This window comes from Diceros bicornis, chromosome 15 (assembly GCF_020826845.1).
Source record: "Diceros bicornis minor isolate mBicDic1 chromosome 15, mDicBic1.mat.cur, whole genome shotgun sequence".
Lineage (NCBI taxonomy): Eukaryota > Metazoa > Chordata > Mammalia > Perissodactyla > Rhinocerotidae > Diceros > Diceros bicornis.
The window spans coordinates 36646-158541 of record NC_080754.1 but is presented as its reverse complement, the minus strand read 5'-3'; the positions used below and the strand labels follow the sequence as shown (position 1 = coordinate 158541).

At 38.6% G+C, this 121896-nt stretch overlaps 3 protein-coding genes across 5 annotated transcripts in view; 2 read left to right on the top strand and 1 right to left on the bottom strand.

The window, feature by feature from the left end:
- Window positions 1-775: 775 nt before the first annotated feature.
- On the bottom strand, window positions 776-82708 carry ARL13B (ADP ribosylation factor like GTPase 13B). 3 transcript variants are annotated; one of them, XM_058555628.1, is made up of 10 exons: window positions 82453-82707; window positions 64399-64469; window positions 50480-50729; window positions 22147-22252; window positions 21031-21233; window positions 18343-18457; window positions 14701-14920; window positions 12183-12299; window positions 11152-11220; window positions 776-2897 (listed from the first exon to the last, which is right to left on the bottom strand). In XM_058555628.1, exons 1-10 carry the CDS (start codon window positions 82509-82511, stop codon window positions 2821-2823), a joined length of 1287 nt encoding a protein of 428 aa, XP_058411611.1. In that variant the 5' UTR covers window positions 82512-82707; the 3' UTR covers window positions 776-2820. The 3 variants fall into 3 exon arrangements, with proteins under 3 accessions (XP_058411611.1, XP_058411613.1, XP_058411612.1); XM_058555630.1 differs by having other exon boundaries at window positions 64399-64465; window positions 82453-82493; XM_058555629.1 differs by lacking the exon at window positions 11152-11220 and having other exon boundaries at window positions 82453-82708.
- STX19 (syntaxin 19) lies at window positions 26240-36874 on the top strand. Its single transcript, XM_058555631.1, has 2 exons — window positions 26240-26429; window positions 35977-36874. The coding sequence occupies exon 2, from the start codon at window positions 35990-35992 to the stop codon at window positions 36872-36874; it is 885 nt and encodes a 294-aa protein (XP_058411614.1). The 5' UTR covers window positions 26240-26429; window positions 35977-35989.
- Window positions 82709-88650: 5942 nt separating the features above from the next.
- PROS1 (protein S) overlaps window positions 88651-121896 on the top strand; it is a 57983-nt gene continuing 24737 nt past the window's right edge. Inside the window, exons 1-6 of the mRNA XM_058555627.1 lie at window positions 88651-89056; window positions 105989-106146; window positions 109097-109121; window positions 118460-118546; window positions 120088-120210; window positions 120310-120441. Of these exons, the coding sequence (XP_058411610.1) occupies window positions 88774-89056; window positions 105989-106146; window positions 109097-109121; window positions 118460-118546; window positions 120088-120210; window positions 120310-120441 (808 nt within the window). The 5' untranslated portion in view covers window positions 88651-88773. The remainder of the gene's footprint in view (window positions 89057-105988; window positions 106147-109096; window positions 109122-118459; window positions 118547-120087; window positions 120211-120309; window positions 120442-121896) is intronic.

Below are 121896 nucleotides of genomic sequence, written 5' to 3'. Positions count from 1 at the left end.
CTAAAAATGTTTACTGAAAAGGGTGATTATGAAAATTTGGAATAGCATAGCATATAGAACTGAGTATCAAATAAAATATTGTCATAGTAAAAGAGCAGTTAGCAAAGATCAGCTGCAAACATCATCACATATTCTATAGGTGAATGTCTCTGGGCTCTTCACAGGAAGTTTTACATATTAAGTGAATTCTAGTCCTTTATTTGGCACTTATAAGAGCATTTAATTTTAAACTTACAGAAAACATGGCACTTAATTTTTAAAAAATTATTAATTTGCTTCCCCAATTATAAAAGTAAGCCAAATTACAAAAGACTAGTTTGAAAAATTGAGGAAAACGCACAATCAGTAACTAAAAAATTCACTATTAGCATTTTGCAACGTTTCTTTCTAGTGTTGCTTCCACTCATAGTTTTATACTTGAAATCACTTACATACAATATTGTATATATGTTTCATATGCTTTCACACAGAAAGGCATATAGAATTATTTTTAAATGAGTAAAAATATGTCTTTGGGTCAGTAGCTTTAGTCTAACAAAAGACAGACATTGAATCATCTAGAATCTTAAGGTGATATGATGTTATTTTTAACTTTCCCACATATATAAAAACTTGAGCCTAGAAAAAAGTTTTTCATGTAAAATAAAAAATTCATTATTTCAATCTATTGACTTAAAATGTCTTTCAATAATCATATTTAAAAAATCCTTTCCTCTTTTATTACCCAAAAGAAATCACTTAAGTTTATCAAATGAAAAGTAAAACAGCATACTGATATAAATTATTTTTATTGTGTGAAAAATGTCATAATTCATGATGATTAAGAATAAAAATGCAGCATATAACAAAATAGGCATTTACTTGTTAAAAGCCACCTAGATTTACAAAATGTCTTTTAGAATATTTTTAGAATGCTTTAAGATAACAAATTAATTTTTTGAGAGATATATATATAAAACATTCCACTTTGTCATATATTTCAAACATTTTTATTAAATGGACTCAGTAATTATTGTACACTGCAGTGCAGTCATCACTGGTAGGAAAATAAATTTTAAAAACATATTTATTCTCAAACTAGATGAATATTAAGATGACAAAAGTATGTTTAATTTTTAAAAAATGAATAAATGTAAATGTTACAAAAAGAACCAACAAGATGTGCAAACACGTTTTTTGTCTAAACTCTAGTTCAAAATTTACATTCTGTCTCCTTGTGTTGTTTTTCCTTACATTTCAGCCACCTGTCAAATTCAGGTTGTTATGAATTTTATATCTGAAGGAGGATGCTTGTTACTCAGCGTGCTAGGTAGGTCCATGTACAAAACTCCAAGAAACCGCGTATGATGCTGACTAGGGTAGTTAAGTGACCTGATTAATTAAAGTTGAATGAGTTAAAAAATGTGAATAAGATGTGACGCTCTGAAGTAAAATTCTAAAAGTAAATGATCACATTAAACTGCCTTAGATGTACCTATCCTGTTACTGTCAGATTCCAGGGTGCGTCTGTGGTCGGTACAAGGTAGCAAACGGCCGATTTCAACACAGTGATACAGGAACCACACTGCGTATCGTATTTTCTCCTTGATATAAATGTATGCTTTCAACTAAATGCAACATTATGAATCTATTTCTCAAAATATTAACTCTCAAAGTTTGTCTAAATGCCAAATGAATACAGAATCCTGGAGGATGCCCTTCTTCAGTGCAAGAGAAGTAATATTTTATGCTGAAATTATTTCTTTATAAACATAATTGTAAACCAACATTTTTATTCTTACTGTAGTACCCAAGCATCTCTCGGTTGTAAAACACGTCTCTGGACCTACAGAAACTTTCCAGTCTTTTTGCCTTTAATTGCAAGGCACAAAAGGATCAGAATGACCTGAAGTCACCGCAGCTTCTGAGACAACAGGGAGTCACAGGAGCTCTTGGACCCAAAAGGTCCAACCTTGAAAGAGGTGTCTATTGGGACTTTTAATAATATTTCACATAACATTTTTATTAATTTAAAAAGCATTTAGGTCAAAAGGTATTTCAAGTCTCTTTCATTCATTGGGATCATCACCAAAGAAAACAACAAAAAATTGAACTCTGTCCTTGGGTAGTGCTGTCAAATAACATAATTTGGTAGAATAAAGATCTGAGAATCTATTTTAAAAAGGTATTATTTTAAAATTAAGTGCAATTAGGACGTACACTTAGAGAAAAATACTATTATAAAACATACCTCAAACCATATAAATATATCATGTTTGTAAAGTTCATGTTTGTCAAGTAAATCAACTCCATTTTCCAGACAGTTTAAACAAAGCATCTATAGAAAAGTGCACAGTCAACATCATAGTAATTAAAATTCTTAAACAAAAGTTTCAGAAAAATATAAAAAGTTAAAAATTTAGGTTATAAATTCCCAAGAGTTCCCCTTCCATGCACATGTATCTTACAAAAATGTTTAAGATACAGAAACAGAGACTATTAGACAAACAGTAAAGAAAGTGTGCAGAGTCCATTGGCTCTTCTGAAGAGGTTTTTCCCTCAGGAACATGCCGGTGAGTGGGATGCATAGACCAGGGTCGACGCTAACTTTCGCTGACTTAATGCTCATCCCATCTGCTGGTCCTTTTCCTTCCATTTTTTTTTCAGCCATGAAGAACACGGATAAGTAATGATCAGGTCAGTCGTCTTGGGCTATTAATCTCCTCACGGGAGTTGCTATGGTCATCCTGCCCAGTCATCAGTGTCCAGGGTTTTTCTTCTTTGAGGAAGAAGGTCCTGCAGTTCTTGCTGGTACTGAGAGTGCTCATCCACGTGACTTGGTTATGAGATCACATCGTGAGCATCACTGTTGGGTCTCTGTTGCACGGCCACGGGAGGCAGTGGCTTCCCATAGAAATCTACATAAAGAAGGGATACCAAAAACACAAAACAGTTATGGTAAATCAAGGTTTTTGACACAATTCATTATTTTCCAACCAATGCCTTTAAAAGAGTAAGACACAGGGGCCGGCCCGGTGGCGCAAGCGGTTAAGTGCGCGCGCTCCGCTGCGGCGGCCCGAGGTTCGCTGGTTCGGATCCCGGGCGCACACCGACGCACTGCTTGGTAAGCCATGCTGTGGCGGCGTCCCATATAAAGTGGAGGGAGATAGGCACCGATGTTAGCCCAGGGCCGTCTTCCTCAGCAAAAAAGGAGGAGGATTGGCGGATGTTAGCTCAGGGCTGATCTCCTCACAAAAAAAAAAAAAAAAAAAAAAAAAAAAAGAGTAAGACACAGACTTGACAAGTGAGGCGATGGGTGGGGAGAATAGAAAAAAAAATCAAAATCCAAGAAAACTTCAATGAATTTCAAAACACAACCACTACCGTAAATTCCTAGCTCTACATTATTAATTAATCTCTACTTGATTTAATAAAAAGCTGCACCTAATGTATATATTATTATTTTTATTTTTTTATTTTTTGCCAATCTTCCACTATTTGTATGTGGGTTGCCGTCTCAGAATGGCCGCTGACAAGTGGTGTAGGTCTGCGTCCAGGAACCGAACCCAGGCCTCCAAAGCAGAGGGTGCTGAACTTAACCACTACACCACGTGGCCAGCCCCTATATTGTTATTTTTCATTCCAAATACATGTTCACATTAGAACTGAACAAATAACAAATATTCAGAATCTAGGGATCCTGATGCCAAAGCCCTCATAAGCCCTAACAATCCATGTTCTTATCCAATGGCTATTACTTCTAGGTATTTTGGGAGAATTAATTAATAATCTTAGTGTTCTGGTAAGTAGGAATCTTTTACAACGATGCTTCAATATAGTTCAGTGATTTAGGATATATCTGATACAAAAAAGTCTACTTTGTACTTCATAATAAGTTCCCATTCCTTAATTATCATAAATTGGCGTATAAATTTAATAGCATATGTAAACCTTCAATATGTAATTATTTTATGCCCTGCTACCTTAAAATTATTCTAGAAGCACAGGTGTTCAGGATCACTTGAAATAACTATATTGAAAACATATTAGGGGTCCGTTTCCAGTTCCGCAGGTGTCGAGAGCTTAGCTAAGCTATTCCGTGGTATTGCTGCCCTGGGATCCATTTTGTTTGGCCTGTGGCCTGTGGGGCCTTATGCAGATGCTAGCGCCTCATGCAGGCACATGCCTAGATAACAGCCTGCAGTCACAGGTACACATAAGTTCCTGACATGACTTTCCCAGGGGTCCCTGTGACCAACAGTCTCCCTTGCCTTCCAGGGCCTTCCCTTAGATAAGACCCCCATGGGTTTAACAAAACTCCACTTTTTTTCATTTGAATTGACCAATGTGGGCTTAGTCTGGGAACCCCAAAGCACTCCACCCACAGACTCTAATAAAGGCATGTGGCTCAGGTCCTGAAGCTCTCTGCCTGCACCACCTTGACCTCCCCCTGTAGAACCCTCAAGGCACGCCACGTACTTCCTCCAGGGCCTGTGAGTAGTAAACTTCTTTATTTCAGTTTCTGCTGTGGTCTTTCCGAACTGAAGCCTGCCATCCAACACCCAGGGGCTCTAATAACAAACGTCAATTTAAGTCATAACAGCCTGCAAGGAGCTTGCAAGTCCCCACTCCACCCTGACAAGAAGTAAAAAGCTGAACAGACTGAAGAATCAACTCTTCTCAGATCCATATGAGAGAGGACGAAACGGGGCAAACCACTGCCCCCAGGATTGGAGAGACAGGCAAAACAGGGCGTCTCAGTTTACTGGAGCCAACATTCACGAATGGAGCTGCCGAGGGAATCAGGGCCGGGCAGGAACCCTGAACCGAGACTGACGAAGTGCTGGAGGCTCAGCGTGCACCAGTCTGAGAGTTAAAAACTCCAGGGAGATGAAGTCCTTGGAGGACCCCCACGGTACTGTGAGGTTTATCTCCAGGAGCTTGAACAAATTCCCATGCTAAATATTGGAGAAAAATTCCCTCCTGCCTCTGGCAGGGAAGGGTGAAGGCACCACTCTGAAACACCCTAGCACACGCTGTTCTTTGAATGAGGCCTGCCCTCAGGGGAAACTAGTTACCAGAGTCTCGCCTGCTGGGGTATCATGAGAGCCTAACTGACTTGAGGAAGTGAAAGACCAACTCCAGCTGGCTCTGGACATCCTGTCGCACCTAATGCAGGAGAAAAAACCTGAAACTCTTGTGAAGTTCACAGTCCAGAGGCTCACTAAAGATGGAGACTTAATCACAGGATTCTAGAAGGCTTCCCCTTCCCCCACAGGTTACCACCACGTCACTAAAGGCCTATTACAGCAATTCCTTTTACCTGGTACATCATGTCAGGCTATCGAGAAAAAGTTACAAGGCACATCATACCAAAAGGCAAAAAACACAATTTGAGTAGAGAGAGCAAGCATCAGAACCAGACATGGCAGGGGGCTTGGAATTATCAGCTCAGGAATTTAAAACAACTAGCACTACTATGCAAAGGGCTCTAACAGATAAAGTAGACAGCATACAGTGTAAGCAGAGAGATGGAAATCCTAAGAAAGAACCAAAAAGAAACACTAGAGATAAAACACACTGTCACAGAAATGAAGAATGCCTTTCATGGGCTCATTAGACTGGACACGGCTAAGGAAAGAACTTCTGAGCTAGAGGGCATATCAAAAGAGACCTCGAAAACTGAAAAGCAAAGAGGACAAAGACCAAAGAAAACAGAACAGAACATCCAAAGACTGTGCGACAACTACAAAAGGTGTAACGTACACATGGTGGGAACACCAGAAGGAGAAGAGAAACAGAAAGGACAGAGGCCATATTTGATGCAATAATGACTGAGAATTTCCCCAAATTAATGTCAGACACCAAACTACAGACCCAGGAAACTCAGAGAACACTGAGCAGGATAAATGCCCAAAAAAACACATCTAGGCACATCATTTTCAACTTAGAAAAAATCAAAGAAAAGAAAAAATCCTGAAAACAGCCAGAGGAAAAAAACACCTTTCCAATAAAGGAACAAAGATAAGAATTACAGCCAACTTCTCCTCAGAAATCACAGAAGCAAGAAGAAAGTGGAGTAAAATTTAAAGTTTTTAGAGAAAAAACCCCACCAACCTAGAATTCTGTACCCTGCAAAAAAATTATCCTTCAAAAGTAAAAGAGAAATAAAAACTTGCTCAGACAAACAAAAATTGAGGGAATTGGTTGCCAGTAGACCTGCCTTGCCAGAAATGTTAAAAGAAGTTCTTTAGAGAGAAAGAAAATGATATAGGCAAGAAACTCAGATCTACAGAAAGAAAGAAAAAGTATCAAAGAAGAAATAAGTAAAAGTAAATGAAAACTTATTTTTATTATTCTTAATTATCTAACAGATAACTGTTCAAAATACTAATAGCAATAATGTATTAGATTACGCATGCTTATGTATATACCTTACGTATGCATGTATATATACATATATATGTCTACAGATGCTTACAGCTACGTGAAATGAATGACAACAAGGAAGGGGCAAAAGGAAGGAATTAGGATAATTTGGTTATTAGAGGTACTTGCTCTGCCCGTTAAGTCGTAGAGTGTTATTTGAAAGTGGACTTGGATTAGTTGTAAATGTATATTGCAAACTCTAGGGCAGCCACTAAAAAAAGTAAAAAAAAAATTAGTATAACTGATATGCAATAAAGAAGAGAAAATAGAATCATATAAAATGCTCAATTAAAACCACAAAAGGCAAAAAAAGAGGATAAGACAAAAATAGAAACAAAGAACAAGGGCAACAAATAGAAAACAGTAATGGATAAGGTAGATATGATCCAGCCACACCAACAATCACTCTGAATGCCCACGGTCCAAATGCAACAATTAACAGACAGATTGTCAGAGTGGATCAAAAAACATGACCCAACCGTATGTTGTCTACAAGAAAACCACTTTAAATATAAAAATCTATTAGGAGAAAATGATTTTTCAAGCAGCTATAAATTCGAAGCAACTACTAAGGATGCAAGCATGCCTAATACATCTTAACATAATGGTGTAACACAATGAGTTAAAGGCATGGATTTCAAAGCTGGACAGACCTAAGGTTCAAATCCCGATTCTGCCACTTATTACCTGTGTGACCCTTAGGTATAGGTTTCTCATGCACAAAATGGGAATATCACTGCCCCTGTTACAAGGTTATTGGGAGAATTAAAATGAAATAACATACCTAAAGTGCTTAGCAATACGCCAGGCACATGGTACACACAGTTATTATCATTGCTATAATTAAAATTATAACACAGACAATTATTTTGATAAATTTAAAGTATGTCTTTTCTCTTTTCTAATTTCTTAATTTCAAAATTAATGAGAATTTTAACACACAACAGAACTCACAATTAAACCAGAGTGAATATAGTGTCTAATATGTTTTACTTCTGGAATTTAAAAGTACCCTCCTAAAACGATAAATCAAATACACATGGCAAGAAGTTTCTTTTTCCCTTCCAAGAAATTATTTTATTTTTGCAGTTGATTTTGTATTATTTCTTTGCCAGAAAATTTCTTTGTTGCATTTGGACCGTGGGCATTCAGAGTGATTGTTGGTGTGGCTGGATCATATCTACCTTATCCATTACTGTTTTCTATTTGTTGCCCTTGTTCTTTGTTTCTATTTTTGTCTTCTCCTCTTTTTTTGCCATTCTATACAAATTTCTTATTGCCTTACCTGTAGGGGATATAAGTTGATTTTAGTGACAACCGATAGGACCAACTTAATTGCTAACACACATTTTTATAAAGTGCTTCAAACTTTTTAACGTGAAACATTGAAGAGTAGTAAAATGACATACAAAATTTTATCTTCATTCCTATTTTAAGATTTAAAAATATTCTTTAGTTTGTGCACATGGTATTTTTGGCTAACAGAATCTCTGATTTATTTCTCATAATGCATAATAACATAACACGTTGATGAAGTACAATTCAGAATGTTTTCTGAGTGCATCCGTCTTACCTGCTACACCAAGCAAGCTGTACAGACAATAAAAGCAATTAGAAAAGTTGACTCAAATTGCTATCAAGTAAATGTCTGTAATCAAAGAACAAGTAAGAATCTGCCTTAAAAATCCTAACCTGACTATAACAAATTGTTTTTTATCTCAGTAAATTTTCAGTGCCAAACCAATTGCAGTTAACTTTTAACTCCCTTCCCTAGAGCATCATGTATTGTCTACTTGCCATCAACCAAATACAAAGAAATTTGCACAAAGTCAGGGAAGAGAAGAGAATGCAGTTATAAAATTGGCATCTCCCAGCATCTCAGATGAAGATCTCACCATAAACCCTGAAAACTAATTTAAGCTTTTTTATTAAAATTTTTAATTTATTATACCCACTTTCTTCCCCATTAGTGAAAGCAGAGTTGATCATACATTTTTTTTTAACCCAGGTTAGATACACTTTGACTTGAAAATATCTTTATTACTTTTTCCCATAAATTTAAAACTTGTGAAGTTAGTGTGTTCTGCTCTGGGAAGCTAAATTTATTGATACACATTGAAAATTGAAGTATTAGAATATGGTGGTCTTAAACTTAACTAATTTATTATAATTCTTTCCCAGGAGTTCTAATTTAAAAACAAACACAGGGAAGTGAGGAAAAACAAAACAAAACCACCACCTTCTCAGTCCATTTTCAACATTTTTTTCCACTTGCCCTTGACTATAATGTCCCCCTGGGAAGCCACCATCAGTTCTTGCTCCTCATTCTACATACTCTCCCTCAGAAACAGGAAACTAACATTCCCTCAACTGCACTCATTCAGTAAACAATTACAGAGCATCTCTTGTGGGCAAAGCATTCCTATTGTGTGACGACAGCTGAAAAATAATCTACCTCCGTACACTGCCACCCACCCGGTCCTTCTTTCCTCCTGAGCTCCAGGTGTTCCCTGGGCTGGAAGACAGTCGTTTCCAAATAGATAAGCCACAGACACCTCCCAAGCAGGTCCCCTTCCCCTCCTGGGTTTTCAGTCTTAGAGACAGCACCAACCTTCCAGTCCCTTGAGCCAAATAACCCTCTATTCCTCTCTCCCTCAGGCCACAAATCCGTTCTTCAAATATCATGTATCATAACTGTGACAACGTTCCCCGCATACATTTGTCACTCTCCATTCCAGTTCCCATTCCTCACTTCTCACTCTGACTACTGAAACAGCGTCCTGGCCAGGGTCCTTACCCCAGGTGTGGCCACCATCAAGTCTGTACTTTATATTGTGACAAAAATCATTTTCCTAAACAACAAATCTAGTAACACTATTTCCCTACAAAAATGTACAGTCTCTCCGGTAAAATCAGATTGAGTGCAGGCATCTTGACGCACACGTGAAGCCCTTCACCACCTGGCCCTAAGCCACAGTTCCAGGTTTAGCACTCTCCAACCTTAAATTCCCTCCTCCTTACCCACTCTACTCACGTGAACCTAAGCTCCGCTCACCAGGAACTTGCTGCTCTTTTCCAAATAAGCATGCCCTTTCCCACCTCTCCACCTGTGAAGAGTCTGTTTCTTCTGCTTACTGACCCTTCTCATTCCTCAAAGGTCCAGTTCTAATAACACTTTCACTGACTGTCCATTTGGTCTGTGCACAGCACTCCAATTCTACACCACAGAACTTATTACCATATGCTGTGAACTGTCATATATGCTAAAGGAGGCTGAAGTACTGTCTTCTCTACTAGACTAGGATCCCCAGAAAGCCAGAATTTATGTCTTGTTTATCTTGGTGTCACCGATGTTTTAGGTAGTGTCAAATACAAAATACTTGCTTGTTGGATGCCTAATTCAGTAAGAGAAAAAATATTTGTCATATGAGAAATTAGTATCTTTCCATATATGCTTGTATATACATAAATACACACATATAGTAACATTACCTAATTTTTTCTAACACCACAGTGAATATTTAAACTGGTAATATATTCTAACATACATAATTTCAGAGAATAATAAAACAGGAACTAACATATAGTCAATAAAAACATCATGATGTAAAGTCAGTCAAACCAAACAGAGATATGATTTCACTATAATTCTGGCAGTCTAAGGACAGACTTTTCTGTCTTTGGAACTGAAAAAAAACCTTTAATTTTCATTAATGATTATGAAGAAATATTTGTCACTGACCTACAGTATTCTGAAAAAGGAAACAGCACATTTATATTTATATACTTTTTGAATAAAAATATTTTATACAGTTTGACATTTTTATACATTTGCAAATTTTATACATTTGCAATTTGACATAATTGCAAATTATATGGTAATGCTTTTCTAAAGATTAAACTTCTTTTTCTAGTAAATGGGTCTCCTTAGGAAACCAAGTTCTAGATTATGTAAACAGAGCCATTACAAAGGGAACTGGATGTCCTTGATGGAGAAGTTGATTAAACTACAATATATACACAATCATCCTCTGCATTCTAGAAATATTTTATCGAGAGAATTTGGGCTGAGGGTCTGAAGTCAGCCCTTCTGGCTGCTGGATAAGGCAGGTCTCTCCCCTCTGTCCATTCTCCAGTTTTCCAGTTGTGGGTGTCCACTGCCATATACTGGCTGGACTATACCTTATGTTAACCTTATCCAAAGAGAATTGTTTTCTGGAGTCAATAAAGCCTTTAGTAACTTTCTTTCTATTTGGCTGAACTTTATGCTTTACTGGTTTGGTCTCTGATTCTACAAATTGTGTTGATCTTTACTTCATTTTAATATTCAGCAGCTGGGTGTCTTATTAGAAGTGGAGAAAGAACAACATGTGGCATTATCATTGAGAATATTGAGCATATATAGGACAACGTAGTTTTTAATACAATAACTGTAATGTCTCATATTTAATTTAAATAGCTTTAAAACCTTTCCCTTTTCCCAACTATTAACATAAATATATAATGGATAAACACAAGCTATGATTATTTTCACCCTTGTATTCTAAGGTAAACATCAAATTATATAGAGGCAAAGGGCACTTAAGAATAAAAAACTAAATAAAATGGAAAAAAGTTAAGTATAATGAAAAGGATGGCTGTGGATTTGAAAGGCCTCCAAAAATAAAAGTTTGCTGAAGTAATGAGGTAAAGAAAAGTGGATGCAATGTGCATAGATATTGGAAACTGATCCTTTTGCATTACCATTATGACGTGTTTCACCAAGAAGCTCGAGTTTTGGAAGTCTAGTGACTTTGGGGGTTCCCCAGCCAACTAAAGAAAAAGAAAAACATTTTAAAACACTGTTAAACAATGTCTCTGTAGGTCTGTTGAGAGGGTCTCCCCCACAACAGGAATGTATACAACATTCGATGTCAAGTCACATATCTACTAAACGACACAGTACTGAATAGCCGTCAACCTATTTTAAATGGCTTCTATTTAAAAATTTAATTATAGGCTGGTAACATCTGCTTTAAGTTTTTATTTACCTTTAGTTAAAAATATAAGCATCTTCACCATCATAAATAACCTTAGGCTACTAATCCCTAGCAGAAGCTAAAAGAAATACTCACTTATTAAATAGAACACTAGAAATGAATCTTAAAATAATTCCAAAGAAAAGGTTATCATCTAATGCCTCCTGGCAGGGCTGAAAGGACACTATAAACAGACACAGATGTTTACTGAGCATCCAGAGTACGTGAGGTACTATGCCCAGTGCTGAAAAATTACTCACACTGACTGTGGAGTTAGAATGTCCCAGTACTTTTCATGCAATATTCCATTTAATCCTCATAACAACTTAAAAGGTTGGTACACATTTTGGAAATATAATGGGAAAACTGACACATCTTGGTTTCAAATGTTAACTTTTAGGATGAAAGATCCACTTTTTTTAAAAGCTCATATTAGCCATCCATTCATTAAACTTAAATTCCTTGTAGCAATCTGGGTACTGACATGTCAAACAGGACTTGAATTCATTCTTGGGTAAGATTTTCTTAAGTTTTCCTTATTTTTTTACTTTTATAAAACAATTTTTCTGATTAAAAAAAGCAATGGATACTTATGTAGATAAATTTTGAACAAAGTAGACAGAGCAAAGAATTCTCTTTTCTACAAATTCATAGGATAATGAATATACTGAATAAAAATTACACAATTTCTCTTTTTCTTATCTTCATTGTTTAAAGCAGTATTTCTAACATCAATATCAATATCAGTTTACTCACCAGGAGGAGGAGGTGGGGGTGGTGTTGGACTCTTAGGAGCAGAGTCATCAGTATTAACAGGTTCCACACGGTGACTCCTTTTTATTCTTAACTTCTTAGTTTTCTTTTTACTGTTATCTACAAGAATATAAACACAGAACTTTACACCTTTGGGAAAAGGTAAACTTCTACAATAAAAAATAAAGAACAGAACTAGAATATTGACGTTATCATTACCACAGAAATATATCTTCAATTCAACTTTGGAAATTGTTGCCAATAACAAAATTGCTTGAATTGAATTGCTTTTACTAAGAATAAATTTTTTAAATGATTACTTATTGAATAAATGATTAATGAATATGATATGAACAGCAAAAAGCCTATATTTTATGTTCTATGAGAGGTTATTCAGAATACAAAAAAAAGTGCACATTTCTAAAAGTAACAGATTTTTTCCAAATGTCATATTAAGTAAAGATAATTGTTTAATTGCAGGGATTTCCATGAAACTCAGAATGACCTGGGGAAAGAGAAGAGGTGTTGATTTGTCTCAGTAGGATATATGTAGAATGATTCTAGGTATAACCAGTTCAAAAATAATCCTTTGAAATGTGAAAAAACACCCCAATCAGATCTAAATACATTACTCATTAAAATAACCCCAGAACAAGGTGTGCTTAATATAAATATATGTAACCAAAATCATATTAACTAGAACCTTGCAGAATTGAATTTGTGTTTCTTCTAAAAATAACTACAGATTCTCGCTTAAGCACATAAAAACATCTCAAGGACATCTATGTGGTAAACGTGTAAACTTGAACAATGTGAACCAGGATGGCAAGTAGTTACCAAACATCAAAGTTACGGAGACATTTTAATTGACAATCCTAAACTGCTAAATTTATATATACGTAATACGTTTTCTAAAATGGGAATTATCTGTTACATAAGAAGCAGCCAACATCTAGGAAACCTACAAAACAATGAGAAGTATAAACATATTTAGAAACATTATTTTCCTAAATAAATTAGTGTCCTGAGAGACATTTTACTCCAGAGAGAAACAAGACATCTTTTTACAATTAAAGCTGTATGCCTTACAGCTGGGAGAAAGGAAAGAGCCTCCAGAACCATGTGGTACTTTGGGAAGGACAGGTTCAAGGTCACGGAAGAGCATGGGATTCAGGGCAGATGATCTGAAGTGGAGTCTCAGCCTAGCCACAGACGAGACACACGATCTTAAGTGACGTGACCTCTCTAAGTCCCTGGTTTCCTCTTCTACGTAATGGGGATAACAGACTCTAGGATTGCTATATGAAATAGCATAATGCATCTGAAACCATGTTCTAAGGTATACAATATAAAGTTAATTATTATTATTATTATTATTATAGTTATATGATTCCTCATCTTAGATCCTCCTATACTATAGTTTTAAATCATCTGCCAAATCATTTTGCTCTTTAAGGATGCATTAGTGTTAGAATGAGTTCTTTCAATATATTGAGAGGCCACTTTAAGTCTACTTTCTGTTTAACTGTTGACAGAGCTATATGCGTACAAATATGGCTGCTCTAAATTCCCAACTTATAAAAAGTATAACTTTCAAATCTAACTATTTTTATACAGCAAAATATCCACGTCAGCTAGTCTACACGTCAGGGATTAAGGTCTCAATAAACTTCATAAACTCTCCAAAACTGTACAAAAATCCTTATATACAATGGAACCATATTGCTAACTAGCAACAGCAAGGAAGTAATGATTATTGGGTATCTCCCAAATGTCAGGCCCTGTGCTAGAAGCACTGTCGGGTTATTTTTATTATAAGAACCCTAGAAGCCCTGTGAAAAAGGTGACGCTTATCTCCCTTTTAGAGATGAGGAAACTAAGACTGAACGAATATGCATTAGAGGGGACAATCAGGATTCTATCCTACGTCTGATTCCAAACACAGGCTGTCTCTCTATGACACCAAAAGACATGAACTTCCTGTTAAATCACATAATCACTTAGAAAAAGAAAAGCAATCATGAATTGAAAATTTTGTATGATATTAAAGAGGAAATATCTACTTGATAAGCCTTTAAAAATGTTCAACTGATTATGTCTGCATCCTATAGAAATAGCAAGTCAATAAAGGAAATGACGCTGATTGTCATATTATGAGGCTTAAAGAAAAACAAAAACAAAAACAAAAAAGCCTTAAAGGTATCAAATACATCCCAAGGATTCCTGGGGCTATGCTATATTCCAAATTTATAAAAATGAAATTGAAAACGGAATTTTCTGCTAAAATTCTAAGTTACAAACGACTACATTTTAAGGCATCATGAATAAAAACATAAGTTATCAAATTGACTGATGAGTAAATAAAAACCATGATAAATACTGCATGCGGAGACAAAAAATATTATAGTACATTTTTTGTGAAAATAATCATGACAAATTAAAGTATAATTAAGTTTTATATATGACTTATATGTGTGTATATATATATATATATATTTTCTTAAATAACTAGATTTATCACCTGATTCTGATGATCGCTGGTCTGTCTCATCTTCATTCTCCAACTGCTGGGTTAATGCCTCCTGATAATTTTCTGCTATTCCAAGCTCGTCATTGTTCTGGCTGCTGTCTCTGACCTGGCTGTGTGTGTCTATTTGCTCACGCTCCACTCTGTGTTTCAGGGGGCAGCCATCACTGTCTTTCTCCATATTTTGCCTCTTTTTTTCAAGCTTTTTTTCATTCTAACAAAAATGAAATATATCATCTTTAATATAACGGTTGTATCCAAGATAGTTTTAAGGCAGAAATCAAATAAACCAAGAGCATTCTGTATTTTCAGGGCTCTGTGATATTTCTATTAGAAGAATTATTTCTTGAATATATCATTAAAACATGCTAGTTGCCAAACATTCAGAAAACACAGATATCTAACGAAAGAAAACAAATATTCCCAGTAATTCCATAAGCTAGAGATGGGCACTGTTGGGTGTACAACTATTAAGAGGCACCCCACAAACATACACAATGTGACTGTCTCTCTAGATATACATATTTATGTATTTGTTTTTTAAGCGGAAAAAGAACTTAAGTTTTTATGTCAGAATATATTTTTCTTTCCTTGTCAATGAATATATGAAGTGCCTAGAACAGTGCCCCATGCATAGTAAAGGGTTAGCTACATAAGTGTTGTGTAACACCATATGCGTTTGCTACGATTACTTCCAATTACATGATCATTTTGAATGGTTACATCATAACTTATTTGACCAATTCCCAATCAATGGACAAAGAAGTTATTTTCAATTTTTCACTATTATCAGAAATACAATTATTGAATTAGTTCTTTACAATAAATTCCCAACAGAACTGTTGGAGTAGTGGATAAGCACATTTTAAAATGTGACATAGCACAAACTTCCCTTCAGGAAAACTGAAGTCAACTTACACCCCAGGCAGAGGGTTGGGAGAGTGACATTTCCCTGCCTTTTTATTTTTATTTTTTTTGTGAGGAAGATCAGCCCTGAGCTAACATCCATGCTAATCCTCCTCTTTTTGCTGAGGAAGACCGGCTCTGAGCTAACATCTATTGCCAATCCTCCTCCTTTTTTTTCCCCCAAAGCCCCAGTAGATAGTTGTATGTCATAGTTGCACATCCTTCCAGTTGCTGTATGTGGGACGCAGCCTCAGCATGGCTGGAGAAGCAGTGCGTCGGTGCGCACCCAGGATCCAAACCTGGGCCGCCAGTAGTGGAGCGCGCGCACTTAACCACTAAGCCACGGGGCGGCCCCTCCTTGCCTTTTTCAATGCTGTGTATCACTATCAATCTTTTACATCTCTGCCAAACTAATAAATAAATATTTTTAAATCAAATTAAACCAACACTGAGGTAATTTATTTTTTTATTACTAGTGAAGATGAACTATTAAATACCCATATTGCCATTTTAATTTTTCTTTAGTGAATGACCCATGGTAACCTAACACCAATTTTTCTATTAGATTCTCATCATTTTCATAGTAATTTTTAAGGGTTCTTTTTTTGTCCTATGTGTCTCAAATATTTTTCATTAGGGTTTGTTTGGCTTTTTTGCCTTTAACTTTTTGAATAGCTCTTTAAAAATTAAATATAATAAAGATCTCTCTATTTTTCACTTTATGATTTGTAGCTTGATTGTCCTATTTTGAAAGATTTTCCTCCTCCAAGTATATACAAATGCTTAACTATATTACATGCTAGTATTTTTAAAGTTTCTTTTTTTTAACACATTTAAGTCTTTTGTAATTTAATTTTGTATACAGTGTTCAATAATTTTACTTTTTTTCCCAAATGATTGTTCAGTTGTTCCAACATCCTTTTCTCCCAGACTTGAAATGTCACCTTTATTTCATACAAAATTAGGTTTGTTACTATTTGTTCCATTGATCTGTCTATTGTGGAACAAATACCTCACCATTTTTATTACTTGAGGTAAAATCAAAGAAATGTAAGATGCTTTTCTAAATGGAAAACATTTCAAAGGAGAAATTTTGTGGAAAAAAGAAAATTTGCTTGGTAAAAAGGAGACTATATAGGCCAGCGGGTGGTGTAGTGGTTAAGTTCGCGTACTCTGCTTCGGCGGCCCAGGGTTTGTGGGTTCAGATCCCAGGCGTGGAACTACACACCACAGATCAGGCCATGCTGTGGCAGCATCCCACATACAAAACGGAGGAAGACTGGCACAGATGTTAGCTCTGGGCCAATATTCCTCACCACAAAAAGAAAAGGAGACTATAGGTAATTTGTTTCATTTCTTTAATGACCATCTTGTTAAAATTATAGCAGTTTAAAAGCATAATAATTGTACTTTCCCCATGCCACTAATTAATTCAGAGACTTTCAATATAAGGTATACTATATATACACCAGTATTGTTCACATTTTTATCTTGTGAAAAATACAATGTTGGTAGAAGTGTCAAGGCCTTCTAAGTAGTTTATAATCATGATACTATAAAATAATTGGTCATTATTTACAAGTCGAGCTTTATTACACATGTAGAGTAAATTTGTTTCAAAGTGAAAAGCCAAACTCCATTTCCTTCTTCTCTACCAATATTTTTAGAAGAACATAAAACAAAACTTGACAAACAATATTTAATAGGATGGAGACAAAACAATAGTTGAAGTTATTAAGACAGCTTTACTGTACTTAAAAAAGCACATACTTAAGGTAAATGCAATGGGCTTAATAAAAAGATCAACTACAATTAACCTTTTGGAATCTAAGCAACTTAAGACCAAATACCTCGTATTGCCAAAATAAAGCAATATTAAAGCTATCCAATCATCCTCTTTCCTGTGGAGCTGCCTCCCTCCTCAGCAGCAGCCCACAGGAAGAAAATCATACACCTTTCCAGAGGTGCACCTGTGTGGGAGGAGGCAGTGGCAGCGGAGAGGGATGGAGACCAGCAAGCCAGCTGCCAGTTAGGCTCCGAGTGAAGGGGAGGAGGTTTAGGAAGCTCTGCTCTGAGGAGGTGCGGCTGCTGAGGGAGATTATAACAGGGCCAGTGCACACTCAGGACACCAGTCGAAAGGGAAACAAAGACACATGCGCACACACACAACTTCTTAACTTCCTCATGAATAAAATCTACAAATGAATTTTGATAAACCTCTGACAATTAAAATAAATGATACTCAGATATAGAAGAATTTATTATAGTTTCAAACATTCTTAAGTATCCTGGGAAAATAATTAGAGCATCATTTACGTACTCTAATGCATCATAAGCATCTAATATTACTGTAAAGGGATAGCACCAGCAATATGGGGACAAAGACAATGTAAAGAAGTAAATATATCACCATCATCTGAAATAGATGACAAAAAAGACTTCTCAGGACAGTAACTATGACAGCTGCTACCTTCGACCTTCGTTTTCATTCTCAGTTAATTCTGAAGTCATCTTTCCTTTTGATACTAGATCAGAGGGTAAATTTGAGCAGGGAGAAAAAGCAGCAAACCTTTAACCCATCTCTCCCATTTAATTTCTTTTGGAAATAATCAATCTCTGGTGAAACACTTCTTTCTATCTCCCTTCCTCCTTTCCCAACTCCCCACTTCCTGTCTCAACTTCCAACTTCATAACTTAACATAGAAAAATTATGTCTGCCACCATCCATACCTCAACGATTACAGATGCTATCGGCCGGAAAGGATTAACAATAACCGGTTCTGGGTCCAACTCAGCCAGACCACTGGTTCCATCGAGTTCAGCCTGTTCACGCTCTCTTTGTTCTCTATTATTTGAGGAAAAAAATTTGGAATTCCTTATAAGAAAATGTTGAACCATGTTTAAGAACACTTGCAATAGGTTAAGGCTATTAAATTTAGTAATTTAAACATCTGGACATGGCCTTGAATTACTGAGAGATTTTCAGAAATCCTTTTGCAGGTAACAGGCCTCTACCCCCATGTAAAAATGCATCATTTACAAATGCCGACAAAAGGACACTCCCTTGACTGATTTCTGAATGTCGATAGTGCACATTAATTATTTTTCTATGTGCCCAGGGTTTATATATATCTATGTATTAATTACCCTCCCAACTAATGCTGCCCTCTCCATCGATGTCAACAGATGAATAACGCTCCTGTTAACCCTCTTCCCAAGGGCTATGTCAAGCTGTGTATCACATATGAACTAGATAACAACTGTTGCATTGCATGATAGTAGAAAGGGCTGTAGAAATAAGTTGGCCTTATATCACTCAGATTACATAAGTACTTCCATGTTAGTTACTACTGAAATGTTTACTACCTCTGTGACCTATAGTTAATGCTGCCCTACACGTGAAGAGTAGTAGGTTTCTAAAACAAGCAGCTGAGGACAGAAAATGAGTAGTGCAGATCTAGAACCAGACTGCGTGCAGCATAGCAACGCAAATGTGCATTACCACCACATGCACTAACCACGATGGAAAGATACATTCTTTCATTCTGAACCCAGGAAGCCAAGACTTAGAGATTTGCAAGTTACTATTCCTGCACCTGTATCCAGATCTTTAAGCCTCAGCCTTCCCATCAATGTGGATAAAAATACCTACTTCCTAGAGTTGTTTCAGATAAAGTAATATATGTGAAAGCGCTCTGTAAACGAACATACTTGTAGGACATTAATTGTTACCAATGTTATTCATTTATTAGTAAGCAATTTCAGGCATCCAGTATCGATATACTATTTTCAGATACAAACAATAGCATGTTTTACTGTTTTTCAAAAATATCTGAACTTATTAGATTGAATGTAACGAAGTAAAAAGGATTTTTAAGATCACTCCTCTCTAAATGCCATTTTACTTTTAACTGTGGAGTCTCTGCTCAACAGGAGAGGCCTCGACCACAGGCGGCACCACTGAGAGAAAGCAGAAAAGGGGGATGGGGGTCAGCATAGACTGCATAGCGTGATCCAGACACCCTTACGGAAAAGGTAAAAACCTGAAAAAAATGACTAACATTAGATTTCTTTTATCCAACTCAATATTTTTGTTCTTTTTGTTTGTTTTCTTAGTGGAGGAAAAACAAAGGAGTCTTCAGAAAGCACAGCCATATACTTCGTTTTTATAAATATATAAAAGGGACACTTACATGAATGATGGGTTGCACCCATCATGAGAATACACACCAGGACAGAAAACCCAAGACCTCACAAGAACTGAAATCTCATACATATATCAAGAGAGACTGAGATGAATGCCCTGCTCCTATTCCTGAGCACTTGGGGATGGGGAGCTATCACTACAAAGATTTCTTTCCTTTAAGTCCTATTTCTGAAGTAAGTCAAAGATCCCAGTAAGCAACAGCGTGAGGGAGCCCCCAACAAGGCATCCCCAAGGGTTCGGGTTCGGGTTCCGGCTGGTGGGCTCTGGCTCTGTGGTTGTGGGCAGCTCTACGAGAGCATACAGCAAGGACCACTCAGGAAGGAGGAAGACAAGTTGGGATCTTATAGGAGCTCACTTAAAAAACTTGTTCGTTTCTCCCCTCCCCTACCTGCAACAATCCAGTGGAGAAAGCAAGAGAAATCCTGGATTAAGTACTAAATTCAACTTCTAATCAATCTGAGTACTTTCTTGCAGCATTAAGAGTATTCTAAATGATTCTGTGGTAGAATTTATGTAATCATTTTTTTTTAATTCAGTGTTTGTTAAATTTAGTTTGCAAGTTTCCTTTCAGGCAACATATTTTTAAAATAATTTTAAAAACATTTTAAAAATCTAATAGAGCAATTTTGTCTACTTTCTCACAAAACTAGTGTTGAAGATAAGATTTTGCTTCAGTTGATTGATCCACCAACCAGCTTACCTTCTAAAATCTTTGCTGAGACTAAAGAAGGGTTTCTCAATCTATTGACGCACTGGGCCCAATAATTCTTTGCTGTGGCACTTGCCCTGTGCATCGTAGGATGTTGAGCAGCACCACTCGCCTCTAGGGGCCTCCAGGAGCACCCCCGCCCCCCAGCTGTAACAAGTAAAGACATCTCCAGACATTGCCAAATGTCCTCTGAGAAACAAAATCACCCTGTGGATTGAGAACTGCTGCACTAAAGGAGCCATGAGAAATAAGAGAGAAACATCTTGAAACTTTGGTAAATAATAAATACCTAAGGAATAAAGTTAACCACTGTAACTTCATCAGGGAAATTAGAACCCTATCACCCAACTTGTGTACAAGAAAGATCCGCAAACACCGAACATTCACCTAGTGTCTTTCTTCATACAGAAAGAGGAGACTGAATAGACAAAACTAAAAACTCATTCATAAAATTGCGGTATTTGACTTTTCCAGTGCAGTGCTACAAAACGAATCCACCCACCTCTCTTCCCGCAGTGTCCGCACGCGTTCAGCCCTCTCTCGTTTCTCTTGCTCCTCAAGAGCACGCTGTTCCGTCGTGTCCTTTTGGATGCGTTCATTTAAGGCATCAAAGTCTCTTGCAATGATATGTAGCAGCCAATAAAGGCCTTTTTTAATGGACTTGTCAATTTTCTTTCCATATCCCAAGACTGCTGAACAAGGTTCCTGAATAACAGCAATTTATTTGACTTAAAGATTAAAACTAAAAGTTCTCCACAAAAATCTATTCTTAAACCATTAAGGTTTAATTATATATAAATATATATATAATTATATATATATATAAGGTATAGTTAATTAACGATAATTACTGGCAAATCAAAATTAACCCATTAAATTAATGATATGAAGCACCTGCTTATTTAACTTACACCTCTGCAATGACCACTAACAGTACATAGGAGTTAAAATACTTTATGGACAATACCTATAAGCTATGAGAGATACTATGACACAAGAAGTTGACAGTGCCAGTTATAACTTCAAACAAACTGAATGGAAGACAAAATTGAACTGCTGGAAGAAAAATATCCCTACTTATTAAAAATAGGGGAAAGTTTTAATTCCTTATACCAGGAAATTAATAGCAATAAACATCTTTTAAAATTGACAGCCTAATAATTTTCTGAAACCAGAAAAAATGATTAAATCTTCTGTCCATCTTCCTTAAGACTGTATGATAAGTCTCCTGATATGATTTTTCAAAATTCATTATAAATCTCTCCTATGTTTAAATTTTGTTTTTATACTTTTTCTTTACCATTTTACAAAAGTTCTAGCAGCATGTATGTGTGTACCTTACAGGTCCTGTCATCAATATCTTAAACAAGAAGCAAATCTCAAGTCTGAAATCATGAGAGATAGTCGATGGAAGTCAGTAACAACTGAGTAGAAAACACGTGATACAGTGTTAGGTAACACCGACAGAACAGTGACAATGTGGTTCCCTGGGTAAAAAAATAAGAATTCTTTTAAAACTAATAAATTATTTTCTTAGCTGCCTACCAGCTAACTGCCGACCCCCGTATGAAAACTAACTTACACTGAATATGTCTCACGGGGCACAGCCCAGACTTACAATCTGACAGAGACACTTGTGCTCATTCACCAGCTTCTCCAGAGACAGACACTCAATCACGTCAGCTTCTCCTAACGCCCCCTCCTTGTCTTGTTTATTTGCCAACCTAGAGACATAAATGAAGTCGTCTTACAGCAAATAGATAACCAGACAGCCACTTTAAAATATTTTGACCATGTTCTTCTTATTTGAAAGTTTTAAGCCTACTGATTACAGAACATACTGATTTTAGGCAGTATTGTATCTATCTCATCATTTTTCCTTTATTACTGCTAAAATAAGTTTGTAAGAACTGGCCTGTAAAAGAGAAATCAGGTAAAAAGGAGTGTTAAGAAAACAGCAATAGATCAACAGGCCAACAAAAAAAGCTACATTTGTAGAAAGAAAAAAGCTACATTTGCAGAAAAAGAAGTGAACTAATTTCCACAGCCCCAGCCACCAATTCCAACTTTCACATTAGGCCCTTGTGTTCTTAAAACACACCGCGTCATGATGTAAACGCCCTTATCTCACATCCTTATCTTCTCAAAATACAAACTATATCATGTTCTAAACACCCAAACATTCACTCTCGCTTGTAATATCTGAGCTCATCTGCATTTTCAGTCTGTGAATGTGCCCGCATAAATGTGCAGCTTTCTGGAGAACTGGGACCACTGCTATCCAATTTACTTGGCATAGCACCGGGCATAAAAAACATTATACTCAACTAGGAACAAATTGAGGAACAACAAAATGAAACACAAAATAAGTTCTAAAAAGAAAAAAAAGGAATTACCACAAAATACCACAAAAAGTTTAATAAAACACTGTCTTGGTCAGGGTTTTGACAGACATTTCAGGCAAATATGTATTATTTAATAAATACATGGAATAATAAATCTAATGAAGCTTTATCACTTATCTTTAAAAATTATCAACATTGTGCCATTCTTGTTCATCCACATATCTTCCACTTTTCCCCCTCAGTCATGTCACTTCACCCAAAAATTTAAAAATTAAAAAACATTACCACAATACCACTGTCACATCTAACAAAATTAGTATTCCTCGATATCTTTTTACAAGTGTTATGTCCAAATTCAGATCCAAACCAGGTCCACATTATATTCTTTTAAGTCTTTTTGAAACAGTATTGCCCCCAGCCTCACCCCCCACCCCTGCACCACCACCACCATCACTTTTCCTCCCATGACATTTATTTGTAAAAACAAGTCATTTTTCTAGTGAATTTCCCATGCTTAGGATTTGGCTGATATCTTCCTGATGAGGTCTTTTAACACACATACTCTGTATTTCCTGTATCTGGTAATTAGATGTTCACACTGGATGAAATTCAAGTTGAAATCTTTTGGCAAGCATTATTTCATAGATGGTGCTGGTACTTAGGAGGCATGTAATATCTCATTTTTAGTGAGGTGAAAATGAATCAGTGGGTTCAGCTGGCATCTGCCTGATTTACCCCAAATAAAGCTCCCCATTCAACTTTCACATGATGAAAGCTCTTGCTGAATTCCATTATTATTATTTTTTTTTTCTGAGGAAGGTTCGCCCTGAGCTAACATCCTCTGCCAATCTTCCTCTTTTTGTGTGTGAGCCACCACCACAGCATGGCCACTGACAGACAAGTGGTGTAGGTCTGTGCCTGGGAACCAAACCTGACCTGCCGAAGCAGAGCACGCAGAACTTAACCACAAGGGCACCAGGGCTGGCCCCGAATTCCATTATTTTATAAGAGCTTATAAAATCATGACTTTTCTAGTTCTATATTCCTTCTGCATTTACTAGCTGGATTTTTGCTAAAAAGTAAGCTTTCATCAACTACTTGGTAAATCTTATTTAAATACAATTCAGAGAAAACTCAAGATAAAAGTTTGATCCTTTGCCTTCATTTCCTAATTTTCATAATAATGAATGGGTGCCTTATCAACCTCCAAAGGTGATGAGGTTGCTTTCTTTGGTTTATGGGGGACATCATTAAGAACTCACAGATTTTTTAAATGTATATGATGTGTTTCAAATTATTGTAGTTACTCTTCTTTTTGAGGCTTCAAGTTACTCATTTTTGGTGAGTGGGAGTCCCCCTGTGTTGGCTCCTGTGTTCTTTTGGTACAACTCCAATAGCCATTGATAGCTTCTCTGCTTTCTCACAGGAAACAAGGTCCCAGACCTGGAATCATCCATTTCCCTAAGGAGCCCCAGTTCTTTCAGTGGGAATGGGCATCTGAAAGACCACAATCTGGGTGCTGAGGACATTTACTGCTATTGACTTGCCATCACTTCTAGACCCTTTCAGTGGACAAAGCTAGGGAAACTAGTTTTTTTAAGAAAGAAAAAAATTAAATCATGAGTGCACATTGATTTTTCCATTTTAAATCAAATATTACCAAGTTTTTACTTAGCTTCTTAATTTCTCTTTTTCCTTATGCTGAAAACTACAGTTTCTAATAAAACTGATATTAACTATGTGCTTTATCCTACAACATACATAACTAAGAATTTCAACATACCAACACCAAAATTATTACTAAAAATAAGACTACTAAAGGCAGGTTAAGATCTCTGTGTGCTTATTCTTGTCTCTAAAATACATCCCACAAGAGATGCACAGTCAAAATACTGGGTTTTAAAATTACTTGAAATAATCCTTCTCTGTGCCTCCATCTAGATATATATAGCTAGGTTCCTTTGTTTCAGGCTGCTTTTGGTTTTTAGATAGTTTAATTTTTTATTTTAAGATTTAATTTTTAAAACATTTATATGGTTCCAAATTCAAAACTATAAACACAAGGTACAATCAGAAAGAACTGTTTTCCATCTCTGTCCCTTTTCCTCTCTCCTTTCCTTCCATTCTCCTATAGGTAACCATTTTCATTATTTTTTGGTTCATCCTCACATTGTTTCTTTTTGAAAACATAAACATGCGTATGGAGGAAATGGTATTTTAAAGACCATGGTTTGGGCACTATGGAAATTCAGTGCTACTGACCAACTGGGGCGTTGCCCATGTCTCCACCCTCCCTTTCCGTCTCAGAAGCTAGCATATATACACGCTCTTGTGCACCACCATGCTTTTTTTTTCCAACAGTAAATCCTAAAATTACCCTGAAGCAGTATAAAGAAATCCTCTTTATTACTATTCTTTATTAATGAGCAAAATGCCCATTACATGGATGTTACATCGTTTATTCAGCTAGGCCTACACTGAAGGACTTGGGGCTGTTTCCAGTGCTTTGTTTTTACAAGAGTGCTGTGAAGAGTAAGTGGGTGAAGGAGTTACTTCTTATTCTGGGAACAGATTCCAGGAAGTGGACTACTAAATCAAAGAATAAATGCAGATGTTGTTTTGATGGCTGTTACAGCAATGTTCCTCCTCTCACCTTCAAATCATAATGACTCAGGCAGAAAAAGAAGGAGAATAAGAAATTTAGTAGTGAGAGAAATTTTATTTCTAACTGTTCCTACAAATATTTCACTCTGGTAAAAATTTTAAATTTTTATATTGATATAATAAACAGCATAACATATATTGCTGCACAACTTCAGTTTTTCTGCATTGAAAACTATGGAAGAAACTTATTTTAAAATAAAAATAGCAGGTATAGTGAGAAGAAAGGTAGGGTGGAAGGTTTAAAGACATGAGCTTTTTTCTGACTGCTGTAGTTCTGAAATGCTGTGATTTTACGAGTCACACCATGGGATTTCCTAAAAGAGGGCAGAACTGAATCATTTTAAAGTAAATGGAACAAAAAGCCTTTAGACCAAGCTTCTTTCCTTTCCTGTTTATTCCAAATTCCATATATTTAGCAAGTTTTGATACCTAAAGAAAACAAAGTAGCCTTTGTTTAAATACAAACTCCCTTTCTGTGAGGAAGGTATTTCATATATCACACAGGGCTGGAGCCACAGAGCCAGAGCCAACACTCTCTGAGGCGGTTTACCAAGGACTTCCTGTTAGCAACCAGCTCCAAGGAAAAGGACCTCCCTTTAATCTAACCGGCAGCGGACAGGCAGAACCGGATTCTCCAGGTGTGAAGTAAGCAGTCTCTCCTCCTCATTTGATATTAACAGCAAAAGGCGAACTTTATCTCCAAATTATTTGACTTCATTATTTGGCTTTCAATTAAGTTAACCATATGAAAATTGTACAGAAATTAGCCTGTGAACTATAACGCAGTGACTTAAATAATTTGATCAAAACGTCACAGATGATACTCAGTTTTTCTCTCAAAGGCAGGACGGCAACACCACAGGTGAAAAGCAACCTAAAGAACAAGACACAGGTAAGTAAACCACTCTTCTGTGTACCTTTTAACCTGCGACTGCCACAGGCTGAAATCTGTGACATTGAAAAAGAGCTCCACAGAAATTAAAGTTTTGCTCAGATTTGGAACAGGCTACAAGCTGCTGATCTGTTCATACATACCGCTGATATTCTAAATGGGATTTGGGTTTAGAGCTCTTAGAAATAGACCACTATAATAAAAATCAACTTTTTCTTTTAAGTCCTTTAAAAAATAACTTCTCATTTTGAAAACACTAGAAAGTAAGATCCCATAAAAACAAATTTAAAATTCTTTCTTTTATAGACAGACTATAAAGTAGTCATACTGTGCTTGCTTTAGGGAACACTTTTACATTTAATTCTGAAAAAAAGCTTATGCCCAAATTTGACATATATGTATAACCTTTAAAGAGTTAAGATAATTTTCTATAAGGTCTTATATAATTTCTTTGTTGTTTCTCAGAATCTTTTAAAAATAATTTGAGGTTATTAGAAAATAATCTTGTTGTAAAAGGACTACTGTAAAATATCAAAGTACTCACTTTTTTAATGTTCCGGCTAGTACATTGAAAGTATTCAAATTATAAAATTTAATATAAATATTATATTTAATTTGATAGTTCTAAAAATTTAAGTCAGCATCATTTAAATTTAACACAATAGGTAGGGCTGATACTTTCAAAATTAAGCAATATATAGAGGCTTAACCAAAACATTTTATTTTTTGATATTTCTTCAAAGTTACTTTATAATTGTTACCATGTTAGGATTTAATAAATAACCCATTTCAAATCAAAATAATAACGACTTTTAATAAATGTTTTAAGGGTGGACTTGAAAGTTGGCTACGTAATACCTAGAACACATGATCTTCATGGCTATGCAGTTTTAAATTTAATATAAAAATCATTTTATGTACGTACAGCTTACTTTAATCAGATAAGTGAGAGGTCAAAATTACACGAGTTAATATTTAAACAAAAATGGTCTTAATGTTACATTAAACAAGTTAATTTAACAATTAACTTACACTAAATAAAAAGTAGAATTAAAAAAGCACTGAAAGGCTGCATTACAAAAAAGATAATTTAAACTTAGAGAGAATATATGCAATTTGCAATATATTGTTAGTTTGTTTTCCTCATTTAAGTAGCCAAAAAGGTGACTATTCTAATAACATCAGCTTTCACCTTCAACTAGGGAAATGTTGCAAGCTGTCTTCATACACAAAAGCAAAAGAATACTCTACTTTATGTTGGATAAAAACTGGTTACATTTCTTGAAATATTTTATTTAATCAATAGAGTAACTATAGAAAGAAATGTCTTACTTAAAAAAATTTATAAATCTATAAAGTATATAGATATAAAGTATAAAGATATAAATCTATTCCAGGGCATACTTCTTAAAGTAGTTGGTAATTTTTATTCATACTTCTGTTCCTGGGAATGTTCCTTGTCTGAAACAGGGTGGAGAAACTTTTGAGTCATACAAGTTTACTTTTCTATTTTCCAGAACAAATTGTCAAAGTTGATTACCATATAAATTAGTGTTCTAATTTTCTTTTTGCAAATATTATATTTAAGCTCAAAGATATAGTCAGTTATTGACAGTAGAATTCAAAACTGCATAGCAATGAAGTAAGCTAGCATGCTGAAAGATGGTTCACATTTGGATAGAACTCTTCCAATATTAACAAAATAAATGTAAGGCACAGAAAAGATTGCATGAAATGGTGGTATGATCAATTGCACCTCGCCTAAGCAAGTAAATGATCTCACAACTATGAGCTTAATATTTTATGCCTTCATGAACTGTCTTTTCCAACTTTTAAATTCTAATATGTTTAGATGTCTCACTTTACCTAATATTCTAATTTATGAAGATATAAGATTAAGCAATTACATTGGAAATTGTTATACATGTAGTCATGAGTATGCAACTACTAGAAAATGCAATTTATATACAGCATGTGAGTGCACCTGAGTACCCACATTAAGTCAATTTCTGCACAAACAACGATTAGGGGAACATTCTGAATTATGTTAACTCTATGAAGATAATTACCTATGACTTTCAGTCAAGACCTCAGATACAGAAATTCTTCCCTCTTGCTACAAACATACAGAAGTGTTTGATATAATCTTAAGAAAAGAAGATAAAACTACATCATTACATTTGAAGAAAGGGAAATTTCCAGGTACCAGAAATGAAGAGGGAACACATTCATAGCCAAAGTGGAGAGCAGGAATTGAAATTAAGTCCCTGGGCACCAGAAGCAAATACTTCACCTCAGAGGCTGAAGTTAGGGTTTGTGCATAAGAGGGAACTAAACCGAGGTTCCTAGATGAAGTAGTGAACTACTCTATACAGAGAAGGGAAAAGTCTCTGTTGGCTTGTCCAGGATTACAGCAGGAAGGAAGGCATTTGGCCAGGCTATAAACATTTCACTACAGAAAAATCAGGCCCATACTTATACTACCTGGGCTACAATGGGCAAACTCCATGGGGCCCTAGTAGTGACAACCACAAAAATGGGTCAAGATGTATCCATAATCCAGGACACTCAGGGCATTCTTGTATAACATAGTTCCCCAATGAAGGTAAACTACTGACAAAGTTCACTAAACACACTTGCCCACCACACCAAGAGAAATGGTCAGTGGCCACAATAAACAAAGGAATTTATTCCTAAGAAACCAGAAATAACCTAATAATGTAAAGAATCTTCAAGATAAATAAACTTTAAATGTTCAAAAGAAATAAATGAAGACATAGGATCCATAAACCAAGATGAACACAGTATGAACTTTAGAGTTGATTTTATATAAACATCATTTACTGTAATATGCCTGCCATGGTGTACAGCATCGACAGGAAATCTGACTCTATGTTTTTCCTCTAATATCAGTAACACACAGAGATTTATAGAAAAAAGGAGATTCAGAACACAGCAGTCATCCTTTATCCACAGTTTTGCTTTCCACAGTTTCCATTACCCGCATCAACCCTGGTCCGAAAATATTACATGGAAAATTCCTGTGTATCCATGCTGCATAGGCTACTCACCTGTTAGTCACTTAGTAGCCGTCGGTTATCAGATCGACTGTCAAGAATCACAGTGCTTGTGTTCAAGTCACCCTTATTTTACTTAACAATGGCCTCAAACCACAAGAGCAGCATTGCTGTTGCTGTCATTTTGGGTACACCAAAGAGAAGCCATAAAGTGCTCCCTTTAAGTGAAAAGAACATAGTACATACAGGATTCAGTACTATCCATGGCTTCAGGTATCCACTGGGGGTTTTGGAAAGTACTCCCCGCAGATAAAGGGGGACTACTGTATTTACTTATTTTTTGCTAGTAAATTTATTAAGACTAATGAATATAAAATACATATGAATATATTTGGAAGAGTTCCTAAAAGTACCTTTTATTCAAATATGAAAATGTGGTATTCCTTCAGGAAACTGTTCTTCCAAGGACAGAAACCCAGGAAAAGACAAGCTTTGCAAGGGTCAGAGTCAAGTATCTTGGATTCCACAATCGGTGCCAGTAGAATTCAGCTTCCCAAAAGCACTTTGCAAAGATATACTGTGCCACAATATCAATGTGAAATATTCTATTTCTCAAAAAATAATTTTTTTAAACTATGATGCTTCATAAAAAGGCTTTTGATGGCGTTGATCATTTATTTCTAACTGAAAAAAAAAGAAAGATCTATCCAGTCATAAAAATGTTAGAGAGAGTTGTTTCAGGATTTGTTCCAAGCCATGCAGGCAAAGAGAAAGTTGGAGACATTGCAGTTCTTGAGAACCGTGAAACACAAGATTGTTAAAAGCTACTTAGCTATTATTATATAAGCATTAGATAGGACTTAACTCTCATGAATAAACAATCAAAATCTGTTTTGTTTTGATCCCCCCATTTATCATCTGTGCCTCCAATAGTGTTACTCTTTTCTTTTTCCCATATCACCAGGAAGACAAGTCAGTTAAAAACATAGAGCGACCAACAGCATATCTGCTACATACATGGTAGCTGTAAGAATTTGTAGTAACAGGTTAGTAGAAGAGGAAACAAATCTGCGTACATAAGCAGGAACGAAGTACACCTCACTTCCTATCTATCTTATTTCAGCCTGAGACTATGAGCTAAAGCAGAAGATACTTGAATCCCAATCTCAACATGCCAAGGACAGGATTCAAACCTTCTTAGAGACTTTCTGTGACAGGTCTATGAAATCGGGACTAATTCTTTTTCTTCTTCTAAATTGTGAAGTGCTTAATTTGGTCTGATTATATTAAAGAGCCTAATAAAGCTGCAATCAATATCATTATTTTAGATCAGATATGCTATATTACCTCCTGCAAAAACTTTTTTCTTTTAAACACAGTTTTTATACAAATAACATGCTCACCTACTATTACATATATCTCCTCTATTTTGCTTATTTCCTACTTGTAAGGCCAAGAAATACATTCCTAGAAGACATGCACAACATATGGATCAATAACTACTAAGTTTTATATTCATCTACTTCCCTAACACCAAGTTCGCAGTCCTATCTATACTGCTCCTTGACGCATCTTCTTTCACAGATTTTCCAGGTTTAATATTATAGCTTGTTATTTTTTCCCACAGATCTTAGTAAACCACTAGCTTTGGTTAGTTCTGTTTCTAAGGTAGAGAAATTACTCCTTGCAAGTAAGGTGGAATACAGATAATGGAAAGCGGGGGGACAGAGTGGGTGAATCCCTCCAAACTTAGAAGTCTCTTATTTACATAAACTGCACAGACTGTAACTTTTTTTTTACTTTTAATATAGCAAATCAGTGGTAAAATAAAAGTCTATAAGCTATTTGAATTAAGTATTTAAAATATTTAAAATAAACAGAAGAAAACTATAAGTACATTATAGGCAACAAAAATTTGTTCTTAAACGTTTCCACCCAGTACTTAAGATGCTCAGGTACACAGCAAATGTTTCTGAGTAAACTGTTAATATCTATAAAAGACTTTTTCCATCAAAAGCAGATTTCGAGGTCTTATCTCTTGTGATGTGGCTTCTTTCCCAAGCACTTTGTTTACCTAGCTGCCTCTTCTCAGAACTCATCAGAGCTGATCTCTACAGAGCATTGGAAAAAGGCCTTTACACACAGCAGAGGGTGAGTCCTTCAAACTAGACCACCTGAATTTGAATTCCAGCTGTACCACCAGCTGGCATCTTGGTTAAGTCAGGGCTTAATGTCATATTCTGTAAAATAGAGATTGTGGTAATACTTAAGAGTTCTTAAAAGAACATAAACACATTCAGAACAGTGCCTGGCACATGTCAAGGTCTTGAGAACATATGAGATCTCCAGAGCTCAAAACCAGAACCTGAATGAACACGAGACCCGTCAAGGTGCTGGGAACACCTTGAATCAAGATCCTCGCCCTCATGGGGAGACAGCAGACAATAAATGAAGATAAATAAGTGAAATATACATAGCATGTTAAATAGTAAAAAGCGCTGGGAGAAAAACAAAGCTGGGAAGGGTGGCTGCAGCTTTAGAGGGTGACCAAGGACAGCCTTCCTGAGAGGGAGGCAATTCAGTGAGACCTAAAGGAGTTGGGGGATAAGTCAGCACCACATGGGAGAGCATTCCAAAGAGAGGAAACACCAACAGTCTGGTCTGTGTGAAGAATAGCAAGGAGCACAGTGTGGCCAACGCAGAGTGGGTGAGTGCAGGAGGCAAAGAGAGGTCAGAGAGGACCTGGTGGGCGCTGGGTTTTCCTCTGGGAGAGAGCGCTGAAGGAGGGCTTCCAGCACAGGAATGACATGGTCTGACTTACATTTTAACTCCGGTTTCTGTGTTAAGCAAAGACCCAAGGGGAAGGGGATGTGAAGGAGAAAACAAGGAAACCACGTAGGAGACGGTTGCAATAATCCAGGTGAGAAATGATGACTTGGACCAGAGCAGTGGTGAGAGGAGCCTGGATCCAGACAGACCTTGAAAAAGGGGTTGACAAGATTTGCTATTAGTTTGGATATGAAGTGTGGGGGGAAAAAAACAAAACATAGTAGTCAGGAATGACTCCAAAAAGAACAGAGTTGCCATTTAGTAAGATGGAGCTGCAGTTTGGGGGATGGGAGGAAGATCAAGAGCTTATTTTAGGCACAGACATTCAAACGGAGCTATCGATAGCTAGGTGTTATGAGAGCAGTCTAGACTGGAGATGTAACTTTGAGTCATCAGCTAACGGAGAGCATTTAATGCCATGAGACTGGAAAATGATGGTGAATAGAAAGAGGACTGAGCCAGAAACCTTCCAATATTCAGCGGTCGGGGAGGTGAGAGGAAACCAGAAAAAAAAAATGATGAAGGAAGAGGTGAGAGGAATGCCAGGAGAAACACCTGGAAACATTTCAAGAAGTGATGGTCATAAGTGCTGCTGATGGGTTAAAATCATCAGTGAGTTCTATTGCTTCCATCTCCAAATATATCCTGAATGATTCCCAGTTACTCCGTCTAGTTTTATCACCTAAGTGTCTCCTGTGAACTATTCTCCCCACCCTGGGATACGATTCTCTATACAGCGATCTTTTTTTTAAAGATTTTATTTATTTATTTTTCCCCTCAAAGCCCCAGTAGATAGTTGTATGTCATAGCTGCACATCCTTCTAGTTGCTGTACATGGGACGCGGCCTCAGCGTGGCCGGAGAAGCGGTGCGTCGGTGCGCGCCCGGGATCCGAACCCGGGCCGCCAGTAGCAGAGTGCGCGCACTTAACCGCTAAGCCACGGGGCCAGCCCCTATACAGCGATCTTTTAAAAACATAAATCATATGTTAATACCCTATTTGTCCTTTAATTTTCTTCCACTGCATCTAGAATAAAATCTAAACTCTCTACTTGAGCCCACAAGGCCCTTTATGATCTGATCCCTGCCTATCTTCCTGACTTCATTCCTCTAATGTTACTCCTCACAATAATTTCTATCTACACGGGTATTTATTTTGTTCCTAAAACATATCAGTTCCATTCATTGCCCTGGCACCTCATCTCCTATACCCAGGAGAGACTCCCTTGGCTCTTCATCTTCTCAACACTTAGGTCTCACAGCGCAAATACCTCCTTAGAGAGGCCTTGCCTAACTGATCTATCAACATCTAAAATTACCTCATTTATCTGTTTAATTGTATATTGTCCATCTCTCCTCAGACAGTAAATTATTCACGGACAGGTACTATTGAATATATAATACAGTATTTAAAACTTTGAATATAGTAAGCATCAATAATTATTTGACAAGACGTCAGTCCTTTAAAACCAAGGGAATACTATCAGGACACTGGTTTAACTTTTTACACAATGTAGATAACATTTCTATAACATCCTCCACTGGGTCATCCTTCAAGAACATCTTGAACATCTCCAGGGATGGCAAGTTCATTATCTCATGAAGCAGTTTATTCCATCTTGGGACAGCTCTACTTGTTTGAAAAGTCTGCTTTATACTAATCAAATCTCTCTCCATGTAATTTCCACCCACTGCCCTTTGGAATAGTGCCAAGTAAGTCTAATCCCTTTTATATACACAGACCTACACATTTTAGAAAACAGTTGTAGATATTCCCTACAGCTTCCCTTTTGCAGGACAAATATTTCCATTTATTTCAATGATTCTCCATATATTACGGTCTTCCAGTCTCATCCTTTCCATGATGGTTTGGAAATTCCTAATGTATGAATTGTCATCTCAAAACATCATACTCAGAAATTAACACAGTCCCTCCCATCTGCTTTGACCAGCATAGTCAGTGGAACAAATATCTTTCTTAGTCAATCTAGACATCATACTATTATTCATGAAAGTATAATGACTATTCTGATAGTTCTGATAGAAAGCTCACAATTAATTAAAATCTCCAGTAATTTTCATAAGCACTGCTATGAATACAAGAGTCTTCCATTTTGTAGGTGTGAACGTGTTTTCTAAACACTAGGTGCTATATTTTACATCTACCCCAGTTAAACATATTTTTGTTACTTTTAGTATAGTGTTCCATGCTATTTTAATAATCTTTGAATCCCAACCCCGTACTTCAACATACTAAAGATCTCTCCTTATTTTGTGCCATCAACGTATTAGTATGTCTTCTATGACAACATTCAAATCACTGATAAAAATATTTGCATGAATATATCAAACACTAAGTCCCATAGCATAATAGCATAACATTAAAGAACTTTTTCTCTGGTTGATACTGATATCATGTGTGGGTCAATGAGCTATTTGCAACTCCCTAACAGCTTCTTCTTCTTCTCAAAAATATGAAAGGTATTATTAAATGCCTTTCTTTTTTTTTTTTTTAAAGATTTTATTTATTTATTTTTCCCCCAAAGCCCCAGTAGATAGTCATAGCTGCACATCCTTCTAGTTGCTGTATGTGGGACGCAGCCTCAGCACGGCCGGAGGAGCGGTGCGTCGGGGCGCACCCGGGATCCGAACCCGGGCCGCTGGCAGCGGAGCGCGTGCACTTAACCACTAAGCCACAGGGCCGGCCCTTAAATGCCTTTCTAAAGTCAAGATGCTCTGTGAAAAAAAATTATTTTATTAACAAAGATTGCTTCTTATTCACTCCATTTTACATTTATGCATATCATTATATGTATAGATATATCACTATGCATAAATTATGTACATCAGTTTGTTCTATGGTAACTACCAGCACAGGATGTGATAAAAGTCAATATTATCAGCCCTCTCAAAGTAAGATTTTATATAAACATGTTTGTAAAAATATCAATATGAATCGATATAAATGTTGTTCTAAGTCAGTCTGGATATCTTTGCAAAGGAATGCTAAGAATGAGAAATCAGCATAAGCAAACCAAGTATATGTTTTCACATGCATGCAATGGAGAAGAAAACAAAGCTACATCAAATAATGTGTTAATCAATCTGGAAGCCTCAGAAATGTTAAGATAAATTCAACATCATCCGTATTGCTTAATGCTGTCATATGGAATCTGCCGTCACTAGTGGTTTTAATTGAATTATGCATATTTAGCAAAATGAGTATATTTTTAACATTATATAGACCAAATTAACTGGGAACAGTATCTTTAGTAATGAGGGTACTTTCAGAGGCCCTTTTAGTCTTAAAAGTTGAAGATATGTCAAATCTTTCATGCTAAGATATATCTTCCTATATCAAGAAAAATCTATTATGTGGCAGTATGACACTGAAGAACTTATTTGGGGGCAAACAGAGATAAAGAAATATCTATCTCTGTTTTCTCAGCAACTTCACTCCACTGAATGTGACTCATAGCAGCCCCATGTCATGCGAAGTAATTTACAAATTATTTTACTTTAGTTTTCCTATTTCTGTGATCTTTATGAGGAAATGCTTATTGATTTTTCTAATTTTTTAACCTCTTCTCAGAAAACTACGGGGATTTTTCCTGGGAGATACACATAGCTAGGCAAAGCCAACTGCTCCTTGGGAAAATATCCAACTTTTCTTTGTTCATCATAGTCATTTTTGTTTCTTAGGAGGAAAGGGAAGATGAAAGACCGACTTCAAGAACTAAAGCAACGAACAAAGGAGGTAGAACTCTCTAGAGACAGGCATGTGTCGACTACAGAAGCAAAGGAGCAAGGGGTGTTTCTGCAGCAAGCTGTTATTTATGAAAGAGAGCCTGTAGCTGAGAGACACCTACGTGAGATCCAAAAACTACAGGAGAGTATTAACAGTTTTACAAACGATGTTCAAAAATTTGGGCAGCAACAGAAAAGTCTTGTGGCTTCAATGAGAAGGTTTAGTCTGCTTAAGAGAGAGTCTAGCATTACAAAGGAGATAAAAATCCAAGCTGAACACATTAACAGAGGTTTGGATGAGTTAGTAAAAGAAGTTAAAAAGTCAGAGACTGAAAACGGTCCATCAGCAGTGGTCACAAGGATACTGAAATCTCAGCACGCTGCGATGTTCCGCCATTTTCAGCAAACCATGTTTGTATACAACGACACTGTAGCAGCAAAGCAAGAGAAGTGCAAGACGTTTATTTTTCGTCAGCTCGAAGTGGCTGGAAAAGAAGTGCCTGAAGAAGAAGTAAACGCTATGCTTTATCAAGGAAAATGGGAAGTGTTTAATGAAAGCTTACTTACAGAAATTAACATCACTAAAGCACAACTGTCAGAGATAGAACAGAGACACAAGGAGCTTGTCAGTTTGGAGAACCAAATAAAGGATCTAAGGGACCTTTTCATTCAGATATCTCTTTTAGTAGAGGAACAAGGAGAAAGCATCAACAATATTGAAATGACAGTGAACAGTACAAAAGAATATGTTAACACTACTAAAGAGAAATTTGGACGAGCGGTAAGATACAAAAAAAGAAATCCTTGCAGGGTATTGTGTTGTTGGTGTTGTCCATGCTGTGGCTCAAAATAAAGAAGCTACTTTAAAAAACTTTCCAGCTTTAGAATGAAGAATGGCCCATATTTCAGTGTCCTGTATTGTTTTTCTTCATTTCACAGACCCATTCACATACCTCCTATCACTATTAACTCATAATTTTCCCCATTAGTCCTTACCCACTAGAATTACAGAAACTTCTGAGGCTAGTGACATGAAACAAGTCTTCATTTATTAAACCAAAAACAGTATAGTTAGCCTTAAACTCACAGGTTAACTATTGAAAATGAAGTGAATGATCTTAAGTTTCTGGTCAGGTATCAAGCTCTATTCTATATTTTTGTAACTTCCAATGCCTTAACAAGATGAATGTCATTAAGTGATAACTACTTAAACAACCCTTTTGGCTCATTTAAGAGGATTTTGGTAGTTAATAATTGGATAAAATAAGACCTCCAGGGGTGCTATATTAAAGCAAAATCTACCTAGAAGCTGTATCAAATCTTTTATGCTCAATTAGCTCAATTAATTCAGAGGTCAACAAACCCTGGGAAGACCCAAGTATGTACTTGATGAAGAGTCTGGTTGGCAACTGGGAGCTGAATCTAGTTTGATGCCTAAGAAGGTAAGTTAAGGCACTGTTTTCCTGAACTTGGGTCCACTCGGGACACTGTACTACAGATCAGGAGGGGTGGCAAATAAAATAAAAAATAAAGGCAATCGCATCCTCGAAAGTTTCTCCATCACTTTACTGTGACGCCAGGCACTATACCACGGGCTAGGGATATAGTTTGAACTCACACAGCAATAGAGTTTTGGATCACATTCTAGTGGAGAAAGCAGACAACAACCAAACACAAATTTTAGAAAATAAGTTCTTGACAGAGACTTAAAATAAGGGTGGTGAGAAAGAGACTGCCAGGGTGGCTTCTTTTGGTTGGTTAGTCAATGAAGGCCTCTCTGGAAGGGAATACAAGTGAAGATTTGAATGGTGAGGACAAGGGAGGGTATATTCCAGGAACAGAAAACAAACAGTACAAAGACCCTGAGGAGGTTATAACTTACTCCATTCAAAGAAAAATGAGCAGCACAGCTTATCAGGGTGGGAAATGGGCTGTGAGGTAAGAGGGGAGGTTAAGACCAGTCAGCAGGGCTAGATTTAAGGCTTTGTGAGCCACGTAAGTCTGAGGTAGACATATGTTTTCTGTCCTCTCTGAGATTGTGCCATATCCTTCTACCTAGTGCCTTACTGATGCTTGTTTATAGTTGCTCCTAAATTGTTTATCATGAAAACTGAGAATATTAAGTACTATTTAATATTAATTAGCATAATTATATCCAGATGGATTTGTAAAATAGTAATTTTCTATTATATCTGCACCTAGTGCTTTTAAAGTAAGACTTAAGCTCAGATTCATAGCAAAGCCATGTATCACATACAATTTTCACTGTTATATTTTAAAACCAATTAGTATCACTCTAACCTAAGCAACAAAAACAACATGATATTTAACTGATTAGTTGTTGAACATTTTGTATATTTTATTCACACAATAGGCACTAAAAGTAGTATTTTTTTCCTTAAAATTACTACCTTCAGGAAAAAATTCTTAAGAATTAGAGGCACAATATTAGGAATCTTCTGGTTTTAGTAGTATCCTATAATAAAATAATAAAAATTACTGTGAGCACTTGGGCTCATAATCTTACCTACTAAACTACTAAACTTAGATTCTGTAATCAAAAGCTTCATGTAGCCTGAATTCATATGATGAGACACTTTAAAACTGGCTCTCCTAATTCATCTCCACGTGGACACGGCATATCATCAACAATAATTGTTCATATCCACATCACACCAGCAGAACACTGGTAGAGCACTGCACCAGCTGCCTTAAACATTACTGGGAATTCACATGACACACAGGTATTAAAATCCTTATTTACAAGAGGAGACACAGAAGCTCAGAAGGATTAAGTGACACATCCAAGGCCTGTCTGACTCCACAGCCCACGCTTCCCCCACACCAGCAGTTCTTAATGTTTGCTGTGCAACAGAATGATCTGGAGAAGCTGTGAAACAACTGGAAGCATCCCTGGCACCCAACAACGTAGGAGGTCTGGGCTGCTGCTGATGCAGGTGGTCCCGAGACAACATCTTACTGCCCAACAACGCTGCCAGCAGGTTTTTCTTTTTTGCTGAGTAAGATTGGCCCTGAGCTAACATCTGTTGCCAATCTTCCTCTATTTTGTGTGTGGGTCGCTGCCACAGCATGGCCACTGACAAGTGGTATCGGTCCACGCCTGGGAACCAAACCTGGGCCACTGACATGGAGCACACCAAACTTAACCACTAGGCCACGGGGCTAGACTGTTATTAGTTTTTAAATAGTGTGTTGAGGTGGGGGAGGGGGAGGATGGGAACCTCTACAGGATCTTCGGGCATAAACTACCCAGGATGTCAACCAGCTGAGAAGCTCACTGTGAACTACAGCTGCTGAGTGAAGCTGGATGCCATCAGAGACAAAAAGGAAGCCCTCTGTAGGAAGTCTGGAGGTGAGTCAAGAGTCTAACTAAATAAGGTCGATGAAGATGACAGCTCAGAATGGTTCCATTGAAAGAAGAGAAATCTTAAGCCAATGGGCCCTATATATACAGTGAGTAGGGGTTTCAGATGGTGAAAATAGTAAACGAGAGGACTCACCACTTTGTCTAAGGATCAAGTGATTAAGTGACATGGGTAGTCCATACTTCCACACTTGTGGGTTTCCAGTATTCTAAAAAGAACCCAAGTTCTCCTATTTATTATTTAAAGATCTAACTTGGTAAAAGTACATTTGACTCAAATTCTAATGACAGTATTAGGATAATCTATAACCTAGTTAACTACCCCTGGGCACCAATAATAAAGAATATGACTCAAAGAAACTTGCAAACTAACATTTTCCTGTAACACTGGCTAGAAGAAAGGTGAGTCAAGTAGGCATATAAAGGCTGGAGACAAAAATCCCATATTGAAAAAGCAATAAAAAAAGCTTGGTTATTGTTTCTCCTAATATGGAAACCCACTGCGGTGGTTTTTAACCTTTTTGGTCATGAAATCCTTTAGGAATTTGATGAGAGCTAAGATCTGCTCCCAAGAAAAATGCACATGCACTCAGAATTGTGTATGTGATTTCAGAGGGTCCTGGGAGGTCATCCATAGTGCAAAGACCTCTAGGTCAAAAAACTTTTTTTTTTTTTAAATGTTCATAATACCAAGTAAGATTGTGTTAGAGGTATTATGTTTTCCTCCCTGAGTGAAACTCCTCTATACTTATCACTTTTGCTCTGAAGCATCCAATTTGAGAGGTTTGGCCAAAAGTTGTTAGGTCATACAACTCCACAGAAAAGCAGACAGTATGTAATGAGCAAGTGGCACCTTCCCAAGAGTTCAAGTGTGCTAACACAAGTAGAATTGTTATTATCCTGGGAGGAAATTTTAGCCTGTGGCTCTCCAGAGTTATTCCAGTTATAGGTACTAGAAGATTCAACCACAAAAAAGGAAGGGTCATTTACTCTCTGTCTGAGGCCAACTTGCACAACTATACTAGAGAGAAGACATGTAGAGAGAGCATCCATAGTTAATCAGAGCATAGGTTAAAGTTAATCTCTATAGTAGATACGATAGAAAAAGAAAGACTTTCTAGGTAAATAAATAGGTTAACATGATTACAGAGCAGAACGTTTGCATGGCATCTATTTTTACTCTCTTTGGAAGGAATACAAATCACTTTTACTTTTTACTGAAATGGATTCTTGAGAGAGGCTACAGCATGGTTCACATGATCATATGTAGCTGAATACAAACGCAGAATGACACTATTGTATGGCTACTTTCATTCTAGACGAAGCTTTTAACCCCTAGGTCCAAACAAGCACAGTGACTTGCCAGGGTCATGGACAAATTCACACGAGTTCTTAGAATCCAGCTTCCAGACTCTCCCTCTTCTCTCTTAACCCCTGGTTTTCCAACTTTTCACCACTTATTTCAGAGATTTTAATTAAAATATTATGCTTATTAAGTAGTAAATGCTATAGAACTGCCAAACAGAACTTCTGAGCTAACAAAACACAGAAGACTGTTGATGTTCTGTGATTCTGACCCTCAAGAGAACCCTCAAGTCTGTGACATAAAGTGAAATCTGGCTGAGGCTTTACTTGCAAGGACACTTGCTGTCAGGCTGGTGTGCAGAGCCAGAGGTTGTCCAGGACCTGACACGGTGGTCACCTACCCTGCTTCCCATAGCATGAAGGAATCCAGCTCTATTAAGCTGTAATTTTCTGGTTATGGACAAGATTCTAATTCTTCAGGTTTATTTCCTTCTGTTGAATAACTGAATCTTCTCAGAGGAGTGTTGTTGTTTTCTGTTTGCTCATTATTAGAAGGTGGGAAGAGAAAGTTATCTAGGTGTTGAAGTGAGTTCTGAGAGGCTTTGTGGGTCCTAAATCAACTAGTGTAGGCTCAGACAAGGGGTAAACAGGAGAAACGAGATCTGTAATTGAATGTAGCAGATGAGAGGTCCAGAAGTCTGTGGGCAGAACGGAAGCAGCTGTGTCAACAATGCAGCCTGCCTCCTAACCCACTGGCCCTCAGCACTAAGCTTAGCAGGTTCTGCTGGAGGCCCGGCCCACTTATCATCCAGTGGACTTTTGAATGTCATACATATTATGTGCTAGGGTTATATCAGTTAAAAAACAGAATTTCCTGTCTGCATGGAGCTATGAAGGCAACCTCAAGGACTTTAAGCAGAGGAATAGCAAAATGATACAATTTGCATTTTATAAAGAGCTCTCCAATTCTTTATACATTCTTGCATTATTTGTCTTGTTTAAGCATGTACCAGTTTTGTAATTTGAAAAACATCAAAGAAAGAAAAGGGCTCCTGCTAGCAATGTAGAGCAGAGCTTGGAGGACAGGCAGGGGGACTGCTTAGGATACTGTTGTCATCAGGAACACAGGGGAGAAGTGAAAAAGGGGTGAAAGCAAGTAACATCAAAGGGAATGGAGAGGAGTAAAGAGACGCAAATGATGTTACCACAGTGACATCAATAAGGAAACTTAACTGTAGGTCACAGAAAAAGGTAAACAGGAGAACTTCCAAATATGGGGCTTGGGTAGATATTCAAGAGGGATTTATAAACATACAAAAAGGGTGGGATACAAAATTTTATATATTAGGTGAACACTGCATATATTACTTGGTTTATAAAAATATGCACAGGAAATTCATCAAAACGTTAGCAATGGTTGGCTCTGCATGGGAGGTCAAGTTTTTTCTTTTTTTTAACTCATTCTTTCCTACATCTTCTAAATTTATTAAGAATGTGTACTTTTTTGTACATTTTATATTTTTGAAGCACGTCATTTCAAAAAGCAGTTTACCTTTATTAATAAGAACTCTATGGTTGTAAAACTCCCATGAGAAAAATTGGTCACATGGCAAACCATGCTATATTTCATAAACATATTACACTCTCCATAATAATTCTCATGTCTTTGCGAGCTCTCACTGACTATGAAATTGTAATGTTGAAGCAATCATCCTAGGTGTGGGTGGTTGTTCTTTTCTATTCTGGAAATTCACCAGCTGAGAGAGGTGACACAACAGAAAGCAGACATCTTGTTGACAGTTATCTCATTGCTCAGTAATCTCTGTAGTAATCTCTCTAGAACTGCACGCCCCGCCTCGGCTCTCCCACACTCGTGTGTGTGACTGACTCTCACCCACTGTGGTCACGTGAACTGCACGCCCCGCCTCGGCTGTCCCACACTCGTGTGCAGAACTGACTCTCACCCACTGTGTCATGTGAATTGCACGCCCCGTCTCGGCTCTCCCACGCTCGTGTGCGTGACTGACTCTCACCCACTGTGTCACGTGAACTGCACGCCCCGCCTCGGCTCTCCCACGCTCGTGTGCGTGACTGACTCTCACCCACTGTGGTCACGTGAACTGCACGCCCCGCCTCGGCTCTTCCACATTCGTGTGCGTGACTGATTCTCACCCACTGTGGTCACGTGAACTGCACGCCCTGCCTCGGTTCTTCCACACTCGTGTGCAGGACTGACTCTCACCCACTGTGGTCACGTGAACTGCACACCCCGCCTCGGCTCTCCCACACTCGTGTGTGTGACTGACTCTCTCACCTCAATGCCATCTTCTCAATAAGACCCACTAGGATTATCCTAATTATAAGAGTAGCATGTCCCTGTCACCACCACCACAAGATTTCCAATCTTCTTTGACCTGCTTTGTTTTCAATATGCTTATCACCTAATGTACGAGATAGGTTATTGTATGTCTCGCCCCTAGAATGTGAACTTCTGAGGTCATACATGGATTTTTATCATTTTGGGGAACAAAAACAATCACCAGAACAATGTCTGGCACATAGTGGATGCTCAATAAATATTTGTTGAATTAAAGCATGAATGAATGAATAAATGCATAAAAGAATAAATTAAATAAATGACTATTAGCTTAAAAAAAAAAGCACACAATCATTTTACAAATGAACATCAGTCATTAATACTTTTTACTTTAGAAGTCACTGGTTCTTGCTTTAGCATTTACAAGAACTAATTTAGCCTATGGGCTTCAACAAAGTTCACTGGTCGTATATATGTCTATTCCAGTTTCCTTCAGATTCAGTAAAGGTGAGAATTGATTATATTAATCAAATAACTTCTCTAATTGGTTAAATAAAAATTAAACAGTATAACCTTTACCAATATATGATGCAATAACGTCTTTCATTTTGTAATCAGAGCTTCCAAACTGCCTCATTTAAAAATGTTCATTTACGACTGAGGACCGCTGTGAAACTCTGCTCACAATTTCTCATTTAACCTCGTGAATCACGAGAATGAGGGAAAGGAACAAGAAGACAAGGGCACCCACTCGGCTTCCTCCACTGCGAAGAGCAGCGTAAACTGCTTTCACGGCACTATGTCTCTGGCGCCCTCTGGTGTTTGCTCTGCAGAAATGCTAGGAGGGCAGGATGGGCTCAAGTCCTAGGCAACAGGACAAAATGACACAAGCGTAGAACTAGGTTGACAATGACACAAACCACACGTTCAATTTAGAAATACAGAAGTAAAAACTGAGAAATCAATGTGGCATTAGAAGAATAAACCATTTGAATAACTTTCAAACAAGAATACTCTTCAAGAAAAAAGGACAAAGGCAAAACATAAATACATTATTAAAAGAGGAAAACATTGGAGAGTGACGTCAGTCAGGCGGAGTGAGCTTTCCTGTAAACTCTTCTCCTCATAAGATACAACAAAAGGAACAGTCACAGACCAACAACGGAATCCTAGACAGTGAAAAGCAAGGTCAGAAAGATCCACACTGCTGCACATCAGAGAATGGAACATGCTGGGCCCCTGGAGGAAGTGGGGAGAGGTAAGAGAATTCCTCTCCCTCCCTATCAGATCAGTGATCCCGGTCCCCATGGCTCCCAGAGAGGGGCGAGGGGCAGCCCTCTGCGGGGGAAACCCTAGCTCTTCAGGCTCTCTCAGCCAGTGGGAAACTCCCGCACGGAGAACTCAGAAGAGCCACAGGGCTACCATCAACATCTGAGCACCCCAGGAGAGCGGATAACAAGGGGCAAGCGAGAAGCCCACCATGCCAGGAACTCAGCAGGCAATAGAGAGAGCACCCCCCACCACCAGCCAGACACTGCAGCTCAGCCAACCAGACCAGACCAAGTGGCTGGCGGATTACAGCAAACAGCCAAGGCAGAGCGCAGGGGCCTCAGATTACACAGCCCTTTACCCCCACACGGTGGTGGCGGGTGGAAATTGCAACCAGATATTTCCAGGATGAGGAAAAACAAAGCCAAAACAGGAGCCACAATGCAAAGGTGCATGAAATCACCAGACCAGAAGGAAAATGACAAGCACCCAGAAAACCCTGATGACACAGAAATCCATAACCTAAATGACAGAGATTTCAAAACAGCTATCATAAAAAAACTCAACAAAATACGAGAAAACACAGACAAACAAGTCAATGAGATTAGGAGTTTCTTCACAAAAGAGATTTTGTGAAGAAATCACAAAAAAATCATAAAGAAAAACCAATCAGTACTGATGGAGATGAAGAACACAATGGAGGAGATAAAGGAGAATCTGGAATCTTTAAAGAACAGAGCTGACAATATGGAGGAAAGAATTAGCATTACAGAGGACAGGAATACAGATACGCTCCAGATGGAAAAGGAGAGAGAACTAAGACTAAAAAGAAATGTAGAAAGTCTCCGAGAAATATCTGACTCTATTAGGAAATGTAACATAAGAATTATAGGTATTCCTGAGGGAGAAGAGAGGGAAAGAGGAACAGAGAGCCTATTCAAGGAAATAATAGCTGAGAACTTCCCAAACCTGGGGAAGGAGCAGGAAATACCAGTAAGCAAAGCCAATAAATCACCTAAATATGTCAACAGGCAAGGCCCACTCCACGACATGTAGTGGTAAGGCTGCCCAAAGTCAATGACAAAGAAACAATATTAAGGGCAGCTAGACAACAACAAAAAATAACGTACAAAGGAACTCTCATCATGCTCTCAGTGGATTTCTCAACAGAAACTTTACAGGCTAGGAGAGACTGGAATGATATATTCAAAATACTGAAAGACAAAAACTTTCAGCCAATAATACTCTATCCAGCAAAAATTTCCTTCAAATATGATGGAGAAATAGTAACTTTCCCAGATAAACAAAAGCTAAGGGAGTTCATGGCCACGAGACCCCCATTATAAGAAATGCTCAAGAAGGCCCTCATGCCTGAAAAAAAGAAGAGAAAGGGAATACAAAGCTTGGAGCAAGGAGAAAAATAGGTAGACAAACTCAGAAAAATAGTTGATCTTTACCGGAATAGGTTAGCAACCACTTAAATACCAAAATCAAAGATCAAAGGAAGGAATTCACCAAAAATAAATTTAACCTCATCACTGTAAACACACACCCACAACACAAGATAGAATAAGGTATAACAAGAACGACTTAGAAGGGGAAGAGGAAAGTGATTGAATTGACTTAGTATAAGGAAATAGGAGGCCATCAGATAGTGGACTATCTCATACACAAGATTTTTTATACAAACTTCAAGGTAACCACTAAACAAATAATCAAAACAAAATCACATATGATAAACAAAGAGAAAACCACAAGAGTCATAAGACAGAAGAACCAAACTGAATTGGCAGTCCGAAACAAATGGGACAAGAAACAAAGGAAATGCAAAAGAACTGAAAAATAAGTGACAAAACAGCAACATTAAGCCCTCATATATCAATAATTACCCTAAATGTAAATGGATTGAACTCTCCAATCAAAACATACAGAGTGGCAGGATGGATTAAAAAGCAAGACCCAACGATATGTTGCCTCCAGGAAACACATCTCAGCTCTAAAGACAAGCACAGGCTCAGAGTGAAAGGACGGAAGACAATACTCCAAGCTAATGGCAAACAAAAGAAAGCAGATGTAGCCATACTCATATCAGACAATGTGGACTTCAAGATAAAACAGGTTAAGAGAGACAAAGAAGGGAAATAAATAATGATAAAAGGGACACTCCACCAAGAAGACATATCACTTATAAATATATATGCACCCAACATAGGAGCACCAATGTACATAAAGCAACTATTAACAAACCTAAAAGGAGACATTAACAATAACACAATAATAGCAGGGGATCTTAATAGCCCACTTACATCAGTGGATATATCATCCAGACAAAAAATCAATAAAGAAATAGTGGACTTAAATGAAAAACTGGACAAGATGGACCTAGTAAACATATACAGAGTAATCCATCCAAAAACAGCTGACTACACGTTCTTCTCAAGCACACATGGAACATTCTCAAGGATAGACCATATGTTGGGAAACAAAGCAAGACTCAATAAACTTAAGAGGATTGAAATCATAACAAGCATCTTTTCAGACCATAATGCTATGAAATTGGAAATCAACCATGAAAAAAAACTGGGAAAGACAAAAATGTGGAGATTAAACAACATGCTACTGAACAACCAATGGATCATTGATGAAATTAAAGGAGAAATCAAAAACTATCTGGAAACAAACGAAAATGAAAATATGGCATACCAAACCATATGGGATGCAGCAAAAGCAGTCCTGAGAGGGAAACTCATAGCGATACAAGCCCACGTTAACAAACAAGAAAAAGCCCAAATAAGCAACCTTAAATTACACCTAACAGAACTAGAAAAAGAAGAACAAACAAAGCCTAAAGTCAGCAGGAGAGAAATAATAAAAATCAGAGCAGAAATAAATGAAACTGAGACCAAAAAAACAGTAGAAAGGATTAATGAAACAAAGAGTTGATTCTTTGAGAAGATAAACAAAATTGACAAACCCTTAGCCAGACTTACTAAGAAAAAAAGAGAAAAGGCTCAAGTAAATAAAATTAGAAATGAAAGAGGAGAAATTACAACGGATACCAGGGAAATACAGAGGATTACAAGAGAATACTATGAGAAATTATATGCCAACAAATTGGACAATCTAGAAGAAATAGATAAATTCTTAGACTCATACAACCTCCCAAAACTGAACCAAGAAGATATGGAGAATCTGAATAGACAAATCACAAGTAAAGAGATTGAAATAGTAATCAAAAACCTCCCAAAAAATAAAAGTCCAGGACCAGATGGCTTCTCTGGTGAATTTTACCAAACATTCAAAGAAGATTTAATACCTATCCTTCTCAAACAATTCCAAAAAATAGAGGAAGATGGAACAATTCCTAAATCATTCTATGAGGCCAACATCACCCTGATACCGAAACCAGACAAAGACAATACAAAGAAGGAAAATTACAAGCCAATATCGCTGATCAACATAGATGCAAAAATCCTCAACAAAATATTGGCAAACCGAATACAGCAATACATTAAAAAGATCATACATCATGATCAAGTAGGATTTATACCAGGGACACAGGGATGGTTCAACATCCGCAAATCAATCAACGTGATACACCACATCAACGAAACAAAGAATAAAAACCACATGGTCATCTCAATAGACACAGAGAGGGCATTTGACAAGATACAACATCCATTTATGATAAAAACTCTCAACAAAATGGGTATAGAAGGAAAGTACCTCAACATAATAAAGGCTATTTGTGACAAACCCACAGCCAACATCATACTCAACGGGGAAAGACTGAAAGCCATTCCTCTGAGAACAGGAATGAGGCAGGGTTGCCCACTCTCACCACTCCTATTCAACATAGTACTGGAGGTTTTGGCCAGAGCAATTAGGCAAGAAAAAGGAATAAAAGGAATCTAAATAGGCAACGAAGAAGTGAAACTCTCACTATTTGAAGATGACATGATTTTATATATAGAAAACCCTAAAGAATCCGTTGGAAAACTATTAGAAATAATCAACAACTACAGCAAAGTCGCAGGGTACAAAATCAATCTACAAAAATCAGTTGCATTTCTGTATGCTAATAATGAACTAACAGAAAGAGAGCTCAAACAGATAATACCATTTACAATTGCATCAAAAAGAATAAAATATCTAGGAATAAATCTTACCAAGGAGGTGAAAGACCTATACAATGAAAACTACAAGACACTATTGAAAGAAGTCAATGATGACATAAAGAAATGGAAAGACATCCCATGCACATGGATTGGAAGAATAAACACAGTTAAAATGTCTATATTACCAAAGCAATCTACAGATTCAATGCAATCCCAGTCAGAATCCCAATGACATTCTTCAGGGAAATAGAAAAAAGAACACTAAAATTCATAGGGGGCAACAAAAGACCCTGAATAACTAAAGCAATCCTAAGCAAAAAGAACAAAGCTGGAGGCATCACAATCCCTGACTTCAAAACATACTACAAAGCAATAGTAATCAACACAGCATGGTACTGGTACAAAAACACACACAGATCAATGGAACAGAATTGAAAGCCCAGAAATAAAACCACACATATACGGACAGCTAATTTTCGACAAAGGAGCTAAGAAATACAATGGAGAAAGGAAAGTCTCTTCAATAAACGGTGTTGGGAAAACTGGACAGCCACATGCAAAAGAATGAAAGTGGACCATCTGCTGTCGCCATTCACAAAAATTAACTCAAAATGGATCAAAGACCTGAAGGTGAGACCTGAAACTATAAAACTCATAGAAGAAAATATAGGCAACACACAATTTGACATTGGTCATAAAGGAATCTTTTCGGATGACATGCCTACCCAGACTAGGGAAACTAAAGAAAAAATAAGCAAGTGGGACTTTATCAGATTAAAGAGCTTCTACAAGACAAATGAAACCAGAATCAAGATGAACAGACAACCCACCAGCTGGGACAGAATATTTGCAAAACATATACCTGACAAGGGGTTGATCTCCATAATATATAAAGAACTCACACAACTGAACAACAAAAAAACAAACAACCCAATCAAAAAATGGGCAGAGGAAATGAACAGACACTTCTCCAAAGAAGATATACAGATGGCCAATAGGCACCTGAAAAGATGTTCAACATCACTAATCATCAGGGAAATGCAAATCAAAACAACACTAAGGTATCACCTCACGCCCGTTAGAATGGCTATAATCACCAAGACAAAAAACAACAAATGTTGGAGAGGATGTGGAGAAACAGGAACCGTCATACACAGCTGGTGGGAATGCAAACTGGTGCAGCCTCTATGGAAAATGGCATGGAGATTCCTCAAAGAATTAAAAATAGAGATGCCCTATGATCCACCTATGCCACTACTGGGAATCTATCCAATGAACCTTAAATCAACAATCCAAAGAGGCTTAGGCACCCCTACGTGACTTCACTGCAGCATTATTCACTATAGCCAAGAAGTGGAAGCAACCTGAGTGTCCCTCGACTGACGACTGGATCAAGAAGATGTGGTATATATATATACAATGGAATACTACTCGGCCATAAAAAAGACAAAATCGTCCCATTTGCAACAACATGGATGGGCCTGGGGTGTATTATGTTAAGTGAAGTAAGCCAGAAAGAGAAAGACAAACACTGTACAATCTCACTCATATGTGGAATATAAACGAACACATGGACAGAGAAAACTGTATTGTGGTTACCAGGGGCAATGGGGGTGGGGGGTGGGCACAAAGGGTGAAGGGAGACATATATATGGTGATGGACAAACAAAAATGTACAACCCAAAATTTCACAATGTTATAAACTATTAAAACATCAATAAAAAAAAAAAGAGGAAAACATTGAAAACACTCCAGAACCTCGTTAACAGACCTTTTCATGATGCAAAATTTGATAAAAAGTAAATTATCACATAAAACAAAGTTTATATTCGAATACCCAGGAGATCTAATTATAAGGCTTCTTCATAACACAGCCTCAACCCTGAATCCCTATAGACCGCATCACAACAGGCCTTGTGCAGGAACAACTCCCAGTCAGTTACAGACATTTTATCACACTAGGGCATGAGTATTTTACCTTATTCAGGATTTTGTAATTTAGGTAAATTTCTTTATTGGTTAATGCTGCTGCCTCTACGTTTACAAGGACACCACCTTACTTACACCAGTACTGGCTTTCCCGATATCCTAGGATGTCTTAGTACTTCTGACATCGTCTCTTTTGTCTCTTCCATTCGCTCTTCATCACTGGAATCCACAACAAATATTACCCCATAGGACTCAGCATAGTAATTCTTCCAGATTCCCCGAATTCTTTTTCCACCTCCCAAGTCAAAGATGGTGACTTCAAACTTTCCTTGTCTCAGGTCAATTTTGGAAAATCCAACAGTAGGAGCTACATCTTCAGGATACTCTGTTTCAAACGACATAAAAGAAAAAATCTTTAAACTTTAAATTAATAACATTAACTTCACAACTTAAATGACATAAAAAGTATTATTCATCAGACTTTAGTAAAAAATAGAATGTTTATTATTTGCTTACACAATCAGCATTACATCTAAGCACACTGGTTTGGGGAAGGGTAGATACTATAAAATATCCAACTAGAATTTACACTCCATGCAGATAGGATTTCTGTCCTTTTTTTGTTTGTTTTTATTGATATAACCCCAGCTCCTAGAATAATGCCTACCACATAACAGGTACTTAATAAGTGTCTGTAGAATGAATAATCAGTGAATTCTTGCCTTTAAGGCCATTGACTCTCCAAGTTACAAACAATAAAAATTCCAACCCTTCAACACCACAGCCATTCCCAGGGACCATTACAACCTCTGTGGAGTTATAATGAAAATCTGAACATTTAGAGAATAGTTTAGAACCATAGAACAGGAGAAGCTACAAAGAATAGGACTACTCTTTTAATTAACTGAATTAAGTCATAACTGGAATAAAGAGACTTTTTTTTAAGATTTTATATATTTATTTTTCCCCCCAAAGCCCCAGTAGATAGTTGTATGTCATAGCTGCACATCCTTCTAGTTGCTGTATGTGGGACACGGCCTCAGCATGGCTGGAGAAGCGGTGCGCGCCCGGGATCCGAACCTGGGCTGCCAGCAGCAGAGTGCGTGCACTTAACCGCTAAAGCCACAGGGCCGGCCCGGAATAAAGAGACTTTTGAGGGCAGCTTGCAAATATAAAGAGTAGATTTCATTATTTCTACAGGCACATGTTTTTGGATATTCTCATAAATTTATAATTGAATTTTTTTGACTTCGTGTATATGACAACACAAAGAAGGTACCGATTGTATATAACAGCCAAGGAGTGGTAATGACAGTAACAGATTAAAAAGACCACAAGGTTTCAAGAAAGACTTCATGTGGGAGCTGGACTTAGGCCTTAAAGCTAGGTAGGATTTAGACAGGCAGAAGAGAGAACTAAGCAACAGAAATGGCAAAGGCAAGAAGTACGAACAATCTGAACACTGTGGTTGGAGCAAACCCTTAAGATGGGGAATGCAGACTGAACAAGGTTCTCAGGACAGAGAGCTGGGAGCCACAGAGGTATTTCAGCAGACCAATAATCAAGGTGGCTAAAGTAGTGCTTTATTAAGATTAACCTTTGCTAAAGTCTGTAGAACTGACTGGAAATAAGGTGGATAGCCAGTTTTCAGAGAGGTATGAAAACAAAAAGAGAGGACTGGAAAAAGAACTCATGAACGATTCATAGAACCTGGTGACTCAACGGTTAAAGAGAAAAAGAGTTTAAACTTCATGCCTGTCTCTTCCATTCTCTTTTCATCACTGGAATCCACACTAAATATCACTGGCCTTTGTTTACGCTGCACGGTCAATACCAGGCACAACGCACAATACAGTGTACAGTACACATACGACATGAGGCTTTTTAAATTTAAAACAATTAAAATTAAATAAAATTAAATGGCTAGTGGCCCACCCTACCGGACAGAGCCAATATAGAACATTTCCATCATTGCAGAAAGCTCTCTTGAACAACAGTGGTTTAGAGGGTCTTATCATTCTCACATTCAGCAAAACATTTGCTATTACAAAGACAAATCTGAATGGCATTTGCTGCCAGGCTTAAGCAATACTGAGAAACAGATTTGCAATGTACTCCCTTTCAGCAAGCACTTCAGTGCAGTTTACACAGCTCTCTAGAAAGTTAACAGACACATTACAAGTCACATTTTTGTAAGACCTTCCTTATCTAGAAAGAGAAAAAGGCAAGTTTAGAAGCAATATAAGCAGGCTGATATCCCAAAAACAGGATTACACCAGACATTTAAAAATGTGGATCTAGTCCAGGCCAGAACTGGTTTCCATAGTTAAAATAGGCAGCTGTCTTTGAGTATGACTTGAGAGGTGCCCCAGGAAATTACCAGTGAAAATAAATCAACTGTGCTGGAGTAGGGATGAGGGACTAACATGTACAGAATGCCTACTCAGTACCAAGACTTGGTTAGGCATTAGGATGTAAAGATGAGTAACATAGGGTTGCTGTTCTCAAAGAATATACAGTACAAGGACACAGAATATTAACAGGAATAACACAAGAACCTATATGTTCTGTGAAAAGGTCTGGAGAGGATAGTGTGAAGGTGTCATGCACTGCATGTTTGTGTCTCTCTAAATCTCATATTTTGAAACCCTAACCCCTAATGTGATGGCATTTGGAGGTGGGGCCTTTGAGAGGTGATTAGGTTTAGGTGAGGTCATGAGGGTGGAGCCCCCACGATGAGATTACTGCCCTTGTAAGAAGAGACACAAAAGAACCTGTTTCCTCTCTTTCTACCACCTGAGGACACAGTAGGAAGGCGGCTGTCTGTAAACCAGGAAGAGGGCCCTCACCAGAACCTGCGCACGCCAGCTCCCTGATCTCAGACTGCAGCCTCCAGAACTGTGAGAAATAACTGTTTGTTGCTTAAGCCACCTGGTCTGTGGTTCTCTGCTTTGGCAGCCGGGGTTGACGAAGACAGAGGGCATTCAAGAGGAAAAGGGTAAAGAGGAGGGAGGGTGAGTTACGGTCTAGAAAGGCTTCAGAGAGGAAGTGAAATGGGAGCAAAGTCTTAAAAGCTGCAAAGTTATGACAAAGAAGGGAGAACATTCTAGGCAGGGGCGATGTAAGCACAGATAAAATGATGGCAACGTTCCCAGGAAACCAATTCAGACTGAGTAATTTGTCCAAGATTACATGGTAGGCAGAGCCAGGACCTCAGGACTCTAGAAGCCTGTTTCTTCTGACACATGGAGCACCCAAACCCACTTCTCTATTCTTTCCTTTGGCTCCTACTCTTGATTCTGTGTTTCCAGACTCAAGACTAAGTGTTCAGGTTCCAACTACTCCTAGAAATCCTTCTCTGATGATTCCTTCCTACTTCCAGTATCACCCGCACCCTCTATCGTAACACAGGCATACCTCACTTTATTGTGCTTCACTGCAGTTTTATTGCTTATTACTGCAGTTTTTGTTGTTTTATCGAGGTCTCATTGGTTTATAACATTATATAAATTTAAGGTGTACATCATATTTCGACTTCTGTGTAGACTACATCGTGTATAGACTACATCTAGTTGCCACCTGTCATTGTACAAATGTGCCCCTTCACCCCTTTCACCTTCCCTCCTTCCCCTCTGGTAACCACAAATCTGTTTTCTGTAACTATGTGTTTGTCTGTTGTTGGTTTTTCATCTTCCACATATGAGTGAAATCATACGATTATCTGGCTTTCTCCATCTGACATTTCACTTAGTATAATGCCCTCAAGGTCCATCCATGTTGTCGCAAATGGCAAGATTTCATCTTTTTTATGGCTGAGTAGTATTCCATTTTGTATATATACCACATCTTATTTATCCATTCATCCATTGATGGGCATTTAGATTGTTTCCAAGTCTTGGGTATTGTGAATAATGCTGCAATGAACATAGGAGTGTGTATATCTTTTCAAATTAGTATTTTCGTGTTCTTTGGATAAATACTCAGAAGTAGAATGCTGGATCATATGACAGTTCTATTCTTAATTTTTTGAGGAATCTCCATACTGTTTTTTATAGTTGCTGTACCAATTTACATTCCCACCAACAGTGTACAGGGTTCCCTTTTCTCTACATCCTTTCCAACATTTGTTATTTGTCTTTTTAATAACAGCCATTCTGACAGGTGTGAGGTGATATCTCATTGTAGTTTTGATTTGCACTTCCCTAATAATTAGCGATGTTCAATGTCTTTTTATGTGCTTGTTGGCCATCTTTATGTCTTCTATGGAAAAATGTCTGTTCAGATTCTCTGCCCATTTTTTAATTGAGTTGTTTGTTTTTTTGGTGTTGAGTTGTATGAGTTCTTTATACACTAACTCCTTATTGGATATATGATTTGCAAATATCTTTTCCCAACTGGTAGGCTGTCTTTTCATTTTGTTGATGGTTTCCTTTGCTGTGCAGAATCTTTTTAATTTGATATAGTTCCATTTGTTTGTTTTTCCTTTTGTTTCCCTTGCCTGAGGACACATATTCAAAATGATGTTGCTAAGACCAATGTCAAAGAGTGTACTATGTTTTCTTCTAAAAGTTTTATGGTTTCAGGTCTTACATTCAAGTCTTTAATCCATTTTGAGTTAATTTGGTATAAGATAATGGTCTACTTTCATTCTTTTGCATGTGGCTGTCCAGTTTTCCCAGCACCATTTATTGAAGAGACTTTCCTTTCTCCACTGTGTGTTCTTGGCTCCTTTGTCAAAGATTAGCCGTCCATAGATGTGGGTTTATTTCTGGGCTTTTAATTCTGTTCCATTGATCTGTGTGTCTGTTTTTATGCCAGTACCATGCTGTTTTGATTACTACAGCTTTGTAGTATACTTGTTTTATAGTTTTCGGAAAGACCAGTTTACAGGTCTTTCATCTTCTCGGTTAAATTTATTCCTACGTGGTTTACTCTTTTTGCTGCGACTGTAAATGAGATTGAGTTCTTTGATTTCTTTTTCATTGTTAGTGTACAGAAATGCAACTGATTTTTGCATGTTGATTTTGTATCCTGCAACTTCACTGTACTTATTATTTCTAACAGTTTTTTTGTGGATTCTTTAGGGCTTTCTATATATAAAATCATGTCATGTGCAAATAGTGACAGTTTTACTTCTTCCTTTCCAATTTGGATCCCTTTTATGTCTTTTTCTTGCCTGACTGCTCTGGCTAGGTCTTCCAATACTATGTTGAATAAGAATGGTGAGAGAGTGGGCATCCTTGTCTTGTGCCTGTCCTTAGAGGAACAGTTTACAGGTCTTCACTGTTGAGTATGATGTTAGCTGTGGGTTTGTCATATATGGTCTTCATCATGCTGAGGTATTTTCCTTCTATAGCCATTTTATTCAGAGTTTTTATCATAAATGGATGCTGAATCTTGTTGAATGCTTTCTCTGCATTTATTGAGATGATTGTGTGCTTTTTAGTCTTTATTTTGTTAATGTGGTGTATCACATTGATTGATTTGGGAATGTTGAACATCCTTGCATCCCTAGAATAAATCTCAGTTGATTGTGCTGTATGTATTTTAATGTATTGTTGTATTTTATTTGCTACTACTTTGTTGAGGATTTTGCATCTATGTTCATCAGCGATACTGGCCTGTAATTTTCTTCTTTTGTGTTGTCTTTGTCTGGTATTGGTATCAGGGTAAGGTTGGCCTCATAAAAGGAGTTAGGAAGCATCCTCTCTTCTTCAATTTTTTGGAAGAGTTTGAGAAGGATAGGTATTAAATCTTCTTTGAATGTTTGGTAGAATTCACCAGGGAACCCATCTGGTCCTGGACTTTTAATTTTGGGAGGTTCTTGATTACCATTTCAATCTCCTTACTAGTGATTGATCTATTCAGATCAATAGATCTGAATCAACAGATCATATCTATTGATTCAATAATCAATCAATTCAGATCAATAGATCAATCAATTGATCTATTCAGTGATTGATCTATTCTACTCTATTTCTTCTTGATTCCATTTTGGAAGGTTGTATAATTCTAAGATTTATCCATTTCTTCTAGGTTATCCAATTTGTTGGTGTATAGCTTTTCATAGTATTCTCATAATCCTTTGTATTTCTGTGGAATCTGCTGTAATTTCTCCTCTTTTCTTTCTGATTTTATTTATTTGAGACTTCTCTTTTTTTCTTAGTGAGTCTAGCTAAAGTTTGTCAATTTTGTTTATCTTTTCAAAGACCCAGCTCTTAGTTTCATTGATCTTTTCTATTGTCTTTTTAGTCTCAATTTCACTTATTTTTGCTCAGATTTTTATTATTTCCTTCTTTCTACTGATTTGGGGCTTCACTCGGTCTTTTTTTCCAGTTCCTTTAGGTGTAACATGAGATTGTTTATTTGAGATATTTTTTTCTTAAGGTAGACCCGTATTCCTGTAAACTTCCCTCGCAGTACCGCTTTTGTTGTATCCCACAAATTTTGGCATGTTCTATTTTTATTTTCATTTGTCTCCAGATATTTTTTTATTTTTTCATTGACCCAATAGTTGTTCAGTAGCATTTTATTTAATTTCTACATATTTGTGACTTTTCCAGTTTTCTTCTTGCAGTTGATTTCTAGTTTCGCACTGTTGTAGTCAGAAGAAATGCTTGATATTATTTCAATCTTCTTAAATATATTGAGACTTGTTTTGTGGCCTAATATGTGATATATCCTGGAAAATGTTCCATGTGCATTCAAAAAGAATGTGTATTCTGCAGTTTTTGGATGGAATGTTTATATACATAGAGCAGTTTATATACAACTGCTCTAATGTGTCATTTAAGGCCAATGTTTCCTTATTGATCTTCTGTTTGGATGATCTATCCATTGATGTAAGTGGGGTATTAAAGTCCTCTACTATTAGTGTGTTAACTATTTCTCTTTTTATGTCTATTAATATTTGCTTTATGTATTTAGGTGCTCCTATGTTGGGCGCATAGATATTTACAGTGTTATATCCTCTTGTTGAATTGTTCCCTTTTATCATTACGTAATGCCTTTGTCTCTTGGTACAGTTTTTGTTTTAAAGTCTATTTTGTCTGATATAAGTATTGCTACCCCAGATTTCTTTTTGTTTCCATTTACATGGAGTATCTTTTTCCATCCCTTCACTTTCCGTCTGTGAGTGTCTTTAGATCTGAAGTGTGTCTCTTGTATGCAGCATATACATAGGTCTTGTTTTTTTAATTCATTCAGATACCCTATGTCTTTTGATTGGAGCATTTAGTCCATCTACATTTAAAGTAATTATTTATAGGCATGTACTTATTGCCATTTTGTTACTTTTTTCTGGATATTTTTGCAGTTCTTCTCTGTACCTTTCTTCTTCTCTTGCTCTCTTCCTTTGTGATTTGATGACTTTCTTTAGTGTTATGTTTGCGGCTTTTTCTCTTTATTTTTTTGTGTATTTATTATAGGTTTTTGGTTTGTGGTTACCATTAGGTTCATATATAATAACCTATGTATACAGCAATCTATATTAAGTCTCTTAAGTTCGACCTCATACTAAAAGCCCTACACTTTTACCCCCCATATTTTGTTTTTGACATCACATTTTACCTCTTTTGATTTTGTGTATCCCCTAACCTATCATTGTAGATATAGATAATTTTAGTAGTTTTGTCTTTTGACCTTCATACTAGCTTTATAGGTGGTTGATCCACTACCTTTACTATATATTTGCCGTTATCAGTGATATTTTTTCTTTGATAATTTTCTTATTCTTATTTGTGGCCTTTTCTTTTCCACTTAAAGAAGTCATTTTAACACTTCTTGTAAAGCCAGTTTAGTGATGATGAACTCCTTTAGTTTTTGCTTGTCTGGAAAATTCTTTCTCTCTCCTTGCATTCTGAATGATAACCTTGCTGGGTAAAGTATTCTTGGTTGTAGGTTTTTCCCTTTCAGCACTTTGAATATATCATGCCACTCCCTTCTAGCCTGTGAGGTTTTGCTGAGAAGTCAGCTGATAGCCTTGTGGAGTTCCCCTTGTACATAACTTACTGCTTTTCTCTTGCAGCTTTTAAGATTCTCTATCTTTAATCTTGATATTTTAATTATAATGTGTCTTGGTGTGGGCCTCTTCAGGTTCATCTTGTTTGGTACTCTCTGTGCTTCCTGGACCTAGATGTCTGTTTCCTTCCCCAAGCTATGGAAGTTTTCAGCTATTATTTCTTCAAATAAGTTCCCTGCCCCTTTGTCTCTCTCATCTCCTCTGGGACACCTATGACACAAATGTCAATATTCTTTACTGATGTTGTCCCAGGGATCCCTTAAATTGTCCCCATTCTTTTTTTTTTTTCTGTTCAGCTTGGGTGATTTCCTCTACTCTTTCATCCAGATTGCTGATCCATTCCTCTGTGTCATCTACTCTGCTGTTGATTCCCTCTAGTGAATTTTTCATTTCCATTATTGTATTCTTCAGCTCTGATTGGTTCTTTTTTATATTTTCCAATTCTTTGTTGAAGTTCTCACTGTGCTCATCTATTCTCCTCCTGAGTTCAAAGAGCATCCTTATAATTATTAGTTTGTACTCTTTATCAGGTAGATTGTTTATCTCTGTTTCATTTAGTTCTTTCTCTGAGGATTTGTCCTCTTCCCTTATTTGGAACATAGTCCTTTGTCTCTTCATTTTGCCTACTTCTCAGTGCTTATTTCTATGATTTAGGTAGATCAGCCATGTCTCCTGATCTTGGAAACGTAGTCTTATGTAGGAGATGTCTTAGGGGGCCCAAGAGCATGCTCCCCTCTTGTCACTCATGCCAAATGCTCCAGGGCTGTCCTCTGTGTGGGCTGCATGTGCCCTTCTGTTTTGATGGGGCTGCTATTGCTGCAGGCATGTGGGTAAGCTGGGCTAGCCCTCAGGCTGGCTGGTTGCAAGGCCCAGTCATGTGCAGCTGCTACAGGTGTGTTATTGGGTGGGGCAAGCCCCTGGCACAGCTGGCTGCGAGGTATGGTAGGGCACAACTACTGAGGGTTCGCTGGTGAGCAAATTGGGCTGCCAGTGTGGCTGGTTGCTAGGACTAGTGGCACACAACTGCTGCAGGCCCCCAGTGTGGCTGACTGCACAGTACAGTGGTGCTCAGCTGCCTCAGGTACACTGGTGGGTGGGTCAGGCCTCCAGTGAGTCTGGCTGTGCAAGACAGGGCTGTTGCTAGCTCACTCTTGTGTGAGACAGGCCTTCACTGCAGGCTGGCTATGTAGCCTAGCAGTGCACAACTGCCTCAGGTATGCTGGTGGGTGGGGCATGCCTCTGCACAGGCTGGCTGTGTGGCCTGGGGGTGCACAATTGCCTCAGGCATGCTGGTGAGTGGGACAGGCCCTGGTGTAGCACCACCTGACTGTTTCAGGCATGTTGGTGGGCGAGGCAGACCCTCTATGCGGCTGGTTGTGGCCCAGCAGTGCAAGTCTGCTGCAGTGCAAGGCTCACTGGTAGGCAGGACAGGTCCCTGGGGCAGGCTGCCTGGAAGAAAGCTTCCAATGGCATCTGCCAGTGTCTATGTCAGCATGGCTGAACTAGGTCACAATAATGGCTGCTGCCAGTGTCTCAGTCTCTGGGGCCAAGCCCAGCTGCCTCCTGCCTGTCTGGGATATCCTCTGAGCTCAGTAAGTGAGTCTTTTACCAATAGACTATGCACTTTTCTCTCTGGTGTTTTTGTGTTGGTTTTGGATCAAGTGAGTCTGTGCATAGGCCTTTTAAGAGCAGGTTTTCCTTTCCCTGAAGTTCTATAGTTTTCCTGGGCATATTCCTCATTGTTTTTCAAAGACAAGTGTTTTGGGATCTCACTTGTGCTGCCTCTGAGGGCTGGGGTGCCCAATGTTGATCTTGAATGCTCTGCTCCTCTGGGAAAAGCTCTGTACCTTTGAGGTCGCTCCCAATCGCTCCCACCGCTGCTGGGGTGTAGTTTTTTCCTCAGCAGGATGGGATCTCTGCCTCTTCCACCCCTCTGTGTTGTCCCTTGTTGTCGGGCTTCTTTTCATCCAGTTTCCAGATCTCTCTCAGAGGAAACTGCTCCACAGGTAGTTGTAGGTTGCTGCATCTGTGGGAAGAGGCGAGCTCAGGATCCTCCTACCCCACCATCTTCCAAACTCTCTCTCCACTGCGATTTTTATAAGATCCTCCAGCAGCAAAAAGATTATGACTCGCTGAAGGCTCATGACGGTTAGCATTTTTTAGCAATAAAGTATTTTTTAATTAAGGTATGTACACTGTTTTAGACATAATGCTATTGCACACTTAACAGACCACAGTGTAATATAAGCATAAATTTTATATGCACCGAGAAGCCAAAAAATTCACGTGACTTGCTTTATTGCAATATTTGCTTTATTGCGGTGGTTTGGAACCAAACCCACGACACCTCCCAGGTGTGCCTGTATTCTGTCTTCGTGTTGGTCTTCACAGGCTTACACCTCCCTATAGCCAGGACCCGTCTCTGTATCCTCAGCACTCAACACAAAGCACAGAGTGGCTCAACACCACAACACCAGGCTGCTAAGACAGCTGGGGCTGCTGTGCTTACGTCCATCCTTCCGCTCATCCTTGCATGTATTTATCCATCCATCCATGCTTGTAATCATTAATTGAGGGCCCCTTATAGATCAGGCATCATACAATAACCAGGGGTACAAAGACATATGGTCCCAAATCCTGAAGATTTCAGTAAAGTATATGTGTTAAGATAATTTTTAGAAAGTCCAAGATAAAATAAAAATATATAATCAATAACTATTTATTGAGCGTCTCTTATATGCACTGTGCAAGGTCCTAGACACACAAAGATTAATAAGATCCATCTTCTGACCTTACAGAGCTCTTACAGAGAGGAAAAAAGGAGAAACATATATAAACAAATACCTACAATATAATAAAGACGTGTTAATATCCAACAATGCTAGGGACTGGTTTACACAAAGAAGAATTTTCCCACCCAAAATAACAATAGTTCCTTAGGAGGTATTGGGAAACGGCACTGACAGTCAGAGAATCCTGGATTTTTAGCTTAGCACATGGCTGTTTAGGATAAAGACAATCCCCAGTCTCTGTGGCAAGTAGGGGTGGCGGTGAGAGCAGGTTCTAGGTAGTGTGCTACTGTTGTACTATTAAATATTTAACCAGCTTGGGGGGCGGGGAACTCTGATACGTAGTGTCTGCCAATTTCCATGGTGTAAAAACTCCTACCATGGCCAATTTCAAACTTCCAATGTGACGTACCTGAACACAGAGTTGGGAAGAGATGTGCCTAATCAGCTCTCACCAGCTGATACAAACCAAGAAGAGCAAGGAGGAGCCAGCTCCAAACCCCCACTGGTTCCAGTCAATGGCAAGGAAAGGAGGATGGCCTCCCCTTGCCCATTTCTTCTTCCTTCCAGCTGAAATGCACAGGCAGTAGTGAGCCACCTTGGACCAGGCAGGAAGGGAGAACACTAGGAATGGCAAAGCAAATAGGAAAAGGAACCTGAGTCCCTAACACCATGGCACTACTATGCCAGCCCGAGACTACTTCTGCCTGCACTGTTATGAGAGAGAAAGAAACTTCTATTTTGTTAAGCCATTGTTATTTTAGGTCTCTGTTAGAACAACTGAACTTATATCAAACTAATGCAATCATTTTGACAGCCATGAAGAAGAGAAGGCGATTGAAAGAAGTGAAGCTCAAGATAGGGAAAGTACTCTTACATTAAGAAGCTATAATAACATTATAGATGAAAGACATTGAGGGTCTGGATTTAGACCATGCCAATATAGTTAGGAAGGAAGCAGATATATCTCAAAAGAAACGAGCAAAAAAAAAACCAAAAAACAAAAAAAAACACACCAACTCAGAGAAGAGCTGAAATAAGCTGAAGAGTAGAAGCCATGGGAGAAATGTTTTAAGAAGACTGCCTACTACACCTAAGGCATGGCCAGAACTGACACAAAATGAATAAAACTGCCCACTGGAAATCTATGGTCTGGAGAGGTGGGGAGATATGGAAACAAAAGGGCAATTAAGCAGTGATACAAGGAGGTATAGGTAAGTGCAGGCTGAAGCAGAGGGAGTAGTCAGTTCTACTGATGGTGGTGGTAATGCGTAGGGCAGCAGGAAATCAGAAAAGACTTCATAAAGAAGGAGACTATAATGACAAAAACACGTCTTTAGAAATAAGCAGATATTCCATCTAGCAAGAAAATTGGCGGGGCGGGGGGTGCCCCGTGGCATAGCGGTTAAGTGCACGCGCTCTACTGCTGGCGGCCCAGGTTCGGATCCTGGGTGCACACCAATGCACTGCTTGTCAGACCATGCTGTGGCGGCGACCCATATAAAGTAGAAGAAGATGAGCACGGATGTTAGCCCAGGGCCAGTCTTCCTCAGCAAAAAGAGGAGGATTGGCATGGATGTTAACTCAGGGCTGATCTTCCTCACAAAAAAAAAAAAAAGTGGAACAGCATAAACAAAAATACAAAGTCATGAAAAGGCTCCATGTGGAAACTTTCAAGTAGTTCTCTATAACTGGAATCTTTAAACAAGAAAAAAGGTAAGAAATCAGCTTCTGTAGTAGGCTGAAGAGTAAACATGAGATGGAGAACAAAAACAGAGTCAGAGGGGAGCTCAACGCTGAAGGTAGCTTTGACGTTTTGTTCATGATGTGATACCCTGAGCATTTTCTAGACCCAAAAGAAGAAACTGACAGATACATGGAGGGGGAATTCAGAAGAGAAAGGGCCTAATAGAAAGAGGATGTTCAAAGTACATGCAACAAATTAGACAGTCTGATTAGCAGATTCTTAGATTCTATTCCCTTGAATGGAAGGCTTTGAAGCAATGGAAGAAGGGAAGACATTTAGATAAGGGGTCATGGTCTGCAGCCCAAATCTGACTCGCCACCTATTTTTATAACGCCCTCAAGCTAAGAATGTTTTACATTTTAAAATAATTGCAAAAAAATCAAAAGAATATTTCATAACACATCAAATTTTCGTGTCCATAAATAAAGTTTCACTGGAACATGGCCATGCTCATTTGCTCACAGATTGTCTATGGCTGCTTTCACACTACTATGTCAGAGTTATGTGGCTGGAAAAGAGCCCATGTGGCCCTCAGAGTCTCAAATGTTTATTCTCTGGCTCTTTACAGAAGAAATTTGCTGACCCCTGTTTAGATGAGGACAGTGAGTGCTCTGTGAGGATATCACTTAGGAGTCAGCATGAGGGTTACCAAAAAGGCTCTAGAAGAATCCAGAGACAACAATATGTAATTTGTATCTAATGTTATATAGTAGAATTTGGGGTGACAAAACGTTTTTCTACAACGGCAAGTTTACAAGGTGTTAATTTTCTTTAATAAACTTTCATATATAAAAGCCCCTTAACTATATCTTGCTGCAGGATCCGTTTTCAGGAACAAGTATATATTAGGTTTTCTCCCAATTCATACCCTGAAGACACCTGGCTGGTGCTATATCTTCTGGGTACTCAACAAGCTCACTCAGCACAGTTACTTCCATATTGTAGTACCAAGCATTAAATTAAGACTAACTAAATAAATAAATCCAATGAGATGTAGTATAAATGACATAAAACCCTTTAATGACACAGAAGCCCTATCTTTAATATAACTGTAAAAATTATATACCATATTGAAAAATAAAATCAAGAGATGCAAAGAGAGCTGTGCTGGCTAACTACATTTCTGCTTCCCTTTCATTTAGGTGTAGCCTTCTGATGAAATTCTGGCCAAGAGAAAGTAAGTAGAAGATGGGTATCCTTAAAGGCAGGGGCATATCCTTTTTTTACTTTTTCTTTCCTATTGGCTAGAAGACAGATGTGATCCCTCTTAGCTGATCAAAGATCTCAAGGAGCCTCTGCATCTCTGCATTTATTCAAATCTGAAACAAGATAATAGGCTGGCACTATTAAGCCAGAGTTTATTCACCACATTGGCCACAAGTATACTAAGAATATAAGGTAATGGAGTACACGCCGTCTGTAGCCAACAAACATGGAATAAAGCAATGCAAATAAACAACAATTCAGAATAATGTCATCATACATACTCTCAGCTTACCTCCTTGGATTCCCTTCGCCGTCGCCGTTTTACCAGCATTATCAAGTCCCACCATCACAAGAGTCACCTTTCTTAAAATAATAAAAATTTTAAAATCACTGAGTTAATTCAATATTGGGGAAAAATAAAAGTAAACTCATTCATTCAAGCAACATTTAAGAAGCATCAACTATGTACAAGAAAATCTGTTGGACACTAGAGGGTACAATGATGAATAAAATATAGATTCAAAAAGCAAAATTCAGGAAAAATATCTTTAAAGTGTCATCCTTTTGTTCTCTAAGCAAAAAAGGGAAACTGTACAATAGATAACCCAAAGGATAGAAGGAAGAGAGAAAGGGAAGGAGGGAGATGGATTCTAACACATGAGTTACTTATCATGGCTAAAGACTCAATTAGGCAGCCCTGGCGGTCTAGTGGTTAAGAATCGATGCTCTCACCACCATGGCCCAGGCTTGTTTCCCAGTCAGGGAACCACACCACCAGTCTGTTGGTTGTCATACTGTGGCAGCTGCGTGTTGCTGTGATATTGAAAGCTATGCCACCAGGATTTCAAATACCAGCAGGGTCACCCACAGTGGACAGGTTTCAGCGGAGCTTCTAGACTAAGACAGACCAGGAAGAAGGATCTGGCCACCTACTTCCAAAAAAATTGGCTATGAAAACCCTATGAATAGCAGCAGAGCACTGTCTGATAGTGTCGGAAGGTGAGAGGATGACGCAAAAAATGACCGGGCAGGGTCCTGCTCTGCTGTACACAGGGTCGCTAGGAGTCAGAACTGACTCAACAGCACTAACAACAGCTACAAAAGATTCGATTTTCTAGTTAATTGAATCCTAAGGATTACCACAAATCTGTTTTCTCTTGTGAAATTACATAAGAAAAGAATGATTGTTAGGTACTAGGCACTACTGGTGTGCTCAACTCTGTCTTCAGATAGGCAGCACATTTCCAAGTATAAATCTTAACTATAGTATAGTAACATGATTCTTAATTTAAGTGCTAACATATCTTGAAAGAGGGTTCCCACAATGATAAAACCTCAACTGTTTCTGATGATATCCTAAACTCTAGAGAGTCAGGAAAAAAATACAGTCTAGTTCAATTTTCCAACTGAAGAAATATAAGCCCAGGGTCCTAAGACAATGAGTCAGTTACAGAGTCAGAACCAGAACCTAATCCACCTGACTCCTAGGGACTGCTTAAACCTGGGACAGGTATAAAGGAACAAATCTATTACACTGGTCCTATCATCTTGGTGATTCGGTCCACGACTGAAGCGCATTTCTGTTCCAGGCCAAACCACTGCACAATGTAAGAGGGGGGCCCGTCCATTAACACCACGGATTTGGGAATATAGAGAGAAAGCCACAGCGTAACACGGCTGCTGTGTCAAAACCACAGGGCCACACTCTATGGGGTAGAGTCAGGGTTGCTGCCAAGTACAGTCATTCTTCACTGGCAATCATCCCAAGAAGGGTTAAAAAACAGACCCTAGGGCCGGCCCTGTGGCATAGCGGTTAAGTGTGCTACGCTGCTGGCGGCCCAGGTTCGGATCCCGGGCGTGCACCGATGCACTGCTTGTCAGGCCATGCTGTGGTGGCGTCCCATATAAAGTAGAGGAAGATAGGCACAGAAGTTAGCCCAGGGCCAGTTTTCCTCAGCAAAAAGAGGAAGATTGGCATGGATGTTAGCTCAGGGCTGATCTTTCTCACACACCCAAAAAAACAAACAGACCCTAGATGGCAACTTTGTTTTTTTTTTAATTTGAAATGTATTCAAAGGGTTGAGGGTGTGAGGCAGTCCCGTTATGGGTCACAAGCTGAAGAAGAACAAATTCAGTCTTGGAAAAACCAAATTGGTCATTTAACTAAACAATAGTTACTGACCATCTGTATACCAGACACCAGTGTTCTAGGTACTTGAGATACACCCGTGCTTATTAAAATCACCACCACCACAACGAAAAATAAACAAAAACAGATAGAGAAAATCTTCCTTTATTAAACTTAACATTTTAGTGGCAGGAGACAAACGATAAGAATAAATATAAGAAATAAGTGACTCATAAGTCATAGAGGATGTTAGAGGTGATTAACTAGCACAGAAAGAAGAGTGGAGTGGGGTGCAGGGCGGGGGTGGGAGGTGGGCTGCAGCTTCGGGTGGGTGGTCACGGCAGGCTTCACTGGGAAGGTAAAGTCTGAGCAAGGCCTGAAGGAGGGAGTTAGTCGTGCAAGTATCTGGGCCAGGAGAGAAGAGCAGGGGCAAAAGCACTAAAGAGGCATGCAGGAATGTTCTAGCATCAGCCAGGAAGTCAGGGTAGTAAAATCCAGGGAGAGAGGGGCAGGGAAGAAGGAAGGAGGTCAGATACACATCAGAGGCCAGACCATGTGGGGTCCTGAAGACTTTTGGCTTTTGTGAGTGAAATTAACTTAGTCTCCAAGTTAATTTCCTCTGCTATCCACTAGCCTTAGTCTTTTCTCAATGTGACAACCATCCCTACCCAGCATGGGGAATAAATGGAAGTATGTCTACACCTGAGCCACTGCATGAATCAAGTAAGCTGAAATTAGCAGCATCCCCACAACCCATCCCCAGTCAGCTAGTGGTGGGGTCCGTGGGAATGCCACAGAGATCCACAGCAGATTATGAATTTAAGGAGCTGAGAGTATTGTGATGTCAAGGTACCTCCATCCATGTGGAAATTTTACATGCATTTTCAACTCCGAAAAATATGAGTTTACTTCTTAAGGAAGCTGTGAGATATTTAGAGTATAACTTAATTTTTTTTAAGAATTCATAACTACCAAATATCAAAGAACAAGATTTAGGTACAAAATAATTTCCTAAACAAAACACAGTAAATGACTATCCAAAAAAGATAGGTAATATAGCCTTTAAACAATATTCAAGTTATTAGATATACAATGAATTAAACTAAAATAATATTAAAGCTAATTCAATTGCTCTTTAATAATTTATAACACATTTCAAGATCTATAGCACTTCAAACATCACCATGAACCACAACAATTACTTTTGGGGAACAAACCACCATTTTCTGCTTGTTTGTACCCCTTACTCTCTAAACATTGATTAAGCACCTATTATAAAGTAGCAAACAAATATCCACAGTCCCCAGTCCTCATAAGCCGCGGAGCCCAGCAAGGAAGCAGGCGCTGAGAGGTAAGTGCTTGTGACAACGCTGTCACGGGAAAGACGGTGCCTACACCAGAAGTCAAGGGAGACCACGCCACAGACAGAGAGCATCTGGGTCAGCAGTTCTAGGAGCATCCTGGAACCTCTTCCCATCCCTTATGAGCCAAAGCAAAAAATCTCAAATATACCTGAAGGAAAGTGGTCTTCCACAGGTAGTATCTTACAGTTTCCCCGCATTCTTGTCAAGATTGCAGTTAAAAAAAAAAAAAAAAAAACCTTCCAAATAATTACTATTACACATTTTGAAACACTGTTCTTAAAGCTAGCTACCAAGGATGTTAGCTTTTACCTTAAAAGCCTTCCTTTTTTAAATAGCATATTAGGTTCAAACAAAAAACATCCTTCAAACATGAAAATCACTTTGGAAAATTATAATCATGCTGAGACTAGCACAATAGAAGTCTCTGGATTTCTATTTTTACTTTGACTACATTTGAAGTAGTTGATTTTTCAGATCATTATGCCATATACTTGAAAATATGGCTTTAATTAAATATATGAGGTAATTAAAGACTTAATGAATAACTATAACATTAGCAGTACAAATGAAAATCACAGCATGGAATTACTGCAGCGCCCAATAACAAAGCATTAAATGCACGCTTTCAGAATAGAGTGGGGTTAAAAGGTTAACATTTACCTAACACTCAAAATTCTATGCAGCTCTTTAGATAATGAAGATGTACAATCTAACACATGTTAAAATGTACATGTCATTATAGCTTTTTAAAATATAGTTCACCAATTGGGAACAATTTGGCTGTGACATGACAACAGAAAGATGAAAGGCTGTCTATGTCTTTTAGACTTAAAGTTATTGATCAAATACATTAGCCCCTCAAGTGAAAAAAATAATATACAGTGTTCTTAGGTTTATAGTGTCTAGAAAAGTTGACTCTAGCAATAAAATCAATCATTTAGTCATTTGGTCAGATAGTAATTCAATAAAAGTATATTAGGCATTAGGCATTATGGACACAAAAATGCCTGAGATATAGTTTCTAACCCAGAGTGCTCATCTTCTAAGAAGAGTGACTAAAACATAAACGAATATTAAATTAGTACATTGTGACACTATGACAGTTTAAAATGCTTATCTGCAGGTTCTGCATCCTCGGATTCAACCAGCCCCAGAACAAAAGGCCTACAATGGTTGCGTCTATACTGAATGTGTTCAGACTTTTTTTCTTGTCATTATTCCCTAAACAATACAGTCTAACAACCATTTACATAGAATTTACATTGTATTAGGTGTTATAAGAATCTAGAGATGATTCAAAGTATACAGTAAGATGTGCATAGGTTATATGCAAATACTTTGCCGTTTTACATAAGGGACTTGAGCATCCGAGGATTTTGGTATCCCATCCGCCAACAATGCTGAGGTGCTAAAAGAATACAGAGCAAGGGGACTTTATCCAGCCTAGAGATACAGAAGGTCAGGGAAGCTTCTTATACAAGGTGATGCCTCAAATAAGTTCTTAAAGTGGAGAAGTTTGCCAAGCAAGGGGAAGGTGCAAATAGGAGGAAGGATGAAGATTCCAGACTGAGAAGACATCACACCAAGGAAGCGAGAACTGGTGGGCATTGAGTTGCCAAAGCCCGGGGTTAAGAGGGCACGTCAGGAGAGCCACCTTAAACAAAAGGAGAACAGCTTGTCAGACTCACACATGAGCACAACTCTGTATAACTACGTACTGAGTCTATAGGGAACCTGACGTACTTCTACTGAAGGAACCAGCATCATCAAATAGTTAGTAATGTGACCTCCCAGAAGCTGAAATTTGTCACTTCACTCTTACTATAGTTAGCCCTGAGCCTTTAATTATATACCAAACTATTAAGGCTGAAATGGAAAGGACTCTGTGGTATTGTAAGATGTACCATGTCTGTACTAGTACTAAGAACATAACAGGGATCGTGGGCACTTTGATATACAGCCACAAAATTGGTGTTAGAGAGACCTGTGTTCAAGGTCCAGATTTGCCATTTCCAAGCTATATGACCTGGGACACATTATTTAACTTTTGAATTTCATCAGTAAAATGGGATAATAACAACATCCATCCCATAGGAAAGTGGTAAAAAATAAATAAGAGAATGCAAGTAATGTGCATGATGCCTGTGGCACACAGTAAGTGCTCAACCAATAGCTATTCTTATTACAGCATAAAATTCAAGACACAGTCCAGGAGATGAGACCAGAGAGCTGGGGAGGGACCAGACTATGGAGGAAGATTAACGGGTTCAGTTTTGCACGTGTTGACAGGGATGCTCGTCTCACACTGGAGTCTGACGCTGAAGGAAAGATCTGGACTGGGTTTATGAGACGTATACTTGGTAGTTAAAACTACGAGAACAGAAGAAAGAGCCCAGAGAGAGCACAGGAGGGAGAAGAGCCAGGGGACAGGGGAGCATGGAACCCCAAGAACCTTTGAAGAAACCCTTAAAATTGTCATCAGAAAGAAATGAGGAGACCAAAGAAACGGTAGCACTGGGAAGTCTCCAGAAGGGTTAAGAGATGAACAGTATCAAATACTGAAAAGTTTTGTAAAATAAAACTATCTTTTTGGTAAATGCCCCAAATGAAGTACCTCAGAAGTAAATGCTCTCAGCTCTTCCCAGACCCTGTGTCTTGACATGAGTACAGCCATGTTTGGCTGTTCCATGGACCTACAGCCACCAGCACACAAAGAAATATAAAGCTGCTTTCTGTGTGGTGGGAACTGGCCCTTCTCCCACGGAGAGAGTTGCAATTGGTAAGATTACAAGGCTGTTTGGGCGTCATGGCTCAGGATAGACTGGCCATCTGTGCCAGGCTGGGACAACAGCCGGGGGGCTCAGAGCACGTTCACCACTGATAACCATTTGTGCATGGAAATACTAAATGCTTGCTCTGCAAACTCTGCAAATGCTTACTCTGGAAATTACTGATGCTATATAAACTGCTGGAAACTGAGGATTGGTGAGAGTCTCACCTGTGGAGGGGACGCCTCCCCCAGGACCTCTGACGATCGGACTCCTGCCTAGCCATGTCAATTGAAGGGACTTTCCCTGGCAGTGGGGCGTGGATGTTGTGAGTAACAGATCTGATATTTCTCTCTCTCGGTTGACCTGGTGTTTCTCTTTCCAGTTGATTTGTGTTATTTCCCTTCGGCCGATCTGGTGTTTCCCTTTCCGATCAATTTGTGTCATTTCCCTCTTATTTGACCTATTCGGATCTGTTTGCAGACTATCGCCTTTACTCTCCTCTATATAATAAAATATACATTCAGTCCATTTGTTTGGGTTGGAAAGTTTCTTTTTATGTCTCCGATCGAATCCACCGAACCTCTCAAAACACCCTGAAATAACCAAGTGCATCTCAATAGTTGAAAGCTATTTTACCCTCTCATTTGTTTTCATACTGTCCCCACAAGGAGAGCAGGTACAAGTCACCCAAGGACACAGCGCTAATAAGAAGTCAGTCACCAGCAGTCTCCACAGGAAGTTTAAAGACAATGGTTTGTAAAAACAGTAATAGTTGTAATTATCAAGGGTAACTTGAACCATTTTGTTTACACTAAAATTTACTCATATTTATACATACACACACAGATAGACATCAGATACCTAGGCAGTCTGGCTCATTTTCATCAAGGTATCTTGGAATTTTTTCCCTCAGATTTAGGTCTATCACAATCATAACCTAGTTCCTGGACCTAACAGAAGGGAGGTTACCTAGTAATAGGTAGATTAACTAAGGTTACGAATTGCGTGCTGCTAATAAAACCTAATCATGATGTTGATGAAAATCTGACCACGGCATTTTTCTGCTTAAAATCCTTAAACAGAATCAAGTCCAAACTCTGCAGCCCCCTCTGCTGCCACCCGCTAGCAGGCCTACATGGCCAGGATTCCCCCAGTCCTTCCTGATCATCCATGCCACCACAGCAAATAGACCTTAAGTCTCTCATGTAACTTTTCATACAGTCTCCTCTACTAGAACTTTCTTAACTCTGTAGCCCCAGTATCAAATGTGCTGGGCACGCATTAGGCATCTTTACTGAATGAAACAACATAAATATATTTTCTGATCCCCCATTTGCTGAGTAAATGCTAATTAAAATTAAAATATATAACTAAAAGTTAAGAAAGTACTATAATGGATTTAATTTATATAAATCTTCACATCAAGGTAACAGTTCAATATCAGAGAATGTAATTAAAATTACCTATCTTCTTACATCAAACTGGCTGAACTTTTCTGAAAAAGTTTACATGTTCATGGTTTCAGGGTAATAATTAACAGAAAGATTTTTAAAACTGAAACAAGTCTGAGTAAAAAAAATTGAAAAGCAGAGATTAAGAAAGCCAAAGGCCTGTTTTATATATTTTATCTCAGGGTCCTCTTTTATATAACAGATATACAAATTAATATATCAGAAATATAAGTAACATAATATTGGAGTTTTTTGTTTTTTGTTTTTGTGAGGGAGATCAGCCCTGAGCTAACATCCATGCTAATTCTCCTCTTTTTGCTGAGGAAGACCGGCTCTGAGCTAATATCCATTGCCAATCCTCCTCCTTTTTTTTCTTCCCCAAAGCCCCCCAGTAGATAGTTGCATGTCATAGTTGCACAGCCTTCTAGTTGCTGTATGTGGGACGTGGCCTCAGCATGGGTGGAGAAGCGGTGCATGGGCGTGCGTCTAGGATCCGAAACTGGGCCGCCAGTAGCGGAGCGCGTGCACTTAACCGCTAAGCCACCGGGCCGGCCCTGAAGTTTTGAACTTAGAAAACATTTGAATTCTGAATGACATTATTGCAATCATTTGAACATCTACAACTCTAAACTACCTCGTCTATCAACTAAGGAAGACAAAACTTCAAATGAGATAATTTACATAAAGGTTTATTTCAAACTTCAAAAATATTATGAAAGTCAAAATAAAATATTTCACTAAAAACACTAAAAAATAAAATTGGACCCATCAAAACTGATATTTATTACCTAAAATATTTAAAACTACATGGAGCAAGTTCTAAATTTAAAAAGTGACGTAAACATATATGAAAAGGGACTTGGAAACACTGTTTTATGATACATGTGTGAGAGAAAAAAACCTACAAAAAAATCAATACAATGAAAAAACTTGCCAAAAAAATTACGGTGTGATTTTACTGTATAAGTGCACTATTTTCTGATATTTTATTTCAGATTGTAGAGCCCAGGATAATATTACGTCAAGATCACTACCTAAATTTACGGAACACAAGTAAAGAGTAAGAGGACCAAACCCAGGGTTGTATGCTTTGAAGTCTTGGTCAAGCTAAATTTTGAGTGTCAGTTTGTTCATCTCTAAAACATAAAGGGGTAGAATCAGAATGTCTCGAGGTCTCTTTCTATCCTAAAATTCTAAAATTCTTACCATGGATAAACAAGAAGCTGTAGGGAGATAAAAAGAAACATAAGACTTTTCAGTTCTACAAACAGCACATTGGATAATCCTCACTAATCTGTATAGACAGCTTATTAAGAAATTAAGAACTCAGCAATTTCTATAAATGGTCTAGATTTACATTATATTTATTCAGACTAAGAAAGATGGCTATTAGGGTGCTGTTCCCTCATTGAAAAAATTCACAGCAGAGAGGACACACATGATCTTATGCTTTACCAGACACCACACTGATGTACAGAAAGCACCAGTCCATACTGCTTACTGTGACATCTGCGTCCCTTCTTTTTTATTTTATTTATTTATTTATTTTTTTGTGAGGAAGATCGGCCCTGAGCTAACATCTGCCAATCCTCCTCTTCTTTTGCTGAGGAAGACAGGCCCTGGGCTAACATCCATGCCCATCTTCCTCCACTTTATATGGGACGCTGCCACAGCATGGCTTGACACGTGGTGCATTGGTGCGCGCCCGGGATCCAAACCGGCAAACCCCAGGCCGCCGCAGTGCAGCGTGGGCACTTAACCGCTTGCACCACTGGGCCAGCCCCTGCGTCTCTTCTTTTAAAATTGGCCATTTTAGTGAACAACAATTTACTAATAAATTTGAAGTAAAGCTTTCATAGGCTGAACTGTGACATCGAAAAACACAGATGGGTGTGGGTGAGGAAGAAATTTTCTCTACCCTTCTAGGTTCTTCTGGCTGGTCTAAGAATTAAATTGACATGAGACAGATGAATAGGAGAAAATCAAATTTAATTTCATATGTATGGGAACCCCACACATGAGAGAGTCAGAGACCCCACATACACGAGTTTCTGAGACAGAAAGGTAAAGGGAGGTATATGCCATCTTGAGCCAAGGAAGGGATGGGGCCTGAGGCTTCATAGGGGAGGGTAATTCACAGGACGATAAGAAGAGCAGATGGTCAGCAATTAGAGGTTTGCCCTGCCACACAGGTCATAAAGATTTATTTCTGGTAATAACTCTTATTATAAATTTAAATTCTTGAATGGAGAGGGAAAAGTTTCTCTTGAGCCCACAGGATCTCAACTGCCTTTAGCTCAAAATATTTCACAGAGCAAAGTGGTACATCTTGGGGAGGCCTGTTCTGAACCCCTTCATGGGCAAGAAACTAGTTCCAGCTAGTGGTTAGCTCTGGGGAGGGATGGCAGGAGATGAATAGGGTACAGGGAGCCTCAAAGATTTGTTATCTATTTCTTTAGGAAAAAACTGAAATGTGATGACCAAAGGTTAATATTTGTAAAACCTGGGTGGTGAGCATATGAGTGCTTACTATATATATAATATGTATTTTTGTTTAAATAATGTTAAAATTATTTTTTATTATTTTAAATGATATTACACAATTCTTGTTCCCAAAATTCTTTCATATAAATTGATGTTAATTTTCTGCTACTCCTAGGTGGACCATTCCGGAAATCATGCTCACTGAAAGCTTAGGAAGCACAAATTTCTCCAAGACCCAGGTAAAATTACACCCTTTCCAAAATATTGCTTCCAATTCTTGCTAAAAATCTTGGAAATGATCTTTCAACTCTTGCATATTCTAACATTTTTATATGCACTATTTCATTAACTAGATGCTACTTGGTATAAATAATAGGAGTTGAGAGTACGCAGATGATAATACTTAAGGGTGAGGACTTGCTTACAGGGTCCAGATATATTCGGAGCACCATGGCCTAACAGACCTTGTGTTCTGTGCCCAGGATGAAGGCTGCTCCCTAGACACAAAATAAATTTCAACAGAGATTTAAATGTTAAAAATTAAAACATAAAAGTACTAGAAAAAAAGTAGAGGTGAATATAATCTTAGAGTGGTGATGAACTTCCTAAATATTACACTGAAAGAGTGATATTTTTGAATAAAAAATTTTAAATGCTTATGCTTCAAAATCCACCAAAAAATAAAAAAATATAACAAATGGAAGAAAAATATCTGCAACGTATAATACAGAGAAACAGTTACTACTATAATCTGTTAGTAACTTTAAAATCTCTTTTAGAAAATTCAATAAGAAAACGCACCTGCCCCAACAGAAAGACAGCAAAGAGAATCACTGGGAAATCCCAGAAGAAGAAATACAACTGTCCAAGGAAAAAAATTTCAATCTTAACGGTAATCAAGAAAAGAGGACCTAAAGGAGATAGCATTTCCCTGTACAACCTAGAAAAATGAAAAAGTAATGACTCCTGTTTTTTAAGGGAAAAAGGCACTCTCATACACTGCTGGTAGGAGTAGAAACTGGTTTAAAAAAAAAAAGAAAGCCTTTCTGAAGAGCAATTTGGCAGTATACCAAACACCTTAAACTTTTTCATATCATTTGATCTAGAATTCCATTTCCAAAGATATTTATATAAGGATGCTCACCAAAGCACTGTTGATAATAGTGAAAAATTTTAAGTATTCTAAATATTTAATAACAGGAATGATTAAACACACTTTGGTGAATCTATACAAGACACTACTCTGCTATCATTAAAAAGGTGTTGAAGAAAAATATGTAATGATGCAAGAAGGTATTAATTACGCATTAAAGCAAAAAATAAATAAATAAAAACCTGTGAAATAGCACGCTATTATCTCATTATTTTTTAAAAATTGACACGTATGTAAGAGATTCTACACCAAAATACTAAAAGTGGTCATCTCTGAGGGTGAAGATTGTGGCCAACTTAAATTTGCCACTTTTTGTTTAACTGTGCCTTCAATGTTCTATCATAAACATGCATTATCTTTAAATGATAATAAATATACATTACTTTTAAGTGTTTGTAAATAACAGCTCCTGTCCATAAGACATCCTGGAAGACCACTGAAAAGCGCTGAACAGACACTTCATTAAAATACAGGGACAAGGCGAGACAAGCAAACACAAGGGAAGGGTGGAGAATCTAGAATTCAGAGAAAGTTCCCTGAAGGAGAGTATCTCTCAGCTGAGATCTGAAGCATGACTAGGAATAGCCAAAGAAAAGAAGGACCTTCAGGAGGAATGGAGGGACTCCAAATTTAGCACGACAGGAGAAGGAAGAATAGCTTCGACAAGGAGTCCACACAGCCAGGCTCAGGTCGAGTCATGAATATCTTGTACATGAGGAGTTTAGATGTTATCCTGAAGGCAATTAGGAGAGATGGCAGATTTAAAATTAGTTACATACTAAAAAGACCACAGACAACAGTGTGGAGAATTAATCAGAGGGGAACGATGGAAAGCGTGCTTAAGAAATCTGGGAGAAGAAGCATGGGAACCTTACCTAAAACAGAGCAGTGGGTACGGAAAGGCTGAAAGAGTGCAAGACAGGTAAGCAATATGAAACAAGTGGGAACCAGAGGCCTTGATGATCTGAGAGAACAAAGCACAAAGAGGTGTCCAGGATTACTTCGGGCTTCTGATTTGGGTAACAGGAAATGATTAAAAATCTGATTTCAAAATGGAAATGAGAGAGGATGTAAGCTCAATTTTGGATGTGCTGGGATTGAGGATTCTGTGGCAACTGGATATGTAAGTCTTCAAGTGGTAGGCGAGTCTTTGTGCTGGAAACATGAACTTGCGAGTCAGTGTGGAGGCAGTAGCTAAAGTCCCTCTACACGGTGAGACTGACCACAAAGGGAGGATATGCAGAAGAAAAGAGAATTAAGACAGAACCCTGGGGCAAACTTGGGAGCCAGATGAAGAAAAGCTAACTGGCAAAAAGAGACAGAAAGAGACACAGGCAGAAAGGCAAAAATTTTTAAATTCAGGAAAAAGAAATCAGAGAATTTCAAGAAGAGAGTAGTCTTGAGTGTCAAATGAGGCCAAGAGATTGAAAAGAATCCATTGCATTTAATAACCAAGCAGCATCTAGTATAGCAAGAACAAGCGAATTGAAAGGTCTGGGCAGAAATCTTCTTATGCAGGAAGTTAAGGAATGCATGAGAGGTGAAGAAGTTGAGAAAGTGCCAGTAATCCACTGCCAACTGTTAAGTCTGGCGTGATGAGAAAGAGGGAGGGCAGTGGCTGCAGGGACAGAGGGTTGTTTAGTATGGTAGACACAGAATAATGGCCTCCCAAAGATGAACATCTTAATCCCCAGAACCTGTGAATATGTTACCTTACACGGTGAAAGGAATTTTGCAGACATGATTAAGGATCTTGGATGGGGAGCTTCCCTTGGAGCATCCAATGTAATCGCAAGAGTCCTTATAAGAGGGAGGCAGGAGATCAGAGAAGAGAGATGTTATGCTGTTAGCTTTGAAGAGGGAGGAAGGGGGCCACAAGCCAAGGAATGCAAGGAGCCTCTCTCTTTGCTGGAAAAGGCGAAGAGAAACAAATTCTCCCCTAGAGCCTCTAGAACATACGCAGCGCTGCTGACCCGTTTTAGACTTCTGAGCTCAGAACTGTAGGATAATAAATTTGTGTTGTTTTAAGTCACTAAGTTAATAGTAATTTGTTACAGCAGTAATAGGGAACATTTAGTTTGGTTTGTTTTTTAGGTAAGAGAGGCTTCAGCATGTTTACATACTAAAGACAGAACAGAAGTGAAGCTCTGAAGGCAAAAGAGAAAGAGATTTTGTATTTTTGATAATAAAATTGAAAAATAAATTTTGGAATAAAAGTTTAGATTTATTCTAGTATCCCAGAAGTTCTGCCTATGATTTCTGGCTGAATGCTGAACAAATGAAGTTCACCAGGAGACGGGAAGAAATGGAATGAAGAGCACAGGTGTAAGAATTAGTCTTGGAAAGGAAGATGAAGCCTTCTTCCACTAACACAGAAAGGGAGAAAAGGAAGGGTATCTATTCTGGTAAGCATAAGATGAACTGAGCAGGGTAATTTACTTACCGGAATTGTCTCCTAGGGTCAGAGGTTTTATTTACTGAGGAACTACTATGAGCAAAGCATCAAATACTTGCGTAAATTTTTTTTCTAAAATGTTGCAAGATGGAAATTATCCACACTTGACAAGGGGAACAGTGCCAAAACTCTTAGGATTCATACACAAATCTGTTTGACTCAAAACACTATCTTGAGAAATCTGGCAGACAGCACCATAACCAAGTGATCAAGGTTAACACCACCAGTAATAAGACATATCAACATCACGCGTGCCTTGATACGAAGTAGTGAGAGGATACATCACCCCTGTGGTATTCCTCTGCCCAATAATGCAACACCTTTATCCAATCACAAGAACACATCAAACAAATTGAGGGGTATTCTACAAAACAAATGACACGTACTCTTCAAAGTCTCACAGTTATGAAAGGCAAGGAAAGACTGAGGAAGTGTTACAGATTGAGGGAGACCAAAGAGATCTGACAAAGCAGTATGGGATTCTGGATTACAAAGAGAAGGGCATTAGGTGTTAACACTGGTGAACTCAGAATAAAGTCTGTTATTTAGTTAATAGTGTTGTACCAAAATTAATTTCTTAGCTTTGATCATTGTACTATGGTCTCAAAATTACAGTTAAAAAAAACCCCAACACTGTACCACACTGCTTCTATAGGAGCAAGCCACTCATTTATCTATGGGTCTAGCTTTTAGTCTATTCAAGATTAATTCATGCAGCTTGAAAGCTTAGGTCAGGCTCTGACTGGTGGTTAAAATAGCACGTATGGTGTTCCTGAAATGCCTGGCATCCTGGTCCTGACTCCTGATCTAGACTGATCTCTGACTCTTGCCTGGTCCTTATCACACATTCTGAAATACTGCATCTAATCCCTGATCCCAGTCTCTAAAATAATCTGCTCATTGGAAGAGCATCTGAGTGAAGACAGGGGGGTAAATCCAGAGGGTGCAGGATATATTAGATAAGCCAGCAAAGTAACCTCAGAACACAGTGTATTGGTAACTATCATCTTCTCTCTCACACACTCACTTTTCACATTTGCAAATACATCTTCATAAAACATAAACATGAAGAGGAATTTCAATAGGAGCAGCACAGCCTAAAACATAAAAAAATGACAGAACAATATATCATAAAAGCACAAAATTTGATATATTTTTTAAATCAGCTTGCTCACCTCTCATTTATTCCAGTAAATGGAAATATTTGCTAATATTTGCTTTAGGATGACTATTGCTAAGGAGTGATCAAACTACATACAATATTTTGCAAATATTTATTCAGCCACTATTACGAACCAGGCATTGAACAAGGGTACTTAAAAGATAGGTGTAATCCAACTTGTTTTTAAGTCCTTTGACAGTTAACACTATCCACATTGAGAGATGTTTAGCTAGGTCCTTTACGTTAGGCCATAATCTAGATCAGCCAGGTCCGACAGAAATATACTGCAAGCCACATACCTAAATTTACACTTTCTAGTTTAAATTTTCTAGTAACTGCATTTTCAAAAAGCGAAAATAAAAGTTGGAATTAATTTTAATATATTCTATGTAACCCGATATATGCTCAAGTTATCATTTCAACATGATAATCAAACTAAAAAAAGACTGATATTTACTTTTATTTTCTTTTTGCATAATAAATCTTCGAAATCCACTTTGTATTATACACTTATAGCATCTCGATTAGGACTAGTCATATTTCAAATGCTCAACAGCCACACGCAACTAGTCACCACCCTATGGACAGCACAGATCTAGACGCTACTTACTAAAGAAGAAAATACACTCAGTTATAGGGTTAAATCTCAATTCTGCTTTACTAATAAAATCCAGTTATCTGTTCTACTTGGAAATCAATACATTCTCCTTTCTCTGAATTCTGTCTTTTCTTTAAACACTCATCCAAGAGAATATACTAGAGTTGCTAAGAGAAGCAAACACAAAGAGTGATTAAATAAATTGAAAACTTCTTTGGGAGTGCAAGCTTTTTGAGTGTTTTTAGTTAAAAGGACACATGTTATTGTGCCCTCTTCCAGAGATAAAATACATTTTTATTTTTATTTTTTTGAGAGGAAGATCAGCCCTGAGCTAACATCCGATGCCAATCCTCCTCTTTTTTTTTTTTTTGCTGAGGAAGGTTGGCCCTGGGCTAATATCCGTGTCCATCTTCTTCCACTTTATATGGGACGCCACCACAACATGGCTTGATGAGTGGTGGGTGCACGCCCGGGATCCGGGCCTGCGAACTCAGGGCCAATGAAGCAGAGCGCGCACACGTAACCGCCTGCGCCACCGGGCCAGACCCATATAACACATTTTTTTTTTTTTTTTTGTGAGGAAGATCAGCCCTGAGCTAACATCCATGCTAATCCTCCTCTTTTTGCTGAGGAAGACTGGCTCTGAGCTAACATCTATTGCCAATCCCCCTCCTTTTTTTTTTTTTCCCAAAGCCCCAGTAGATAGTTGTATGTCATAGTTGCACATCCTTCTAGTTCCTGTATGTGGGATGCAGCCTCAGCATGGCCGGAGAAGCGGTGCGTCAGTGCATGCCCTGGATCCCAACCCGGCCGCCAGTAGCAGAGCGCATGCACTTAACCGCTAAGCCACCAGGCCGGCTCCCATAAAACACATTTTTAAAAAGCCAACATAGAGAGAAACATAACGGGCCATCTACTATGAATGACCCTCAAGTCTTGGTAGAGACTGCAATCAGACCAGAACATGATTAAAACAAATAAATCAGAGTCTACATACCCAAACACATCTTTGACTCTTAGAGTCCATCATATGGCTTATATTTAAAACATCTAAATACAGTTAAAAGTTAATAATGGAGAAAGAATTTCAAAAGTTTCATTTAAAGCAAATTTCTTTTCCAAATGTAGACATTTTTGCTTACAATATACAAGTTACAAGTATAGTTTTTCAGATTCGTTCTTTAAAGGATAGTTCATCCTTACTACAAATACTATGTTTGAAATGCTAATGATTAAAAAAACCGAAAAACTTTGCTATAATTTATTCTTGGCCTAATTCCAAAGTAGAACTATAAAAAGTCATTATTATTTACAAAGAGTAACAAACTTCAGCTTTCTTTATGGGTTGAGCTGCTCAATTTTAAAAGCACCATTTTCACTGACTCCTTCCTAGCCCGGTGCCTGGCACATGGTATTTTCTCAGCAAATATTTGTTAAGAAATCAATGAATACCAAGTAACATGCACTGAATATTAATACATCTAGCATTTCAAAATTAAACGTTAAGAAGTGGCCTCAAGGCTTAATGAGGTTCCATATGAAAACTGAAGCTACACTACAGTTAAGAACACACTTTGCTTCCATTACTTTCATGTAGTACAACACTCATAAGGGGTAGACACTGCCACCCTCGTTTACCACAGGAGGAAGGTGGGGCCGCAAGTGGTTAAGCCATGTAATTATCAAGCAGTGGAGCCAGATTTCAAGCCCAAGTCCTCAAACAAAACAGCGTGTATGCATGTCTGCGCGTATGTATGTGTGTGATGGAAAATGACCTATGGATTTTATGAAATCTCTGTCCCACGTTTCTCTATTTTTAAAAAAATTTCCATTACAAAAGCTTCAGAATAAAAATACACAACGGATAGTTTCCAATTCCACACACACACAATCCACAGCTTTTTAAGCAATTCGAACCCCTTTCAAGTACAGCAGCAATAAGCACTGTTGACGAGAACTTAGCGCACCCGGAGAGGAGGGCTGCGCTCTCCCCTCTCGGCGACGCTGGGACGCAGGGGACAGACTCGTATCGTAGCTTAGCACCCAGCTGTCCCCGCTCCCAGGACCACGCCACTGGCCCAGCCCACCTGACGGCCCCCTGGCGCACGACCTAGCCCACCTGACGGCCCCCTAGCGCCAGACCCAGCCCACACGACGGGCACCCCCAATGCCTGACCCGGCCCACTCAGCTGACAGGACCCCCAGCACCAGACTCGGTCCACCCACCCGACGGGCCCCCAGCCCCAGACTCGATCCACCTGACGGCCCCCCTAGAACAATACCCAGCTCACCCGACGGACCCCCACCCCATGTCTGACCCGGCCCACCAAGCCTATGAGCCCCCAGCCCCAGACTCGGTTCATCCGACGGGCCCCAGCACCAGACCGGATCCACATTACGGGCCCCCAGCGCTAGACTGGGTCCACCCACCCGACGGGCCCCAGCACCGGACCCAGTCCACCCACTCCACGGCCCCCAGCGCGGACCCAGTCCACCCACCCGACGGGCCCCCAGCGCGGGCCCGGTCCACCCACCCCACGGCCCCCAGCACCCGACCCGGTCCCCTCACCCGAAGGGACCCCAGCGCGGTCCCGGTCCACCCACCCGACGGGCCCCCAGCACCGGACCCGGTCCACTCACCCGACGGGCCCCCAGCACCCGACCCGGTCCACCCGCCCGACGGCCCCCAGCGCGGGCCCGGTCCACTCACCCGACGGGCCCCCAGCACCCGACCCGGTCCACCCGCCCGACGGCCCCCAGCGCGGGCCGGGTCCACCCACCTGACCGGCTCACGCCAGCGCTGGACCCAGTCGCAGCAACTGGCCATCAGACTGAACATCCCAGGCCGCTCCTCCCGCCGCCCATCCGAGCCCGGCTGAGTGCGGGGCCGCCGCCGGCCCGAGGCCTCTGAGGCGGGGAGGCCGGACGAGAGCCCGGCGGGGAGGCGAAGGCGGTCCTCCGAGCTCGCGGCCGTGACAACCCGGCCGGCCGCAGGCGGAGCCGACCGCCCCTCTCCCGGGAACACCGGCCACGGCGCAGAGGCGCAGCCGGAGCAGGGGTAGCGGGCCAGCGGAGAAAACCCGCATCGACGTGCTGACGTTTCCCCGGCGCGGAAGGCCCGCCCCCAGCACCGCCCATGCACTGCTCCAATCAGCGCTCGAGGATCCGCGGTGCCGGCCTCTGAGCGGCTGAAAGGGCGCGGCTCGGGGGCGTGGCCTACCAGGAGGTAGAGCTCAGGGGAGGTGGAGCTCGGGAGAGGCGGCCCTCGTAACTAGGCAACCCGAGCGTCCCGAGAGGAGCTCAGGGATCTGGGACGAGTCTGGCAAGGCTCATCTGTACGCCCATCCAAAACGTGTTGCCAGCCGAGGTGCTGCTCCTCGTCTGTATCCAACCACAGCTGAGATCCAAAGACCTCCGGTCTTGTGCGGGTTTGGTTTTGTCTTATGCAGCACGGATGGGGATCCTCTGGGATTCCGGCGGACTCTGGCTGCACAACTACAGAAACAATACACTGGGGCAATTATTGTAAAGTAAGGACAAGGGAAAAACTAATTTGCTAACTACCTCAATAGTTGAGGTGAGAGCGACGTTTTAATATGTATAATGTTTATTGCTGTTTGTTACAGACAATGTGAAATGAAATTGTATAATATTTATTGTGTGTAGGATGATTATGATTACTAAAAAAAATGTTCATTGTAGAAAATGTGAAAAATACTAAAAAAGGAGCAAGAGGAAGAAAATAAGACGTCGCACTCACCACCTAAAGATAACCACTGTTAACGTTTTGATGTGAATTCTCTCCAGGCTTTTAGATACATAGATGCTAGCTATTTGGTTTCTGCAACATGCAGATCATGATCCACTGGCTGTTTTGTAACAGGTTTTATTTTATTTAAAGAGATATGTAATATCTGTATTTCTTTTTATATTCTTTGGAAAAGAAATGACAGGTACATTCCTATAGAAAAAAAATGCATGAGTGATATGTAGGGACCTGTGTGTCCATTCACTTTCTACTTAAATATATATTTTAAATCCTGAGGAGAGAGGGCCCTGGGAAGCCAAGTGTACCCAGGAGAAAATAATAGTTTGGGACTAAGATCTAGATTTAAATTATTCTCTATCCTTTACTAACTCACGTAACCCTAAATCAAACACATAAATATCTCTTATAGCTTACTGTTTCTGATCCCAAGTACCCCATCTAAGATGAGAACGAAAATACCTACATTGCAGAGTTGCTAAGATGATGAAATGAGAGCAATAAAGCTCAAGTGCAATTTCTAACCAATAATAGATAGCAGGTTTTGAACTTGGTATCAACTGTCCCAGAAACATTTATGGCATGTATCCTCCCAACCTCTCTCCAAACTGCTAGGGGTCTTGTTCACTATTCTCATTGTCCTGCCGTGATAACTTCAGTTTTCTTTTCAATTGCTCAAGTCTGTATGGCCTCTACTGGTTTTCCTGACCGAACCTGCCCTTCCTCATCAGTGCTAGATGCTGCCTCTGCCCAGACTGCCCTGTCATACACTAAAATACCTCTATTATACAGTGCTGATGAAGAAAGTTAGATGATACCTTCACAAATTTTCTTCTCTCCCTATTATCCCTGTTTCTTCTCATTTTCTAATAGAGATGTACTTCCTCTTTTCCAAGATTAACCACTTTCCTGGGACTCTGACAAACATCCTTTTTCAACTTTTCTGAAACCCTGTTCCTTCAATTATTTCTTCTTGATCCAACATCTTAAATATATTCCTCCCCATTTTTTCCCTAGATCTTTGGCTACAATCTCCAGGGTGGAGTGGGGGTAAGAGGGCAGGGCAGGACAAGGCCACAATTCCCCCTTAACTATAAGCCATGTTAGTACTGTTCTGCTGACTTTAATTTCACAACCCAACTTCTTAAACCAGCGGTTCATAAACCCTAAAGCACTATTTTTGCTGTTTACTCTCTTTATCAATTTACTGTGATTAGGCTTCTGTCCCATCAAACTGCTCAAAACATGTATTTTTTTGCATATGACTTACTAATTACCAAATCAGTTCTCATTTTCTTTTGCATCACTTGATACATTTAATACAACCAACTCTTCTAAAACTCTTTCCTCCTTGGCTTTTCACAATTATGCGCTATTCTGGTTCTCTTCTTATCTCACTGGTCATTCTTCCTCCAGCTTCCTGTATGTATTGCCCAAGACCCGACCTTATCCCTCTGCTTTCCTGTTTAAAAACATGTTTTCTTGGAGAATCCAATTATTACCTCTGTGCCTTCCTATGTGGATGTTCCTTGACCATTTCTGCAACTTTACTCAACACCCTTGTTTTCCAAAATATACTCAACCCAGCTCTACTTCCTTGCTTCCCTGGTTCAGATAGCAACACATTACCAAACATTTCTGGTGCCAACATACAGTCATCAGTTAGTTAACTAAGTTGACTCTTAGTTTTCAATATATTAAGTGGTTTGGTAGACATAAGTGCTGCTCACTATTTCCAGTTCTCTTTTCCTTACAAGCATGTGAGATCCTTATTCCCACCCTCTTAAAGTCACGGGACTTGCTTTGTCCAGTGAAATATGAGTGGTAGTTGTTGTGTCACTTCTTGGTGAAAGCATTTAAAAGCTGGTGCACAATTCTCCATGTTCTCTCTTCCCTTGCGATGTTAAATGTGGAAGCCTTTGTTAACTTTGAAGTACCGTAAAATCAAAACAGCATGGAATGCTGAGCCCATGGAGGACAGCCACTTGGGATGGCCTACGGTGGACTTCCTGTGAGTGAGGAGTAAACACTTGTTACTTCAGGCCACTCTACTTTTGTGGCAGTTTTACCACATTGTAATCTAGTTTATTCTGAATGAGGAAAACAGTCTTGCTGCCATCATTCTTGTCAAGAATCTCATTTCATCTCCCAGGGATTGTTGAAATAGCATCCTAAATGTTACTTGGTTTCTTTTTTTTTCCTTCCAGCTTTATTGAAGTATAATTGACAAATAAAATTGTAATATATTTAAAGTGTACATTGAGAAATAATTCCCACAATTGAGTTAATTAACACATCCATCACCTCATATAGTTACCTTTTGTTTTTTTGGGGAGTGGGTATACTTAAGATCTACTCTTAGCAAATTTCAAGTATACAATGCAGTATAATTAACTACTGTATAGTCATCATGCTACACATGCATTAGATCCTCAGAACTTATTCATCTTATAACTGAAAATTTGTACCTTTGACCAACCTCTCCCCTTTTCCCCATCTGCCAGCCCCTGGCAACCACCATTCTACTCTCTGTTCTATGAATTTGACTTTTATTTTTTTTTAATTCCACATAAAAGTGATACCATACAGTATTTGTCTTTCTCTGTCTGGCTTATTTCACTTAGTATAATGTCCTCCAGTTTCATCCTTGTTGTCACAAATGCAGGATTTCCTTTTATTTTTAAGGCTGAATAATATGTACTTAGGTTGTTTCCATATCTTGGCTATTGTGAATAATGCTGCAAAAAACATGGGAGTACAGATATCTCTTTGAGATAGTGATTTCGCTGCAAAAAACATGGGAGTACAGATATCTCTTTGAGATAGTGATTTTGTTTCCTCTGGATATATGCCCAGAAGTGGGATTGTTGGGTCATATAGTACTATTTTTAACTTCTTGAGGAACCTCTATAGTGTTTGCTGTAGTGGCTACACCAGTTTTAGATCCTCACCAACAGTGTAGGAGGGTTCCCTTTTCTCTACATCCTTGCCAACATGTTATTTGTTGTCTAAATGTTACTTGGTTTCTAATCTTTTCCTGCTCTAATCCATTTTGTAAACATTTAACAAGGTAACATTCTTAAAGTACAACCATGAAAATCACTCCCCTTTCTAAATCAAACATACAAAAAAACAAACAAATAAAACAAGGCTAGTCCTCACTACCTGTGATTTAAACAGTTTAGCCCTATTGTTAGTTTTCACCAAGCAAATATTAAAAGATTATTGTAGAAAAATAAAATATATAAACTGGCAAAAGGAAAACGATCCAAAATCCCACCACTGGAAATGATCACTGTTGATATTTTGACATAAATATTCCCAAGCTTGCACTGTTAAATTGAATTTAGTTGAAAGATTATGTACCAGTCACTGTTATAGGCACTAGGAATATAGTTGTGAACAAAATATTAAAAAATTCCTGCTGTCTTGGATCTTATATTCTAGTGATGGGAGGCATGGAAAGGCAGATAATAAACATAATTAATAAGTAAATTAGACAATCTATTAGTAGAAGATGACATGGAGAAATGTAAAACTGGGTAGGAAATGGGACTAGCATTAGGACTGGGTATGGAATTCGATTAGGAGTTAAATTTCGGATGGGATTTAGTTGCGTATTTAGAAGCATACCGAAAACAAATTTTGGCCGAATAAGATTAACCAAGAATTCATTAATATTGAGCTAAAGCCAGATATCATCACAGGGTGAACTTCTGAGATAAATTACAAATCCAAAAATTTCATCCAAAGATGTATTATTAAATTTTAGTATTAAAATTTCAGTACATGATTTTTGAGAGTTTGACATTACAATGGAGGTGAGATACATAATTTTTTAGCACTGACAACTATTGCTGGCACTGTGATGCACATTTGTGGTATTAACAAGATATTTATTTTCAGCTGAAAAGGATACTCACTTTCAGCTGAAGTCTTTGGAAGAGCAAGATTTTTCTTTTAGGAACTCGCATGTTTCTCTAACATTCCGTTCTCATGCTCTTTATATTCTTTTTTATGTCTGTGTCGGAGGTGATTTGTTATGAATATTGTTGATTCATGATTTTGGAGGTTTTCCCTCCTTGTGAAATTTTGAGATCTCAGAGTTGATATTCTACTCTTAGTTCTTCCTCACAAGATGAGGAGATTACCAAATCAAGCTTTTGGTTGAAAGACTCGTGGCCTAAATGCATTTAAATATTTAATAATTAAATATAGCACTTAGAGGTTATTTTGTTTAATGTTATGATTGCTAGCACACCAAACAATTCTACACTTGGGGCTGGGAATAGAGTGGTGAATAGACTAACATAGGAGAGTCAGACACAGCAAGAAGGAAGAGAATATAAAATAGGAAAGGGCCACAGATATATTTAATAATTCCTTTGCAAATGTTCTTATCAAAAAAAGTGACTCTATCAACTTCCATCCAGCTAGGTGACAGAACCACAGAAAGCTAGAGCTGAAAGACACCCTTGAAAGATGATCAGCCTATTGAATTTCACTCACACACGTAGGAAATGAATTGATATGTTCATTTGGGCAGAAATACTAGAAGGGATAATAGTAAACATACCTTAAGTACTACTATTTAACACACACTAATTGCTTTACATGTATTATCTCTTTAAATCCTTACATTAACACTATGATAACTACTGTTATCCCCATTTTACAGATGATTCAACTGAGGCTTGGAGAGGGTACTGATTTGCTTGAAGTTACACAACTAGGAAATGGCAGAGCATTGGATTTGAATCCAGACAGTTTAACTCTACAAGCAGCCTTAAACATTAAGTAACATACTTCAAATGCGTATGTCTAGGCACAAAAAGAGAGGTAATATGCACAAAACAAAAGGAGCTGTTTGAAGGAGATGAAATTTAACACATTCCCTTTTTTCCCCAAAACATTTTTTGCTAAAGATTTTTTATACCATACATGCAAGACAAGATAAAAATGTAGACGATCAAAAACTACCCCATTTGCTTCCATGATCTCTGTTCTCTGCAGCCTTCCCGAGTCGTTCGCTTCTAGATTTTGGGTAACGTCCTCATCCCCAACGTCACTCTCAAGCGTTCCTTCCCAGCCTGATGCCCAGAGCTGAGTCCTCCAAGTTCTCTTGGCCACTCAGCACCGCCCCCCACCCCCCACCGCCCCCCAGCTCGCTGCAGGTGTTCACGGCTCTCTCCCTTCGCCTTGGGAAACTCCACATTCCAGAGAGGCCGACGCGACGCTGGGGTCTGGGAACCCGCAGGGAGGATGTCTCCACAGTGTTTACCAGGCCTCGACACTCTCCCTGAGCCCGCCCCCAGCTCCGAAAAGCTTCCAGGAAATGTCCCGCTTATCACTCCCCCCTGGCTGGGGGCGGGAGCGGGCGGTGCCCTCCGCCCCGGCCCGGCTGTCCCCCGGCTCTGGCTGTCCCCAGGCTGTCCCCCAGCCCCGGCTGCCCCTCGGCTCCGGCTGTGCGCAGACGGCAGAGAGCTACGCCCGCCGAGCGCCCACGTCCCCGCCGAGCGCCCGGGACCCCGCCCGCTGCGCCATGAGGGTCCCGCGGGGGCGCTGCGCCGCGCTGCTGGCGTGCCTCGCCCTCGTGCTTCCCGTCTCCGAGGGAAACTGTGAGTAGTCGTAGCATCTCTTCCCCTTTGCCCAGAGGCGCCGACTCGACCAAGAGCCCCGGCGGCGGGGTTCTCCTCCCGGAGCTGCAGCCCCCCGGGGAGTTGCTACCAGTCCCTGCCGCCTTGGCAGCAGGCCTGTCTGGCGGGCGGCGTGAAGGTGGGCACGTCGATGTTCGCCCTGCTCTGGGAACCCTGCGTTGCCTGCAGCACAGATTCAAGAACGCGGGTGACACTAAGTATCGGTGAAGGAATTAGGACGCCTCGCCATGTGCCCCCAAAGCCTGAAGTTCCCAGTCAGGACGGGGTGGGAGAGCCAGGAGGAAAAGGCAGCCCCTGTCTTCCCTTTGTGCGAGCGCCAGTCCCCGACCAGCACCCCCTGCTGCAACCGACCTCCGTTTTGCAATTTCTGGACTTTGAGCTTGGTTTGCTTATCTCGGAATTGACGAACGGGTTGTTTTAGGATGACTGCGGGCTTGCATAGTAGATCTCATTTTCTAACCTTGAAATCGAAAGGACTGTTAAATATTGTATTTCTCAGATTATTTTGTACTGAGGATTTTTGACACTGAGTGCCACTGATCTGTGGTCGTGGCATGCATTCTTTGAACTCTATATTTCCAGTTCTTTATGTTCCCATGCCTGGATTCAAGGCAGGATATTGAGTTTTCTCTGAAAAATGTATAAGGGATATCAAGGCATTTAGTACATTTTAGTAGTCAGTTAATTCGCTTGTTTTCTAAAGTTGAAGCATGTTCATTGACTAAAAATGCTTACTTGTGCTATGTTTTATTCTCAGGAAATGGCATGGGGGAGATAAACTCTGAATTACAAATAACTTTTAAGCTGCCTAAAACTCCAATGTAAACTTTTCAAAGATGGTAATTTCAGGAGAATTAAATAGGAATTTACTAATATTCCACTAGTTTTTATTAATTAGTGATCAGAATGAATGATCAGTATTTTAAAATTCTAATTTAAAGGCTAAAACATTATTTGTTGATCATATATTAAAGATCATATGTTAAATAGCAGAACTTCAACATTCAACATTATCATTGTCTGTGTGGCCCACAGGCACGACCTCATTATCTGTATAGTTCATTAGGACAATCAAATGTTCACCTGGTAACCAGTGTATTGGAGAGGAGAAAGAGACAAAAGTGGCATGCCACACTTACTGCTTGTCATCCCAGGAATTTGCTAGGCCCTTTCTTTTTATGGAAATTTTCATTGAATCTAGACAGAGTTAGAAATTGTGTGTATGTGTGTCTGTGTGTATTATATACAGGTATTCAAACCATGTATAGAGAAAAATACACTTGTTATATATAGACACTGACAGAGTAGATAAATTAATTCTACAAGTATATCACATAAAGAATAATTGGCCCTATAATGCCTTCATTTAAAAAAGTATGATAGTTTAATCGGATTAAAAAGCATCTTGGTTTACTGATGAGGAAACTGAGATACAAATGGAATGTTGTTACTCTCTAACATTTTAAATTTGAGATAGAATTAGAACTCTAAACATTTGATTTATAATTTATTGTTTAGTCCATAGAAATATAGTTGCTATTTAAAGAAAAAGGTTTACAAATCACATTTTTAGTTTTGAGAGAGTTAGAAATCATCTTGTTCAACCTCTTCATTTTAACAATAAAGAAATTGTTCGGAGATGTTAACTGACTTTCTAGACATTATATATATATATGTATATAAATGGAGAGAGAGAGAGAGATTTAAAATTTACACTGTCTACATATTTTATATCATTTCCCACTAAGGGCTGTGTTACGAGAAATGGGACAAGGGGATGTCCACTTTGGCTGTGCTGTGGCCCCATCCAGACTTCTGCTTCTGGGTGGGTGCAGTCTACCCTCGACATTATTGACTCATATTTTCCTTCTCTTTTTTTACTCTCTTCTTTCCTTCTATATTCCTTTCACTGTTTATCTTTGTCTTTTCTTAAATTCTCTTTATTTCAGAGTCCAAAATGTTGCACTGATGGAGAGATTTTATCAAGGTTAGGTTAGAATTGGGGTTGGTGCTGGAAAAGTTAGAGACAATTTCTGGTATATAACAACAACAAAAGCCTATGCCATATTTTCTTACCATTATTTCTATGCTAGGAAACACAGTAATGCTTTTCATAATAGGCCTTTTCTTTTTTTTTTTTTAAAGATTTTATTTATTTATTTTTTCCCCCCAAAGCCCCAGTAGATTGTTGTATGTCATAGCTGCACATCCTTCTAGTTGCTGTATGTGGGATGCGGCCTCAGTATGGCCGGAGAGGCGGTGCAGTCAGTGCGCGCCCGGGATCTGAACCCAGGCCGCCAGCAGCGGAGCGCGCGCACTTTAACCGCTAAGCCACGGGGCTGGCCCACCTAATAGGCCTTTTCTATCCAACAAGTTCATTATGTTCTTTGTAGCTAAATGATCTATATACATATTTAAATTTTCCATGTATTATGAGAAAAAAATACTGTGAGAAGCTTGATAATACATGTATCAGCATTCTTTAGCTACAAGCAACAGTAACAAAGTCTTGCTAACGAAAAGAAGGGAGGGAGGGAGGGAGGGAGAGCAAGCAAGCTAGCTGAGTGGATTTATTTATTGGAAGGCTACTGAGTGGCATGCTGAATAACCAGGCCCAGGGAAGACTTGGGCATTTAGATGGTCTCTGTAGTGGGAACTCATGTGCTCACTGTTAGGAGCTGCCATCAGATGACTCAGTTCTAATTGCCTTCTCTGCTCACGATTCAAAGTCCTAGCAGAGAGAGCCTACTTGTTTGGGCTTAGTTTGTCTCTGGAGTCCTGTGACAGACAGCTCACTAGATTCAGGTGGAGCGCCAGAAGAACAGCTTCCATGAAGGATGGATGCTGAGAAGGAAGCAGAAACAAGAGAAGGCTACACATTCTCGTTATTGGCTGTACAACATACACATGCCCTTCTCTCCATAAACACCATTTGAAAGTATTTCAGATATAATGCAAATATGTCTAATATGATGCAGAGAGCTAATGTGCAGGAGAAAGGACCCCTCCTCAATCAGTTGCAGTCGCCACCCCCAGAGGGGACGGCTCAAGGCTCCCAGGTTGTGTCTGATTCCTCCTCTAGTTCGGTCACACTCCCAGGTCAATGTACCGTGCTTCATGGATGAAATGACCACTGTACTGTACCAACACATCCTATATGCCAGAATAATAATAACAATAAAAAAGATAAGCGGGAGAATACAGGTCTCCCCGGTGGCAAGCTGGAGCTGGTACCTGTGACTTCCTCCTCCTCTGCCCGGTTCATCTCTTTCTTGCTCTCTGGCAGTTCTTCGTGTCTGTTTTTTGTCTGCTCAATGAGATGAACCACACCCTTATTCAGGAAGAATCTGAACCCTGTGGTTCCTACCGGTGGCTGGTTGTATTCATCTCTTCTTTTACAATTTCTACTGTGTGCAGTAGTTATGCTGAGGGGCAACACTCCTTCTAACGCCGATTTATATGTGACAACAACACTATTTTGGCTTGATTATTGTCATTCCAGTATCATCCTCTGTTTTTTTTTTTTTTAAACAGGAGTAAAGAACTTGAAATAGCTGTATAGCAGTCTCAGCTTCTAATTCTGTGGAAAACACATTAGGTCCCTAGTGAATGTATTCTGCCCTGGTTTTCAGTTTCTAGATGAGCAGAACCCACTTGTAAGGAAAGCAAAAAATTTGAGAATAGGTCATTGAATTAGTTTCTTAGGGCCGCCATAACAAAGTACCACAAACTGGGGGGCTTAAACAACAGAATTTATTGTCTCACAGTTCTGGAGTCTGGATATCTGAGCTCAAGGTGTCAGCAGGGTTGGTTCCTTCTGAGGGCTGTGAAGGAGAATCTGTTCTATGCCTCTCTCCTAACTTCCGGTAGCCTCAGACATTTCTTGGCTTATGGATTATATAGGCATTCTCCGTATGTTTTCATACCATCTTCTCTCTGTACATGTCTATCTCTGTTCCAAATTTCCTCTTTTGATAAGGACATCAGTCATATTGGATTAGAGCCCACTCTTATGACCCTCTCTTAACTTGATCATCTTCAAAGCCCCTATATCCAAATAAGGTCATACTCACAAGTACTGGGTGATTAGGATTTCACCGTCATTATAGAGGACACAATTCAACCCATATCAGTCACTAAGCATCATATCATGACCAGTACTTCTTCCCTTTCTACCTTCATTCCTGACCTGTGTATTTTAGCTTTAGGAAAAAGAGCACCATATGTTAATGATTGCTGGTGTAGAAAACATACTACATTTTTATTTTACCACGTTTTGGAAGGTAGTGTTGTGTCCCAAAAGGCAGTGACTGAGCCCTTAATAATTGATCAGTCCATCATTCTGTAAGGCTAGCTCCTTCCAGGCATTAGGGTACACAATAAGAAAGAAATATAAATGAAACCAGTGAAGACCATATAAATCATCCCACTGACTTATTTCCTTGATTGTGGAGTTAAATCCTTGGAGGTAAAGTGGTGAAGCTTAGCATAAATCATTGAATAAGTCTACCAATAGTGGTGCTGATAGAAACATTAAATGCAAATCTAGAATAAATGTCTCTCCTCTGAGTACAAATTGCTGTTCCTCCATAAAAGAGCCCTAACTAATCAAGCACCCGCCAGATATCTGATTGGATTTTGCAATATGCCCAATTTCCAACTGCGGAAGGAATGGCAGTTTTGCTGGCAAACCTGGTGTTTAGCAGTGGGAGCCTGCTGGACTTCAGTGAGGGAAAGCCTGTAGTTGAGTTGCCATGTGGTCTCCATCTTGCCACCAGGGCTGCTGTTTCATGAGCGTTGGACAAACATTAGACTGAGTGACGCAAAAGCCTGAGGGCCATAGGTACCCACAGACTTGTGTGTTTGGCCCTAATGGCATTTTAAAAATCAGAAAATTTCATCTAAAAATTTTGTTTTATGATTTCTCTTAAAAAACAAGTAAAGGAAGATCTGGCAACAGTGGGCCCACATTTCAACAAGTTAAGATTCAGCTAGAGCTGATTCAGAGCTGCCTTGTTTAGATGGAATATACCCTCTCCAGTTTGCCACAATTCCAAGCATCCCCACTGTCTCCCACCAAATTCTCTTCCCTTGTCTAAGGTGCCTGTCTGACATTTGCAGATTTTTGAGTTTGCGACCCTTGCACTAGATTGCCTTGAGAAGAAATGCACTGACAATCCTTAGTTGGGTTATCCTATCTCCTCTTACAAGTAAGGACTTCTCTGGTGTGGACTGTCTTCTGAACATGCATCTGGAACACAGATCTTCTCAGCTCTGCTCAATTCTTGCCCAAGCTTCCTTGTCCCGAGGCCTGAGCTCTAGCTCTTTACAGGTCCCTGAACAACTGGAAGGACCATTTGCAACTGTCCAAAAGGTAGACTAGATCCTTATCCCAGCCCAGCGTACAAGGCTCATGATCTGGAGGCTTCCGGATCTTTTCCTCCAACTGATCTTTCCCTGCTCTCTCCTCAAAGAGAGTCATTCTCCGTCCTCTGTCTCCTGGGGTCTTTTCACATGTGAGCCCTCCTGTTTGGAAGACTCTTCCTCTTCATCACCCTCCCCTAACCATCCCAGACAGTCTGTCCAAAGGCTCCTCAAACTTTGGGTTACTTTTTAAGATTTTATTCCTCTTTTTTTAGATTCATGGATTGGCGTGTGATAAAGCTTTCTAGGATCTTTATCTCCCCATTTATAATAAAGGATAATTAGAAAATTGTTATTTTCTCAATTTCTATTTTCTAATATTTTAAATATATTTGAGGCTTTTTTTTTCTCTTTTGCTTTATTGGTTATTTTATTCAAGGAATAAACTGAAGTACTCTATCTTATCTATGTGTTTTTTGCTTTCATTAAGGCCCTCTGATTTTTAGAATTAATGAAGGAGCAAATGAGCACATTATTGGATAACTTCTGTTACAGGCATTGGTTTAAATTTTTCATAATCTTGTATCAGTTAGGATAAAGTATGCTGTGGAGTGATAACACTTTAATGCCCAAATCTTCAAATTAATCTCCAAATCACTAAATCTTAGTGGCTTAGAAAAATAAGAGTTTATTTCTCAATCACGTGAAGTCCAGTGTGGTTTGTGTGAATCTCTTCCATCTTTAGTTATACCATCTGGTACACAAGGCCCCCAGTGTGTCTGCCAGGGAAGAGAGTAATGGAGGAGGTATACTTGTTCTTACCTTACCTATCCTTGCGTGCAAGTGACACAACTCACTTCTGCCACTAGTTCGAATACCCTAACCCAAGGAAGCACATGGAATATTTGGTCAGCGTTTTCTCTGGTACAAACATTTTTCCTCTGAGGTTAAGATTAATGTTTCTTCCTCTAAGAGAAGTTCAAATACTTACTGCCTGTTTAACCTTTGCAATATACATTGCAAAGTGTGAAATTGTTATAACTACCTGCATAAAACGTGATAGAGAGAGGGCACAATTAACTATACCTCCTAACAGTCCATCTGGGGACTATGTATAATGACATTGAGTTGGCTGTTAATGTAGTAGGGTGAAAAAAATATGGTAACAGCTGATATTGAAATTATTCCTATGGTGAAAACTGTTATTATTTTAGAAATTACCTTGAAAAGTGGTTTTAGGTTTAGAAAGTGAAGTCCTGAAAACATGGTCTATAACTTTGCTATTCAAGTGTAGTCCATGGACCAGCAGCATCAGCATTACCTGCAAGCTTATTAGAAATGAAGTAACTCTGGGTCCAGCCTGGTGGCATAGTGGTTAAGTTCGCGTGTTCCACTTCGGCAGCCTGGGGTTCACGGGCCCGGATCTCGGGCGCAGACTGACGCATCGCTTGTCAAGCCATGCTGTGGCATCCCATATAAAGTAGAGGAAGATGGGCATGGATGTTAGCCCAGGGCCAACCTTCCTCAGCAAAAAGAGGAGGATCGGCAACAGATATTAGCTCAGGGCTAATCTTCCTCTCTCTCACAGACACACACACACACACACACACACACACACACACACACACTCGCACACACAAAAGTGTCTCTGGCCCTACCCCAGACCTACTGATTTAGCATATGCATTTTAACAAGACCCTCAGGTAATTCTTATGCACACTTAAAGTTGGAGTCTTTCTGGTCTATAAGGAGATAGCAGGGAGTATAGATAAATGATTCTGCATAAGAAGTGAACATAAATTTTCAGGAGTGGCAGTAGGGGGCAGCCAGGGAGAGAGAAGGGGAGAGGATGTCAGAGAAGGGAGAGAAGCTGAGCCACATGGCAGGGAATGCGGCTGGTGGGGAGGGTCTCCAGTAAGAAATTATCAGATGTGACGTGGATGAAGGACTTTTAGGAACTGGCGTTTCTAAGACCTAACTTTAAATTGCAAAGGTTCCTCTAATGTAAACTGCAGCAGGGTCAGAGTCAGGTTAGGGTCACAATCAGGGTGAGGTCAGAGTCACTGTCAGGGTGGCAGCCTACTTTTGTTTTGTGGATGCCAGATCCTCTCAATTTATTTAGGATATTAGTTATAAATTTTAAAAGTTATCTTCTGTGTCTTCAATTACTTCTGTTTCCTTTGGGGTCGTTCATTCTGAATGTTCCTCTGTCTTTCTATTTCATGCTATTAATTTAACGCAAATATCTGATGATCTTTGGCTGTTAGTTTGTATTTTTTGAAGACAGTCCTAAGTTTATTAGGTAGATTAGATAGCTGGCATGGGGTTCTTCTGTGGTTAATTCCCTAAGAGGACGTTCCTTTCACTGGGAAACCCGATATCAGTCCTATGAAAGCAGGCAGGTGTGTCATAGCCAGGCTTCTCCTTAGGAGCCTATGTGGGAATTGGGTGGAGGTAATTGCCAAGGTAAGGAGGGCATTACTCTTTGAGCATAACACTTCCTGGTTGCTTTACCCACTTTCTCCCACACTGTAACTGAGATGAGGTTTGGAGTGCCTGGAAGTTCTGCTCTTCTTTGTCATCCCAATTTCACACATGGATCCTTCTCAAGGAGTATCATCCCTATCTTTAGGGAGCTGTTTTCAGGTTTTATTTTAAAGGCTAAAATGATGGCCTCTTATCTTCTGTAAATGGAAGAGGAAGAGAGGGAGACTCTGACCTGCTCTGGTCTTCTGAATGGAGTTGTGTAATTAATCTGATGCCTATTCTTTTTTTTGGCTGAGGAAGACTCACCCTGAGCTAACATCTGTTGCCAATCTTCCTCTATTTTGTATGTGAGCCACCACCACAGCGTGGCCACTGATAGAGAAGTGGTGTAGGTCTGCGCCTGGGAACCAAACCTGGGCCACCAAAGTGGAGCACACCAAACTTAACTACTAGGCCACTGGGGCTGGCCCACTGATGCCTATTTTTAGTGTCAGTTGGAGCTTCTCTGGTATAGATGCTTTAAAATTGTATCGTGCTGTGTCTAACTTTGCTTTCTTTCCATTCATTTGGTTTGGCACTCAGTAGATCCTCTTAAATGAAGGCTAGTATTTCTCATTAGCTATGGAACATTTTCCACCTTTACTTATAGGATAATTTCCTTCCTCCATGTCCTCTGTTCTCTTTCTAGAACTCCTCTGGAATTGGTCCTTTGTGACTTTGACTTTCATGTTTTCTCTCTTTGAAATTTTGATCCAGGTTCCAGGAAATTTCTCTAACTTTTTCTTTCAACTCTTGTATTTTGACAATCATATTGTAAATTTCTCAAAGTACTTTTTTCTTTGATTTTACTTTCATTCTCTCTTTTCATGGATGCATTATCTTCTTAAGTCACTAAAAGGATATTCATTAGACTTCTAAAAGTTTTTGAAAGTTTTCTTCTCTGAATTACCTCTTTTTTTCTCATGTTAGTTTTCTTTTTCATGCTGCTGGTAGCTGTTTGTTTTTTCCTCATATTTCTGATGATTCTTGATTGTCTCTTCATATTTCAGCAAGAGTACTGGGTTGGTTTTATGTGACTTGTGTGGGTTTCTGCTGCTGTTGTATATATCTATCTGGTTTCTTGCTAGTCTTTCTTCTGAATGGGCGAGTTAGCAGGTATCTCTGTATACACTTATTAGTCAATTCATTTATACAAATAATGCTTACTGGGCCCACTCTGAGTGTACTGCTGCACGTACTCTGGGATGTACTGGGAAACCAGTGCTGAGTGTTGTTGCTGGACTTTCACGTTAATCCCCCTGCTTCTAGGTGCCTTTCTTTCACTTTCCCACTGATGCTGTAGTAGACTTGCTGAGGCTTCTTATTTCCAAAAGGCAAAGGCTTCTTACTTCCTTCGCACCTCTGTGTGTATTTTGGGTCAAGGCTTCCTCTCCCTTGTTTTATTCATCAACAGGTTATGATTAGTTTCCAGCTGAAGAATTTGTTGAAATCACTTACCTAACAATGACATTGTCCATTCTCTCAAGTGTTGTAAGTTATTCTTTTAAAAAATTCTCTTACTATCACTTGAATGCAACCTTGGAGGAAGAACAGATACATGCTCTCTGACATCATTAACCATAAACACCACTTCCCGTGTCTCTAAAGAGCACCTAGAAATAGTCACTAACCTCTTTGCCTTATGTGTTATTCTGCCTGGATGGCTCTAACAAAATACCACAGACTACATGGCTTAAACAAGAGAAATGTATTTTCTCACAGTTCTGGAGGCTAGAATGTCCAAGATCAAGGTTCTGGCCAGTTCAGCTTCTGGTGAGGGCTCTCTTCCTAGTTTGCAGACCTTGCTTCCTCACTCTGTCATCACGTGGCCTTTCCTTGGTGCAGGTGTGTGTGCAGGAAGAGAGAGAAAGAGTGAACTCTTTAGTGTCTCTTCTTATAAGGATGCTAATTCTCTGGGATGAGGGTCCCACCTTTATGACCTCATTTAACCTTAACTATTTCCTTAGAGGCCCATCTCCGAGTACAGCCATATGGGGATTCCTGCTTCAACATATGAATTTGCAGGGGAGTGAGGGCGGGGGGTGGGGTGGCCCAAACATTCAGTCTATAATGCCTTGTCAAGTAGAACACAATGCTCATTTTCTTTTTTTTGTTACTACGGAAGGGGAGAGGTGGGGTTTTTTCCTTTGTCTGTGGCTACTTTTTTTAAGTGGGCCTGAGTTTCCATATGTTAAATGTATCTTTCCTTATTATCATTTTATTCTCCTTCTTTTCTCTGACTCCTTATCCCCATCATTTTCTCTCCTTTCCTTAATAAGTTATCATTTTATTCCATTGTTATTTAGACTGTGTCTTATAGCCTTTTAGAAAGTCAACAGGGAATTCTGAGAGGCTGACAGAAATTATGTTGAATTATAAACACCTATTCGATGCTATACCAATATTCCAAATAATCTCAATTCCACATCAGCGCTTTAAAGAAAATAACTAAGAGTCTAAAGGTAAGCCATTGAGATCTAGAGTCTTTCTAAGCCTCTAAGCACACTTCAGAGTTGCTAATTGGGGAGATCTGGGAGATACTGCAGGAAATGGGGTATTGCAGAACAAGGCCGACTCTTTCATTGCTGCCTTTAAAAATGTCCAGGAACAGTTTGCCTGTTTCTTTTCCAAACATAAATACACACACAGACCAGTGAACTAATAATATTAATTGATGCCATCCTAACAAAATAGGTCAAATAGAACAAAAACAAAACATTTCCTGTGCTGTAACCTCTTGGTACATGACGTCAAGTCAGATGGTGTTTTGGTGTCTTGGTGTGTAGGAGATGAAAAAGACAAGGAAAGCCAGCTGTGTGAATACCTTGCTGCATGTTATGAAAGAGACCTCCTGCTGTAGCCTCAGGAAGTATAGCCACTTTGCAAGTCAAGAGAAGAAAAGAGAGGGCTATAGAAAATTCATCTTCATACCTTGCCAAAATCTGAACTCTGAGTCCCTTCAAATACCTTAATTTATCGCTCACCGAGAGCAAACAAGTCAAATAAAAGAAATGATCAATGTGGTTTTTTTCTGGGTAATAAGCTGCCTGTTGCTGTCTTTTGGTTAGAAGTATTTGCTGTTTTGGAAGGAATAACTAAAATGCACCACTTTCTCTGTCTGTGGCTAAATCAAAGCTTTTAGTCTTGGGGAGACAATGGCAGAGGGCTTGGTTTATTCTTTTCTTTTTTTCCTGGACTAGGGGCTGTAAATTAAAGTTATAGTTAAATTTTGGAGTAAGGAGAAGTCTGCTTCACTTCTGTTGTGGCTAAACAGTTCAGGCATTGTTTCCCTACTCATTCATTGATCTCTTCCAGAATGGGGGTCAATGGTCACATTTTTTTAATGCCACCAATGGCTTTCCTATTTCTAAATAAATGCCAGCCCTCACCTTCTAATCCAAATGTTTTAAAACTCACCTTTGTATGTGCAACGTAAGAGTCACAGATTATTTCCTCTTTTTCTTCACCAGATTTAAATCCTTGTCCAGACCTCTCTCTCATGATCTTTGACTCTTTTAAAGCATTCTCGTCATCCTGTTTATTGCTCACTTCTCTTGAAGGACAAACGTGTAGTTCACCTTTAGAGAATACTTTTCCTAACATTTTTCTAATCCTTAACATAATAGTATGAGAAGAATCAGTTGCCCAGTAGCATAGTCCTCAATATGACACAAAATGTGAAATTTAGAGAAAAGCAAGTGTAATAGCTCTTTTTTTTAAATAAAATAAACTTTAAAAAAATTGAAGAATAACATACATATAGACATACGGTTTCTTTTTGAAAGCTAACACAAGCTTTTCTGAAAGTTAGAAATAATTATATAGGCTGAAGAATGCCTAAATAAAAATCTGTCTTGAGTTGTTTTTTAGTCCTTGCAACTTTCACATTTTTTAATATCCCTCCTCAATTGGAAATCTTCTGTGGTAGAAATCTTTATGAAAAAAACGATAGATTTTACAGTTAATTAATATGTGATTATTTTAAATAAAATTTGTAATATCTGACCATATGGTTTTCCATCATTAACTAAAGGTTTTTCTATATTACGTGCAATTCTTGTTTTTCAGGCTTTGTTTAGAGAAAACATGCCATTTCAACAGTTGAGACATATGAGGTACAATTATATCTCAAAGTATTATCTAGTTGTTCTCTCTATTTGTACATTGAAAGCCATTGTCCCCAACCCCGTCCCACACTGAAGCAGAAACAAAGATTCAAACACTCTGCCAACCCAAATGCTAGCCAGAGGTTCTCTCCTCAGACACATTCTTTTAGGGGCAGTTTTTCATTCTTGGGATGCTAGATAACAAGGGCCTAGAGAAAGGAGAGCAGAAAGCAGAACTGAAAAAGAAATGAGCTTTGGAGGGAGGAATCCATGAGATGAGAACCATATTTGCAAAGGACAGGAGAGCAGAATGGAAGAGATTCAGAGGATGAGCTGTCCTAAAGCTTGGACCTCCTCCATCTGCAACCTCACCCTCATCTGGCTGATCAGTTTTGGACAACCTGCAGATCTGTGGTCCTGCCCACCCTGAACAGAAGGTAGCAAGCGTGCACACCTAAATGGAGAGCAGGGCCTGAAGAAAGGACCTCTCCTGGACCACGCTGGAACTGAATTGGACAGTGGGGGAATTTTCCTGTGAGCAGAGGCAATGCTAACCCTGCTGTCCTTATGACAGATGCTTACATTAAGTACCAACAACAATAAATTACTCTTTTGGAGGTAAGACACATTTATGCTTGAAAAACAAAGATTTGCCCCCATAGAAAATATTGAAGGGAACATGTGAAGGCTATGAAGACAATTTCAAAAGAGAATTCCAGTTACTGTTTGAACAATGGTTACGTTATTGACATAATAATTGTTCACCCTGCTATGATCACTATTTTGAGGGGATGACTCAGATCAGTTAGAAATTCAAGTAGATTCAGTCACACTTCTGATCTTGAAAGGCTCATAACTAAACATTATAACCTAAAATTTTGAATCTGAATGTAACACTTGTCAAGCAACATACTTGAGTTTTAACAAGGACTTTCTTGAGAAGCTTCTTAATCCAGAGAAGGGAAACGTGACCGGAGGCCGTGGGTAACGCAGAAAGGGGCAGGTTTGGAGGCAGGCGTGGCTCTGCTCTCAGCTGTGTGAATTTGTTAAAATTAACTCCACTTCCCTGAGTTTCAGTTTATTCATGTATAAAATGGGAAAATTACTGTCTACTTAGAATAGTTGTGATTAGGATTAAAGGAGATAATGCAAAAACAGCGTTTACGTGCTTGTGTGCCATGGTTGTTAGTGAGATAAATAATGGAGCTCTTTAGACATTCCTGCAGGCCAGCGGGGAGGAGGTTTTGGGCATATGGACTTTGAGCAGCTGGTAAAAGCACTTCTAAGCACTTATTGGTCTCACCCCACAGCCCTGTAGTTCTTAATTTGAATCTGTGGTGTCATGTTTATATCTTTTTGACAAGGCTTGTAGACTCCTTTGAAAGCACACTCTATAGATGGATTGGTTTATTTTATAAAAGACAGTATGTGTCTTATTTAAGACATCAAACTTGTCCACTCCACAATCACGTAATTTCGTTTTGTGTGTGTGTGCGTGTGTGTGTGTGAGGAAGACTGGCTCTGAGCTAACATCTGTTGCCAATCCTCCTCTTTTTGCTGAGAAAGATTAGCTCTGAGCTGATATCTCTGCCCATCTTCCTCTATTTTTTGTATATGGGATGCCGCAACAGCATGGCTTGATGAGTGGTGCGTTGGCCCACACCCAAGATCCAAACCTGTGAACCTCGGGCCGCCAAAGCAGAAGGCAAACTTAACCACTATGCCACCTGGCCAGCCCCCCACATAATTTCTTTTATGAACCAAGTACACTGTGGGCATTTGAGTGGCAGAATACACAGAAGGGAGAGCTTCTAGGAAGATGGATATATTTAAATTCCTGTCCCAGTAGCACTACTTCCTAGCTCCACGCCCTGGGGCAAATCATGCAACCTCTTTCTGCTTCAATTTCTTCAATAGGAAAATGGGGATGATAATTCTATCCTGTAGTTTATTTCATTATTTGTGTGAGGATCAAATGAAATAATTAATATACACTTTAAAAATTAAGTACCATGCCAATTTAAAGCATTATTGAGTTGAACTTAGATGAAATAAAACATAGACATTCAAATTTAGACAAAATTAGTTTTTGATTGTTAGCTTCAGGATCCTTTAGGTCACAGGTGTAACAGTTTTTCTTTTTAACACTCCTCAGTGGAGACGGTACAGCTCCTGCCTGTTTTCTGAGGAGCAGCAGGCAGTGATGGTGGTGGCAGGTCTGGATACTGGGTGCTTGGGGTCTGTCATACTCCTGCTGTTTATTCGCTTTCTCACTTAAGGCAAACATCTCGCATGCTCTTTATCTGAGTCTCATCATCTCCGAAATAATGAAGGTTATTATATTTCCTTCTAGTTTTATAAACTTATGTGGGCATTCCTTTAAACCCCTGCCTTTGTGCTCCCTGGACAGGTAAGAACTCCCCGTTTCACAAACATGATTATAGTGTGTGTTCCTACACCTGGTCTGTGGCTGCAGTGGGGGCCCTTATAGGGAAGGAGATATACTTAAATATCAACATTAAGCCAAAACTTAATATTCTGTGAGGAACAAATGCCGAAGAGTGGTGTTTATAGTTTGTTTCTAAGTGCATCTGACCTTGATTTTTTTGTTGTTGCATCAGTGTATTTATCTTTCAAAGAAAGTGTCATTGTTTTCCCCAGAAAGACTCATATATTTGCTTTCAAGTTCGGAAGGGCCAAGTTTTTGCTATATTTGTTATAAAGTAGCATGCTTAAAACTACTTCAAATGAAGAGATAATCGCCCATGTCAGACTCGTTCATGGTTGATAGGGCTGCCATTGACCAGTTAGTAATGCCCTTGGCCGGTAGCATGCTCTCAGAAGGGCAGCTTTTAGACACACAAAGCCTTGATTTAATCTTTATCTTAATGAGTAGTGATAAAGATGGTAAGGTAAGGTCAAAAATATAATCCAAACACTTTATTTATTTACTCAGTCATCACATTTAAGTTTCTGTTTTGGCAAGTAAGAGACATGAAGTAACATTACTTACTTCAGTCTTGAAAGATGTTTAATTATTCTACTAATAATTATGATGATTGTTGATTAATTAGTCCTTTTACTTTTCCTTTTCTTCCTTCTATTGTCAGCTTTTGAGTATTTATTTCTTGTTATTTACCAGGTAATAAGAGAAATAAGAGAAAAATAAGCTGTTTATATTACTTGCTTATCTTAGTGAAAGAACCATTTGTGGTTAAAATCAGAATTAAAAAAATTATATGCAGATTTTATTTGTACTTTTAAAATTTCTCATTAAAAAAAATGTTCTATTCACTTACTGAAATAATAAACCCCAAACTTCATACTCTCCATTCTTTTCTTCAAATATAATTGAAATCAGTAGTTTGAGTGTCTTTCTAAACTCTGTTTTATGTATTTGTCCACATGATATTTACATATCTACAAGTATGGCTGATATACGTAGGATTATGCTATAGGTGTGGCATTCCACAATTTACATTTTTTAACTTAATATATCTTGGAGATCTTCAGTGCAAGAGTATCTTCCTTCTTTTTAATAGCTGCATATCATTCTACAGTACAGATGTATTATAGCTTATTTTTCCATTCCCTTCTTGATAGTTATTTAGGTTGTTTCTAATTTTTTGATATTATAAATAATTTGTCAATAAACATTCTATGCATGCCTTTTCCAGCACAAGTGCATATCTGTAGGACATATTTAGAAGCAGAATTGTTGAGTTGTGTTATATTATATCATTAGCATGACCATACATGCCAATTTGCCTAGAACAGTTCTATTTTATTCTTTTTTACTTGGCATTTATCTAATGATTATATTTTATTTATACTATTTAAATAATTTTATATTTAATCTTGCACATACTCCTGTATTAGTTGGCTTATTGTTTTATTATTATTATTATTTATTTATTTATTTTTATTTTTTTTGAAGAAGAAGATTGGCCCTGAGCTAACATCTGTTGTCAATCTTCCTTCTTTTTTCCTTTTTTCTCCCCAAAGCCCCAGTAGGTAGTTGTATGTCATAGTTGTACATCCTTCTAGTTGCTTTATGTGGGACACCGCCTCAGCATGGCCTGATGAGCGATGTGCAGGTCCATGCCCAGGATCCAAACTGGCAAACCCCAGGCCGCCAAAGCAGAGCTCGCTAACTTAACCACTATGCCAGTGGGCCGGCCCCTGTTGTTTGCTTTTTTTAGTTTGCAAAAGTTGCTTATACCTTCTGGATGTGATTTATTCCATGTGATGCAAATATTTTTCTCCAATCTGCTGCTTGATGTTGATGTTTGTTATTTTTGTTGTTGTTGTTCAACTGTTTGAAATTTTTGGTGTAGTCAAAGTTACTGATTTTTTCTCTTTGCCTTCTGTTTTTTGTACTTTGCGTGAGGTCTTCCTTTTTCTGTGGGTTTTTATTCTCCTGTTTGTATGAATAATCAAGTGTTTCAGCCTTTCAAATATCTTTTAAATAGCTGACTGGATCTCTGTCTTTACAGAGATTGTGCCAGTTTCCCATTAAAATTGAAGAAGTTTGTAATTCTGGCTTTGCAGCTGGTGTGGCCGTGACTGATGTGGCTGTTTCAGCAGGATGCTTTTTCCAGTGTGGTCACAGTAGGGGAAACGTCAAATACCATCTGGTACTTGGACCTCAAGCACAGACTTGAACAGTCTGTGTAGGTCATTAGACGCGCGCTGTAGCCGCACAGCCAGCGTGCTCTCTGAGCTGTGAGCTGAAGTGCTTGTGTATCTGCATTTTTGGCTCAGTTCAACCATACTGATTTTAAATGTCATGTGATTCACAGGCAGAAAATGATTTTAATTTTCATTTTTTAATAGAATAACTTATTTTAGGTGGAGAAATGAAAGATTTATTCACATAAACTTATTTTCCCTTCAGTTTTGTCAAAGCAACATGCTTCACAAGTCCTGGTTAGGAAACGTCGTGAAAATTCTTTGCTTGAAGAAACCAAGAAGGGTAATCTTGAAAGAGAATGCATCGAAGAACTGTGCAATAAGGAAGAAGCCAGGGAGGTCTTTGAAAATGACCCTGAAACGGTAAGAATTCGTGAAAACTAATAAGTTAGCACACCTAGACATACAATTATAGATGGGACATTTCCAGCTTGAGTCTCTGTTCCGTTTTGTTCCTATTTAAAGTTAATAATTGTGTCTGTCACCTTCCACTTGTGACCACTGAAGCATTTCAGGAGGAAGTGCCTTCAAAGGACAGTGGGCTTGTTAGGGAGACACTCTGACCAGACTGCAATTCAGGTATACCTAATTATCAGGAAACGGTATTGACCTCAAGGGTTTATTAATACTTTCTCCCAACCAGAATTTGTTAGTATTGGGTTGGGCAGGGGGTGCATCTCAAGTATAGTGCGTGTGTGTGTGAGTGTGTCTGTGTGCACGCACACGTGTGCATGATTGCATCGTTATCACTATGCTTCCTTAAATCTCTCGATTGGCATTTTTAACCAGGCTTTAGAAAACAGGGCCCTCTAATCCAGAGCTTGGTACATAATAGGTACTCAGTGAATGCTTACTGAAGAATTCTTTACAGTACTGTGTTCTCTGAGTATACTTTAAATTATTCCATAAACCCTTGGGGAGTTTCCTGAGCCCGCTTTATATCATCAATAATCCCTGGGGTTAGAATTTATATTTTTCTTAAAATTTCGTATACATTTTGCCAAGTTAGTCTAGAAGAATCTAATCATAAAGACTCCTAAATATCATCCAGAAATAGAGGACCCTTAGACCTCTTCTATAATCCCCTAAGTTTCCTGGAGAAGGATGTTCTCAAACGTGTCCTGCGGGTAGCAGGAGTATAAATAGTGCTTCTAAGAATTAGGGTGAGGATGACTTTGGGAATTCAAGTTGGATAACCTTCGGGGTTACCTCAGATATTTTTCCTGAGATGAACTATGTAACCAAAAGGACATGAGGGAGAAAACATATTCAAAGCACCTCTCTTACCTCTGCCACGGCTCCCCGGGGCCGTGAGACTGGAGGGGAGATGGTGAGCAGGGGCCACCCGTCCAGTCAGAGAACTTGCCGACGGTCACAGCTATGTTCTCTGCTACTGCTCTTTAGTCCTTGTACCTCCACCGCCTCTAATAGGTTCAAAGGAATCTTTCCCAAGCTACCCCAAAATTTATTTTTAATACTCTCTGGGATTGAATCAAAATGTTTCTTCCTTAATTTTGTTGCTTTTTGTAGATAAGCAATTGATAGGACAAAAATATTTTATTGCACACAGTATAGCAGAGTGCTCACTGTGTAGGAAACACATACACCCACACATATATACACACACATTTCTTTTTACTATGGGAATTAAAATGTATCCCAAAGCACAGAGAACAATATAATAAACTCCGATACGCCTACCTCCCCCTCAACAATTATAAACAATCTGCCATTCTTGTTTTGCCTATTCCACACCCCACCTACTCTAATTTTTTTTAAAAAATTTTATTTATTTTATTTTTCCCCCAAAGCCCCAGTAGACAGTTGTATGTCATAGTTGCACATCCTTCTAGTTGCTGTATGTGGGACGCAGCCTCAGCACGGCCGGAGAAGCGGTGTGTCGGTGCGTGCCCGGGATCCAAACCTGGGCCGCCAGCAGCGGAGCATGCGCACTTAACCGCTAAGCCACGGAGCTGGCCCCCACGCACTCTAATTTTTTGTTTTGTTTTGTTTTGTTGAAACATTTTAAGGCAAGTCTGCATGCCCGAGATATCATATTATTGTATCACCCATAGCTACTTGAGTATGTATTTCTAACACTGTACATATGTTCTTAGAGCTCAACCTGGGAGTAGCAAATGGAGAGTGAGGCAGAAGACATGGAGAGGAGGAAAGAGAGGGGAAGGGAAGCTCACTGATGTGCTTCCTCTCCTCCACTCATTCTGACAGTGGTGTTATTGACAGAAGAGACAGAGATGACAGAGAGAGTAAGGAAGAAATGGGAGAAATGAAAACAAACAAACAAAAAAACATTTGTTACTGCTTCTCACTTTCTGTCCTGCCCCAACCACTCTCTGTCCACATCCCTAATACCCTAGTCCACATTCCCAGTCTCCACCCTATTGCTTTCCTCTTCATTGTCCCTGACATATTCCTTTCACCCTCACATCCTCTCCTTTTGAACTCATTCATTGCTGCGTACCCTCTTGGCTTTTGTTCTGTAGAAGACAACACCTTTGCCTGAATTACTTAGTGGGAGAGCCCATCCTTATAAACCAGTAGATGTTTAGGTTTATATGTGAGAGGAGGAAAGAGTGAGGACTTGGACTCTGTACTGGATGGAGTTCTGTTCTGTACTTGAGTATGTTTTTGTGTAGAAACACTGGTTTCTCATGTGGTGTTCTTCTGCTAATAATGCTGCACATTAGATGTATTATGGCTTAAGAAGGCTTTTGTGAACCAGCATGGGGACCTTACCATCATAAATCATTCCTCCTTTTGGTAAAGTGCATTCCTTAGTCCAGATTACTGATTTGCAGACAAACTTTTGGTACATAACCAATTTATAAGTAGGGTAATATAGGTACATAAGATGGTAAAAGGTAAATGTCCACTTTAATTCACTTCAAATTATGTCACTGTTATTCCACATTGAATCTGGTATGTGTAATCAGCATGACATGAAATTTATCAAATGGATATGTAATCATTATGGAAAAATTAAAGGATTTACAAAAAGGGGGCATATATGATTACTTTTAACATCTTCAATAGAACCTGTTTTCAGATTAAAAGCTTTTGAAAGATGATTCAATTGATCAATATTGCTGTAAGCCGCAGCATCTTATTGTCTTAATGTTATTAGTTATCTACTCCTGGTATATTTTACTATAGAAAAAACACTATATTGTAATGACAGTTATATGTAATTTATTTGCATCTTTAATCTAAAAACACAGTTTAAAATTAAATTTTAACTCTATAGTGAAATATAGTTTTGCTAAGATATATTTTTTATTTTCTTTCTTTCTAGGAATATTTTTATCCAAAATATTTAGGTAAGTTCAAAGGATCTCAATCATATAATCTTAGAAATAGAAGGGAACTTAGATCTGACCAAGGCTAACCCTCCACCTGTATGTATTCCATCCAATACAAGTTCATTAGCCTTGGAAGGAGGATCACATTCTATATACAATTTTACTGTCCTTTTATTTAAAGACATGTAGACAAATTTGGAACAGTTCTTTAATTACCATGTGGCATTTTGACTTTTTAGTGTGTTTCATTCTTGTGTCTTTCTCATGAAGAGTCATTGGGCTGATGCTAAGTTATATTTAGGTACCAGAACATTCTCTATAAGTACATGAGTTTTCATGGGTTATCTTTTAATGAAAGGAAAGATCTCTACACTGCCCAGAGCTTATGACCTAAATAATTGTTATTTAAATGTTCTCTCTTTGCAACACCATCTCATTATTCTCTGCAATATGCTACCCAAGTTTTGCTTTTGGATACAATTCTGGACTCTCAAGGAGTGAGGTAGCATTTCCACACCCAAATAGATTAGATGATTTCAACTAAATGTCAGTTAAAGATAAAAGACTTCGGTTTGCTTTAAGCAAATATAGAAATATTTTATTAATTATTCTTGGGAGAGTCATCAGCATTTCCAAACAATAAAAGCAGAATGTAATTTGTACACCTCTTTCTGATGGGATGCTCTCTGGGTCCAGCCCACAGAGATGTGCTCTCCTTCCCCCTCTAGGCTCAGAATCATCCCATCTGTGTATCTTTCCACCCCATTCTCATCCCAGCCAACTTGAGGCTCCAAGCCCTGCAGAAACAAAAAGTAAATCTTCCTTGAAAAAAAAAGTAGAAATGTACTCTGACATGCATTAATAATTATGCAGCTTAAAATTGTTAATTCAGTTTTGCAAATAACTATTTCTATTAAACTCTCCTTTCTCTTGAAATTTCAGTGTTTAATTATAGTTTAGGGTGTGGCTTTTTGTTTGTGTGTTTTTTTTTTTTGAGTACAAATGCAGACATTCCAGAGTTTAGATAGATCTAAGAATCTTAGATAGATCTAAGATTCCATGTTTAGATAGCGGAGTATTTATACCTTTCCTCTTTTCTTGGGGAGGCTTACATTGAAATGATGGTATGTACTTATATTTACCCTTCAAGACAGTTGACAAGATAAGAACCCAACATTATTGAGGAGAAGACCCTTTTAGAACCAAGTGTTCTTTTTCATAGTTCCTGGAGTGGTTACTCTTCCATTTTTTGCGTCCATGAGGGTGTGAATCGTGTTTGTGTGGCACATCCTGAGCCAAGGTTACTCAACGGTAACATACTGCATCTCCTTTCACCCTTTCATCAATGGCAGGACATCAGTTCAGTGATGTCTCTCTTTAGAACGCTGTGTCACGACCCATTTCTGTTTTGTGGGTTGCTGGGTGTTTTCCACTTGACTTTAGCTGCCATCTTAAAAGGACAATGGGATGTCGATGTGCATCCATGAAAAATGTCTCTTCTTTTGTAAACTTACACATGACTCACTTTCTCTAAAGCAAAAACTAAGGGTTTGCACTGTTAAAGTGGAGAAAAGATATAATATCAAGACTATTTCAGCTTATCAATTTTAGGTAGGAATATGAATATTTTATAATAAAAATAGGCAATATTTGGATATTAAAAATTACAAGCTTGCATTAAAAAATATAATGTTAATCCTTGTTTCTTAGGTCGATGTAATGAGGCTGTGTTTTCGCAGGCTCCAATACTCTAGAAGATACGTACGTTTGATCACAGAGTACATTTGGATAAAGATAAATAACATTTTAGTACTACATTGTGTGTTTTGGGGAAGTTGCTTAGATAAAATATTTTTCTTTTTCTCCTGTTATCCCTCTCAACTTCCTCTTTCCTGGCTCCACCCAGCTCCCTTGTCTCTTTGCCTATCTTCTTTGGCAGCATGGTAGAAAAGCCAAGTACTAAAAAATAAATGAATAAATAAATAAGATGTGGGTTCTAGTCCCGGACCTAAAAATTTCTACTGTATCAGGTTAAGCAAGTTATTTAACATCTCAAGTTCTGTATTTAAATATACACTATAACTATATTTTCTAACTTCAGAGCTGTTGGGAATACCAAGTAAGTATATTTATGTAGATAGACTTTTTACTACATCAAACTTGCTTCAAATGTAAAGTATTATTATTTAACTGACCCATATTATGAAACAAAAATATAGTTTTTATTATTTTTTAATTCAAATTTTATATTTTGGTTTTTATTTATGTCTAGGCATATATGATGAATTCCATTGTTGAAAACAGAAATGTTCTACATAAGTTAAACTTTTCTGTCATTTGATTTGTATATTCTGTAGTCCAATGGCCCTAAGTGGAAAAAAACCTTTATAATCTTGTCCCTAGTAAACCTAACAGTAATTGTACAATTACCACAGCTCATGCATGGAGCTCCTTACAGTGGGGTAAGGACACCCAAGAAATTAGACCACTAATACTAACCCATACTTTCTGGACAATATTTAGATTTAGAGTTTCAGGAGTTGAGAAACCACTTCAGTCTATCCACATATCCCATGTACTGCTTTGCAAACATGGAATTTGGACAGAAATACTCTGGATTTCATTATATAAATGTAATGTTTTAAGTTGCGTTCTGTTCCTTAGAAAATAGAATAAATAACTCTATGATCTATATAGACCTTTAAAATATCATCTAATACAGTAGATGATGCTATTATTGGGAGGTAAACTTCTTGGGAAGAATGCTAAAGTCTGAGCCTAAATATAAACGTTAGAAATAATTTTTAGTTTCTAGTTCTTGCCAAGATAGTCAATTAGTCCAGATTGCTGACTCTGTTTCTTAGAATCATCTCAAGAGAACGATAGCATTCCAGGCAATAATAATAACAGAATAAAATGAAAACAACAAGAAATGTGAGCAACCGTGGGTAGATTGAAGGCTGGCTTGACCTAGTGTGTGTGTGGGAATTGGGGTGCTGACTGCTGGGACAGCAGTAGAGGACAGATTAGAGTATTTAAAAAATGACCTAAGCATTCAAATCAAAAAAATTTTTAAAAAGTATAATAGAGCAAACCCTGAGTAACAAGAAATAAGGAAATAGCAAAAATAAAAATAGAAATAAGTTAAACAGAAAACAAAAGAGAGGATTAACAAAAGCAAAATCTCATTCGTTGAAAAATTAGTAGGTTAGACTGACCTCTGGCAAAAATAATCAAGGAAAAGAAAAAAGGGTAAGAGGAAACGCCAAAATATGAAGTATAGGATAAAAAGGGGAAATACCATAAACCCAACATGGTTTAGATTTATAATCATAAAATAAAGGGAATCATAAAATACAATCACAAAATGTGACAAAAGATAATCATATAATATTACAAACAGCTATACCAAAATATATTTGGAAACTTGGTAAAATGGACACATTCCTAGAAAAATAGAAAATGTCTATAATTTCACAGGAGGAAATAGAGAACTTGTTTATACAAATAAGTACTAAACAAGTGAAAACCTCCATCAAAGCCATCTTCTCTATATCTCCCCCAAATCCAGACCCAGATGTTTTACAGATGAGTTCTTCCAAATTTAAAGAAATTGTTAAATTCTCTCTTTAAAGATTTCATAGAAAATAGAAAAATATTCTATGCTGTCAGCTTATTATAAAAGGCTGATATAATCTTGATTCCAAAACCAGATAAGAACAACACAAGAAAATAAAAACATAATTCCTTTTTATTTATGAAGTAATTTTAAATAAAATGATATTTGATCTAATATGAAGTATATTAAAATGATATATTATGATAAAGTAGGGTTTATTCCAGAAATTAAAGGATGTTTTAACATCAGAAAATCTATCGATGTAATTATCCACATAAATAGTATATTATTACCTTAGTTCATACAGAAAAAGAAGTTGATAAAATCCACCACTTAATTATGATAAAAACTTTTGAAAAACTATGATTATAGGAGAAATTTCTGAGCTTGGTAAAGGTTATATATAGAATAACTGTATAATTTATCTTCCAAATAATTCCAAATTTTGACACTTTTGTCCAGTACTAATACTATACTAGATCAATGCCAAGTAAAAAAGAGTAAAATAGGACTGTTCTGGGCAAATTGGCATGTATGATCATGCTAATGATATACACCTAACATGGAAGAAAGAAAGACGAAAAGAAAAGAAGGAAGGAAGGGAGGGAGGGAGGGAGAGAGAGAGGAAGGAGAAGGAAGGAAAAGGAAGAAAGGAGGGAAGAAAGGAAGGAAGAAAAAAGAATAAAGCCTATAGTAAACATTATACCTAATGGATAAACTTTAGATACAGTCTCTTAAAGAAAAACAAATAAGAATCGTGTAGATCAATGACTATCATTGTCTGTGATTGATGTGATGATATACCTAGAAAAAAATAGACTCCACAGACAAATTATTAGAACACATAAAAGCTTTTAGATAGTTCTAAGACTATCCTATAAAAATCAGTGTTAGTTCTTTATACAAACAAAACTCTAGTAGAAAATGGAGAGATAATACCATTCATAATAGCAAATCCCATAAAATATGTAGAAATATCTTAAGAATACATAAAACCTCTATAGAGAAATTTTTTTTTTAAAAGATTTTATTTATTTATTTTTTCCCCCCAAAGCCCCAGTAGATAGTTGTATGTCATAGCTGCACATCCTTCTAGTTGCTGTATGTGGGATGCGGCCTCAGCATGACCGGAGAAGCAGTGCGTCGGTGCGCGCCCAGATCCGAACCTGGGCCGCCAGCAGCACAGTGCGCACGCTTAACCGCTAAGCCACGGGGCCGGCCCTCTATAGAGAAAATTTTAAAGCTCAAATTAAGGATATAGAATATGAACTGAAATCATGGAAAGACATTTCCTGATCTTGAATTGAGTGATACTATAAGGAGATCAGTTCTCTTCAAATCTATATATTCAAAGTGATCCCGTTTGAAATTCCAGCTGGTGGGCCGGCCCCGTGGCTTAGCGGTTAAGTGCGAGTGCTCCGCTGCTGGCGGCCCGGTCTCAGATCCCGGGCGCGCACCGACGCACTGCTTCTCCGGCCATGCTGAGGCCGCGTCCCACATACAGCAACTAGAAGGATGTGCAGCTATGACATACAACTGTCTACTGGGGCTTTGGGGGGATAAATAAAATCTTAAAAAATAAATAAATAAATAAAATTCCAGCTGGATTTTTTTCAAAGGAATTCAGTAAGTTCCCTTTAGTATTTCAATCAAGGAGTAAAAGTCCACACATGCCTAAATAAACCTTGAAAAATTCATAAAGGAGGAAACACCTCATTAAATATTAATACTATAAAACTATAGAAAGAAAACCATATGATGTTGTCAGAAGAACTTGTAGACTAGTGAACTTAACAAAGAGTTTAGGGACAGACCCACGTATATATGGCAACCTAATATTTGATAAAGATGACACCACAAATCGCTGTGAATTGCTTAGGAGATGGTGTTGGGAGGACTGGCTAACTATAATCAGAAAAATAAATCTGGGTTTCTAACTACCACCAAATGTAAAGGTGAATTCTAGATGGAATAAAGACAAAAATGTTAAAGTAAACCTATGAAATTAAGGAAAAAATATGGGCGAATACCTTTGTGATCAATGGCATGGAAAAAAACCTTCAAATGCACAAACCATAAGGCAAAATAATTGGTAAATTTGATTACAACAAAATTAAGAACATCTCTTAAAAAGACAGACGTAAAAGATAAGGTTAATAGACAGATAGAAGGAGAGATGATATTTATAAATGTTTGAATTTCTGCAAATCTACATTAACAATAAACAAGTGCCAATAGAAAAATAGTTAAAAAATAATGCAGAAAATTTTCAGAGGAAGAACCCCCCCGGGTTTTTAAATGACATGAAGATATGCTCCATCTCACTGGAAATCAGAAAAACAATATGAGATATCACTTCATTACCTATTCTGACAACAATTAGGAAGCCAAGGTATAGAAATTCTTATGCTCTGCTGGTGGAAATGCACATCTGGAGAGCCACTAAGTACGTGCCTATCTAATGATCCTACCATTCCGAAAACCCCTGGATACCTATTCCAAATAAACTCTTATGCATGTACTAATGAGATGTGCATGAAGACATCCATTACAATGCCGCTGGTAGAAGTGGGACATTGGAGGCAATCTCAGTATCTGTCATGGGTAGAGAGGATTATAAAAATGGTAGTTGCATGCCATGGAGTAATGTTTAGCAGTTAGAAGCAATAAATTACATGTAGCAGCATGGATGGATCATAAAAATATGGTACTGAATAAAAAATGTCAGAGAATGTGATACATAAGCTCAGCCATTTACAGAAATGAAAATTCATGCACACAAAATTATAAATATATATTTTAGAAGAACATATACAAATGAAATAAATATACATTAACCCATTAGAATGGTTGCCTAAGGGGTGAATGGGAGTGGAAATGGAGATAAAAAGGAGTGTATATATTTATTTTTAAAGCAGCAAGCAATGGGCTTTTCAAAGACCAATAACAATAACGTACCGTCAAAGGGAGAGTATGAATAACTCAGCTTTCCACTCCTGAAGTCAGAACAAGCAAACATTCAGACTTTTCTGTGATGGCCTCTTCTGTGATTTAAAGACAAGGGGTGTAAAATAATTTCTTGAAGAAAAGAAAAACTTACAGGACTCTGGCTCGGGGGGTATAATCCCAATACAACCTTTGTTTAGGTGGCAATGGCTGTTTGAACAACTTTTTAAAATTGACATATCAAGATAGCTAGGACAGTCTTGGTGGTAAAAGAGAGTCCAATAATTTGGTCCCTAAGAGGATCAATGAGGAAAAAATGTGAATAGAAGATGTGTGTAGGAACTGTCATAGTGTAGAATCAAGATTTCTTTCTAAGATGTTCTGTCCTGACCCCTGGAACCTCTCCTGAAAGTGCCTTTTTCTTAGGCTTTCCTCCCTGATGGCCCTAATTTCTGTTTCTAATCCCATTTCTTCTGCTTCAGGCTACAGAAGCTGGGACAATCTTGCTCCAACTCTCTTTCCTATCCACTCTCTCCAACTTCCCCCATTCCTGTTGTGCAGTAAGAAGGAGAAGTGGGAAGGTGAGGGCTCTGTATTGTACGACTTTGGGGTAGCCATGCAACTGGCTCTCTATACCTTAATCCTAAATGCAGGTTTACATAAAAACATTATCACATATATTCGTATAGACTTCTATGTAAGTTGCATTATGGGTTAAATCTACTTTGCAGTCTAGCCTGGGATCCTAATCACCATGTGAAACATTTCACCTGGACTTTCAACCTAAAGACTTTCAAATTTTGGCTGTTATTCATTGTCACATTTGTCCAGAGGTGCAAAAGAAGGCTTTCTCACAAATGAGGCTCCTAATGCAATATCCACAATAGAAAAAGCTAATTTGGGATTAAGTGATTCAGGAGGAGGGACAAATGAACCCAAGGAAAGAATACTCAAGACTTAAATGAGACTGCTTAGGTCTCATGTGACCTCCAGAAAGACCATCATGATGTGAGGTATTGTTTCTATGGGAAAATATTCTAACCCAGCAGGGTAGGCTGAATAATGACCTCCCAAAGATGTTCATGTCCTAATCCTCAGAATTTATGAATGTTACCTCATATAGCAAAAGGGACTTTGAAAATTCAGTTAAGGATCTTCAGATGGGGATATTATCCTGGATTATCTGGATGGGCCCAATGTAATCATAAGGTCCTTACACGAGGAAGGCAGGAGGTCAGGGTTGGTAGTAGGACATATGACCATGAAGCAAAAGTTAGGAGTGATGTGAGAATGGGCCCACGAGCCAAGAAACGCAGGTGGCCTGTAGCAGCTGAAAAGGCAAGGAAGTAGATTCTCTCTTGAAGTCTCTAGAAGGAGTGTGGCCCTGCGGCTACCTGAATTTTAGTCTTCTGATCCCTGTAACTGTAAGAGAATAAACTTAGGTTGTTTTAAGCCACCAAGATTGTGGTAATTTGTCACAGCAGCAATAGGAAACTAATACACACACTGACTTCAAATGAGCCTTTGAATCCATCTGTGATAAACTGCATTTTCCAAAGATAGCTGCAGAAATATCTCCTGTCTCACATACTCTTCTGCAGTGTCATCTTGCTGCTCCCTCATCACTATATGGAGTCTGTCCTTGCCACTTCTCCCCCTTGAACCTGGGTGGAACCTGGGATCAGTAGAATATGGTGGAAGTGACAAAATGCCTCCTAATTGGCCTGGCAGCTTCCACTTTCTTCCTCTTGGAAGCTAGCTCCCATAAAAGAAGTGCCACTTTAGGACCAGCATGCTAAGAGAAACTCAGCCACATGGAGAAGCCCTGAAACCTGACATATGGAGACGTGCCATATGGAGAGAGAGATGCCAAGGAGACCGAGCTGTCAGACGAGTGAGTGAAAAGCTATCTCGGAAGTGGATCCTTCAGTGTGTGCAGCGGGGACAAACAGCCCAACCAAACCCTTTCCAAGCACTTGACCCACAAATCATGAGCAAAATAGAAGGAGTATTTTAAGCTACTAATTTGGGGAGTTGTTTGTTACTCAGGAAAAGATAACTAAATCCAACTTTTTACTAAATTGGTGACTATCTGTACAACAAGGTGATATCTATAATGTTATCTTCAGTGGCTATTAAGAAATGTGACGTTGTTGGCACTAAATGACCCCTAGTTACTTTAAAGTCCATAAATGTTTTATCTCCATCATTTCAGCTGTTATTTCTGCCAGATTGCTATATCTAATTTCCTAGAGTTGTAGTGAGGAATAAAATGGGTGAAGGAAAACTGCTTTGTAATATTGAGGCATTACACAAATATTATTGTATTAGCCTCTACACAACATTGGAAGAACTGAAAGTTGCCTGCAGCAATCAGAAACGCTAGCTCATTCCATTGACTTAATTGGAGACACTTTCCAAATCAGGCTGTGGTCTACAGATTTGAGGATAACTTCAGGTCTCTGCTACAGAATTAAGAGCATAGATTTATGTGATAATAAATTTCCCTGCTAATCCAAGATCTTTTTCTCTCTCTGCTTTAAGGTTCTTCTTCAAAGAGAAGCTTCCATACACCTATTTTTCATGGTTCTGTATTTATTGTAATCTTGCTTGTAGATTTTTAGTTTTTCAAATATGTGGATGGAAACATTTAGGGTTGATATTTTGAGTGCTGAATCCTGTAAATCCACAGAAGCGTAAAGTTTCTACTCTTTGGGTAATTTCTATCTTGGATGACTTCAGATCAAGTTATGTGTGTCTACTCTGAGATCACGTTTGTTTGCATTTTCAGGTTGTCTTGGCTCTTTCCGAGCTGGACTGTTCACTGCTGCACGTCAGTCGACGAATGCTTTTCCTGACCTCAGGAGCTGTGTCAATGGTAAACACCCTACCGTCAATTTAAAACACAAAGCAAAACAAAACCTGCAAGTACAGTACACCGGTCAATATAGCTAGTGTTTAAAAATCAATAAACGAGCCCTTGGAGAGTTGTGTGCCCAGCAAGGAGGTATTTTCAGATGTAAATGCTACTGTTTTACTCAAAGTGAATTTTCCATCTAATGTTTAAATTAATCGTGTTCGTTATTTACTAAACTTCAGGTCATTGACTTCAGAATGTTATTCCCAGCAGCTTTATTTTGCTGCCTGTTGCATAATCGTGTAGTATGCATGTTACAGTTGTAATAGGTCAAAGTGGAGCCGTGTTTACTCTTCTAACTTCTGACATCAATAATATAAATGTGGAAAATGTTACGATACCAAATTAGCCTTCTCCCTCTGAAGTTCACGTAGGGTCTAGTGATAATTCTGGTGGATTATTTGTCTCTAATTTGCCAGTTTCCCAACTGAGAGTCAGAGAGAAAAAGGTAAAACTGCCAGATGTGAATTGGGATGTTTGTCCAGTGAATATTTTGCATGCAACATTGGCATTATCTAGATATTTATTTGCATTTTCTCTAATTTAAAGTTGGTTATAATTACACAAGTAAAACAGTTTGCCTGAACATGCACATTTAATTCACATTTTATCTTTTTTTAATTTACCAAAGGACAGGAAAATAATTTGATAATTTTCTGATGTCTTTCTATCATACTAACTAATACCTAGTTTATTACTACTTTTAAAAAAACTTATGGGGTCATTTTTTGAAAAATTCAGTAATTAGGTTTTAGCTAGGTTTTTAAAAACATTTTTCTTCCAAGTAACAGAAATTTCCTCTGAGTAACTTAAGCAAAGGGGAATGACCTGGAAGGATGGAAGGAACTCGTAGATTCAACGAAGCCTTGAGCAGCAGGTGTGGAAATGTGCAGGGACCAAGGGGCCACTGTGGTATCTAGTGAGGGGTGAGAGACCACAAATGAGGAAAGAAGCAAATGGGCCTATCGTTTAAGATGGTGATAAAGTGCTGTGACATTTTATGAAGAAAACATCTCTCCCCGAGGAATCACAGAACTCTGCTACACGTTGTCTAATGTCTCAAAACCATTGTTTCATATATTTCAACCAGAGTTCTATTTATTTAAGGCAGGAGGATAAGTCTGGTCCCTGTTTCTCCATCTTAGCCCAAGATGGAAGTCTCAAATTCTTTTTTCTATTGATATTGAGAGTAGTTTTATTCTGAATATCTCATGAAATTGTTTTAAGGATCAAGTAAGGTAATATATATGAAAAATATACAAATTATAGTTATAATGTACTGTATATGTTTGGAAATATAAAAGTAGCTTCTTTTTGCAAAATAATTATAAATGTTTGTCTAATGGACTCACTTTTTTATGAAAAAGTATTATTTCAAGGAAGGAGTTATAGTTTTTTTTCATTGATTGTAGGCTTTGTGCGCAGGATTTCTATTAAAGGGCATATAATTCCATTTTACCATAGCATGTGGTAGAAATGAAACAGGTGTCTATTTCCTTCAGCCATTCCAAACCAGTGTAATCCTCTGCCGTGCAATGAAGATGGATACATGAACTGCAAAGATGGCCAAGCCACGTTCACGTGCATTTGTAAATCAGGCTGGCAAGGAGAGAGGTGTGAATTTGGTAGGTACAAGAAACCCACCCGGCTCACCTGGACTGGCATCCTGAAAAGTTCTCTGAAGGCTTCATTACTTTAAAAATAATTTGTTTTCCCCTTTTTAGATATAAATGAATGTAAAGATCCCACAAATGTAAATGGAGGTTGCAGCCAGATTTGTGACAACACTCCCGGAAGTTACCAGTGTTCCTGTAAAAGTGGTTTCGTCATGCTTTCAAATAAAAAAGACTGCAAAGGTAAGAGCAAGAAGGTAGAATGAAAAGTTGTTTACTGTGTGAGAGCCAAGTCCAGTTAGAAGAATTTCCCCAGGAAATTCTTTTTTTTTTTTAATTTTATTTATTTATTTTTTCCCCCCAAAGCCCCAGTAGATAGTTGTATGTCATAGCTGCACATCCTTCTAGTTGCTGTATGTGGGACACGGCCTCAGTATGGCCGGAGAAGCGGTGCATCGGTGCGCGCCCGGGATCGGAACCCGGGCCGCCAACAGTAGAGTGCGCGCACTTAACTGCTAAGCCATGGGGCCGGCTCTCCCCAGGAAATTCTTGGAAAACTCTCTGGTTATAAGTCCTTATAGTAAATATACATTATTATCCACCTTGAAGCATTGGGATGCTATTGGACAGCCTTTTAGTTTATTGTTTATAGGGTATTTTGTTATTTGGAGTATTGTGTTGTTTTCTTAGTGTATGTATGTGTGTGCATGCACATGTGCGTTTTAATAAAGAATTTCATTGTATCCTTGCATACTTCAGTCTTTGCCAAATTGTTGTTTATACTTTTTTTAGACACTAATATTATTTCCTTTATTCCAATAAGATAAACAGCTATACAAAGAAATCCACCATAATCCTTAGTAACTTCTTCCATTGTATTTTATATTTCCCTGTCAGAAATACCTTTATAATTTCCAATATAAACCCTTCATCTTGCTCCTCATTTCCTGTTGTGGTTTTGGGAAAGATGAAGATCTGGTTTCCTTTCTCTGTATACATTTAAGATCACATCGTTGGTCATAATTCTTTTTTTTATTTCAGACTTAAATAATCCCTGTCAGTTCAGCTTTTTGTTGTTGTTGTTGTTGAGGAAGGTTGGCCTTGAGCTAACATCTGTTGCCAGTCTTCTCGTTTTGCTGAGGAAGTATGTGGGACGCTGCATGGCTTGATGAGCGGTGTATTGGTCCGTGCCTGGGATTATTGCGGGCTGCTGAAGCGGAACGCATGGGCCAGCCCCCCCACTTTAGCTTTTTAACAAGTCATTTTACTAGTGTATTTTTTTTATTTTTCTTTATGCTTCTCTTTCCCCCAAATTTTGACTTTTTTCTCTCTGTATGATGTCTTTTCCATTAGACTGTTGTAGCTGCCATAACTAAATCTTCAAATAAGTGCTAGGTGTGGGGATGGCTGAAAATGAGATTTTCCAGCCTGGAGTTAAATTTTGCCTTTAGAAATTGGAAGCAAGTTTTCCTTCCTTCCTTCCTTCCTTCCTTCCTTCCTTCCTTCCTTCTTTCCTTCCTGCCTCCCTCCCTCCCATTTCTTTCCTCCTCCTCCTCTTCTTGCAGCAAGGTAAGGAAATTTACTAAGTTAAAGTACAAAGTTTTCTTGTTCAACTCTATTCATATCTGCTTTGTTAAATCCCCAAATTGAATTCATATTCAAGGAATAGTCTGTCTCTCAGTGCGCTGTAGAGTTTGG

What these genes read in the sequence shown, in the direction of transcription:
- STX19 (XM_058555631.1), top strand. Translation starts at nt 35,990, where the DNA reads ATGAAAGACCGACTTCAAGAACTAAAGCAACGAACAAAGGAGGTAGAA.
- ARL13B (XM_058555628.1), bottom strand. Translation starts at nt 82,511, where the DNA reads ATGTTCAGTCTGATGGCCAGTTGCTGCGACTGGGTCCAGCGCTGGCGT. An exon ending in TCGGGAAAGCCAGTACTGGT is followed by an intron (nt 22,253 to 50,479) that starts GTAAGTAAGGTG and finishes TTATGTCTCTAG; the next exon opens with GTTGGCAAATAAACAAGACA. An exon ending in TGGTGAAACACGTCATAATG is followed by an intron (nt 2,898 to 11,151) that starts GTAATGCAAAAG and finishes TTCTTTATGTAG; the next exon opens with ATTTCTATGGGAAGCCACTG.